We start from the raw sequence: 143,148 nt of genomic DNA, 5'->3' as shown, positions 1-143,148 counted from the left end.
AGTTGGGGAGAGGCAGAGAAAGAGGGAGACAGAGGATCTGAGGCCAGCTCTGCACGTGGGGCTCCATGCGGGGCTTGACCTCACAAACCGTGAGATCATGACCTGAGCTGAAGTCTGCCACTTAACCAACTGAGCCACCCAGGTGCCCCTATAACTCTGTTTTAATTCCGTATCTTGCACTAGCAGAGAAAATTACATTAATGAGCAGGTCAAAACAGAGGAACACCACTCTGTCTGAGAGCAAAGGAGAAGTCTATAAATATGGAAGTCAACCACTCAGAAGTATCATCAGCAGCAGTGTTACTTTTTGCTAGAGTCAGCTTCTTGCAGTAAATACCAAAGGAAGACTTACTCCATACCAGGAATAACATCTTAGACAGTCATCTAATTCCATGCGTTAATTCTTTTAAAACATTAACTTTAAGACCAAAATAAACTAGATAGATATTCTCACTTCAGTTACACCATCATTCATGTGAATCCCTCTGTCATAAACAAGCCACTGAATAAGGTGAGAGCTAGCATGGGGGGAAAGGACAGAATGGGAGTGGAAGATGGAGAAGAGCAAGAGAAGTGCGAATTTTCACTGCTGTGTGCCACACACAAACACAATTTTTTTTCACCACTATGAATAAACATTTCAAGCACACTCTGTGGTTCCAAGTTCCTAGCTTTTGGACCTCTATCTCTGATTAGCCTAGGGCTGTTGTCCAGATTGCTTCTGCCTCAGAATTACAGCCCTTGTGCTTCTGCTATTTGATATTATATTATATTACTTTTATATTTATAAATCATATTACACAATTTTAAAATAAAATATATATAACAGGGCACCTGGGTGGCTCAGTCGGTTAAGCGTCCGACTTTAGCTCAGGTCATGATCTCACAGTCTGTGAGTTCAAGCCCCACGTCAGATTCTGTGCTGACAGCTCGGAGCCTGGAGCCTGCTTTGGATTCTGTGTGTCCCTCTCTCTCTGTCCCCTGCCTCTGGTCATGCTCTGTCTCTATCTCTCAAAAATAAACATTAAAAAAATAAAATAAAACATATATAAATTAAATTAAATAAATATCGTGTGTCATAAATAGTCACAAACCACATCCATGGCACTTGGTAATTACAAAACATTTCTAATAGGAAAACATTTACTTGCAAATACAGTATCTGAAAGTCTCACGTCCTGTCTTTAGAAATGGTAATGATACCTATCATTGTGTCCAGGGCCTGGGAGTACGAAGTGGGAGAAGAGGGGGTCCAGAAGTCCCTGAGGCACGCCTCCTGTGGTGGAAAGAACATTTCATTCTAGGACAGAAGCCACTGTCACCCCTCTTCTGGGACTGGACCACAATAAGGTTACTTGGCAAGACAGCAATCATATTGCAGTCCTTCATGCCAGTCCTTCTGCATTAGTTAAGGTTCTTTTGAGTGAAAGCAACAAAAACCTCAACTCCCAAATGGCTTAAACAATCAAGGCAATTTATCAGTTCATGTATTTAGAAAGTCCAGAAGTAAAGCAAGCTTTTAAGTAGAGTGCATCAAGGGCCCCACCCCCTCTTGCTCTGTGTGTCTCTGGATTCTGCCTGTCTTTATGTGTTGACTCTGTCCTCAGACTGGCTTCCCTTCTAATTCTAATAGCAGAACATTGATTTCTTGCTCCTTCATTGCCATTCAAGGAGAGAGACTCTAATTTCACTCAACCATTAAACTGTTCCAACCATTAAACTTGTCCCAACTGGACCATCCCAGAGCTGCTCACAATGGCAAAGAAGATGGGATTAGAACCATCTGTATATAGGCAAGGATCAATCCATTCCACCTACAATGCATGACTACAACTGAATGCAGGAGGAAAAGTATAATGCAGAAGAGGCACCACCATGTCCATATCCAGACTATGTATTGATTTCCTTCGTCCCTGTAACAGAAGCACAAATGAAGCTGAGAAATAGACTCAGAGTTTTTAACCATGCTCTGTCTCTTCCCCCTCTCTGCCCTCCCACTCCCTTCCTGTACCCCACCCCCTCTTGTTCTCCCTGTCATCTCTAACTCCTGCTTTGTTAAAATTGATTGGCAGTGAAAGTAAGGAAGGAAGAAAATGAGGAAAGATAAGACAGGGAATATATAACGTATCCTCCATTTTAGTAGAAAGACTCTGGGAGAGATTCAATGATTCAGTATTCAGTTACCCAAGTTACCTGCAGCTATGGCCAGATCTAATGCTCTATATAAGTAGATATATATGGTAATCAAGGAAAATTCTTTTTTTGAAAATTTTAGAAGACAAAGCAAAATAGGTAGATTACCCAAAGTCACTACAAGTCTGAGTAATTCTCCTTCAAACCAAATACCTTTGTGTTAATCATGCATTCTTTTATTTTTTTTAAGTTTATTTATTTATTTTGAGAGAGAGAGTGAGTGCATGTGTGAGCGGGGGTGGGTGGGGGGGGCCACGGGGGAAGGACAGTGAGAGAGGGAGAGAGAGAATCCCAAGCAGACACAGAGCCCAACGCAGGGCTTGATCTCACAAACCACCTGGACTGAGATCAAGAGTGGACTGCTTAACCAACTGAGCCATCCAGGCGCCCCAGTCATGCACGCTTAGTAACTAAGTAAAAGAATAATCTAAAAACATGGCAAATGTTGTACATAATAATTATTCACAATAGCAAGAAAAAAATTGAACACAACTTAAATATCCATCAATAGGCAAAGTGTTATGTAGAACTGGTGTATCCATTGAATGGAACATTAGGCAACAGTATTAGCTAATGGATCTGAAGTCTTTTGTAGTATCACAAAAAAAAGCCTATGATTTACTACTGCATTGACAAAAGCAGAACTTGGAAAATAATTAGGTAAAATGTACTTATCAGATATAATCATGTAAAATATACACGTAGAAAGTCACGGGAAGGGTACCTGGGTGGCTCAGTCGATTAAACATACGATCTCAAGTCATGATTTCGAGGTTCACGAATTCTAACCACATTGGGCTCTGCGCTGGCAGCTGAGAGCCTGGAGCCTGCTTTGGATTCTGTGTCTCCCTCTCTCTCTGCCCCACCCCCGTTCACACTGTCTCTCTCTCCTTCTCTCTCTCTCAAAAATAAATAAACATTAAAAAAAAAATTTTTAAAGAAAGACTGGAAAGAAATATACCAAATAATACTAGAGTTTTACTGAAACGTGATTGTTTTCTACTTCTCAGCTTTTTTTGTAACACTGTTACACTAATTTTGTAACTGGAAAAAAGAAAATATACTTGGCAGATATCTACTTAGCAGCTTGCGTCTGTCTGTGCTGGTAAAACAGCAATTACAGGGGCACCTAGCTGGTTCAGTGGCCGGAGTGTGTGACTCTTGATCTCAGCGTTGTGAGTTCAAGTCTCACACTGGGTGTAGAGATAACTTAAAAAAACAAAAACAAAAAACAGGGGCACCCGGGTGGCTTAGTCGGTTAAGCATCCGGCTTCGGCTCAGGTCATGATCTCACAGCTTGTGATTCCAGCCCCGCATCCGGCTCTATGCTGACACCTCAGAGTCTAGAGCCTGCTTCAGGTTCTGTGTCCCTCTCTTGCTCTGCCCCTCCCCTGCTCGTGCTCTCTCTCTCTCTCAAGAATAAATAAAACATAAAAACAAAAAACAAAAAGCAAAAAAAAACCAGAAGTCACATTTAAGTGGCCTGTCTCTGTCCCAACAGCACTCATTCACTTATTCAACAGCTAATTATTAAGCAACTATTACATATGCACCAGGGATGTATCAATGAGTAAATGACGTGGTCCCTGTACCTATCTTTACAGCCTAGCGAAGAAGACAGACTATAAGCAAACAATTTGTTACAAATGAGGAAAACATGGGATGAAGGTAACCAAATAATGTCATAAAAGGAGAGAGAACCGGCTTTAAAAGGTCAGAGAGGCTTCCAAGGAAGTAGTATCTTAGTTGAAATGAGAAAGAGGAGGTGGCTGAGAACCCCAAGTGCAGGGCAGGGCAATTGAAGCAGAGGGCCTAAGGTGAAAAAGAGCTCGGCAAGTCCGGGGGACTGAAATCAGGAGACCCGCATGGCTACAGCACAGTGCAAAAGGAGAAAAGGGGTTAAAATGAGGTTAGAGGGGTAAGCAGGGACCAGATCTTGCAAAACCTTGATAAGAACTTTGGATTTTACTCTGCATGCAATGTGAGCCATTGAAGAGTTGTACAGAGAAGAAACACGGTTCCGTCTGCACCTTCGTAAGATCACTCATGGCATTGTGGGAAATGACTTGATGGTGCGTAGGGGACAAGATGCAGAGAGGATAGTTGGAAGATCTTTGCAGCCAATTGTATTTCTTAGAGCAGTAGCAATGGAAATGAATTAGACTCTAAGACTTCAGGGTGTTTTCAATATGGACCAGAGGATGCGGTGGGGTGAGGGAAAAGTGAGTCAAGGATGGTGTCCAGATTAATACTTTGAGCAACTGAGTGTGTGGCAGTGGCACTGAGAGAGAGGGGAAAACAGGAAGAAATAGATTTGGGGGACAAGATGAAGACTTTAAATTTAAATAAGACCGAACTGCCATATAGAGTGTGTATATAATCTTTCTCTTCAGGAAGACCTTTAAACATGGAAAGCACGTTTTTCACCTTTGAAATCTTAACATCTTGAACAGTGCAACATGTGACAGAGTAGGCATTTAGTGAGCAATTGTTAAACGAACTTCACAGCTTTGAAAATATTTCATTCATTCCAATGTAAGAAGATTCTAGTTGCTGTGGAAAGCCCGATTTTAGACAGTTTCCCTTACCAAGACTGACAAGGAAAAACATTGATTGGCCGGTAACTAAAAAAGAGAAAGGGGCACCTGGGTGGCTCAGTTGGTTGAGCTCAGGTCACGATCTCATGGTTCCTGAGTTCGAGCCCCGCATCAGGCTCTGTGCTGACAGCCTGGAGCCTGCTTCAGATTCTGTGCCTCCCTCTCTCTCTGCCCCTCCCCCACTCACACTCTGTCTCTCGAAAGTAAATAAACATTTAAAAAAAAAGGGAGAAAGAAAAACTATGAGATTCTTATTTTTTTTTAATTCTTATTTATTTAGTTTTCTGTAGTTAAACTAAAATGGGAATTAAAAGCTTTAATGTGTGTGCTTAAATTCTTGGGCCAGTCACTGACCTACTTGAAGTGATTTTACCTCCCAGTGTTTCAGTTTCTCCATTTGCAAAAGGGAGATAATGGTAGTTGCTTTATCTCACAAGGATGTCATGAAAATAAGTCAGATAAATTGCTTTGCCCTCCTTGGAAAGGGGCTCCAGAAAGTAAGCATTATTAGATATGATGATGAATACTCACAACTTCAAAGATATTTTTAAATTGCCCCCCAAGTCTTTGAACATGTTAAGCCTATGAATAGCACAGTGTTAGGTGTTTATACATTGCTGGCAAGCTTTCACCTCTTGTTAAAGCAGTAAATGGTCTTTGAACAAATGTATTTCTCATTCTTTGATAACTATGCTTCCTTGTTTGTACACTTGAAAGATGATTATCATCTGGCATGTGAGGTCAAGTCCAGCTCCTTGGTGCCATTACAGTTCAATTGCAGCTTTAATTGAGTTTTTCTTCCAAGGTTGAAAATAAGTCATTTGGTTCACTTTAGTAAGCTCCTTGCACTCTAAAAAGTGATTGTGAGGTGAATACAACTATTTTCTGCAAATGATATAAATAATGTTTTTCATTTTAGCTACAATATCCTCATTCGAAAATTGATATGAAAAATCCGGTATTTTTATTTCTTCACTGTTGTATTTTTTTTTTCTGATGGGTTTCCCTAAAATTGCTTTTAATAGCTATAATTATACATTGTAACATTTCTAACACAGACAGTCCCTGACTTACAGCGGTTTGACTTACAATTTCTTTACTTTAGGAAAGTACAAACGCGATAAGTATGCTTTCAGTAGGAGCCATACTTGAAATGTTGAATGTTGACTTTTTCCCAGGCTAGCAATATTTGGTGGGATGCTCTCTCGAGATGCTGGGCAACAACAGGGGGCCTCAGGTCCCAGTCAGCCACGCCATCATGAGGGTGAACCAATACACTTACAACCTTCTGTACCCGGACCAGCCATTCCGTTTTTCACTTTCAGTAGAATATCCAGCAAATTGGGGCGCCTGGGTGGCTTGGTCGGTTAAGCGTCCGACTTCGGCTCAGGTCATGATCTCACAGTCTGTGAGTTCGAGCTCCGCATCAGGCTCTGTGCTGACAGCTCAGAGCCTGGAGCCTGTTTCAGATTCTGTGTCTCCCTCTCTCTGACCCTCCCCCGTTCATGCTTTGTCTCTCTCTGTCTCAAAAATAAATAAACGTTAAAAAAAAAATTAAAAAAAAAAAGAATATCCAGCAAATTACATAAGATATTCAACACTTTATTGTAACGTAGGCTTTGTGTTAGAGATTTTTCCCAAGGGTAAGCTAATGTCAGTGGTAGGCTAGGCAAACCTATCATGTTCGGTACGCCAGGTGTACTTTTGACTTATGAGATCTTCAACTTACAACGGGTTTATCAGGACATAACCTCATCGTGAGTCAAGAAAGACCTACATAGACAGCCATGGTACACACATAAATATCACCAAAGTAAAAACCTACAGACCCCAAGACAAAATACAGGATAGGAAACATCATCTAGGACATTTCTTATTACAGATGTGCATCACGTTCATAATTAGTATGATATTAGAAAAACTAACAGACCATTAGCACTACCATTTTATCCACACTTCTCTTACCTATATGCCTAACACAAATCAAAACTCTTCCTGCTGGAGTAGCCAAAACACTCCCAGTAGAGTGCTGCAAAATCATTCTTTGCAAAGTAAGAGAATAACACCTACTTCTCCTCTCTTAAAGAACCCCCTCTCCAGGTAAGTCTCACTATATCCACTCGACAGATGTGGAATTTGAAGCTGGGTGCTTTACACTAGATCCCCCAGCTAGGTCAGAACACAGGCTAAATATGCTTGACCACAAGGATAACATCATTCCCATTCCTTCCTCTTTCCTTTTTCTCTCCGGGAAGAATTGAAGCAACACAAAGGAAGACACTGTACACTTTGATAACTCTCTAGGAGGGGAGATCTGAACCAGGACAAAGGAAAGGTAGGGGTAAAATGGCCTCAATTCTACCAAGTGATGGTAGAAGCCTCCTCACAGCTTCACCAGGATCTGACAGAATGGACACTGATGAACGATAGGCCTCCCTCAGGCAGAACCCCAGGAACAAATGTCCTAGGCCCTAAATATTATGAAGAAGGAGTGGCATTACTATTTCAGAATATTATTAAAGTTTAATTTGGAAGTCCTGCCTCCAATGATATACCCAGGGGCCGATAAAAGATGCCAACAGCAGAGCGTCTTCTCAAATACGATTATTCTGGGTGGGCCTTGAACTGGTGGGATGGCCCAAACTCCCACATCTCTAGGGAAAGCCTTCCTGGCATCTGGTATCATTGAATTTACCTAGGCCAAAGGTCATAAATTAGTGGCCTATAATGAGCCAGATTTTACCTCAAAAGGCTCTTCAGTTGGCCCACTGCAATGACTTCTGCCACCAACCACCTAAGTCAGGCCAAACTGCACAGGCTAACGGCACAGTCCTCCACAAGACTGCCCTTACTCCAGATACCAGTCACAGGTTCAAGGGTCCCAGGCCACCCTCCCTTCTAAGCTGCTGGCTACAAATTTAGGGGTTTCTGCTGCTTCCTCAAGTTTGGTAATTTGCTAGAATGACTCACAGAAGTCAGGAAAATGCAATACTTATAATTACAGTTTTATTATAGCAAAAGGACAGGAAGGAGAGATGCAGAGAGTAAGGTCTGGGAAAGTCTCAAATGTGAAGCTTCCACTGCTCTCTCCTGCGTCCTCAAGGATGCATCATCTTCCCAATACACTGATATGCGACAAGGTGGATTACTACCAACCAGGAAAGTTCATCCAAGCTTCCGTGTGTCCAGAGTTCTTACTAGGGCTTCATTATATCAGTATGATTGGTAAATCATGTGTCAGTCTCTGCCCCCCCCCCCCAAACCCCTTCCCAGAAGGTTGGGTTGATAATCCCCCATTTGCTCTTTCTGGCACGACCAGCCCCATACTGAGTCATCTCATCAACTATTAGTCATCTCACAAAGTATGAGAGACCCACCATGAATAAGAAAGGCACTCCTACCACCTGGGAAATTCCAAAGGTATAGAAGCTACTTCCCCAAACTCAGAAACAAAGACCAGCCCAAATTCTTTATACACCCACATGATATTTAAATGTTATTTCAGATTAGCTACCAACATTTAAAACTGTGTTCACATAAAAATCTAAATGTTTTGTACGCCCCTGAAGTATTGGCAATCTTAGCCTTCCATTCCCACAAAGCTGCTGCCTGCTTTCTAAGGGACACTCGTGTCTCCCCACCATCTCCCTGGTCTCTACTTTCTTCCTCTTGGAGTGATTCACTCCTTTGTTTCCTTCACATCCATGGCAAACATTTAAATTTACAAACCCTGGCCTAGGCCTTGGGTGTTTTGGCTGTTTTTACTCCATCTCACATTATTAACTTCAAGGAATATGTGGGGAAGGAAGGGCAATTACCTTTTGCCCTTTCATTATCTTACTTTCAAGCTACTTTTCCTCTACACTTCATATGAGTTTGGGTGCATGTGTGCATATACGCATGCCTGTGCCGTACAGGTGTCTCTTAGAAGGTCTTGAGCCAGGCTAATATGAAAGGTTTGACTGCAGAACCAGGACAAGCTGAAATAAAATTCATGTCATCTTCAGAGTCAAAAACTAGAGCCAATGGAGGACCTTAGAAAAGAAGCCTCTCATTCTAAAGACAAAGCAAAACCTATGTTTCTCAATATCTTTAAAGCTATAGCTTCCTTCATAAGCGTAAAATTCTCACATCCTCCTTTATTATTTGATATTCGGCATAATTAACTGAAAAAAATAAGTGGGGCAGATACTATTATTTTCAAAATTCACATACCCCTTTCTCCCACTATACCACTCTGTAAATCACTTGTTTAAAGAATATAAGAGGCATGAAACAAGCCCCAAGTACATCAGTGGCCATGTGGATGGATACCTATAGTCTCTTTTAGGTACAAGTGTCACAGAGACCTTGAGTTTTATCTTCAGTATTCGTGGGTTTCATATTTTGAATTTATCTACTAAAATTTGTAAACCCAAAATCAATACCTGCAATGTTTTTACAGTCATTCACAAACACATGCAGAGCAGTAAAAAATTTCAGTCAACTGATTTTGAAGGTTCCCAGCAGAGGCCAAACAAGGGGACACTTTACATTCTCGTTCCAAAAATAACACTGTAAATAACTGCCCTTTTTGTGTTCTATTTAGGGGCACTTTTTTGGCACTTTTGTGCTTTTTTGTTATTGATTTTGTTATTTAAAACGACCCCCAAGCATAGTGTTGAAGTGCTATCTGGTGTTCCTAAGTGCAAGAAGGCTGTGATACGGGGGCATCTTGGTGGCTCAGTCCGACTCTTGGTTTCCGCTCAGTTCACGATCTCATGGTTTGTGAATTTGAGCCCCGCGTCAGGCTTCACGCTGACAGTGCAGAGCCTGCTTCGGATTCTCTCTCTCCTTCTCTCTGCCCCTCCCCTGCTCGCTCTCTCTCTCAAAATAAATAAATAAATACTTTTAAAAAAAGAAAAAAAAAAAAAAAGGAAGGCTGCGATATGACCCATATAGGAAATGCACGTGCTAGATATGCTTCATACAGGCATGAGCTATATGAACTTGAGTACATTAATGATATATGCATATTAAATATATATGTAAATGTCAATGTTATATGTTAAATAATATAGTATTAAAAATAGTAAGTCAATCATATATTGAACATATATTAAGATATTAATATATTTCTTTAAACAGAAACACACATAAAACAAGATTATGCCTTAATCAGTTGGTGCAGATGTTGTGACCAGAGGCTCACAGAAACCTAATTCCATATTTCCCCCGAGAGAAATGGTTCAGTATTCACTAGTTCAATGTTTATAACTTTATAGAACTACCACAAATGACAAGGATCAGCTGTACGTGTAAAATAGTGAAGGACACATGGGACTTTCCAGCACAAAATCACATCAAAGGTGGCTGTGGAGGGAGTGGGGGTTGGGGGTGGAACCTAAGCTCACAGGCAAGTAACCATTAAGGATGCGATTTCGTTTTAAACCAGAAAATGATGGTGCAATTAATGCTAGTCATTCTTCCCAGATAAACCAATGCAGCATTAAGATGCCACATAGTAAACAGAGCACTGAACTTAAAGTTGGGAGGCCTTGTTGCTGGTCCCAACTCTGCAAGTAATTAACTTAGGTAAGTCATCTAACCCCATTTAAGCATGTTTCTTTATTTGCTAGAGGGATTTAAGTCTTGTAGCAATAACTCACATTTGCCATAATTATTATCCACAAAAGCTTTCCATGTAAAATATATCACTGGATGACCCTGATGGTCCCTTTTTACTCCAAAACCGTATCACTTAAGAGAATTACTTTGCCAAACTAGAATAAATATATCAAATGTTTATAATACTAAGAAGAGCTTTCCTTTGGAATGTTTATAAGACATTAGTCAGAGGGAGGACTTCAAATACAAGAACTAAAAAACAGCTGTGGACTTATTTTTAAATTGTATTTATTCAATTAATATTTTCTTTTTAAAAATGAGAGAAAAACATTCCCAGGAGATGGCCATCCTTGCCGCAGGCCCCATACCACCACAAATCTTGTAAATGCGGAGAAGCTAAAGTACCACTAGGTGGAGCAGGAACAAAAGACATTTATTTATAGTTCAAGGAACCCGGGCAGTCTTCAAGAGGTCTTAAAAGGTTACCTTCTGAGTACATGGAAGCTTGGTGAAGCGGAGTTATCTCAACCTACTCACCCTGTGTGCTTTCCAGAAAACCATGCTGACTGAGGAAAATTATTTTTCTTCTTAGAGAGCATTACCAGCAACAGCGAATTCCAGCTTTTTCACACGTCTATAATTGGGCTAAGAATTGTGTTGGACAACACTGAAGGACCTATTTTAGGTAATGGGCTGAGGTACTGCAGACCTACACATTTACAAATTTGCTGACATGGTCCTCCAGATTGGTTCTTTCCGTTGTCAGGTCGGGACGTGAGCAGAATATCACCCTGGTCATTTGTCTTCATAACGCAGGCCCCAGGGGCACCTGGGTGGCTCAGTCGATGGGGCGTCTCACTTCGGCTCAGGTCATGATCTTACGTTTGTGAGTTCCAGCCCCGGGTCAGGCTCTGTGCTGATAGCTCAGAGCCTGGAGCCTGCTTCAGATTCTGTATCTCTCTCTCCCTCCCCCTCCCCTGCTCATGCTCTGCCAGTCTCTCAAAAATAAATGTTAATTTTTTTTTTAATAAAAAATAAATGTTAAAATGCAGGTCGCTGGCTACCATCTCTCCCAGCAACAACTCCCTGAATAGCTGTCTTAAGGAAGTGAAGGCACTCGTTTGGGATGAATCCATACGTAAATTTGGATTTAGTCTTTGGAGATAACTGGGCAGAAGGGCCTGTAGGTTGTTTCCTTTAACCTAGTAGGCCATCAGTTTATTTTCTTTCCTGAAAGACCACCAGATCCAAATGGGGGGCGGGGGTGGTAACATATTTCCTTCTTTTCCGTTTGTCGCCACTTAATGCTTTGCAACCACCGGCAGAGGCAAAGAAAACTAACAAGCTGGCACCATTAAAGGAACAATATTCACTGTTTTGAGAACACACTAGTTCTGGTTAACAAATACTTACGAAATGTTTAACAATCCCATCGAGGGGACTGGCTGCGTGATCTACTTTCCAGATCTACTTTCGTAAAGGCAAAACCTCAACAAAACCCCCAGATCAGCTAATACATGAGGTACAAATGGGCAACAAAACCAGAGGCAGGGGATTAGGACAAAAACCCTACAAAAGAATGGCTCGCTGACTGCTTGGCTCACTGCCCACTCATCTGGGCCAATTTCATAAATGTTCTCCACGCATCCTTCTGCCAATCTGCACGCACCCTAGTCCAACCCGCGGGTATCGCGACCACACAGACCCACCACTGATGGCGAAGGGAGACCGACGCGCACAAAAGGAGTTCCGCCCCGCCCCCACCCCTTCCCTTGGGAAAGCCGACTGCGCGCCTCCAACAGCACCTCAGCAGGCGGCATGTGTCTGAGCCCAGTCCCGGGTGCAAGTCCCACAGCTCAGGGAAGCGCACCGCGCGCGGGGACCTGCTCCCGTTTCTCTCCCTGCGGTCAGAGCCTCGCCCTTGGCCCCCCAAGGGACCCGCGGCTGACAGAGCCCAACTCTTCGCGACGGCAATGGGTGCCTCCGGAGAAGCCCCGGGCCGACCGCGGCCTCTAGGCGGGACGCGGGGGCTAAGGAGGCGAGCCACCGCAGGGTCCTGGGAGGGGCGAGCAAGTCAGCAGCTGACATTTTTTGTTTGCTCCAAACTGTACGGTGGACGGCGGTAGGCCGAGGCTTTTCCGCCCGCTGAAAGTCAGCGAAAAAAACAGCGTGCGGGAAACAAAAGCGCGGCGCCTACGCCCTTCTCAGTTAGGGTTAGACAAAAACTGACCGCTTCCCCTCCCAGGCCCACCCTCCACAACCCGAGGTGCACAACGCCGCGGCTCCCTATAAAGACAGCGGCCGCCGTACGCGCCGATTGGCTAAAGCCCTCCCATCGCGGTTCTCGCGAGATCCGTACCCACCCCCCCCCCCCCTTTTTTTTTTTTGGAATGCTCTATTTCCGGCCGTGAGGACAGTTGCGCCCCTCCCCCCACATTTCCTGGGAAAAGCGTTAGGTATTTTCCGACGTACTTGGAAAGTAAAAACGAACTTGTCCTACTGCACGGCTCCGTTTTCCATGCCTTAAGGACCGGGTGCACCTGCCTTAAGGACCGGCCTCGGGGCGCTTGACCACCTTAAGAAAATGAAGTTCACAGAAAAATTTTAGGGCCTGGGAAATATGACAGTGATTCTCAACTCTAGTCACATTTGTTAGAGATCTTTAAGAAAATAGATTCCCGGATAGCCTTGGCTAAACCAGAAGGTTGGCTGGACTCGTTGGATTGCCTTGGAGTTCCTGCCCTGCTCCCTTCTCCTTAGAAGGCCTCTTTGCAACGTCTTCTTGAACATAGGATGGGTTTTATTAAGTATAACTACTTCATTCTTAATCTTAACATTCAAGATTTGAATTTACCTTTTATTAGGAAATGAAAGCTTTTCAGTCATTAACTTTGCTTTAATGTTGTGTCATGATTAGGTTAAAAATCCACCGTAAATTGTACCAAGTTTCTGTAATGGTATAATTGAAAGGGCGGGCCTACTCCCTCCGACTCCATCTTGTTCTGTGTCCTTCACCTTGACCACACCTCCTCCCCTTGAGTAACCCCACCCCTCTCACCTGCCTAACAGGACTCGGACCCTTCCCCAGGACCCTTCCCCAGCCAATCGGCTGAGGCCATAGCCATTACCTCACCAACTGCCCCTAGGCCCCAATAAAACCTTTGTCCTTTTGAAACTCGCTCTCTCTCCCTGGTATCTCACCGCTGCGTCGGTGCAGGTAGGGGATTGAGCTCGAGCTAGCTCGAATAAAGGCTCTTTTGCTTTTACATTGGACTCGGCTCCCTGGCGGTATTTGGGGATCACGAATTCTGGGCATAACAATAATATTGTTTTACATATAACTGGCTGATCCTAATTGTAGAATTCATGTTCAGTTGGGTGAATTCTGTGGAGTTGTCGCTATTGACACCTCAGTCTGAAAGAAAGATAAAATATTAGAGGGGTTGGTTTCCAATGATTTTAAGGGCAGGGAAAATACAAACGTGATTTTCCATTTTATTCCCTATCCCTAGATTACTTGAAAAGGATCATCTATGAGCCCATGTTAGAGGCTGGAGTCAGTACAGAATATTCCAGGTAGGTTGTTGAGTTAACTACCTGAGACCATGGTTCAGAATTGTTTGCCTGACTAATGTAGCAAGCAATTTACTTTGGGATCGCTTTAAACTTAAATCTCTTAACCTGTTTAAATATCAATTTTTTTAATTTGTAAAATGGGAGTAATGCTTGTCTTGCTCATCTCTCTGGGATGTTGAAGTTTTGCTTTGTGTTTTAAGTTTATTTCTGAGAGAGAGGCAGAGAGAGCAAGAGGAGGAGGGGCAGAGAGGGAGAGACAGAATCCGAAGCAGACTCTACACTGTCAGCATGGAGCCCAATCCTGGGCTTGAACCTATCAACCACGAGCTGATGACCTGAGCTGAAGGCAAGAATCTGATGCTTAACCCACTGAGCCACCCAGGCCCCCCTGAGATGTTGAAGTTTAAATTAGATAAATGTGTAGATAGCCCTATTTTCTTTTAGAAAACAGTTTCAGAATTCTGAAGAATAAGTTCATGCTCTCTACAGTGCTTGTGAATCTGGTGAGTGCAGCATCAACTGTTCACGGTGCTCTCAGATAATCATTTTTTACACGGTATCCAATCTAGTTTTCCTTATAATCACTGACGTGAGAGAGAAGTACCTAGGAATGAAATGCACCTCTTCACAAATGCTTGACTCAGGCCCACTTCTCCTTGTACAATGTGCCCATCATTATTACACCTTGGAATCTTTGCCCTAATGTTACCTCTGGCCAGAATTTTCTTTTGGTCAATTCTCCATATCTACATACCTACTGGGAGTGCACCATAGAGAGCATCAGGGAAGGGGATAGAGATGAAAAGGGAAATCCCACAATCCCTTTCTTCTAAGAATATATCTATTGCGGGAGAAAGACAAGCAAACTAAAAGATAAGGCTGCATAAATTAAGTGGTCAATAGGAGAACAAATAATGCGTTGGAGGACACAATGAATTTTGACTGCATGGAGGAAGTAGCATCTAATTCTACAACAGAAGATAACAGATTTCATTGTATTCTAAAAGTATCTAGGGGCGCCTGGATGGCTCAGTCAGTTGGGTTGGGCGTCTGACTTTGGCTCAGGTCATGATCTCCCAGTTCGTGTGTTCGAGCTGCATCAGTCTCTGTGCTGACAGCTTGGAGCCTGATTCTAATTCTGTGTCTCCCTCTCTCCCTCTGCCCCTCTCCCACTCGCACTCTGTCTCTCTCTCTTTTCTTTATATTTTAGTACATAGTTTTATGTACTAAACAAAAAATAAAATTAAAAGGTACCTTTACAGAGTTTATCCTATTTGAAATTTACAATGACCCTGTGAGACAGACAGGGATTAGCAGCCCCACTTTATGGATAAGAAAAATTTATCTTCAAAATGTTCGTGCAGCTGGTAGGTGGTAGAGCCTAGACCTAAATCCACATGTGCTGCCCCTGAATTCTGAGGAAAGGGCATTACATTAGGTTTAAATTTCAGCTGTCTTTCAAATCTAGCCCCAGAGCCAAATCTACCAGAAAGTCTGCCACGAGACCTCAAGGTATTTTCCTCCTTATGAACCCCCAGACCATTTTATGCTTCTCTTAGGACACCAAATCACTTTCTACCTAGTATTATTATAATTAAGGCATAAATCTCACCTCTTATACTAGACTGCTGGCTTCTTAAGGACAGGATCTCACTCCTGCTTTAGCAGTCATTGTGCTTAACATAGTGCTTTGCACAGAGCAGATATGAAATACTTTGAGTTACATGAATACTGCCATCATTATCAAGAACCCAGGTCATTTCAGACTCTTCCCCCATCATATCTAACTAGATACCAAGACTTGTCAGGTTTTTTTGTAATTACTTCTTCTGAATTCCTATTGTCTATAATCTTGAGTCTTATGACTTGACTACTTTATATCTAGAATGATAACTGGTTAACTGATCACCAAATCTCCAGGGCCTTCCCAGCCCAATTTATTCTCCAAACCACTGCCACATTCATCTTAATTTCCTAGGTTTCCTGCTTTTCATTCTTTAATTGTTCTCCTTTGCCTATAGGACGTGTAACACAAAGCCTCCCTTTCCAGTCCTTGGCCTTCATTTACTTTCCTAGTCATTGCTCTTAGTCTGCTCAATGTGAGCTCTTTATTTCAATAAAACCAGTCTATTAAGCATGCCTTGAATATGCTTTGTTCATTATGTAAACCTCAACAAACTTAAATCTGTATCACCCAGTTGGCACACATGTTGCACTACAAATTTTTCCAAGGGAAAGATGAGAACTTCAAGGTCAAGAATAATGTTTCCTCTAGCATTTAATTTGGTTCTACTCCAGAAACAGGTTGTTTGCTTCACCCATCACAGAAATGGAAGAGACATGGACATTCCAACAACTGAAATACTTTGTTCTCTCAGACACATATAATATCCAAAGTTTTCTGTCACATGTACTCAAAGCATTTTTTTCTAACCATTTTATCTGTATTCAGAAGCATCTTTGATGTACTATGTTGGGTCCAACTTCTTTAAATTCTGCCTTAGTGATCCACATGTCCTGGAAAGCAGACAGGGATGCAAGAATAGAGCCTCCCATCCACACTGATAGTTTCCTTTCTGGGGGAACTGTAACTTGCACAGGTGTATTGGCAGGTACCATATTTGCTACACCTTTAACTAGCCGCTTGTCTAAACCGGGGAAAGAGGTTGATCCCCCAGCAAGGATAATATTGGAGAAAAACGAATTCCTCAGATCTGTATCACATTTCATTATGCTGTTGAAACACAACTTATCGATGCCAGGGGTCTGAAGGTTCCTAAGACGTGGAGAGAAGAGGGCCTCTGGACAATGAAAGAGTTGGTCATAGAGCTTGATCATCGTCCCATCAGGTAGCTGGTAAACTTTCTCTATAGAATCACGTTTCTTGGCCATTTCCTCTTCGTAGTTCATTACCACATAACAAGAAGTTTCCTTAATGTCTGCAACAATCTTTCTGTCTGCAGCACTAAGCAGCATGATGCCCTGCTCCTTCAACAGTGTCATGAGGTAGTTGGTGAGGTCAAGGCCTCCCAGATTTAGCTGCTGGACACCATGAGGCAGACAGTAACCCTCAAAGATGGGCACACACTGGGTAACCCCAGCACCTGAGTTCAGCACAAAACCAGTTGTGAAGCCAGCAGCAAAGAGAGCCAGCACCCCCTGAATGGACATATAAAAGGCAGGCACCTCCAGATGCTCAAAAAACACTTCAGTGATTTGTTGCCGGTTGGCCAGTGGGTTCAGTGCTGGCTCCGTAATCAAGACTGGGCCATCACAGGCCTTTAGTTTCAGGTTATGATCATAGATATGCTTCCACATGACCTCCATGTCCCCCCAGGAAGTAATGAGACCACGTTCCACTGGGTAGCTGTAGGAAAAGCAGTAAGATAAGTGACAGCTTTTTTTTTTTTTTTTTTTAGTGGCAGCTTTTAATTTTTTCAGCATCTACTCTCTTCAAACCTGGGTTAATCCCCATACTTATTACCAGTACCCTTTGTTGGCAGTGACTGTCACAGCCAGTTAGAGAAGGTAACTGCCAGCAAAAGTCTGCATAGCTGACTTCCTCTGCAATTTTTGTTGCTTTCCATTTGTCCCCGCGTTGGAAGACAAAGAATCTTTAAAAAAAAAAAAAAAATTGGGAAGTCTTTGGAGCACCTGGCTGGCTTAAGTCAGTTAAGCATCTGACTCTTGATCTTTGCTCAGGTCAGGAATTCCCAGTCGGTGGGATCAAGTCCCAAGCTCTAGGCAGAGCCTGCTTGGGATTCCCTTTCTCCCTCTCTCTTTCTGCCCCTCCCCTGCTCCCTCTCTCTCAAAATAAATAAACTTTAAACGAAGTTTAAAAATTGGGAAATCTTTACATAATAGTACAGTTTTAATATCAATTAATTGAAGAAAATAACCCACAGGGAGAAAGTGACATCCTTAAATAAACTTGTACATTATGAACGGTGACTTTATTTATACATTTGAACAGATCTGTTTACATACAAAGAGCAAGTAATGCTAACCCTTTAGATGTCTGGTACCCTCAGAGATTTGTGGCCTGCACCAGCGGGTTGAAACTTCCTGTTCCTGTCTTCTTGTCCTCTCACCCTTATGCCCCTCATCTAGACCCTCCCTCTTTCCCCTCCACTAGGGTCCTGCCCGCTGTGAGAAGACGGTACCTGATGGACAACGAGTTTCTCCGCTCCTGCGCTTGGTCACCTACACACGTTTCCAGCGCGCCCTCCGCTACCCAGCCCTGTCCTTTGGCCCGGCCGATAATGTTGGGGTAGACGAACTGGGGCTCCCGCGACCCAGCCAGGCCCGCCTTAATCACTCCTGAGCCGTTGTCGATCACCACTGGTAGCTGGTAGTAGTAGTTCATGCCGTCTCCGCCTCCTAGCCTCCTATCGCCTGGCTACTCCGGCTGCCCTGGCTGCGGGCTGCGGGCTGCGGGCTGCGGGCTGCGCTAGGGAGCGAAAGTGCGTAGCGCGGGCCCTTGGGCAGCGCCTGAAGGCCTACGGCCTGGAACGTCGCGTCACAGAAGCGCTGGCCTGACCACGGGGCCTGGGCCTGGCAAGCGAGCCCTGGAGAGCCCAGGCCCATTGACCCTCCAAACTACTGCCGTCCCCCCCCCGCATCTCACAGGGGCTGGGTCACTTGCCACCCCCTGGAATCCCGGGATACCAATATCAGGAAAACCCAACTTTCTTCCCTAATGATATAAATCTAACCCTTCACAAGGGGCCTTCCCCAATACCTCGATGAGTCATAAAAAGTTTTCTTTTCCAAAGCCTTTGAATTCTGGTTAATAAGTGTCTGTCCATGGGCATGTTGAAAGTTCTAGAATGTGGCCTTGAACCTAGGAAAAGGTGGGGAGATTTGACTAGAGAAAGTTGTCACAGAAGATGCCTGGTTTGTGCTTCTGGAAACCCTTGTCAACTTTTGAAAACACAAAGGAAACAATGCTAGGATTTAAAGTTGGCTTTATATACTTTTATTATTGTTTCTATACACCAGGCAAATACTTTGTTGAGCTTCTTTCCTGCAGTTTCTAAGCAAAATGTAGTCAAAACCAAAATGGTAGAAGCTCACTTTTTTGGACTGATTGATTTTTAGCAATCTCATCTGGTTATCCCCCATGTAATATGAAGGTCATTCCTATTTCCTAAAAAATACAGGTAATGGTCTCACGGTTTCCTGAGTTGGAGCCCCGCATCCGGCTCTGCACTGACTGTGCAGTCTACTTGGGATTCTCTCTCTCTCTCTCTCTCTCTCTCTCCTTCTCTCTCTGCCTCTTGCCTCTCCGCCACTCTGCTGTCTCTCTCTCAAAATACATAAAAACTTTAAAAAAAAAAAAAAAGACTTGATTTTTAGGCATAAGGACGTGTCTGCCTCTTTGCAAGAAAAGTGATATTCCTTAGGTCCTATGAAGTTTAGGTTTAGAAAAATTTAAGTACATTGTGTGCCAAAAAGTGCATCTTTGGTGTCTGATTTTTTACCCCCTCAATTTTACACACTATGTAGAGGATTTAAAAACACCTCAGCAAGTTCGAACCTCTGTTTGGTCTCTGAAAGCAGGGGAGGAAATTCAAAAGCTATTTACTTGTCTCTCCACCAGAGGTTGAAAGGGTCACCTAAGTAACAGCGGTGGCACTTGGTGCTGCAAGCCTCTGCAAGAGGAGGGAGGCCACTGAAGCCCCGCACTACACCCTGCCTTCTGAGCAACGTCTCTCCAGGAAAGGATACGAAATAAAACATTTCTTTCCCACAGAAGTGTTACCCAAAGGAAGGGCAAGGAGTGAGTGCCTGGTTTCTGCAGCGGTACCGAAGAGTCTGAAAAAAAGTGCATGCAAATTCCAACTTTCAGAATAGTTTCAGCACTATACAATTAAACATTTTGTTATTTTCCTTTTCTGATTGTTTTGTTTTATTTTTCCTGTTAAAAGCTATCTCAATATTACGTGCCTGTGAACGCCAAATTACTACTTCCATATGAAGGACTTTCTGAACCACAACACCCAGCCGAGTTTCCGTAGTGTAGTGGTTATCACGTTCGCCTAACACGCGAAAGGTCCCCGGTTCGAAACCGGGCGGAAACAGCTTGCTTTTTTTTTTTTTTTTTTTTTTTTTCTTTCTTTTTTCTTTTTTCTTTCTCTACAGGGTTCCCCCGAAACGGAGCCATGTGGTTCTCACCAATTATTCCAGACTTTTAAAACGCATTCTTAATAGCAACTTACTGAACAGTGAGAATTTAAACTTTCACCCTGGTTATGTTATTCAGCAAATGTTTTTATTGACAGCTTGCCATATGGAAGTGCTTCAAAAAAAATTCAAATCACAACCTACTACTTAAAAATAATGTAACATACAGCCTAGAGAGGAGCTCAAACACAGCGGTAAAACTGTTAGCCTTGTTGCTTCCTAAGCACCTTTTGTGTTACAAGTCATGTGGTTTTCCATTAGTTTTCCCTTTCAGACTGCAAATTCCTCATTGCCGGGAGACCATGTTTTAGTCTTATTTTATACATACTTAGTGTCGTGCTTAACACCTGGTAGAGACTCATTTCTGAATGAACTACCGAAAAGGGTTTCAACAAAATATAAAAGTGGAATCAGAAAGGTGTAATCTAGAGCCAGCCTCAACTTTTCCCCTTATAAACTTTATGGTAGTGGCTTTATTCACAAATATGTTTCTTACCGCCTAGAGAAAAGAAGTTAAAGAGCAAACAGTGTCCTTGAAAAAAATCTCAGAAGAACTGGGTAAATTCCAGTTGAGACTGTCTTTTAAAATGAAGTCATGAGTAAATAGTCTATGGTCCTGACACATCTTTAACAAGAATAAATGTTCTGGTTTTCTTAGAACTATGATATCCGTAAGTACTAGGGGAAAATTCACCCTAAAATATCAACACGACTTATCCTACTGTTTCTATGCCTCTTGTATGTTACACAGATAACTGGCATCCTTTTCCTTCACTGTACAAAATCTGAATTCGATGTAAATTATTACGTTAAAATATTCCTGGCCCAGACGCAGAACCTTTTGCGGTATAAAGCCCACCTTCCTGCAATGTTGCGTGTGCCCAGGTGCCCTACTGCTTTGCCCCGCTTTCTTGCATCTCAGACTTTTAACACCAGGTAAGGATATCCTGAAGCCTAAGCTACAGTTGGCTGATGCAAACACAATTCAGGGTTCTCAAGAGCTTTCGGGTACATAAACTGAAAAGGAGTGACCAGTCTCAGTTCAAAAATCCTCTATGGCCAGGAGCCTAAGTACACAAAGCAGCTGTTCCCACTCTCGGGGGTCCCGAGGAAGGAGAGGATGATGGGAGAAACCAAGAAACTACAAGCCCCAGCATGCAGTGTGCAATCTGGCTCCCGGAAAGAGGACTTTCGGGCGGTGCTGCCCGACCTCGGCCCTGAACGCGAGATGCCGACTATCGGCAGACCAGAATGTTTAGAATGAGGAAGACAAGCGGGTCGCTGCGAATGAACCCTTAAGTCCCGTATCCATGACGTTCGCAGTTTCGCTGGAGACCCTGGTATGCAGGAGAGCGAAATCTCTGCGGGCTAGCCCGGTCCGTCCTCGCTGGCACCAGACCTCCACGGTCCCAGAGCCTCCAGCGTTTCCTCTGGACGCCCGGGCCGGATATGATGTCTCCGTAGAGGAAGAAGGAAGAGGCGGAGCGGGGAGCGGTGACGTCCTTCCAAGATGGCGGAGAGAGCGTGAAGAAACTGTTGCCCCTTGATTTGCTCTAGGTGAGTCTTTCTTCACGCCCCAGCTTGTCAATCCTGCTTTCTCCGGACGCGGCGTCAGGAGTGAGCAGGCTTCATGGAGTTTGAATTCAGGTCGAGGCGAAGATATTAACATGGAAAGCTTGGGCGAGGCAGCCCCGGTGTTGGCTTTGGCCACAACCTCTGCTGTGGGAACCCGAGGCAGTCGTGGGAGCTGGCCGAAGGGCAGTGCGGCAGAAGCCGGGAGAGACTGGCTTTGGTTGTCACTCTCCGTTGCCGTCGGGAGGGGGATGAGAGGGGGTGTGGCCTCCTCCGGGCGAGTGACGGAACCTTGACAACTCTGGCTCTCTGCTCCTTCTCCGCCTCCTGGGCACCCGCCCCGCGTTTTGAAGCAACTGTGTGCACCACGGAAAACTAACAGGTTGTGGGGATTTGAGAGCGGTTTTAAAGAACTCATACTGTGTTTTTTCCCTCATCTGTCCAAAGGAGTCATTTCTTAGTGGTTTGTTAATTTTTTCCCCAACACATGCATGCGTACTGAGCTTGGAAGTCTGGAGGTTCAACTGCTGCAAAGCGTGAAATCTTGCGGTGCTTTTTTTTCAGCTCGTGGAAGTGTTTTCACGTATCGCCGTATATTGATGTGTCCAAACGATTGTGTTAGTTGGCCAAAGATAGGCACTTAACCTTCAGCATTTTTAACTAATCTGTTTGATAAGAATTTTCTGTGGGGGCAAATGAGGACTGACTTTATTCTTGTTCATGTTCTATGTCCCTTCTCCCCTTACCAATTGCTTGGGTGAAACGTTTGATGAAAACTTAGGGTTACTGACTTACTGTCTCTTTTTGTCTTTTAGAACAAGGGTAAAATTCCATTCTGATCTCAAAATGCAGTATTCGCACCACTGTGAGCACCTTTTAGAGAGACTGAACAAACAGCGGGAAGCAGGTTTTCTTTGTGACTGCACCGTAGTGATTGGGGAATTCCAGTTTAAAGCTCATAGAAATGTCCTTGCCTCATTTAGTGAGTATTTTGGTGCGATCTACAGAAGCACTTCTGAGAACAATGTCTTCCTTGATCAGAGTCAAGTGAAGGCTGATGGATTTCAGAAACTGTTGGAGTTTATATACACAGGAACTTTAAATCTTGACAGGTAAAGTACACATTTCGTTTTCATTTCTAAAAGCTAGTCAACGGTCTTTAGAGCTAAAGTATATTTGTAGCTTTTCCATTCAGTCCCTTAACTTCATATATTGCTGTGCACAATGCTATTGTTGTTTTTGATAAAGATGTCAGTATTACTGATTTGGGATGAACAGACTACATTTCTTAAGCGCAAAAAGCACAGATGCTAATTAGATTAAAGCCTTTTTTCTGACACATTTGATTTACGTGCTGAAGCAAAACCTGCAATTTCAGTTATGGAAACTTGAAGATCATACATAATCAATTCTAAGTGAATTCCAGTTTCCTTGGTCTTTATATTCCTCTGATCTTCTCTCTTCCTCACTCTGTCCCCTACCTCTTAACGTGCTTGAGGTAGTAGGGGGGTGTGGATGAAGAAGGATGATCCTCTGTGTTCATTTCATGTATTCCCATTTCTAACCATAGATAGCAATGTGCAGGACCTCTTCCTGATCTTGATTCAAGAAAATAATTTCCTTGGAGTGTAAATGGCAGTGACTCCTGTTACCTCTGTAAAGCTATTAGTACTAATGCTTACACCAGATCCAAGGTGCTAGAATGCTTCTCTGAAATGCTTAATGCTGTCACTCCACTAACGGGGAGTAGGTTCTGAGGAATTTAATAATGCAGTCACTTGTGTCTCCCATGCATAGTGGACTGTATAATTAATTTAATCCTGATGAATTTACTAGTTGTGGAGGGAAACGTAGAGAGGAAAAAAGGAAAGAGAAACCAATCAAATTACTCCTGTCTTCTTTCCTCCATCTCTTATGGAAGTCATAATCTGACATAAACAGGTATGATCTTTAGAATTAGATCTAGCTGGTCAGTCACTGTATGTCTTTGAGCAACATGCAACCTCTGAGGGCCTCAGTTTCCCCATCTGTAAAAATGAGATTGTAGTAACTCCCTTGGTATTAGTGTGAAGATCAAGGATTTACTTGAAGGCCTGCTTCCCATTGAACATTAGTTTCATTTATTTTCTCTCTTCTACTCTCCTCTCTCCCTTTAACTCCACAATTTTTGGAGAAAAATAGGAAAGAAACAAAAAGGAAACACCTGAAATTTTGCCGTCCACTGATAATCACTATTAACACTTTGATAAAAATCTTTCATTTTCCAGATGATCTCTATATATACACATAGATATTAAGCAGAATCCTTCTCTCTGTTTTACATTGCAACTTATTGTGGAAATATACTTCTTTAAAAAGCTAGAATCAAAATGTTCCTTAATTCTTTTGAAAAGGAGACACACTATTTTTGAATTATTTTTAAATTTTAACCTAATGAGATCTTCAAGTCAGTTCTCTGTGGGTTGATTAAAGGAACACATTAATCTACATGACAAATTATTTAAATTTACTGAATAGTTGACTCTACAGGTGCCTCATCTAAATATTTAGAGCACATTATGTAAAATAACCACAAAACCAGTGAATTTTGCTTGATCTTCAATTTAATAGTTTCCCTTTCTCAATTAACTTTTCCAAATAATCTTGAATTGATTTGAACACACTGAAGAGCAGCTTACTTTGAGCCTTCATGCAAAGCACCAGTGTGAAAAAGAGCCAGATTTTTGTTCAGTCTTTTTTGATACATACCTTTCCTGGGAACTAGTTGTTTGAGCCCCACCACAAATGTGAGAAGACTTACATCAAAAGTAGAAAGTGTATAATTTAGTGATTACACTTAGTGAAGAAAGCAAAATAATAGAGAATTAAGTGAACTCAGGAGCCAGATTACCTTGGTCAAATCTTATTCTAACCTCTGTGATCTTGGATGAATTACTTAATGTCTTTGTACATCTGAGCCTTCATTTGTACGTAAAATGGGATTATTACAGATTGCAGAGACCTGTCTTGAGGATTAAATAAACCATTCATGTAAAGCATTTAGCCACATACCTTGTAGCATGTAATTAAATGACTTTCAGTGACTGTTCAAAAGATGAAAGCAGGTTTGCAAGCACTGTAACTTCATGCTTGTAAACAAAAGCAGATTAGTCATTGGTGTAAGCAACTGCTGATTGGTTCTCTTAACTGTAACTGAGATTATAGTTCGTTTATGAAATAGATGAATAATTGGTATGAAATACTGTGTCAGTACCAAACAATTAGTGTGCATCTCAGTGCTAGTTTATATTGGTCTTAAAGGCTACCAGACCTTGTTATATGTTTGGTAGTTCACTGTATGGATCACTAAGCACAATTATAATTTGAGACCTAAGTATAATGAGTGATAAATTTGGTTTCATTCTAGTGCTCTCATTTATTGTAATAATAATAGACTATGTAACAAAATTAATAAAAATGCTTAAGGGCAAAGGTAACGTTTTTAGAAAGTGACAGTGTTACCGTATGCATGCTAAAAATATTTTGTATAAAAGATGAACAAGATTGTGTTTATATTTGGGCTATTTGTGTTATATCTTTGCAAATATAGAATTAACTTCATTACAAAGATCATCCGTTATGTATTCCAAAATTATAGCTAAGGGACATAAGAAATCTTTAATATTTTCTTATCTAGGGGAAAGACTCCATTTGCAAATAGATTATATTCTTAGAGTTTATTTATACTATATTTAGGAACTTTAGGTATATTTTCCTAGAGAATAAAATGTTCCCTAAACTTGTGATTAGGTTTCCAAACGGGCCTATAAATCTGTTTATAATGAGCTGAGAAAATAACTCTGTGTATAATAAAAGGCAATTTTTTAAAAGCCAATGGAAAACTAAATTTAAAAAGAGGAAACATACAGGTGCCACTTGAGGTAAAGAAGTTTTCATCAGTTGATGAGAAAATGGATAGAGATCTGTAAATACTGTAGTATACTTTCAAAGACCTGAGTGGTTCATGAGCTAGTTAATGTTTAATTTCATTTCAAATTTTACTCTTCTTAAAAAAAAATAAAGATATATTAATAGCACTATAATTGTATTATCAGCTATGACTAAAACTTTTTTCTGGCTCATATAATCATGTGGGAAAAAGGAAAAGATTTTTTAAAATTTTTTCTGAAGAATTAAATAATATTTGGGGAAAAGAGCAGGAAGATTACTTGAAGGGTGTGTGTGTGTGTGTGTGTGTGTGTATGTATGTGTGTATCCATCCATCCATCCTCAGATAATTATAAAAGAGTCCTATTTTCATGTTAATACCAACTCAACTCTCAGATTTTATAGCTAAGAAAAGCAGAGTGCCAACAGGTGCTGACTTACCCTAATTAGCTCACCTAGTAATGCCAGAGCCAGTGCTAGAGTAATAAAACAATTTTTCACCACATTGTAAACTTTTGGAGTGCAGGGACTATTTCTTATTTCTTAATACCCCTCTTAGTGTACCACACATGGTATATGCTCAGTAAATACTGACTAGAATGTTGAACAGGGTGAACTTAAGTCTTTCTATATAGTTCTAATAATGACAGACTCTCCAACTAACATGGGTTGAGTATCACACACAGGTGGGAGGGTTGTTAGAGCTTTCTGAAACCTTGTTCCATTGAAGTGTAATCAGTAAACCAGCAGCACTGGCATCACCAGCAACTGTGTTAGAAATGCAGACACTTGGGTCCCGTCACAGATCTACTGAACCTGAATCCTCATTTAACAAGATACCTGGGTGACTCACATGCACGGGAAAGTTTGAGAAGCACCGTTAAAGTCCCTCACAGGGGAGCAGAGGAAGGTAGGAAACAATTTTTTAGACTCTTGCTGTTGCCAATCCCAGAAAAGGTAGTTGCTATCTGAATAGGCCTCAGAATGAATGGGAGGAGGCAGTAAGTTGCCAACAGCTACTTTTGTGTTCCAAGTGTTTTTTAAAACACACAGAAATTTTAACATTTTCTTATAGTGGTACATTTGTAGTTATGAGTAACCATTATTTTTCATCTTTTGAAGTTCTGTAAAACTGGAGATTTTTGCCTAAAGATTATTCTGAATGAGTGAATGAATTTTTGTAAATTTATTCTTTTAGTTATGCCTTTTTCATCATTCTGCTTCGTTAGGTCTTTAAAAGACATTGAAATATATGTGCAGCTCTGTTTCACAAATAGTTTTTATTTGTTCAGAATATTGTCATTTAGCCTTGTTTCCTTACAGTTGGAATGTTAAAGAAATTCATCAGGCTGCTGACTATCTCAAAGTGGAAGAGGTGGTCACTAAATGTAAAATAAAGATGGAAGATTTTGCTTTTATTGCTAATCCCTCTTCTACAGAGATATCTAGTATTACTGGAAACATTGAATTGAATCAACAGACTTGTCTCCTTACTCTACGGGATTATAACAGTCGGGAAAAATCAGAAGTGTCTACAGATTTAGTTCAGGCAAATCCTAAACAAGGGGCTTTAGCAAAGAAGTCATCTCAAACGAAAAAGAAGAAGAAGGCCTTCAACTCCCAGAAAACAGGACAGAATAAAACAGTGCAATATCCCAGTGACATTTTAGAGAATGCGTCTGTTGAATTATTCTTAGATGCAAATAAATTGTCCAGTCCTGTAATAGAACAAGTTGCACAAAGAAATGATAATTCAGAACTCGAGTTGACATCAGTTGTGGAAAATACTTTTCCAGCACAAGATATTGTGCAAACTGTTACAGTGAAACGGAAACGTGGAAAATCACAGCCAAACTGTGCTCTGAAAGAACATTCTATGTCTAATATAGCCAGTGTCAAGAATTCTTATGAGCTGGAGAGCTCTGGGGAAGAGCTGGATCAGAGGTATTCCAAGGCCAAGCCAATGTGTAACACATGTGGGAAAGTGTTTTCAGAAGCCAGCAGCTTGAGAAGGCACATGAGAATACATAAAGGAGTTAAACCTTATGTCTGCCACTTGTGTGGAAAGGCATTTACGCAATGTAACCAGCTGAAAACGCATGTAAGAACTCATACAGGTAAGACTGGTTTGTGGGAGATATAATTGCTTTTATACTGTGACTGAAATAATATTTTTGTACAGTACATATTAATATACAGTGTTGACTGTGACCAACATTTGGTATATACTTGTATTCACAAAAATATTTGTTTAGCATGTTAAGACTGTTGAAAATTTCTTTGTAATTGTGACCAAGTATTTAATGGCTATTTTGTTTTATTGCAGCTGATACTCTGAAGTCCTAATGTATGACCTGTGTATACCATTTTCAGTCATAGTTAAAATGAACATATACTTGATTCTAGCTTGCTAAGTATTTAACAGAGACAGAGATTAAGAGAACTGATAAAGGGGAAAAGTAATTACAACTCAGTACAGTTCTCAGATTTTGCCAATACATCTCACCTCCTGCTTCCTAATCTTTGTCAACTTCTGAACACATTTCTTAGCATTACATACACATTTCATTCTTCAGCCTCTGCATTTACTTTCGTTTGGTACACTTAGATATGTACCTTTTAAGATGCAGTATGTATTTCTTTCATTGACCACCTTTTCACTATTATGAATTGAGAAACACTGATTTCTTTTAATTCTATCAAGGTTTTGATAGTTGATCTGGAAGAAAGGTTCTGTTTGCTTTATTACTTCTAGCAGTTAACAATTTCCGAATACTGAAAATAGTACTGTTGATGAACTCTTCTGAAAGCCTATGTGGCTTAAGCAACTAAAACAATATCTCCTTTTAAATATAAATTTTATTTGCTTGTTCTTTTAGGTGAAAAGCCATACAAATGTGAATTGTGTGATAAAGGATTTGCTCAGAAATGCCAGCTAGTCTTCCATAGTCGTATGCATCATGGTGAGGAAAAACCCTATAAATGTGATGTATGCAATTTACAATTTGCAACTTCTAGCAATCTCAAGATTCATGCAAGGTAAAAAAAAAAAAAAAAAGTTGTTTGATCTTTCAGTCTGGCATTCACCTTAGTCTTATGAATAGACTACTGTGTTAGTATTTAAGACAGTAGAGTTCTAATTGTGGTTCTACCATTAAATTTTCTTAGCATAGTGAAGGAACTAGAGGAAGCCATGGTGGCTGGAGGGGAGTAAGTGAAGGAGAGAAATAAGATCAGAATGAGAAATAGGTGATATGATCTTGCTTGCATTTTTTTTTTTTTTTATCTTGCTTACATTTTAAGGGGTGGCTCTGGCTGCTATATTGGAAAACAATTGTAACATTGCAAGAATGGAAGCAAAATTAACAGGAAGCTATAGATAAAATCCAAGTGAGAGTGATGATGATTTAGGCCACAGTGATGGCAATGGAAGAGATAAGTAGTGGTCAGATTCTGGACATATTTTTAAAGAATTTGCCGCAGATTGGATGTGGGGTATGATAGAAAAGAGGGTAGAATCAAAGATTCTGAGATTTATAGCCCGAGCACATGAAAAGATGGAATTACCATGAACTGAAATGGAAGAGAGTTGTGGATAGAGCAGTTTAAGAGGGCGTGTAGGCATTTTGAGCAGAGATCTGAATATGTTAAATTTGAGCTGTTAGTCATCTGAATGGAGATGTACCAATAGACAGTTGGTTATGTAAGTCTGTAATTCAGGGGGCTGGTTTGAGCTGAAGATACAAATTTGGGAGTCTTCAGCATATAGATAATATTTAAAGCTATAATACTGAATGAGGTCACCAAGAAAATGAATGTGGATAGAGAAGCAATCAAAAGGACTGAATCATGAGGCACTCTAATCTTAAAAAATTCTGGGAGATAGTCAAGAACCAGCAGAGGTGACTAGCCAATATATAGGAGGAAAACCAACAGTAGACTGCCCTGGAATCCAAGTGAAGGAAATTATTCCAGAAGAGAACAATCAGTTTTGTCAAATTTGGTGATAGAGAGGTGAAGATTGAGACTTAACTGTTGGATTTACCAAAGTGAGAGGTCAGCAGTGCTCTCAACAAAAGCAATGTTAGTTGTGACTAGTAGAGAAAAATTAAAGTAGAACAATTGGAGACTCAAATTTTTGATAAAGAGGAGCCAAGAAATGGAGGAGCAAGAGAGGTCAAGGTTTTTTTGTTTTGTTTTGTTTTTATGTTTATTTTTGAGAGAGAGAGAGAGAGAGAGCGCCAAAGAGAGAGCCAGAGTGTGAGCAGGGGAGGGGCAGGGAGAGAGGGAGACACAGAATCGAAAGCTGGCTCCAGGCTCTGAGCTGTCAGCACAGAGCCCGACACAGGGCTTGAACCCGCTAACCACTAGATCATGACCTGAGCCAAAGTCCGATGCTTGACTGACTGAGCCACTTAGGTGCCCCAAAGGGTCTTTTTTTAAAGATCAGAGACAGCAGTATATTTGTATGGGAAAAAGGAACTGTGGAGGAAATTATAGGAGTGTTACCAATGAGTAGGAAAGAGATAATATCTTAAGTATGCAAATGGGAGTGTTTGGATTCAGATGAATTGTCACCCTCATGTTAGAGTTAATGAGAAGAATAACAGATACATAGGTACAGATGCCTATAGGTGGAAGGTTGGGATGGTAGAAATTTTCTTCCGATTGCTTAAATTTTTCTCAGTAAAACAGGAAGCAAGGACATCAGCTAAAGATAAGGATGGATGAGGAGTTGCTGGAGGTTTAAGGAAAGAGTTTTAAAGAGTGAGTGAATGGACAAGTGAAAATAATTGCCTGCGGTATTAGGGACACACTTGACAACCATATAAAGATGACGGCAAAATTTTTTTAACTTACCTTAGAACTAATGTTTTGATAACATTATGCCAAAACATTTATTTTTGATTTGTATACATTGAAACTGTTGATTTTAAATATATATTCTTGGTCTGTTAATATGAAATACTACATGAAAAATTGTATAAAAAATGCTTATTATATAGATTGGATCCAAATTGTTTTACTTACCACTATATAACTTTATTTATTTACTAATAGGAAGCATAGTGGAGAGAAGCCATATGTCTGTGATAGGTGTGGACAGAGATTTGCTCAAGCCAGCACATTGACCTATCATGTTCGTAGGCATACTGGAGAAAAGCCGTATGTGTGTGATACTTGTGGGAAGGCATTTGCTGTCTCTAGTTCTCTTATCACTCATTCTCGAAAACATACAGGTAAGAATTTGACAGAGATGTTTAAAATAAGGAAAGTTGTAAAAAGAAAGGGAAATTGAGCCCTTACAGAAAGTAGATTTTAGATTTTGTTGTATATCTGTTGTGTGTGTGCTTCTTGAAGCCTTTTGTGTTTGTGGTTTTCACATAAATATTAACTATAAAAGCAGACTTATTTTCTAAGATAGTACACAGTGGATGGAATTTTTTAATTATGTAACTATATACATTAAAAATCAGGTAATTTTGATGGTATATAAACTTGAGTTGAAATGTATTTTATGACCTTAGAAAAACCCCCTTAGCCTCTTGTTTCACTTCCCTTGGATAAAACAGTAGAGTGAAATTAAGGGGTGAAGGTGGGTTTAGGTAGAACATTGATTTTTGTGACTTTTTAGGACTTTTCCTATGTAGACATTCTGAGATTCACAAATTAAACAGCTACTTCAAGTGCAAAATACCAGTTTTGAAGCACGTTGTACTCAAAGATTTTCAGTTTTGATAGAGTACCTCTTAAAATAGATCTTTCCTAAATAATTTCATTCCTCTTAATAATATAGTAGATAGCAAGAACTAAAGTCCTGGATTGATGAATTTTTAATCACGTTTGTAATCATAAAAATTGAACTTCTTGCCCAACTCTAGTCTACTAGAAGGATGTTTGCAGAAAGTTTTATTATATGAAAAGCATCAGGTTACATGAGCAGTGTAATTACTAATCTTCTAAGTTGGATCACACTGAAGATACCTCTAAAATACAATATAAAGAGGTTTTAATTCAGTATTTTAGAACAGGTTACTTTAGATTATTGTAATTGATAAAATATTATATTGGTATAGTACACCACTTCGCTATCTTTTATTTTCCATCTAGGTGAAAAACCATACATATGTGGTATTTGTGGGAAAAGTTTTATTTCCTCAGGAGAGCTCAACAAACACTTTCGATCCCATACAGGTCTGTGTTTAGGGAGAACGTATTATTTTTTGTTCTCTCTAATTTCTTTTTATGTAAACCTTGACTTTTAAACCATTATGGACTATATGGTTTCTAGTCGTACTCTACCTATAGCAATATTTTAATGTATAACTATCAACTTTCTATTTGCTTTGTTTCTTTAGTTATTTGGAGTAGTGTTAATTAAGTTGGGTCTAGAATTGTATAGATTTTCTAAAAAATATGCCAGATAATAATAGTTTTTAGATGACTTAGATTAAATTGCAAAGATGTACCAAGAAATGAAAAGGAATATATAATACCAAGATAATACTAGATTTTCTTATCAAGTAGTGTTCAGTAAGCAAGTTTTTAGAATGAATGTTAGAATTGACATGTTTCTTGTAAGAGTATTGTATAATATGAAGAAAATATGGAACAAAAAAAAATTAAAACAAGGGAAAATGCCACTTTGAAGATGGACTCTTTTCATTTTCTTTGTCATTTTAAAAATTATTTCTCGCTATTCCTATCTAGAATACTATGAGCCCCTAGTAGACATTTAATAAATTTATTGGCGGCTTCTTTACTCTTAGGCTTCATAGTTTGTAAAGCATTGAACACTTCTTATTCAAAGGAATTATAATTTTGTAGCATTTTATTCTGTCACTGTTTGTACAGGATTTTCTAATTTGTAGGCTGCCAGAAAGCAGAAATACTTAACATTTTCCCCCAGCTGTTCCTCTTAGTATCTGGCATATAACTGGCACTCACTAAATGTCTAATAGTAATAAGAGTAAGTTAAATTTCTCTTAACAAAAGGGCTCAATTTTTCCTGAAATGGGGATGCTTAGTATAACAGAACGCCTAGTGTGTATGGAAGTTTTTGTTTGACTATATTATAACCACGTGACTAAATGGTAATTTGAAACTAAACTTAAACAGTACAGTAATGTTTACACTGCATTCGAAAACATTGATATTTTTGTCTTAGCTTCAAAAATACTGAGTTTAAACTTTTTAACTTGCTTTTCAGGAGAAAGGCCATTTATCTGCGAATTATGTGGAAATTCTTACACAGATATTAAAAATTTAAAGAAGCACAAAACAAAAGTCCATTCCGGTAAATGTTTGTGTTTTTTTTAAAATTTAGGGCTCTCATAATGGTGCTACTCCCAAAATGTTGAGATGCACATTATAACAATTTAAATTAGATACATATTTTTAAAAACTAGATAAATACGTATTAGGAAGGTAGCTTTATAATTTGTAGATAAGTTCACTAGAAATTTCTTTCCATATTGACCGTCTAATAAACAGTACTTGAAATATTTCCTCTTTTAAAAACCTGATTTATGAAGTTACAAGAAAGAAAGAATATATAAACAAAACGTGTATCACTATTCTCCAGACTGGAGTCTGGGTTACCTGGGGATTAGTTATGCGACAAAAAGGGCATCATGAACACATGAATCCAGAAACATGTAAGAGGAAGTAGGGAAATGGGTAGCTCCAAACTGTTACATAAAAATGAAAAGCCAGACTATAAAATTTAAGTCTGTTGCTTAAAATGAATCCTTGAAAACGTTTCACTATGTTTGTCATAATTAAAAACAAAATACTAGGCTTCTTCAGTGTATAGAGATGTTAACAAGTCTTTGATAGTAAACAGCGACATCATAAGGATTAAGAAGTAACATATGAAAACTGCAATGTGAGTAATTCAACAAACGTTAAATGCCTCTGCCTCCAAAGTACACATAACTGCAGAATAATACGAAGTTGAAAAACGCACAGTCTTAGTCCTCAAAGAGTTTACAATCTGGTGTAGGAGACCAGAAATCTAAATATATAACTGTGATTACAAGACAAAATGTAGGGTATAGTAGAGACAGAAGTGCTAAAGAAGAGATTAAGTCCTTCTGAGGTGAGTATTGGAAAAACTTAATTCTAGGGAACTTGAAGGAGAGAGAGGGGTTCAGAGAATGGAGATGGGAAAAGGAGGGTTCCTCCCAGGCAGAGAGAATATTGTAAAGGGAGTCACCGGGATAAGGAAGTTCAGGTTGTATTGGCTGGTTGAACTGAAGAGTAGTTAGGCAAGAACAGAATTCTAGTTTTATGAAAGCAAATATGCAGTTTTATCTAATGAAACAGATTGAAATCATGTAAAAACTTTGGGGTGGCAGAAGCATGGTAAAGCTCATGGAAAATTTGAAGGCAAAAGTGTATCATAATCAGTGTGATAATTTATGCCCTTGAGCAGAATTTCTCACTTCTGAAAAATACACAAAAGTGCTGTATCTCTGAACTTGAACTCAGAGAATAGTATGAACTACTCATTAATACGTTCAGGGAACAAATCTGTTATGTGTATAGCACTATTATTAAGTACTTTAAAGGAATCAGAGAAGTATAATTTGACATTTACCCTTGAGGAGTTTACAGTCTGAGAGGCCATACCAGTATGAAGCAGAATGTTCAGTAGCAATAAGAGACAGATGTCACAAGGTAGTATACAAAAAATTGACAAGTGAGTGATAAAATAGGTAACAGCTCACCCTTGTCTAGAACAGTTAAATCCCTTTTAAGTTCAACTTGGTGCTTAAACCTAAGCTTGAGGCCCATATTGGACTTGTGTAAATAATGAGGGTAAATCAGTATAAGAGAAACAGCATGAGTAAAGCTGTGGAGGTTGGAATGTAAGTTCTGGGAATGGTAAGCAGATTTAGTCTATCTAAGAGTTTTTGTTATGTTTCCAAAGATAGCATAAATTTCTTTCTCTTCTATTTCAGGTGCAGATAAACTTCTAGATTCTAGTATAGAGGATCATCCGTTGAATGAACAAGATTCTATACAAAAAAGTCCTTTATCAGAAACACTGGATGTGAAGCCTTCTGATATGACTTTACCACTATCTCTTCCGCTTGGAACTGAGGACCACCACATCCTTCTGCCTGTCACAGATAACCAGTCTCCTACATCAGATACGTTGTTGAGATCAACTGTGAATGGGTATTCGGAACCACAGTTGATTTTTTTACAGCAATTATACTGACTTTGTGAGGAATATGGAATTGCTAAGACGTCTTTGGTAGTAAACATAAACATCTCTGGTAAGGTGCATATATTCATATTAAATTAGCATTCATTTGAGTTGTGACCATTATTTTCCATTCAGCTGAAGTAAACACCTGATGCTGCATCATAACTGCAATGCTTGTTTTGATTTTTGGCTTCTATGCCTAGATTATAAACATGACATGTTAAGGAGTGAATTATACTGTAGTAGCACTATTTTGAATGGATGAGTTTTTTTCTCTTAGAGCTGCCTTAATTCATTTTTATTTTGCATTTTAAATTGCTTTTCATTTATTTAAGTGGAATCTTTCCATTTATATGAGTCAGTTTTGACCTGCGGGATTTTTTAGTTTTTTCCCCTCAAAATTTAAGCAAAATCTATGGTAGTATCAGGCCAATAGTGTTGCTGTTACCAAGCCCCATAGACCAGTACATAAACTATGGGGGGAAAGTGAATTTTCATTCTTCTACTTAAGAGAATTTAGGTACTGAATAAGAATTGTGCTGTTTCTCTATTAATATATTCCCTTGGAGGTAACTTTTCTAATGACACAAAAAGAAGTGTTTTTCTTAAAAGCTAGAAAACTGTATATACATTTTTGTTCATTTAGGCCTCAGAATTCTGGAGAAAAGCAGTGATCAGTACTTTTGAGTTATCCAAGACTACATTTATTTGCAAAATGAGTTTTAAATAGATCATTTGGTATCTTTATCGTAATAAAGACAGCTTCAAAATTTGATTCAGGTTATGTTTTAATAGGTTTCTAGATTACTGGAGATGAGGAAAATATGAATTTTGAAGATTTTTGATAAGCCTTGCTACACCTGTTACGCACTTTTTAAAATACTAAGTTCCAAAAAGAATTTTTTAAACGTAAACCTAATGCGTACGCTAAATCACTTGGCTTCTCAATTGACACATTGTAATTACATAAAGAACTAAGAAATTAGCTTCATTTATCAGTGAACATTTGACTTACCAGAAAGCCAGTTTGCTAAATATTTTACATTTTTCTGTAAGTTTTGAGTTTAAAATTTTATGAATCAAACCACAACATTTGGTTGTTGTCAGACTGCCTACAGTAGTCTGTCTTCTTCTTACTGAATGTAAAAAATTCAGTATCATTCTGATATTTACTTCCCCATCCCACTTTTCCCGCATAATTCATTTATATTACTGCCTGATCTTTGGACATTAGATTACCAGTTCCACAGAGTCAGTTCCTATGCTGCTGATCAAACACCATGGTGACATTATTTCTTATTTCTGCCATGCATTAGTTGTGGCTTATTTGTTTTCTGTAATAAAGTTAACGTGGGGTTTGGGGTTTTTTTGATATTGATTTCCTTAATTGAATTTTCTCTGGCATCCTAGTCAGAAGAACCAACTAGAAGAGGATGTAATGAGACTACTTAATTCTTGTACACTCTAGAGAGGCCACCGTTTCGCAGCACACTCACCATTTTCGCAGTAGTTTGCCACCAGTGGGACTGACTTCACAGTTTGAAATATTCCCTTTGTGTAATATACATCAAACTTAGGATTTAATTATTTATCTAAGAAATCTAATTATGCTTGTGTATTAATATGCTGGGTTTAAATACAATTTATAAAGTTATAAAATGTTCAACTAATCTATTCTGGCTTAAATTCAATAGGAATTTATTGGAATGTGAAGAAATTAAAGAAAATTAAAAGACAGCCTCTTTAAGAAGTCTGCTGAAATGGAGAGGTTATATTTAATTCACATCTTCATTAATCCAAGCATCTAAAGAATAAAATTTCAAAATGGCTACAGTGATGTCAAAATTTTATGAGAGCTGTAGTTACCAAATTTCTTCTAATAATGGTAATTAGCATTTTTTATAGATTAGTCCTCAGATTTATTATTTTTAATATTATTGGATTAGAATGGGTAAGGTTGATTTACTGTGTTTTTTTCTCCATCACATTATCTGCTTCATAACTAAAATACTTTCTTTTAAAATTGACATGTCTCGATGCTCTTCCAGAGTGACATGTGAGAAATCTTGAAGGCTGAGGTCCCTGTCTTGTCATTCTTCTCATAATGCTATACAATTTTTTATGATAATATGCTTATATTTTAGTTGTATCTGGTGTCATTTTAACACTCAATTACCGTTTAAATAAGTCTGGTTTTAAATATATTTGTTACAATGCAGTTTTGGGAAAGGTCTATTCTTAATATTATTATGTTTTTGAAAGTGTTTAGGATGTTGAAGCTCTCACTGAGAAATTATTTTCTAAAATAATTTTGTATGTATTAGATTATTCCTACTGTATTGTTAGATTTTAGACTTTTTAAAAAGAAACCATAGATTATATATAAATGATTTTTTGCTGTTTTTAAATGGTACTTGTTTTATGTTTAATTTCATAGGATAATTTTGATAGACAAATTTTAGAAAAAAAATTTTTTTAATGGTTCTGATGTTCTGTTGCAAAAGTAGTTTAGCACTTCTGTATGTTTCAGTTCTACAGAAATTGTACGAGTGAGAGTAGTTGAAATGTACATGTATAAAAACAATGTACATATACTTGTTTAAAAATGTCCTAGAATAATAGTTCTAACATTTAATGCATATCAGACACATTTTAAAATAACACTATCCCAGTCCCACCCCACCTTAGTCTTACTAAATCATACAATCTGTGGGATATATATGATGGAAAAGCCCCATAGCAGATTTTAATGTAACCAGACATTGAGAACCAATATCCTAAATGTTTCTTGGTGTTCTTTTGGAAAGCATTTAAAAATGAAGCTCTTGATATAATTTTCCATCTTGTACTTAGATTTTGAGTCTTTAGAACTTTACTAGAAATACCACCAAGTGAAAAGAAATTGTATTTTAATGCAATTTCTGTATATTCTACATTTTTACTCTTTATTTATAAACAACTTGGAGATTTAGTTATTGGAGCATTAATTTTTTTTTTTTTTTTTTTTTTGGTGGAGCATTAATTTCTTGACAATGATATGGTTACTCTTTTGTCCTCTGCAACCCCTGCCCCCCATTCATTCAAGAGAAATTTGGGGGGCATATGGGTGGCTCAGGCGGTTAGGTGTCTGGACTCTTGATTTTGGCTCAAATCATGAACTCATGGTGATGAGATTGAGCACTGTGTAGGGCTCCGTGCTGGGCATGGAGCCTGCTTAATATTCTCCCTCTCCCTCTTCCTCTGCCCCTTCACTGCATGTGCGCATGCTCCCATGCGTGCACTTTCTCAAAAAAGAGAGATTTGGTTTATTTGTTTAAGGAATTAGATCATTATCATGTAAACATAATAACCACCCAGAAGTAGGGTATTTAATATCGAGAAGAATGCACTAAAATAAATACCATAGGTGTGAATAGATACCTGGATTAAAATGTCTGGCCAGTATTTCAAATGCTAGAAAATTATTGAAATCAATACATAAACCTACAAAGATAAATAAACTAAATACCACCCTAAGTCAAATGGGAAGGAAAAGCCTGAATATAACTGGCAGTAAACAAGACAATGTCAAGTGTTACAGGGGAAGGCAAGAAAGAAAATATTGAACAGTCAGCCAGAGTTGAATGGGCAGAAAAAGGGCCATTACTCCCATGGATAGGCAAACAAGAAGAAATGGATGATAGGAAGGAATGTGCACACAGCTAACTGAAATAGGCAGAATGAAAAAAGTATGAAACAGGGAGGAGTGAAAGACATGTCCAGTGCTGTGCCTACAATCATCTTACATGAAATAGTCCTCAGTCCTCTGCCTGTGCTGAGGAGTAGGATTGGATAGCCAGGTTTATAACCCATGATCTCACACACCCAAGCACAGTTGACTGCTGAAGGGCAGGGGTTAGATAGCCACATTTATAACACATGATTCCATACTATGTCCACAGCTAACTGAACACTTTACCAGGGAGAAACAATTCTTAGGCCCGACTGAGCGGTTAGATTCTCAAGAATTTGAGTTTTGAAATTCAGAGACTGTTAGGTTTTGGTATACATGTGAGTGGAAAGATCGTTTAGAACTGGCCCAGAGTCAGCGAAGCAAGCCGGAGTCTACAGGAAATTATGAATAAGCAGAGAAAGCTGATCTATAGAGTGAAGCAAGGGAGTGAAATCAGTTCACAGAACCAGCCACTGATTCCCTGTGAGAGAGGTGTGGCCTTGGTTTCTGGCTTTGCAGTCCCATTCTTTAAGTGGCACAGTGCTGTGCTTCATTTCCTTGTCCCTGGGTGCCAGTGATTTTTTTTTCCCCTGTTAGATCCTTAAGGTAAATCCTTTTCTTAAACAGGCATGAATGAATCAGTGTCTTTTCCTTGCAGTTAGATAGCTCCGACTTAGACACCTAAGTTTTGATCCTTAATAATTGAGAAGATGGTGATCCCATTAACTGTGATAGGGAAGATAAGGAAGAGGCTTACAAAAGAGAAGACTTTAGTGGCACCTGGGTGGCTCAGTCGGTTAAGCATCTGACTTCGGCTCAGGTCATGATTTCACAGTCCGTGAGTTCAATCCCTGTGTCGGGCTCTGTGCTGACTGCTTGGAGCCTGGAGCCTGCTTCAGATTCTGTGTCTCCCTCTCTCTGACCCTCCCCCGTTTATGCTCTGTCTTTCTCTGTCTCAAAAATAAATAAATACTGAAAAAAAGTTAAAAAAAAGAAGACTTTATTTTAGATGCATTGAGTTTGGTGATAAAACAGCCATGTGACAATGTCTAGCTGTAGTTGGAAATGGAGCCTTAAGCCCAGGAGAGGTTAGAGCTAAAGATACAGATCTTGTAGCATAAGACTGATAATTATTGTGATAGAAATGATTCAGGCAGCCCTAGGAGATGGTACAGAACAAAAGATGAGGAAACAATCTTCAGGGAAATACATTTAAAGAATGAGCCAAAGATGGGGTGCCTGGATGGCTCAGTTGGTTAAGTGTCCAGTTTCTGCTCAGGTCATGATCTCACAGCTTGAGAGTTTGAGCCCAATCGATTGAGAGCCTGCTTGGGATTCTCTCTCAAAGAGAGAAAGTGAGGGAGAGAGGGAGGCAGGGAGGGTGGAAGGAAGGAAGGAAAGGAGATACAAAGTGATAACAGGAAGAAAATCGGGGTGCGGCAAGTTTCACAAGGACAAAAGTGGCTTTACACCAGTCATATGGCACAGAGAAATTAAATAGGTGCAAATCAAAGACAACTTTAGGTTGGGTAATTGAAGCATGATGATCCTTTGAGAAGGCAGTTACAGTAAGCTTAGGTGGATATGGTTTGAGTGGTAGTTAAGACATTGAATACTACTGTTTAGCTTGAAAAGCAGAGTGTAGATCAAGATCAGTTTTTGTCAAACATGTAAAAAATATCAAGCACTTTTTTGTTTTCAAACCTGAAACATCGCAAAATGAAGAGCATAATATTTGTAACACCATAATCAAGAGGCTGTATTTGAGCCTGAAATTAAAGGATGATAAGAGAAAAATGGAAACATACACATGGTCACAGATTTATTCATGGTTCAAATGTGCAGAGGAAATAGAGTATTCTGACAGAATGTGCATGTATTTACTCTTGAGCTCCCACCCAGTGGGAAGTCTGGAAAAAATTAACCTTTAGTCCCAGCCAATTTAAAACTCAGTCTAATATAAAGGAGATACAATTTATAATATTTTAAAGTAATGCTTAAACTTTTGGAAAAATGCTATCTTATTTCTGCCCTTTGTCTTCTCTTTAAACTGGTGTCCAGCTATACGGAGGGTGCTTACATGACATAATGGCATCAGGGAAGACCATGTGTTCAGGTCTTCATTCTCTGGGCATCCTGCTGGCCTCTGATGCAGTAGGCAACAGCTTGTAAAATAGGTGATCAGATTTTTCCTAGCTTGGTCAGAGCCTGGTGGTTGTTGACTGAATTGGCCTCGCCTTAGATTTAACAAACGTGGAGAACTCAGACTTCTGCTGCTCTGTCTCAAGCAGGCCATTGTAGATCAGGTTGCAGGTTTAACCTGTGCCACCCCACCACAGGCTTGAAGTAAGCCTGTTTGCCTGCCATTCATGAACTTGCTTCCCACTCAGCTAGCTACCTTCCCTTGGGAGAATGTAGAAACTTGCGGCGGGGTGGGGGTCCCTTCTATTCCACACAGGAACAGAGATTAGCCTGGACAGGCAGATCTCGTTACCAAGGTTTATTTTTTTGTGACTATTTCCTAGACTGACGAGAGGCCACCTCGTTCCAGAATCTGGTAGACTCCTCTGCTACCCAGCATATTACAGAATACTTCAAAGCAATAAGAGACTATTGCTACATTAAACATAAGTAAATCACACAGACACAAAGGGTATACGATTCCGTTTCTATAAAATTCAGAAATAGGCAAAACTGTTACTGTGGTGTTAGAAATCAGGAAAGTGGTTGCCTGTTGGAAGAAGGTTGGAGGCACTTCTGGGAAGCGTGTGGTATTTACTATCTTTATGTAAGTTGTGGCTGACACAGGTGGGTTAGCATTGTGGTAACTCCTTTATCTCTTCACTTAAGATTTGTGTACTTTTGCATTTAAAAAAGTACATATTTAAAAAAACTGAAGAATGAGAAAACCAGAGCATTGGTTCTTAAACTTTAATAGATTAAAGATGACCTGGATTGTAAAAATGCAGATTCCCCAGACTGTCCTCAGAAAATTTGATTCAGTAGGTCTCACTCTAAGAATCTGTAGTTTTAACATTTGCCCCAGTGTGTTCTGATGCTCCACATTTTAAAAATGCTGATTTAGCATCTCTAGTTTAATGAACGTAACTCTCTGGACAGACATTCAGGTATATGAGGTTTGTCATATTAATTGTTGCTCAAGTCTGAATTTATTGGATCTCTAATTGCTGGGAGCAATTTCCTCACTAGCTTAATGTTTTACAGATGTAATGACAGTTGTTTAAAATGTTCCTAAGTTTTCCTATAGCTTAGTTTTATTGCATCCACTGAATTCTGCAGTTTTTCAAATTTGATTAAAAAACAAAAAATTTTATTCACTTTCTATTGCATTTTTAACAATACAAAAACATTTGATTTTTCTGAGATATACAGCTTTTTATTTTTATTTAATTTTTTTTAACATTTATTTATTATTGAGAGATAGAGCATGAGCAGGGGAGGGGTAGAGAGAGGGGAGACACAGAATCCGAAGCAGGCTCCAGGCTCTGAGCTGTCAGCACATAGCCCAACTTGGGTCTCAAACTCACTAACTGTGAGATCATGACCTGAGCTGAAGTCAGTGGCCTAACCAACTGAGCCACCCAGGCGCCCCGAGATATATAGCCTTTTAGATACAGATATTTAGTTCTAGATTATTCAGCATGTAATAATGTTAAAAGAACTCTATAAAAAAACAACCAGTCTTTATATCCGCATAGCAGAGATCTTAAAATGGAAATAAACTAAGATTGGAACACGAAGAGAAGAGAATGTTGCCAAGTAAGGTTTGATAAAACCTATTAAGTAAAGTCAATAACTAGTAAAATCAGTTTAAGCGTCAGGATACATAATGTCATTTATAGAATTCTGTAATCTATACAGTATAATTTTGTTCCGTTGTAAACATTTGCAGATCTTTAAGTGATTTTTGCATCAATGGAAGGTCATGTTATTTCTAAAATTCCATTACCAGATTGTGGTAGTTTTCTATGATACAACATATAAATAATATTTATCTAAAAAAAAAAAAACCTTGAAATCCATTTCACACATTGTTATTAACATGAACTGTTATGTATTTTTCAACCAATTCCAGATGTTGTAAGATTTTATTTTTCAGCACAGACTCAGCCTGATAGCAACCATCTGTCCTGTCCTGGATGATTCAAATTCATCTCGGAAAGCATGAGAATGGATTTGGTAAGGCATTTAGGTCTTTTCTGGCTCAATGACTCCGTAACATTAAGTGAAAATAATGCCTCATACAGTTTATTCAGATGTTCTTCCCTTTACATAACCACCATCATCCTCTGTACGCACCCTCCTGCCCCCCCCCAGGGAGTATAGGAACGCGGTATTAGGTGTTAAATAGAAGGAAAGACCTATAAAACTTCAAAAATCATTAAATACTGAGTAGGGGGTATTCATCTTATTTGTTTAAAGGAATGGACATCGGTGGGAGTTTTTTATTGCTAATTTTTAAAAATAAATACAGCTACGATTTGAGGAATTAACAATACTTTAAGTGAAGGCCAATACTCTGACATCTGTAAAGCTGACCACCACCTTGATTTCACATCCTTGCTGTCAACATTTAGAGATAGGTGGTATTTTTAGACTGCAGAACCTCAGCTCAATTTAAAGTAACCTTTTAAAACTGTCCATGTCTTTTCACACTTTGCTTGACAAGTAAATCATTCAGATGAAGCAGCCTCTTCTTGGTATGTGTGAATAAATTTGTGTATGTAGGTCAAAGCATCATAGCGTCAGTTGCCTCATCATAGGAATCTTTTTTTTTAACGTTTATTTATTTTGAGAGAGAGTGTGTACAAGTGTGCATGACCCAGGGAGGGGCAGAGAGAGAGAGAATCCCTTTTTCTTTTTTTTTTTTTTTTTTTTTTTTAATTTATTTATTGTTTAATTTACATCCAAGTTAGCATATAGTACAACAATGATTTCAGGAGTAGATTCCTTAATGCCCCTTGCCCATTTAGCCCATCCCACCTCCCACAACCCCTCCAGTAACCCTCTCTTTATATTTAAGAGCCTCTTATGTTTTTCTGTAAAACAGCACCTGTTTTTATATTCTTTTTGCTTCCCTTCCCTTATGTTCATCTGTTTAGTATCTAAAATTCCTCATATGAGTGAAGTCATATGATATTTGTCTTTCTCTAATTTCACTTAGCTCACCAGCTCCATCCACGTAGTTGCAAATGGCAAGATTTCATTCTTTTTGATTGCCTAGTAATACTCCGTGTGTGTGTGTGTGTGTGTGTGTGTGTGTGTGTATACACATACATATACATACATACATATACATATATACACCACATCTTCTTTATCCAGTCATCCGGTGACAGACATTTGGGCTCTTTCCATACTTTGACTATTGTCGATAGAGCTGCTATAAACATGGGGGCACATGTGTCCCTTTGAAACAGCACACCTATATCCCTTGGATAAATGCCTAGTAGTGCAATTGCTAGGTCATAGGGTAGTTCTATTTTTAGTTTTTTGAGGAACCTCCATACTGTTTTCCAGAGTGGCTGCAACCAGCTTGCATTGCCACCAACAATGCAAAAGAGATCCTCTTTCTCCGCATCCTCACCAACATCTGTTGTTGCTTAAGTTCTTAATGTTAGCCATTCTGACAGGTGTGAGGTGATATCTCATTGTGGTTTTGATATTTCCCTGATGATGAGTGATGTTGAGCATTCTTTCATGTGTCGGCCATCTGGTTTTCTTCTTTGGAGTGTCTATTCATGTATTTTGCCCATTTCTTCACTGGATTCTTTGTTTTTTGGGTGTTAAGTTTGATAAGTTCTTTATAGATTTTGGATACTAACCCTTTATCTGATGTGTCATTTGCAAATATCTTCTCCCATTCCGTTGGTTGCCTTTTAGTTTTGCTGATTGTTTCCTTTGCTGTGCACAGCTTTTTATTTTAATGAGGTCCCAATAGTTCATTTTTGCTTTTGTTTCTCTTGCCTCTGGAGACATGTCAGGTCTCCAGAAGTTGCTGCGGCTGAGGTCAAAGAGGTTTTTGCCCGCTTTCCCCTCTAAGATTTTGATGGCTTCCTGTCTTACATGGCCTTTCGTCCATTTTGAGTTTATTTTTGTGTATGGTGTAAGAAAGTGGTCCAGGTTCATTTTTCTGGACGTCGCTGTCAAGTTTTCCCAGCACCATCTTCTGAAGAGACTTCCTTTATTTCATTGGATATTCTTTCCTGCTTTGTCAAAGATTATTTGGCCATCCATTTGTGGGTCCATTTCTGGGTTCTTTATTCTGTTTCATTGACCTGAGTGTCTGTTTTTGTGCCAGTACCATATTGTCTTGATGATTACAGCTTTGTAATACGTCTTGAAGTCCAGGAACATGATGCCTCCAGCTTTGGTTTTCTTTTTCAAGATTGGTTTGGCTATTTGGGGTCTTTTCTGGTTCCATAAAAATTTTAGGATTGTTTGTTCTGGCTCTGTGAAGAATGCTGGTGTTATTTTGATAGGGATTGTATTGGATATGTAGATCGGGTAGTATTGACATTTTAACAGTGTTCTTCCTATCCAGGAGCATGGAATATTTTTCCATTTTATTGTGTCTTCTTTAATTTCATACATAAGCTTTCTACAGTTTTCAGTGTATAGATTTTTTACCTCTTTGGTTAGGTTTATTCCTAGGTATTTTATAGTTTTTGGTGCAGTTGTAAAGGGATTGATTCCTTGATTTCTTTCTGTTCTTTTTTATTGGTGTATAGAAATGCAACCGATTTCTATGTATTGATTTTATATCCCGCGACTTTGCTGAATTCATGTATCAGTTCTAGCAGTTTTTTGAAATCTTTTGGGTTCCCCATATAGAATATCATGTCATCTGTGAAGAGTGAAAGTTTGACTTTCTCCTGGCTGATTTGGATCTCTTTTATTCCTTTGTGTTGTCTGATTGCTGAGGCTAAGACTTCCAATACTATGTTGAATAGCAGTGGTGAGTGTGGACATCCCTGTCTTCTTCCTGACCTTAGGGGGAAGGTGCTCAGTATTTCCCCATTGACGATGATATTAGCAGTGGGTCTTTCATATATGGCTTTTATGATCTTCAGGTGTGATCCTTCTACCCCTACTTTCTTGAGGGTTTTTATCAAAAAGGATGCTGTATTTTGTCAGATGCTTTCTCTGCATCTATTGAGAGGATCATGTGGTTCTTGTCCTTTGTTTCATTGACGTGATGAATCACATAGATTGTTTTGCTGATATTGAACCACCCTGCATCCCAAGTATAAATCCCACTTGGTCGTGGTGAATAATTCTTTTAATTATTGTTGGATCCGGTTGGCCACTATCTTGCTGAGGATTTTTGCATCCATGTTCATCAGGGAGAGAGGAAGAATCCTAAGCAGTCTCCGCACCTGAGCCACTCAGGCACCCCATCCTTATAGGAATCTTAATTTGAAAACAAGATTGGCCATAGACAACAGTAATTATTTGCAATCAAATCATTAAAATGTTACTGGCATCTTCTGGCGCCTGGGTGGCTCAGTAGGTTAAGCATCTGACTCTTGATTTCAGCTCCTGTCATGATCTCATGGTCCTGAGATTGAGCCCCAGTGGGCCTCTGAGCTGGGCATGGAGCCTGCTTAAGATTCTCTCTCTCCCTCTACCCTTCCCAACTCGTGCATGTTCTGTCTCTCAAAAAATACTTAAAAAATTCTTAAATAAAAAAAATGTTGGAGCACCTGGGTGGCTCCGTTAAGCATCCTACTCTTGATTTCAGCTCAGGTCATGATCTCCCAGTCGTGAGATCAAGCCCCATGTCAGACGTGCACTGAGTGTGGAGTCTGGGATTCTCTCTCTGTCTTTCTCTCTCTCTGTCTCTTTCTGTCTCTTGCTCTCTCTCTCTCTCTCTCTCTCTGCCTCTCCCCCGCTTGTGCTCTCTCTTTCCCTCTCTCCAATACATAAACATTTTTAATTTTTTTTAACATTTATTTATTATTGAGAGACAGAGCATGAGCATGGGAAGGGTAGATAGAGGGGGAGATACAGATTCTGAAGCAGACTGCAGGCTCTGAGCTGTTAGCACAGACCCCAGTGCGGGGCTTGAACTCACAAACTGCGAGATCATGACCTGAGCCAAAGTTGGACGCTTAACCGACTGAGCCACCCAGGCGCCCCATCAAATACATAAACATTTTTTTAAAATAAAAATAACAGCTCTTTAAAAAATGTTACTGGCATCTTCTAAAAAAGAACGATCTTAAAAATTTCACTGGCATCACTGACTTGTTTGGAAAGCATCCACTTACATGTATTTGTAACGTGTATGTTTATAATATATTTGCTTATATTTGTGAGATTCTGTCAATACCCATAATACCTAAATAAGATACATAAAATACTTTTTCAACTTCTGAACCTCCTGAAATTCCCTGACAGCCTGCCACCTGAACCCGTTTTACAACCTCATGACAACTTTCAGTTAGGATACCTAATAATGACGTCTTCTTTTTTATGCTATTTTTACTACTTAATGATATTTTCTTTTTAAAAACAAATTTAATTCCTTAATTTTTTTTTTCCACATGGTTAAAATTTTAGTCTCTATTCCTTTTTTCCCCCAGTCCTTTTTTTTTTTTTTTTTTTTTTTTTTTTTTTTTTGATGTATAGGTGACATTAGTTTCAGGGGTACAACATAGTGATTCAACAATTATATACAAAATGTTCACTATGGTAAGCTTAGTTACCATCTGTTACTATACAGTGTTATTATATTACTATGTTCTCTATGCTGTACTTTTCATTCTCATGACTTGAATATTTATTTTGAGAGAGATCATGAGCAGGGGAAGGGCAGAGGGAGAGAGAGAATCCCAAGTAGGCTCCACGCTGTCAGCACAGAGCCCAGTGCAGGGTTCGAACCCACAAAATGTGAGATTTTGACCTGAGCTGAAACCAAGAGTCAGTCTGAAACCAAGAGTCAGTCGGAGCCACTCAGGTTCCCCTGACTTATTTAATAAGTTTGGAAGTTTGTACCTCGTTAATCCCTTTATTTTGTCTGTCCTTTCATCTCCCTCCCCTCCAACAACCACTGGTTTGTTGTCTGTGAGTCTGTTTTTGTTCTTGTTTCTTTGTTCATTTGTTTTTGACTCCACATATAAGTGAAAGCATAGGTTATTTGTCTTTCTCTGTCTGACTTACCTCACTTAGCATACATAACCTTTAGGTCCACTGATGTTGCCAGTGGCAAGATTTCATTCTTTTGGTTGAGTAATATTCCATTGTATATATGTACACTGCATCCTTATTCATTCGCCGATCAGTGGACACCTAAGTTGCTTCCATATCTTGGGTACTGTAAATAAAGCTGCTATAAACATAGGGGTGCATATCTTTTCAAATTCATGGTTTTGGGTTTTTTTTGGTAAATACCTAGAAATGGAAATACTAGATCATATGGTAGTTGTATTTTTAGTTTTTTTTGAGGAATCTCCATACTCTTTTTCATAGTGGTAGTACCAGTTTACATTCCCACCAGTTCATAAAGGTTCCCTTTTCTCCCAACACTTATCTCGGCTTTTTTTTGGTACTAGCCATTCTGACATATGTGAGGTGATATAATTGTGGTTTTGATTTTCATTTCCCTGATAACTAATGATGTTGAGCATTTTTTCATGTGTCTGTTGGCCATCTTATGTGTCTTTTGGCCATCTTTATGTCTTCTTTGAAAAAAATGTCCATTCAGGTCCTCTGCACCTGAATAATAATTGGATTATTTGGGGGTTTTGGTGTTGAATTGTAGTTCTTCATGTATTTTGGATATTAACTTTTTATCATATATGCAACTAGCAAGTATCTTCTCCCATTTGGTAGGTTGCTTTTTTGTTTTGTTGATGCTTTCCCTCACTGTGCATAAGCTTTTTAAGTTTGATGTAGTCCTAGCGTTTATTTTTGCTTTTGTTTCCCTTGCCTGGGAGATATATCCAGGAAAACGCTAAGGTTCATGTCCAAGAGATTCCAGCCTATGTTTTCTTTTAGGAGTTTTGTGGTTTCAGGTCTCTTATGTTTAGGTTTTTAATCCATTTTGAGTTTAATTTTGTCTATGATAAGGAAGTGGTCCTGTTCTCCCAGCACCATTTATTGAAGAGACTGTCTTTTCTCCATTATGTACTCTGGTCTCTTTTGTCATGGAATAATTAACCATATAAGCATGGGTCTTTTTCTGAGCTCTCAATTCTGTTCTGTTGATCTATGTATCAGTTTTTGTGCCTGTACCGTACTGTTTGGTTATTACAGCTTTGTAGTATAGTTTGAAATCTTAGATTGTGATATCTCCAGCTTTGTTCTTTCTCAAGATTGCTTTGGCTATTCAGGGTCTTATGAGGTTCCATACAAATTTTAAGATTTTTTGTTCTAGTTCTGTGAAACATGTTATTGGTATTATTTTAGGGATTGCATTGTATGGACATTTTAACAATATCAAGTCTTCCAATCCATGAGCATGGAATATCTTTCCATTTGTTTCTTTCATCAATGTCTTTTTTTTAACCTTTTTAAAAAAAAAATATTTATTTTGAGAGAGAGCGAGCAAGTGAGCAGGGGAAGGGCAGAGACAGAGGGAAGGAGAGGATCCCAAGCAGGTTCCACTCTGTCAGTGCAGAGCCTGACATGGGGCTCAAACTCTTGAACTGTGAGATCATGACCTGAGCCAAAATCAAGAGTTAGACACTTACCTGACTGAGCCACCTAGGCACTCCACCTTTATTATTTTTTAAAAATAAGCTCTATACCCAATGTGGGACTTGAAATCATGACCCTAAGATCAAGAGTCACATGCTCTTGATCTTGAGCCAGCCAGGTGTCCCTCATCAATAGCTTACAGTTTTCAGAGTACAAGCTCTTCACCTTCTTGGTTAAATTTATTCGTAAGTATTTTATTCTTTTCTTTCTTTGAAGTTTATTTTTATTTATTGTGAGAGAAAGATAGCAATCAGGGAAGGGCAGAGAGGGAGAGGGAGACACATTATAGAGCCTGATGGAGGGTTCAAATTCACAAACCAAGAAATCATGACCTGAGCCGAAATCAAGAGTTGGACACTTAACTGAGCCACCCAGGTGCCCTGTAAGTTTTTTCTTTTTTTCTTAAGTATTTACACTGAATGTGGGGCTTAAATTCACAACCCTGAGATCAAGAGTCATATGCTCTTCCAACTGAGCCAGCCACCCTGGTATTTTATTCTTCTGATGCAATTTTTATTACCACTTCCATGTTTTATGTATATATCATATTCTGCCTCTTTTTGTGTATCCCTTGACTAATTTTTATAGCTATAAGTGATTGATCTACTAACTTAACTATATATTTGCTTGTACTGTGAAATTTTCTCCTCAGTTTTCTTCTGGTTGTGGCCTTCTCTTTCTGTTTACAGAATTTCCATTAACATTTCTTGTAAAGCTAGTTTAGTAGCGATGAACTCTAACTTTTGTCTGGGATACTGTCTCTACTTCAATTCTGAGTGATAATTTTGCTGAATAGAGTAGTCTTGGTTGCAGGGGGTTTTGTTGTTTTGTTTTTTTTTTTTTCTTTCAGCACTTTATGCCACTCCCTTTTGGCCTGTAGAGTTTCTGCTGAAAATGAGCTGATAACCTTATGGGGTTTCCCATGTATGTAAGTTTGCTTTTCTATTGCTTTTAGGGTTCACTTTTTAATTTTTGTCATTTTAATTATATGTCTTGATGTGTATTATATACATATAATTATACATAATTATATGTATTGCCATTTTAATTATATGTCCTTGGGTTCCCTGTAAGGCTCTCTTTGCTTTTTGCACCTGGATGTCCGTTTCCTTCCCCAGGTTAAGGTAGTTTTCAGTTGTTATTTCTTCAAATACGTTTTCTGTTCCCCTTCTCTCGTCTCCTTCTGGAACCCCCTATAATGCAAATGTTCATACACTTGATAGATCACAGAGAGGTCCCTTAACTTATTCTCATGTATTACTTTTTCTTTTTGCTGTTCAGCTTGGGTGTTTTCCATTATCCTGTCTTCCAGATCACTGATCAGATCTGTATCCTCTAATCCACTGATTTCCTGTAGCCCATTTTTTTATTTTAGTTATTCTCTATCTCTGACTAGTTTTTAAATTTTATATCTCTGTGTTGAAGTTCTCCCTGAGTTCATCCATTCTTCTCTCAAGTCTGGTATCTTTATGGCCATTACCTTGAACTCCTTATCAGGCATATTGCTTACCTGTTTCATTAGCTCTTTTGTGGTTTTGCCTTCTTTCATTTGAGACCTATTCCTGTCTCCTCATCTTGTCTGTTTCTGTGAATTAATTAGGTCAGCTCCTTAGGTCTAGAAAGTAGTGTCCTTGTGTAGAAAGGGTCCTATGGTTCCCTGTAGCACAGTCCTCCCTGGTCACCAGAACCTGTTGTGGTTGATATGTGACTAATGCCGGCATGCTGGTTGGTGATGCTAGCCCTCTACCCAGCTGACTACAGTGATCATCCTCTAGTGTTGAGGATACACTGGTGGGCAGCGCTTATCCCCTGCACGGCTAATAAGCCCTGCTTCAGCCTCTACAGTGTGTGGACAGCCTATCTGCAGTGATCTGCTTTGCTTGCTGTGGGCTTACTGGTGGGTCGGGCTTGCTTCCTATGTGGCTGGCTCTGAGACCTGGTTGTAGCAGCTGTGAGTTTGCTGGTAGGGCTAGCCTGTAGCCCAGCTGTCTATAGTGAGCCTCTGTGACTGCTGCAGACACATCGACGGGTAGGGCTTTCTCAAACCTCTATAGCTAGCTGAGAAGTGCAGCTACAGCAACTGCAGGCGCACTGGTGTGTGGGGTTAGCTCCCTCCTCTCCAGAGCAAGAGTTGCTTTGGAGGGGTGCCTGCTGGCATGGGCAGTTTGGAGAGGGCAGGGCACACCATGCTAGGAAGGTAGGTTGAGAATGTCAGAACTGGCTTCCATAAGTGTTTGGCTGTCTAGGCTGGGAGGGGGCAGGAAAACTGGCAGGCACCAGCACTTTCCTTCCTGGAGAAAGCTACTAGATTTCCTGTAGATTCCTGCCCCTCCTGTATACATCCTCAAATGCGGCAACAAATCTCCCTCACATATACCCCAGGCACTTTTCAAACTGCTTTTTAGTTATTTAGTGTATTGGTTTTTAGAGGGTGGAGCCTTGGTTTCCTATAGCCCTCCAGCTCTCCTGGAGTTAAGCCCCACTGATGTTCAAAACCAGACAGTATGGAGACTGGTCTTCCCAGTGCAAGTCCCCAGGGCCATTGGTGTCCAGTGTGGGGTCGCTTCTCCTTGCCTGTGATGTCCTTCCCCTTTGTGGCTAGTCACTCCAGGGGTTTAGCTGTGGAAGATCTGTTCTGCCAGGCTTCAGGTTGTTTGCAGAGTGGAGCAGTTGCCTTGATATGTCCGTGGGATGAGGTGAATTCAGGGTTCTCCTGCTCCACCATCTTTGCTTTCCTGTAAAATGTCTTCTAAAAAATTATATTACTCAGTTTTTCCACAATGGACAGTTAAACAAAGTTTAATATATCTTTTACACATTTCAAGAAGTAGCTTGTTCTAATTTATGAATGAAAACTGTAGTAGGCCATAAAATATTAACATAAGGCAAATATGTGAAAATTATTTCAGAGCTTGTTTTTCATAGATCTGGACCTACTGGTACAAGAATAGAACCTGCATTAGATGACTGACTGCAAACTTCTCCGTAAGTTGGCCTCCAGTAATAATGCTTTTTAAGGCCATTGGAGACTTCTGCAAGATACACATGTCCATCCACCACAAATGGCTCCACATCTGTATTGTCTGGTTTTAGACGGCCTGTTTGAATTAAGTCTGAATATGCCTGTGATTTTTAAGAAAAGAACAAACTATCATTAATAAAATAGGTTGTTCATTTATCGTAATTAAATTTCTATATTCAAGTTAGCTGTACTGATTTTCAGTTTAAAATATTTTGAGTAAATTACTGAATTTTATTATTTTCCACATATAGATTTTTGTTCACTTAATTTCACAATGAAATTAGAATCTTGCAAAATTTATTTCTAAGCTTTAAGGTATTTATCATTTTATGACTTCCAGAGTTAACAATTCTCAGTGTTACTGATTTTGTGGGCCAAAAGGTCCCATGGTCAAAATTCCTACAGGGGATCTTAAATGAGGGACATAAGGAGTTGTATATGCCCTTGAAAATTTGATGGCCAGGGACCCATTTCTCAGAAAAATAATCAGATTTTGGCATCCAACTCTCTGGAGTTCATAAACTCCCTGAAGCTCATTTATAGTCTGAGGCTAAGAGACCATTTCCATATTATTAGACGGTGGCCTGGCTGGTAGCCCCATTCTTTTTTCATTGTAGAATTTTCTTTGTTTACCTCATGGATCATTGGTATGTATGTAAGATCACACAAACATGTTAAGCTGGCTTGTCAGTAAGATTGTGTACAGAGATAGGCAGAAATGTAGACAGTAAAAGAAAACTTCAGTTGCTTTCTGCTTTATTCCAAGCTCACCTTAGTTTCTAGTGTGTAGAATATGTTTTTCTAAAATCAAGATTTAAATAGTATGTTTTATTACTCGTTTTGGTGGTAGTTTTGGATAGCCTTTTTGCAAATTGAGATTTTTAGCATCTTCTTTCCAAATCAAAATTATTTGTTACTATGCTTTTTGTTTTGAAAGTAGTATCAAGGGCTGTATTTGCATAAGCAGCAGTTAAAAGTACTGTAGGTCTCCAAAACCATGTCTTGGTTTAATTATTGGGCAGCAGATTAGAGATTGTGCTGCATCAAATTTAGAATAAGTCAACAATTGTGATTTTTAAAATGTTTTAACTTTGGAGGAGTTGGGACTGTGTCATTCATTGATCTTTATATTAATATGTAGTATTTGAGATATTTTGCTATTTCAACCACAGAACTTTCCAGTCATTTTTAGGGTTTATTTTTAAATGTATCAGAACTGCAGTGTCTTACTATATTTTGTAATCATTCTTTTAATATTTATTTTTGAGAGAGAGAGAGAGAGAGAGAGACACCAAGCAAGTGAGCAGGGGAAGGAGAGGGAGAGAGAGAATCCCAAGCAGGCTCAACTCTGGCAGTGCAGAGCCTGACACAGGGCTCCAACTCAACAAACATGAGATCATGACCTGAGCTGAAGTCAAGAGTCAGACGCTTAACCCACTGAGCCACCCAGGTGCCCCAATATGTTATAATCATTTCTAAGGCCACCTGTAAATGTCTGATGTTATAGAGAAGACCCCAGAAAAAGCCTTCAGTGAAGAAGAAAGAAAAAAAAAACAAAACATACCACACATGTAGCTTCATCAAATTTGTTTCCCCAAATGTAGACATTAGAGAGTATGGGGTTTGTTTTCATGGACTGTGAAAGTGCAACAAGTCCTTCTCCCTTTATGTTGTTGTTCACTACTGACAACCTAGGGAGAAACAAGAAGTAATAACCCTGGAAACCAGTAAATACTTTCACAAAGAAGATGCATAAGTTAGCCAACAACATTTATTACATTTCTTTCTAAGTTTGTTATTTTAAGAGAGGGGGAGATAGAGGATCCGAAGTAGGCTCTGCACTTACAGCAGAGAGCTCGATGCAGGGCTCGAACTCACAAAGCCTGACATCATGACCTGAGCCAAAGTTGGTCACTTAACCCACTGAGCCACCCAGGCACCCTTGTTGAATTTTATGCTGTAAAATCTTGGCATTATTCTTCAGCGTCTGATGTAATCCTAAAATCCAAGAAACTTAGTTCTCTAATTGGATGCTTCATGTACCTAGTAGAGCTACCTACATTTTAGAAATCAATAGGCTGTTTTATATCATTCAGTAAATGTTTGGGGTGGATTACAAATACGCCCTTCAGGATTAAGTCATCCAAGTAGTATTTTCTTTGATTATTTTTAAGTCTTGGTCATATTGAATGATTGTGATTTTTCTATAGAAATCAGGGTAAATACTATAGGCAGTAAGAATTCTCTCAGTCTTAAATCAATCAAAAGTAGAATCAATATAGTTTTTAATATTACTTTTGGAGGTGCCTGGGTGGCTCAGTCGGTTAAGTGGCCGACTTCGGCTCAGATCATGATCTCATGGTTCGTGAGTTTGAGCCCCACGTCAGACTCTGTGCTAACAGCTCAGAGCCTGGAGCCTGCTTCAGATTTGTGTCTCCCTCTCCCTCTGCCCCCTCCCCTGCTCACACTCTGTGTGTGTCTCTCTGTCTCTCAAAAATAAACATTAAAAAAAAAAAATAGACATTACTTTTGAAAAAGAAATTGAAATGTTTAATGTGTCAGTTTAGAAACTATTTTTATATTTCATCATGCATCTTGAGTTAAAGGGCTTGAGGTTAGTGTTTTAAAGGTTGAAATTTTTGTTATTTTGATTAAATATAAAGTGATACTAACGCTTTAAGACTCCTGTTGTGTGAAGCAAGAGTTTCACTGAGATACTTTGCTCCTACATCTTCTATTCTGTTAAAAGAAAGATCTATTACTTCCAGAGTAGTATTGCTTTTCAGTACGTCAGCCAAACACACCATTCCATCACGAGTTATTTTATTGCTGGGAAAGGAAAAATACGTGTTACATTTGAAAATATGAAGTATTCTTCTTTTATTCATAGAGATTAACAGGCCTCAGAATTGTTATATAGAACAGTACTTTCTCATTCACTAAAAGATTTTAATCACTCAATTTCCCAAAAAGTTAATGAAATTTGCTATAAAATCTTACTTTCATTCTGGATTACTCATGATTAAATTGCTCATTCACATTGTAGGATATACAATATCAGTACAAGCTAAATACTAAGACTTAGGATAAAAAGGTGACAACAATGGTTGCATTTTCTGATCTTTGGAATTAGTATCTAATGGCGTATCCTATGTACTGTAAATGTTTACATAGATTATTTCCAGGACTTCTGGATTAATGTATTATCACTTACCAACTCACATCAAGATAGCGTAGGCTTCTATTCAGATACAGTGCATCGCATAATTGTTTTATTCCACAGTTTTTCATATTATGCTTACACATGTGTAGTGCAACAAGGCAGTGATTTTCTTTCAACATGTGGCCTAGATGAACTGTGGGCTCTTCCTAAAAATAGGTAAAAATCTTTTTCTAAAATACAATTTTGAAGCTGTACCTGTTTATTCCAAACATATGCTAAGTTATTTAAATTAGCTTTAAAGAAAATATCAAGACTATTAGTCTGTAATTTTCATTTGTTTTGGCTTGGCTTTTAAGAAAAATCATTTTTGCCACAAATGATACCTTATTTTAAAAATAGACAGTAGGCACTTGCAAGGTACAGTGACTAAGTGATGTAAAGTAAAAGAGGCTGGTTTTAAAAAGGCATAATCCTAAACAATCATTCCAGGTGGAAAAAAAAAAAAAAATTGGTCCCATGACGTATTGAGCATGTTAAGCCCCCTTATTGTTGTCCTCTCAGTCTCTAAATTTTTCTTACACCCTCCATATGTTCCTGAACTTTTCTCTTGATTCCTACTCTTCATAGTCTTTAGACAAAATACACATTTCCCAATGTTGTTTCTATTTAAAAACACTCATTAATCCTGTGATATCTAGTTCTTCCCTTTTATAATCATCCCAAATTTCTAAATATGTTTTACTCTTCTAGTCACTGGAAGACTTATTTTTAATTCCAAAATCTAGCTGCTTCCAGGCAAAAGGTAAATAGCCTCAATGAGGATTTGAATACCAAGCACTTTAAATTTTTAAGAGTCAGAGTCTTGAAATGAATGGGTCAGAGTATTTTATGGTAAGAAGTTCTCTTGCTTGATTGCTGTATTTATAAGAAGTTTTACAGTCACTGGAAATGCTGAATACAAACATGGATAACTATGCTCAAATTACGTACTTCTACATAATACTCTGAGAAAAACCTACTTTGAGAAAAAGTTTAAAAGTTAAACAAGACCACGTGGCAATAGCAGATAGTACATGAGTTTTATAATAAAAGTATATGAGCTTTATAATAAAACTGTCCAGGGGTGCCTGGGTGGCTCAGTCGATAAAGCGTCTGACTCTTGATTTCAGCTCAGGTCACGATCTTATGGTTCATGAGTTCAAGCCCCACAACGGGCTCTCTGCATACAGTGCAGAACCCGCTTGGGGTCTCTCTCTCCCTCTCTCCCTCTCTCTCTACCCCTTCCCTGTTTGCGTGCGCTCTCTTGCTCTCAAAATACCCTTAAAACTGTCCAGATACTTGCATTATACTAGCTGTATGACTTTGAGCAAATTATTTCATCTAGCTGAGTCTCAGTTTCCTTTCCTGTAAAACAGATAAAATTCTACTTCCCTCACAGAATTAAATTAACAAAAAAGTACGTGGCCCCAAATAAGTGTTCTATAGAACACTGCAAAGCATTTATTATTATTCAGTGTTCTGTAATCCTGTATCTTATTTAAATTATTGCTGACACTGAAATAGATACACCCAAAGGAAGCTATAGTTTAGGATCTTAACAAATGCAAACTGATCACTTATGGGGCCAAATACTGCTCTGCATGGTGCCTGAAACAGGACATGATACATATTTGTGCTTTATGCTTTGCATTTTTTTTTTTAGGTCAAGAAATTCGGTCGAGTGACCACCCTTATTAAGGGACGGAACTAGAACCAGAAATAGTAAAGAGTTTTTAGGTCAATTCGCTGAGTTTGACAATTTGCCTAAGATGATGCCTGGCATCAGTATCTTTCCAAGCTCCCCAGATAAATGGAATTCATTAAATGGAACAGGTTTGCAGGCTTATGTTTGGGAACAGCACAGTATGAGGAAGCACATGAGGATTCTACTCCATAGCCACTGAAGAAACTAGTGCTCACAGGGAGAGAGAGGGTGGTGGCTGCCTTAGAGAGGAATAGAAAGCAGGCTAGAGTTTACCTGACTGGCTAAACTCTCAGCACCAGGCTGAGAGCAAGGGCTTGGACCTGAGAAAGGCCTTTGGGCTTTTCATAACTCTCAGATTTGGGAATGACGACATCACTCAACACACAAAAGGAATCGTGCTTCTGATGTGATTTCATATAGTTTAACACGCTTTATTTCTTAGAGGCTTTAATCCAGAAAATTTTGATTTAGCCTTCAAATGTCACATCCTCAATCTGAGAACCTTCTCTGCCACTTCTAAAAGAATGTTAAAGGAATAAGGAGAAGCCTTGACAGCAGGTACCATGTTTTCCCTCATCTTGTCTCCAGTAGGTAGCTTACCTATAGGATCAAGTCCAGACTTCCCAGGCTGCTATTCACTCACATTCTGCCATTATTACTCATAATTTCAAAAGTGGTTTAGTGATACCAATATAACAGACAACAAAACAATTTACACTGAGCTTTTATAATCCAGCCTTTAAAACTTGAATCATTTGGGGGCACCTGGGTGGCTCAGTAGGTTAAGCATCTGACTTCAGCTTAGGTCATGATCTCACGGTTTGTGGTGAGACCACACATGGGGCTCTGTGCTGACAGCTCAGAGCCTGGAACCTGCTTTGGATTGTGTGTCTTCCTCTCTCCCTGCCTCTCTCCCTGCCCCTCCCCCACTTGTTCTCTCTCTCTCAAAAATAAACATTAAAAAAATTTTAAAAAAAACTTTAATCATTTGTTTTTGTCTAAACTACTTTGCCTCTCTACAGGTTTACTCACTGTTAATCTGAGTTTACAAGAAAAAAAAAAGACATGTTTACTGCTTAAATAAGCAACATCTAAAATCATGACTCAATTTTTCTTCAAGTAAGCTTTTGTTTGTAAATGAAGTTAATTCTAAAAATATAATGCATTCATGAACCTTGACATAACCTTCAATAAATAGTACCTTCGTTTTATTCACATATAATATTAGCTGTCATCACTTTGAATACATACCTGTTCACCATACAGTATAGGTCGGTTTAGGTTTATTCCCTTAATTGTTTGGTTTTGAGTTAGGACTGTAGCAAATGCTATCACACCTTGCATTCCCTAAAAACAATAAATTCATTAAGGAAACTGACAACATATTTAACATCCCTATTTCAAAATCAGTAACCTGGATTCAGTTAAATAAATTGTATTTTGAATTGTAAACCTTGCGTGGTCAAATTCAGAAATGAATGATCACTGTGTTCTTTTCTCCCTGGCCTAAAATCTGTAACATGATGGGGAGTTCTGAAAGTTTCACAGTCCATTTCCTAGGATGTTTACCTCCAGGTTTGCTCCTAAGTCCTCAAGGTACTGTGTGTTGCAGACAGACCTCAGATACATAGATACACGCGTGGGTCCCAGCTAGCACTCTGCACTACTGAGAACATAGTGTAGAACACGGTGCAAGTGTTATGCATACTTGAACCCTCAGTGTGTGTGAGTGGTGGCAAAGATTTACTAATCCATTTTTCACAGCTTCCACCGGCCTCCCTCTTTACCTTTTTGGAAGGGCCTAATTCTTCCCCATTTCTGTGATGGACACCACCGACCACACCCAGGTGTTAACACCAGAAAACCTGGGCTTCCTCGCACTCCGCCACTCCACTCACCCTCCCATCCAATTAATCAGTAAGTCTTAAGAGATTCTGTCTCCAAAAGATGTCTCAATTAGCCCATCTGGGTGCCACCACCCCAACCCCAGTCCTTATTGTCACCTGGACTACTGTAGTAACTTCCTAAATGGTCTGTGAGCTTCCTCTGTCACTCTCTAATTCCCCAACAAAGAAACCAGAGATCTTTTTAAAGGACCAATCAGATAACGTCACTTCTCAAAGCCTTTCCATGACACATATTTATAACAATCCCCTCTTCCCCTGATGTATGACCCGCAACCCATACAACATTGCTGGATCTGGCCTCTGCAAACCTCCGCCTTCATTTTGAGATACTCTTAACTCCCTCATCCACTCTGGCTTTTGAGTTCTTAAAACCCGCGGAGTCAGTATTTCGTTACTCATGTACTTCTCATGATTTTTGCTATATTTGGGTGTCAGTTTTATTATTTACTTAATAGTTTTCCATTGAATCAATTTACTTTTTCCATCTTATTTTAAAACTCACTACTATAAATGGAAAACCTTAAAATAAGTAAATTCCTCAAAATAAGCATCTGTAAAAATAAATACATGAGTATTAAAATCGCCTCAGTCTGTATTAGTAATGCCACCCATACAACACTTGGGGCAGCACTATCTTAGAGTCTGTATGTGTTGGACCCCTGCCTTGAATGTTCTGCCATGGATGCTTTCCAAGGCAGTTTTTCCTCATCCTTCATGACCAAGTGTTACCTCCTCAGATATTAGAAACTACCCTAACCTGAAGATTACCTCCTACTTGGCAATCTTTCTAGCACTTTTCTCTTTATTGATGTTTTCCCAACTGGAATATAAGCTTTCTAATGAAGTAGCATTTTTTAAATAAGAAACAACAATAACAACAGAAAACACCACAATCTTTTTCTCAAAAGATCCCATATAGGTTAAGGGTTATAGATGGAAGCTTAGGAAGAATTTTATTCTAAGTATTCCTCTATAATAAATACAATCTGATTTTATTAATAGCACTATTATGCCTAATAGTATAAAAAAAAACCCACCTTTTTCTCTGATATTAGGGGAAAGCTTAATCATTCCTAAGATGGTCATTTAGCTGGTCTCTTTAACAATTACCTATCCTGGTTTCCAGGGAGAATGACGCAGTACCTAGGCGATATTTCTTATAACCATTTTACTCACCAGATCACAGTCACCCAGATCTAATTTTTCTAAGGATGAATTAATTTGCAGCATTGCAGCAAAAAACATTCCACCTTTATTTTCAATCTTGTTTCCAGTCATTCTTAGGTATTTCAGAGTTGTATTCTTCTGAAAAGGAAAAGAACCAAAACTTCGTTAAATTTTAGTCCACAGAATTCTTGTTTGATTACATGAGTTAGGAGACTATATTACTATTTGTAGACTCATCAGTTTTTCATGAAGACAGAAGAGGATACACTCCTTAAAGGTACCATTCAGCTACTCATAAAAATCTAGCTTAATTTTTTAGTGGAGAGAATGCCCAGGAAACAGATGCCCAAAAATGCCCAGTAAATGAAGCAGATTTTAATAAATTTTCCTTTCACTGGGAAATCTATAAGTTTGTTTTCTAACAGAATTATGCCACTTTTTTTTTTTGAGGTGAAATCACATAACCCAAAGTTAACCATTTTAAAGTGTACAATTCACTGGCTTTTAATAAATTCACAGTGTTATACGGCCATCACATAGCTAGTTCCAAAGTATTTTTATTACCTCCTCAAAAGGAGACACTATACCCATTAAGTACTCATTCCATATTCTCCCTGTATCACTTCTAAAGGAATATAATTTCTCAAACATTTGCAAAGTTTAACTCTTATTCCACTCTTTTGATAATTCTTTCACAAATAAAACTACAGACATTTCAATATGCTGATGAGTAAATATCAGAAGACATGTAAGTGCAAATAGTTAAAGTTAATCCAAACCCCTTAAGAGCAGGAAGAAGGCAATGACGTCTACTGTTAACACTTCTATTTAATATTGTACTGGAGATTCTAGACCAAGCAATTAGGCAAGGAAAAGAAACAAAAAAGGCATCCAGATTGGAAAAGAAGTAAAACCATCTCTGCATATAATGTGATCTTATTTATGGAAAATCCAAAGGAATCCACCAAAAAAGCTGTTAGAACTAGTGAGTTCAGTGAGACTGCAGGGCAAAAGACCAATTGTGTGTGTGTGTGTGTGTGTGTGTGTGTGTGTGTGTGTGTATTTTGTTTTAATCGTATTTCTACACACTAGCAATGAACAACCCAAAACTGAAATTAAGGTTATCCCATTTACAATAGCATCAAAAAGAATAAAACGTTAGGAATAAATTTAGCAAAAGCAAGACTTGTACGTTAAAAACAAAGCACTGTTGAAGGAAATGAAAAACCTAAATAAATGGAAACCCTTCCCATGTTCGTGGATCAGAAGACTTAATACTGTTAAGATGGCAATACTCCCCAAACTGATCTAAAGACTGAAAGCAATTCCTCTCAAAAATCCTTGTTTTTCTTGCAGAACTTGATAAACTGATCTTAAATTTCATACGGAAATGCAAGGGACCAGCACATCTTGAAACAGAAAGGACCCATGCTTCTTGACTTCAGAACTGGCTACAAACTACAGTAATCAAGATAGTGTGGGACTGGCATAAGGATCAAAATACAGGTTAATAGAATGAAGAATAGAGAAATAAGCCATTTATAATCGATGGAGAAAATTAATGGGGAAGAACAGTCTTAAATAGTATTGGGACAACTGGATATCCACATGCAGAAGAATGAGGTTAGACTCCCACCTCACATCATATACAAAAATTGACTCAAGATGGATCAAATAACTAAATGAAAGAGCTAAAACAAAACTGTTAGAAGAATACACAAGTGTAAATCTTCATGACTTCGAGTTAAGCAAAGCCTTCTTAGATATAACAACAAAAGCACAAACAACAAAAGAAAAAATAAATCGAACTTTATCAAAATTAAATAATTTTGTGCTTCAAAGGACAGACACCATTAAGGAAGTGAAAAGGCAACCTAAACTACAGAATGAGAGAAAACATTTGCAACTCATGTATCTGATAAGGGACTTACATCCAGAACATGTAAAGAACTCTCACAGTTTAAAAAGACAACTAAAACCATTTAAAAATGGGCACCGAATAGACGTTTCTCCAAAGAATGGCACATGCAAAGATGCTCAACATCATTATTTATGAGGGAAATGCGAATCAAAACCACAAAACCTCTTCATATCCACCAGGATGGCTAAAATCAAGACCGTAACAAGTGCTGGTGAGGATGTAGAGAAATTAAAACACTCCACATTGCTGGTGGAATCGTAAAAAGGGACAGCCACTTTGGAAAACAGTTTGGCAGTTTCTCAAGATGTTGAACACCATTACCAAATGATCTAGCAGTTTCACTCCTAGGTATATACCCAAGAAAATGGAAAACCTATGCACACAAAAATGTGCAAATATTCACATTATTATATATAATTCACATTATTATAGCATTATTATAGACAAAAAGTGGAAACCCAAATGTCCTTTAACTGATAGATGAAGAAAATAGGATATATCCAAACCATGGAATATTATTAGGCAATAAGAAGGAATGAAGTGTGTTACAATATGGATGAACACTCACTGGGGAGTGAAAGAAGCATGGAGAAGGGTTGCTAATGGCTTTGCGGCATCTTTGGGGGATGAAAAGTTCTAAAAATAGGCAGTGATGGTTGCACAATTCTGAATATACAAAGACCCACAGAGCTGAACACCTTAAAGGTAAATTTTTATGGAAAAAAGTAAATTTTTATGTATGTGAATTATACCTCAATAGAGCTGTTTATTTTTAGGGGTACCTGGGTGGCTCAGTCAGTTAAGTGTCTGATTCTTGGTTTTGGCTCAGGTCATGATCTCACGGTTCATGGGTTTGATCCCCACACCGGGCTCTATGCTGGCAATGTGGAGCCTGCTTGGGATTCTCTCTCTTTCCCTTTCTCTTTGTCCCTCCCCTGCTCGCTCACTCTCTCAAAATAAATAAATAATCATTTTTTTAAAACTGAGTTCAAAAGTGCTTGTAATATTACATTTTAATACATCGAAGTGCAATAAAAGTACACATTTGCATAATAATGTAAGTTCACAGTGATATTTTATTATGTTGATTACAAGCTATCAGAAGTTAAAATTCCCAAAGAAAATGTTGGTTTAAGGTATTTAAATGCTTACATGTAGTGCTTTAGCAATCAATTCTCCACCTTCGGGCCCAATATCATTAAACATAAGATTTAAATAAATGAGTTTATGTTGTTTCTATAATAAGGAGAGAAAAGAAACTATTATTAGGAATGCAATTATTAGGAAACAAATCAATCTAGGAGCTGCTTTATTTAAATAAAAGTATTCACCTCCAAAGAAAATCTTTGCAACATAGAAAATCTGTAAGTCCAGCACAAGAAACTACCATTAAGGGCCGGGGGAGGGGGTGGAGATTACCATTCTCATTTAAACATAACTGCAATATAAATGAAAGAAAAAGACCACATTCCTTTTTGATCAATGATTCAAAGTACGAATGTGCTTACAAAGTGTGAGTGTACAAGTTTGCAAAAGAGGACTCAGGAGCTCTAGGTATCAGTAGTCTACTGATAAATATACAGGTGGGTTTTCAGTGTATTTCAAGTGTTATAAATATAGTGCAAGGTCAGGACCTGGACATTTTGCAAAACTATCACTTTGTGGGTGTGCCATGAGACTAGGTGGTTTCACTGTAAACAGAACATTTTGATGACTTTTGCAGCATTTTTGTAATTGTTGAGAATAAATTATTTAGTTTATATTCTTTTTTAATCTTCACTCTGTCCTTACGTTGTGTGCTATCTCATGGATAGGAGAATTTTAAAATCACTTTTAAACTCATTGGAAACATGTTTAGCAGTTGAGATTGGGACAAGTAAGAACTTAAAAAGTGAATTCAAGAGAGGTAGTGAGTAAGTGATATATGCTGCCTTAAACATTTTAACTGAAAAAACAGACACATACACATATTTGCCAATCGTCTGAGGTTGGAACAAGGGCCTTTTCTTAAAGTACACCTATCTGATTGGTGGACCACATGTTTTTTGTTTTGTTTTGTTTTTTTGACCATACTGTATTTCTTAAATAAAATGCAACCATAATGCAGCACTTCAGCCTGGGCAGTTCCAAAGTGAAGTCTGTAATAAAGGGTTAACTTAGCAGGCTTAGGGTATTCAAACTCCGCACATTCCAAAGAAAGGACTGGTTCTTAACTGACTCCTGGGAAAAAAACAAAAAGAACTAAGAACATGTTGCAGTAAAATACCTGAAGCAGTCTTGCAGCATAGTATGCACCAACATCACTCATGAGGTTATATCTAACATCCAAACCTGGAGAACACGGATGAATAGAGGCAGATATTCCTTATAATGAATAATCAAAATCAGGAAAATGAAAGCAAGAGGCAACGATTCTTAAGGAAGCATATACCATTAATATGTGGATTCTTCTTTAAAATTCTGGAAAGAATCCAAAAATCTTCACCTGTTATTCTTTCTGCTGGCATTAAGCGACTGTTACCAGGAATGTTTAATATGATTCCTTCCAATCTGTTAAAATACAAAAAAGAAACCCAGTAAAGAAATAAAAGCACTTTTTCCCTCATGTGTAAATAGTAACGTCATGAATAGCATTTACTGAAACCAAGTATGTGTCACAATATAGATTTACATCAAGTAACTTAAGAGGGCTGAATATTCTACAGATTTTACAGACACTTTTATATTATAGAATTTTTCTCACACACAAAACAATGTATCTCCACTTGACAGATAATGACATCAAAGACTTCAACGATTTTCATAAATAAATCCAGCCCACAGGAGTTCAGCACAAATCTGGAGCTGAGAGCCACTGGTCTCGTGTTCGTCCCCATATACTCCGCTACCTCCGGGACTAACACTGTCCATCATCTACCTCTCTGAATCAAAAAGTACGTCCATTTTAAAAAGGATTTGCAAGTGGCTTTAAACAAATCACTCAGTATTCCAGAATTTTCACACAGATGATTAGCAGTGAATATTATGTAATCAAGTATTTGTCTTCCTTACCCCTTTTCAATTTCTTCATCCACTTCCTGGAGTAGATGCCATACAAAGGAATTAATTTTCCTGGACTTTTCCATACATAGATTATAATAATCTTCCTGGAGACTGCCAATAATTTCTGGAACTTTTGAAAAAGTAGTGCATTACTCTTCACAATGTGAATTATACCGGGACCTTTCCCTTTCCCTCTACACCCTCCCCGCTGCCCCCCGCAAAAAAAAAAAAAAAAAAATTACACTTCTTCCAAAGATACGAATGTGTATGTGAATAGAGTCAGGGGTAAGGAAGAAAAGGAGATGGGATTAAGAGCAAGAGGGGGAAAATAGAAGGAATCGAGGCGAATGAAAATGCCATTCGAACAAGAGCCATAGAAGCCCCCACTGAGGGTAGGCAGACACTAACTGGGAAGCAACACAAAGGGAGAAGAACTACAGGCCTGGTAGCTGAGGAAAAGGATATTCATAAAAATTAAATATTTTGTCCAAAACCATACAGCTAATGAGGGCAGAGTATAAAAACTGACTCCAAAGCCTCTTTCCACTCTGCCACCTTAGGTTAGGATGACTCACACTTTCTTATCATGACTTCAGATAAAGACAATTCTATCAGAGAATCTAAACTTTAAAAAGATCTGAAAAATCACCACATCCCATAGGCTTCTTGGATACCCTCTATACCATGCAGGTTGATGCATCTTTGAATATAGCTGTCTGTTCCTCCTTACACTAAGTGGAGGCCTGGCTCATAGCAGCTCTTCACCTACCCTAGCCTTCCATTTCCTCTATTTTTTTTTTTTTTTAAGTTTATTTATTTTGAGAGAGAAGGAACCAGTGGGGAGCGGCAGAAGCGTGGGGACAGAGGATCCAAAGCAGGCTCTGTGCTGACAGCAGCGAGCCTGATGTAGGACTCGAACCCACAAACTGTGGGATCATGACCTGAGCCCAATTTGGACACTTGAGCCACCCAGACACCCCCTTTTCCTCTTTCTAAAGATTGATTTTGCTCTGTTCAGCCCTTAACAAAGAAGACTGAAACAAAGCAGGAGTTGAACTCTCTCCTTTGTTACAACTGCTGCTTTCCTTAAAGGTCTTAGTTTTTCATATTAATTTAAAAGGATCTTTTGCCAGACCCACGCCTTCCAGGGTAGAAGCTATGCTGTCACTCTCCTTAGAAGCACATGCCACTATCTTTGTTTTTGTCCTATCTTTTGTGTAAGTCTCTTGAAAAAAAAAATCTGTGCTCAGAGATCTCACGACTCAACCAACCTAGTGTCTTCAGAGCCAGCCTCTTTGAGTCTCTGCATCTCAACAGATGTTCTTTGCTGAGATTTTTGCTGAGTAGATTTCTACATTATATGAACCCAAGAGTTTACTAAACAAATTTGCAAAACAAGATTTAAGATGAGGAACGTTGTATTAAAAAGGAAAGCAGTAAACTTTTCTTAACAGTTTTTAAGAATAAGCTTCAAAGGGTCACTTGGGTGGCCCAGTCGGTTGAGCGTCCGACTTCGGCTCAGGTCACGATCTCATGGTCTGTGAGTTCGAGCCCCGGCGTCAGGCTGTGTGCTGACAGCTCAGAGCCTGGAGCCTGCTTCGGATTCTGTGCCCTCTCTCTCTGCTCCTCCCCCGTTCATGCTCTGTCTCTGTCTCAAAAATAAATAAAAACATTAAAAAAAAAAAAGAATAAGCTTTAAAGGGGCACTTGGGTGGCTCAGTCGGTTGAGCGTGTGACTTCAGCTTGGGTCACAATCTCATGGTTTGTGAGTTCGAGTCCCGCATTGGGCTCTGTGCTGACAGCTCGGTATTGTCTCCCTCTCTCTCTGCCCCTAACCCACTCACATTCTGTCTGTGTCTCTCCCAAAAATAAATAAACATTAAAAAAATTTTAAATAATAAGCTTTAACAAAAATTAACCCACTTATTCCAGACAACTTGGAAATTTCAGTATAAAAAAAAAATAAACATTTATCAGCAATCCCACTGCCAAAGAACCATTATAACTGAGGCCTGTGGGTATTTCCTCCCAAATGTTTTTCTCACATATGTACTTATTAGCATTTTTAAACAAAATTGGAATATTTCAGTACAGTTCCAGATCTTTTAGCATTATGTTGTGAGTTTTCCCATGTCATTCTCTGAAAATTTTTTATGTCAACAGAATTTCCTCTCTTGTGTGTGGAGGTACCTAAGAAACCCTTCACTTATTTTAGGAAGTTTTCATGTATTTAAACAACATTTTAGCACAATATCTCCCAAATTGTGCTCTTTAGAATGCTAATCTATGAAATGATCAAAGATACTCTGGGGCACCTGGGTGGTGCAGTCAGTTGGGCATCTGACTTTGGCTTAGGTCATGATCTCACGGTTCTTGAGTTCAAGCCCCACATCAGGCTCACTGCTGTCGGTGCAGAGCCCGCTTGGATCCTCTATCCCCCTCTCCCTGTACCCCTACCCCGCACGCTCTCTTTCAAAAATAAATATTTTTTAAAAAAGATGTTCTAAGTAGAATAGATCTTATTGTCAGATAAGCTTGGGAAGTGCTGCAGTAAACAAAGCTAAACAGACCCCTATCTGTATAACACTTCTCTGGACATTAAAAACACTCAAGAGTGTAAAGAGTCTTTAAATTATTGAGCCTGGAGAGAAGGGAGAATAAAAATACTCCATCTCCCAGACTTATGTGACCAGGGTTCACATGGAATTCAATCTACAAAATGCTACTTTAGCATTCTCGACAGGAAACAAAGCAAACAGATCTCAAGCACATTTACTTGTTGGAGCTAGACTCCCACTGGGCTTGTTTCCTCCCTTCTACTACCTTCCTTGTTCTGTTTTTTAAATTTTAACAATTATTTTTGAGAGAGACAGACGGACAGACAACGCAAACGGAACGGGGGGAGGGACAGACAGAGAGGGAGACACAGAATCTGAAGCAGGCTCCAGGCTCCGAGCTGTCTGCCCAGAGCCTGACACGGGGCTCGAACTCACAAACCATGAGATCATGACCTGAGCTGAAGTCAGACCCTCGACCAACTGAGCCACCCAGGAGCCCCATCCTTGGTGTTAAAAACAGAAGACTACCGTGAGAATCTCTGAGGCTCAGTGCCTGCCTTCAGCTGGCCACAGCACACCCGGGACATGCAGGAGAAATGCGTCAGACTTAGAAATCCTGTTTCTTTGAAAGAAGGAGGGAATCTTAAACTATACACTAAATATAGCTAAAAAAAGTTAATACGAAAAATTCTTATTACCCGACTGTGGATTTAAAGTGTTTAAAATTTCTGGTATATTTTTCCTGTTATGCTCTCTTTCATTTAAAATTCACCTAAGTACTGTATGTTGGGATTTTATGGCATCAGTAATTTATTTCCTGTATTCATATTCACGGAAAATAATGTCAGTGTTCCAATTGTAAAGCTAAGACTAGGAATACCAGTTACACAAGAAAATGTCAAAGTCTAACCCAAATGTCATTTTTAATCCATGCCAAAGTCTTATATTCCAAATATTTTCCACCTAGGACCACTTTTTAAAAATTCTATATTAAAAAAAAAAAGTGGGCAGGGGCTCAATTTGGAGGTGGTCCCCTATGCCCTCCTACACTGGCACCACGCAAGTACTGGGGAAATCCAAGGGTTGGGAGTGAGTCAGAGTAAGTGCCTATCCAGGATCAGCTGTGTGACTTTGAACAAGTACAAGTTATTTAAATTCTCCCATCTTAAACTTCCTCTTATGCTAGAGGCAGAGCTAGACGCCCATCTCACAGATGCAGTAAGGAATAGGTAAAGCTTCTAGCACAGTTCCATATCTACAAGCACACAACCCTTTAAAACAAGCATCCAGGGGCCCCTGGGTGGTCTGACTTAGCTCAGGTTATGACCTCACTACTCATGAGTTCAAGCCCCACATGACCTCTGTGCTGACAGGTCAGAGCCTGGAGCCTGCTTTAGGATTCTGTCTCCCTCTCTCTCTGCCCCTCGCCTGCTCGTTCTCAATCACTCTCTCAAAAATAAACATTTAAAAATATATTTAAAAAGACAAAGAAACAAAAACAGGCATCCAAAATGGAAACAGTGAGGAATACCTGGGTGGCTGAGTCAGTTAAGCAACCCATTCTTGATTTCTGCTCAGATCATGAGCTCATGGTTCTTGGGTTTGAGCCCTGCAAAAGGGGTCCTACTGAGCCTGTTTGGGATTCTCTCTCTCTCTCCCCCTTTCTCCCTCTCTGCCCCTCCCCTGCTACGTGCTCTCTCTCAAAAATAAATAAACTTTAAAAAAAAAAAAATGGACGGCAGGAGGATGGGGCAGGAGGAAGGAGGCTGGAGGAGGCAGGAGGAGGGGTGTGCAGACCATACTCGAGACCCTCTTGCCCACCCAGGCCCCGCTTTCTGGAGCTTGCACACAAAAAAGGGCCCAAGAGGAGCACCTACACACCCTTCCCTGAGACGGGAGAGCAAATCAATAGACACACCTCCCCCAGGACAACCTATCAAGTGAAGGGCAGACCCTCGGGGAGGAAGGGGGCGGATCGTGGGGCTCCCCTCCCACCCACATGTGGGGGGCCCCGAAGTTCTGGCCACAGCTGGGGTTCCCAGGGGCACCCTCCTGCCAAGCCGCCTCAGGCCGGCAGCCGGCTCGGAGGAAAGGGCTGGTGCGAGCAAGCCCGCGGCTGGGGTAGCGCCCCTCGCCCGCTCCACCTGGCCAGGCAGGCGCCGAAGGACACCCTATTTCTTACCGCTCCTGTCGGCCGGGGCCCAGGACGTAGTAGGGATTGTAGTGGGAGCGGGAGGAGGAGACGGGGACTTAGCCCGGGCCGCCACCTTCCCACCGCCCCGCATGTCCCTTTACGCCCCCAGAGACGCGGTGGAGTTGTCATGACGACCGCGCGCATGCGCCTGCCCAGTCCCAGGCCTCCTGCCAGCTGCACCAGGGCTCGGGTGACCGCCAGACGCTGAACGCCACCTCCAGCCCACTGCGCATCCATTACCCACTTGGGCCCTTGAGGCCTATCTGGGCAGGCGGTGACCGCCAATGCTATGGAGGCTCCTCGGTCACCCCCACCTGGCTTCGGGTCACCTTGACCTGGGTTAAAAACACAGACGGAGGGTGCCCCGGTTCCTTTGCAGGGAGAAGTTCTTGAGGTTTAGTGGGCACGGCTGATAGGCTGGGGGCCAGGGCTACAATGACGATTGTGACACAGTCCCCTCCCCAAAGCGTGCACATATCTGCGGGGGGCCAAGTACAGAAGAACGTGGTAGCACCAGGACAGATAAGGTCCGGAGCTAAGGAAGCTGAAAGGGGTATGTAGATCAGTCTTGTGTTGGGGCGGGGGTATCAGGGAGGGCTTTTTGTCGGAGGTGACTCTCTGACCGGCCCCAGCGAATCCGTCCCAGGTGCTGGAGACACACAGGTACTTGGGGCTGCCTAGATGAGTATGGGGCAGGGGGGAGGCGGGCAGGGCCAGATCCACATGGAGCCCTGCGCATCCTCTGAGAAGCACAGCTGATAGGGGGCAAGGTGCTGGGAGCCCTCAGATAGGAAACAGCTGGTGGAGGGTGGATTTGACAGGATCTAGGGGAGACTCTGAAGCAGCCTCAGTAGCCCAACAGAGATAGGGCCTCAGCCGAGGCTGGACTCAGTGAAAGGAGGAGATGGGGACAAAACCCAGCAAGAGGTACAGGGAAGCATGCTCAGGATTTGGTACTTGGATGTGGGAGAGAGAAAAAGAGGAAGGAGGAAAGGAAAGGTCTTCTGTTTGGGGTTAACCATAGACTGCAGAGGAAGCAGCTGAAGGGCCCTGGAGAGAGCTCTGGAACCAACCAGAGACTCCGTGCCTGGAGGATAGAAGGAACACCCTCAAGGTGAAACCAGGACATTTATGGACACTGTTCAAAGGTGAAAAATAAAGTGTCCAAGACCTCTCTCCCGGAAGCTACCCCACTAGGCAATTCCAGAAGAGCACTCCACTGTTAGCAAATTGTGCTAGGAGGCAGGGGTCTCTGTGTAGCCCACAGACTGTGCCCATCACTTGAATTACTTCAGGTTAAACATGATAGAAAATACTGTTTTCATTTACCCCCCCCCCCCCCGCCCCGTTCTACCAATAGAGGTAGCTTGAAATACTAAAGCATGAATGTGGGCACAATTCAGCATCTGCAGTCCCTACCCCTCTCAAAGTATTTGAAGTCAAGTAGAGGAAAGTAAGGAGTTGTTAAGGATTAATTGCTGCTCTAGGGGAAGGGAGGGATACACTTTTAAAGGAGCAAGAAGTGCCAATCAGACTTTTGTTCTAGAGAGTGACTACTAAACAAGGTCAGAACAAACAGAAAAGAGCTGCTTTTCACCAAACAGCACTTAAAGCACTGTTCTCCGTGTGAACCTTAGCAAAACAAAGTATTTGCACAGAACTACAGGCTGTGTGTCAAAATGCATATCAAATAGGATGGCCAAAAAAATACCGACCACATGTACAACTCATTTCCGTCAGTACATTTTTCATTAACCCAATGATTTCCAGATGGAGGAGGGATGTAATTTTTAAGACCTGCCCCTTGAGAATTAGTGACTGAGGGGCAGGGAGGTAGGGGAAACAGATGTTGCTGAGCTGGCTTCAAGGAAACTTAAGTGGATTCACTGGGTGCTTATGTGTCAGGAGGTCTAACTTGAATCTCGGCTTTCTAGAAGTCAGAACCAAAGAAAATATGTGGAAGTATGTAGTCCCCATTTTTCTTTTTTTTTTTTTAAATTTTTCTTAATGATTGTTTGTTGAGAGAGACAGAGTACAAGTAGGGGAGAGGCAGAGGAGAGGGAGACACAGAATCCGAAGCAGGCTCCAGGCTCTGAGCTGTCAGCACAGAGGCCGATGCAGGGCTTGAACCCATAAACTGCGAGATCATGCCCTGAACCAAACTTGGACACTTAACCGACTAAGCCACCCAGGTGCCCCTGTAAATGGCAGCATTTACTTTCCTCTGGCACCTTATAGTAGGAAGATTCAGTAGGTGTATCTTTATATAAGTAACTTAACAGACACGTCTTTGACTATAGTTTTATAGAAATATTTTTCAAATGATTGTTTAACTGTTTAAAAAGCCAACAGCATGGTGTTTAATTATGATCTAAGGAAGTCCTATCTTGAGGAAACAGATAATAGGGTCTAGGGAAGTTGTTTCCTGCTAACACGGAGATAGAACTCAAAGGATCTGGGAGAATTAATGTTTAACACACCCACTAGCTCTTTCCCCCCCAACTACCAGAAGATTGAACTGAGCTGCTAGCAGGTGTCAGAACAGAGCAAATTCCTGGTTGAATTTTCTGACGAGTATCTGAAGTGCCGACTTCTGGTATTGATCATGCATACATGTTGTTTAGGTACTGAATATGCAGGTGGAAATATGAGTGTTATTAAAAAATTGAGTTGGCCCATGGATAAAAGAAGAGTAGAGGGAGTTGGTGGAAAAGTTTACATTCCTAATATCTGATGAGATGAGAAAGTATATCAGTGATTAGTAGTAAATAGTGCCTCAAACCTTCTTGCTCATTGTGCAAGACAATAGGGGAAAAAAAACACAGTCTACAAATAAAAAAATGCATTGTCTATGAATTACTAGATCTATAGTTTGGTGATATGTGTGGAAGAAGGAAAAGTAGAAACATTTTTGAAAATGGATAAAATGACATTTTGAGTCTATTTAAAGACAACAAGTCCTAAGAAGCCATTTCAGATCGATCATTTGGTGATGATGGCGATACGGGCACACTGGTGTGGCACAAGCTAACAATTCTGGCAAAAGATGTTTCTCTAAGGCCTCTTTTACCTTTAAGTCACTGATCTGAGGTTTTCAAAAGGAAAGGGTTACTGGCCCTGGGCTTGATAGAGCTCTTCACCTACAAGCCTTTCAGAGCTCATTACCAGATAATAGACTTCTTCTATTTCTCTTAAGAAAACATATCGTACGTCTCAGTATCCCAGGACTAATTATGAAATTTCTACTTAGAGAACACTTCTAACACCAACTGTGTGGGTTTTCCCAAGAAGCAAGTCTCCAGTTCTCTGCGGACGCCAAGTAGGTGTCCAAAAATTTAATTCTGACACTGTACCCAGAGTTAGCACAGACCCTACAGGGTGAAGGTTCAGTCCCACAAGACTGCTTCCCACTGCAGATGCCAGCCACAAATCCTAGGTTGTCGCCAGTTCCAGCGGACTACCAGTCGGGGTTCCCTCAAGTTCAATAATTTGCTTTAGTGGTTTACAGAACTCAAGGAAACACTTTACTTACTATTACCGTTGTATTCTAAAAACTACCATTCAGGCACCGCCAAATGGAAGAGATGCACGTGGGGAAGAGAGGGTATCAAGACAGGGCGCAGAGTTTCCATGCCTCCTCTGGGAACATTAGCCTTCCAGCACCAACCCAAAAGCTCTCCCATAACCTCTCGGTTTAGGGTTTTTATAGAGGCTCCAGTACATAGGGAGGATTGATTACATCGCCGGCAATTGGTGATTAAACCAACATCCGGCCTCTCTCCCCTCCCCTGAGGTCAAGGGCTGGGGTTGAAAGCTCCGCCCCCCTAATCACGTGAGTGGTTCCTCTGGCAACCAGCTGCCATTAGCGAGCTATCAGGGTGCAAATAAGAGTGAGGGCAGTAAGTAGTATGGACTGAGGTGTGGTTGAATGGGGCTTATTATGAATAACAAAAGATGCTCCTTCCCAACCACTCAGAAAACACCAAAGTTTTAGACGCTCTTGTATCAGGAACTAGGGAACAAAGACCAAATATATATTCTATCACAATATCACACCCAGAATCTTCCTTTATTATTGTCTGAGCAGATTAGATTCTCCCTTGCCTCTGCTGAAAATCTAAAGTTGCTTGCTTATAATAGTTTTCCACTCAAGTCTGAATTTTATATGAGTCTTCATCTCAGTATTACTTGAGACTTAAAAATTTTTCATGGAATTTTATGGTTTCCCAGAAATTGTTATCAAAGCAAAGGATTACCATTACCATTACCATTACATGATTCTCCAGTCCTAGCTGTATTGAGGCTTTTTGCTTGTCTGTATTAAAGGGAGAAGATCTCCCAGGTGTTTTAAGTAAAATCTTGAAACTAATTTAACTGGAAATGGTTATTTATGCTATCAGATTCACATTACACATCCAGTTGGTGAGTAATCAGACTTGAAAACCAAAGTGTCAACACTTGATGTAAATTTCAGAGGGCTGATCATTTTTTCCTAAATGGTTTTCTCAAGCATTAAAGTTAAGCAAAAAAGAGCTAACTATTAAACTATCCAAAACCTGGCTCCCTGAAATTACACAACGGTTATGACGCTTAGAAATTCCACAGTAATATGGATTTGTAACAAGTTAATTTGACCACGTTGAGGTAGCAATCCCAATGAAAAAAAATAGCCAAATAAGGAATCAATCTTCTTCATTCTTATTTACTGTGGCTGAATTACTGGCCAAGCTGTTGCAAATCCTGACTTTACAACCTCCTTTTATTAAGTCTGCTAATGGATATACAATATATATAGCTTTCAGAGGCCATCAAATTGGTTCCAAACACATGTGGGCTATAAGATTCTGGTGAGATAACATACGTACACACACATTCAGACATTCTAGGCAGGTCTCATCATGGAGGAAGATGAATATTAGAAAAAATAAGTTCTTTTATGCACCTGGATGCCCAGACACACTTGTGTTAACCCTAATCAGATGGCTAGTCCACAAGAATCTTCCCCAGATGACTCTGCCTGAAGGGCTGCAAAAGAAAATCAAGCTTGAATGCTTACACCCAAGACCGATTTTAATAAAAACCAGGCTTCTTGTAAACAAATGATGTAAATATCCTTAGTGAGGATATCCAGCCCCCACTTCCTACTATGTTCTGAGATAAGCCCTTTTAGTTACTTAGTATCTGTATCTGTAAAACAGAGATCATAATGGTGCCTGCTTCTCAGGGTTCTAGTGAGGATTAAATGCATTGAGTAAAGCTTAGCCCAGGTAGTGTCCTGGGTGCTCTCTATTTTCATTTCTAGTATCACCTTAGTCTGTATACTATGGATTGTCTAGAGGCCTTCAGTATTGTCAGTAGTTTAGGACACTGGAAATTTTACCCTGCAGGACTGAACAGTATTAATCTACCTAATGATCAAATGACAAATGCTGGCATTTGTCATTCCAGGCATAATTCTCATTCTAGGCATAATTCATTCTAGGCATAATTCTAGGCATTCTAGCCATAATTCAACCAGTGATAAGTCTTTTCTTTTCTTTAACAGAGAGCAACACTGTCCCAGAGCTCTTTTGGAGGCTAGGCATATAGTAATGGGGATCTAAACCACACACTGTTGTGTTGCAAGGTGCAGTAATATTAAGTGTGGGGCTCGAAGCACATCCCCTCCATCTAGGGACTGGACCTCTGCGTGGATGAGAGGCTCCATACTCCAGCAGGAAAGTCCCCATCCTAGAATGCAAGTCAGAGATGCTACAATCAACCTAGCTACCATCACATCATTGTCTTCTCTGCCCTTTATCTTAGGCTTTGTGCGTGTGTATGTGTGTGTACTAAGGACCAACAACTTAGTCTTTGGTAACACAATATTAACATCTTAGATTTACAAAATTTATAAATCCAGTAGTGCAAGTCTGCCAATTTTATGATTATTCAAGATTGTTTTTTGCAATTCTAGGTTCTTTGCATTTTCATATAAATTTTAGAATCAGCTTGCTAACTTCTACCAAAAAAGAAAAAAAAAAAAAAGCCTACTGAGATTTTGATTGAGGTTGCACTGAAACTATAGATCAATTTGAGTAATACTGACATCTTAACATTGAGTGTTCTAATCCACAGACGTGATTTATTTCTCCATTTCTCCATTCTTTCTGGGTTGCAGCTGCAGTTCATTTCAATTCCCAGCAATTTCAAATGTCCCGCTTAGGGATTTAAGCCCCTTCCTCCAGCCAGGCTTAGGGATCTAAAAGCATGAGAGGACAGGACCTCTCTCTGCTTTTCCAGATCGCCTGCAACTTTTCCTAGGCCACTGAGTCGGCCCCAGTCTACTGGGGAGAGGTGGCTCTGCATTTGAGGCTCCTCTGTGCTAATCCACCATGCTGCTCATACAGGGCTTTTAAAAGTTTGGTTTCTCCTGGTTTCGGAAGTTGCTTTGCCTGTGCATATGGAAGGCTGGCTTCTCTGCCTGCCTGGTCCCCAAAGTTGAAAATGCCACCGGGCATGAAAGTGCCCACTGGTCTTTGCTAACTTAGGGAAGGGATAGTCCTTCTCTAGAATTAATTCGTTGGGCCTCCTTTGCATCCACAACTCTCTGGTGGCTTCAAGAAAAAAACATAATATTTTAAAATATTATTTTTTCCAAGTGTTTTCTCAGTGTTCGTGGTAAGACCAATCTTTTGCAACCTTCCACATCTACCTGCAAAGAGAATCAAGATAGGGATTTTTAAAAACTGAATTTAGACAATCTTTTTTTTTTTTTTTTCTTCATGTAAGTCAACCTGTTAGGAGGAGTCTATACTTGAACTCTTCTCCCAACATGAAACACGAAAACCTACATTTCATGCTATGTTAGAACATCAGGCCCTAGATTCAAACAACTCAAATTTTCTCTCTCTCAGGGACAGAAAGAATCCTGGTGAGTAAATGGATTTTTTTTTTCTTTTCACACTATTTCAGATTTTGGATATTTGCATTTTCCATCAACATGTCAAGTGACATGATAAAACCAGGACATTCCGTTAAAATTCATCAGAAAGTTGATCCACAACGGGCCACTGCTAGAACCTTTTTCATTGATGCTTCTAATCAGAGCTTGACTACCATTCCACCAGAGATCTTCGACTTCGAAGAATTAGAAGAAGTGCATCTGGAAAACAACCAGATTGAAGAAATCCCCCGGGGTATTCAGCATTTAAAGAACGTCCGGATCCTCTACCTGAACAAGAACAAGCTGAGAAAGCTGTGCCCAGAGCTGGGCATGCTGAGCAGCCTGGAGGGCCTGGACCTGAGCGACAACCCGCTCCTGTCCTCGTCCCTTCCTGTCCTCAGAGGCCTGCGGGGGCTGCGGGAGCTCCGCCTGTACCACACTGACCTGGCCGAGATCCCCGTGGACCTCTGCAAACTCCTCCACCACCTCGAGCTGCTTGGGCTGGACGGAAACCACCTGAAATCTCTGCCCAAGGAAGTAGTGAACCATACCAAACTGAGGGAGATCTACCTGAAGCAAAACCAGTTTGAAGTCTTTCCTCCCGAGCTCTGTGCTCTCTCCAACCTGGAGATCGTTGACCTGGATGACAACAAACTAACTGCCATCCCACCGGAGATTGGGAACCTGACCAGGCTGCAGAAGTTCTACGTGGCTCGCAACAACCTGCTCCTCCTACCCGAGTCGCTGTGCCAGTGCAGCAAACTGTCCGTGCTGGATCTGTCCCACAACCGCCTCCACTCGCTCCCGCACTCCCTGGCCGAGCTGTCTGGGATGACGGAGATTGGGCTGAGCGGGAACCACCTGGAGAAGGTGCCACGCCTCATCTGCAAGTGGACCTCGCTGCACCTGCTCTACCTCCGCGACACTGGTCTGCGGGCGCTGCGGCGCTCCTTCCGGCGGCTGGTCAACCTGTGCTTCCTGGATCTCAGCCAGAACCATCTGGAACGCTTTCCGCTGCAGATCTGTGCGCTCAGGAACCTAGAGATCCTGGCCCTGGATGATAATAAAATATGCCAGGTACCGATTCCCTTCCCGGCTGTCACTGTGCCCTCACAGGGGCTTTTCCCGGCCTGAGTTGGTGTTGATGTCCTCATTTGGACGTGAGCGATCTTCTCCTCGGCGATACGTGGGGGAAATGAGACTGGGAGCTTAACTAACCCGTCAAGGCCACACACCTGTACGTGGCAGAACCGAGCTCCAACCCAGAGCTGCGGGGCCCCAGAGTCTACGTTCTTAACCAAGACCCCCTCTGAACAGGGTTTCCTCACACAGATTTCTTTCTGACACCTACAGCCTTAGGCCTCCAGTCATGGTGAACTGCAAAATCAGATTTGTCCCAAAAGAAACTCCCATGTGGCAGGGTGACGTGTTCAAAAATGTTCATAGCACAGTGTTGACAGCCCACGACAGTCATGGGAGGCCGTGTCAATAGAGCAATGAACAAACAGATTGTGCTAGATTTATAAAATTAAAAAACGAAAGGTTTAAGTGAACTGGAGGAGTATGTGCCAATGTGGACAGATCTTAAAATTGTGATGTTTATTAAAAAGGAAAGCACCAAGTTGCAGAACCTTACACCATTTATAATTTTTTAAAAATCTTTTTTAATGTTTTTATTTATTTTTTGAGAGACAGAGCACCAGTGGGGGAGGGGCAGAGAGAGAGGGAGACACAGAATCTGAAGCAGGCTCCAGGCTCTGAGCTGTCAGCACAGAGCCTGATGCAGGGCTCTTGAATCCATGAACTGAGACATCATGACCTGAGCTGAAGTTGGGCACTTAACTGACTGAGAGCCATCCAGGTGCCCCTCACCATTTATAAATTATTAATCACACAAAACTACATACATATACACACCTAATACATACTTTGTGGATATTTACAAATGTAACAAAAGTATAAAAATATGAACTAGAGGGGCCCCTGGGTGGCTCAGTTGGACTTTGGACTCAGATCATGATCTCCCAGTTGAATGAGTTCGAGCCCCCCATGGGGCTCTCTGCTGTTAGTGCAGAGCCCAGTTCAGGCCCCCTGTCCCTCCCCCTCTTAAAAATGAATAAACATTTATTTTAAAAAAATCATGAACTAGAAAAAAACTCGCTAAATTTTTGGTAGTGGCTGCCTCTGGGAAGAGAAAGGAAGTCAAGGAAATGAGGGGAGGATCCCAGGGGAGCTCAATTTTAATTGCCGTATTTGATTTTATTAAAAAAATCTTATTATTTGACTATAGTTGACACACATTCATTTTGTTTATTAACAAAAGATTTCGGTGGTGAGTACACATGCATTTGTTTTAATATTTGAAAATTTAAAAGAACGGTTCTGTTAAAAGCAAAAGACAACCACAGAGGGAGAAATCAGGCCATCTGGAAATCAACAACTGTGATCAAATAAGAGGTCTGTTTTTCCCGGCCATGGACACCAAGCTGCTGTGTTCACCATACCTTATACAAGTCCTAGGCCTTAAAGGTTTGTTGGGGGTGTTTTTGTTTTTGTTTAATCTCTTATTTGATTTTTAATTTAGAACTTTGGAGGGGCGGGGGAGATTGGTTGTTCTTTTTCTAATTCCTATAGAGTTTTAAAACTGCCTTTTAGGAAGTAACCATTTTGATGGTAATTTAGGATTTAGGAAGAGAATCTTGGACTTAATCTCTACTTAGGCAGCAACCCATTGTGGAGGATTTTAGAAGTTTATCATAGGCCCTCTGCCCATCCCCATTCCACCACTGAGGTAAGAAATTCCTTTTACAGTAGACAAAGTCTGCCATTCCACACTGGGAGTGAGAGGCTCAAAATATAAAGCGCCTTTGGGAAAAATAACACATCGACTTAATTCCTTATTGAGTCATGAATGATACCTAATCCTTTCCTGTGAAACACTTTAAGATATCAGAATAGAGGAAGGAATCACACACAGATGGCTCCTTAAAGATAAGCCTCATCCAGTACCAAGTTTTACCACAAATCAGGCTGCACTGAAATGTGGTCATGTTCAATATTATTATACTGAATGTGAAAATCTCTGTGTACCATTGCCTGCTATTCTCTAGTTCTTATGATGGTATTTCTGGGTTTTGTTTGTTTTTCTCATTTCCTGTTATGCTAATCCCTCCAGTAACCTCCCAGTCTGTATAATGACACGTGACCTTTAGGCCAGCTCCTTACCTCTCCCACCCCAAAGACTTTCCTGATGGGTTTCTGGCTCCTGGAGCCTGGCCAGTAGCCTTCTCTTGCCTAGGTGAATGCAAAAGTAGCTTTCAGTGTGTGTCTAGATGGGTCTTATTTGTGTGGTACATTTCTGTTAAGGGAGAACTCAACCTTACGATGAGTATAGTTCAGTGAGAGCATCAGTAATAACTGTCCTCATTTGACACTCTGTAGGTTTTCTATGCAACCAGATTTACTTCCACTGTGCTTTAATGTGACTGTTATGGGATTAATTATTGGATCTTGAATATCCTGAAAAAAAAAAAGTCTTTAAACATTCAATGTGCTTTGAAAAAGAAAAGCTAAACCTATGAGCTAGCTAAACCGCGATGTGAAATTACTAGGTTCTAATGAAGGGGTTAGATTGAAAAACATTTTCCCATTAGTTTGGATGCTTTGTGTCAAAGGGATCTAAGTGCCTGGTAAAGAATTTTGAAAGAGCCAAGAAGGAAAGCTTAAACAGCAGCTTCTCTGGAGATTGACTTTGAAAAATAAGTAAAGGAATAAATAAAACTATAAACACCTTATAGCATGTTTAGGAAAATGGGTGCTCCCCCTACCCAATAAAGAAAAAATATGAAAGATGGCAGGTGTGTGAGACTTACTGCTATGTTATCCCTCTAGGGGGCTTTCTTTTGGCCTATTCCCCAATTTATCTATCCCACCCATCCATCGAGGGGTCAGACTGAGCTGGACTGTAACCATTCTCATGAAGAAGAGGTGCTGGATTGAGGAACGGGTGGAGGAGAGGCTAGGGCTAAGACTGGGAACTGTGGGGAACGATTTCCCCATTAGGAGTAAAGCCAGATGATGGAAGGTGATTCAAAGTGAGTTAAGAAGCTCTTGAGCTATATAGCTGGGCTCTTTTTTCTCCAAGAAAACAGGTGTCTCTGTAACATAATAGGGAGACCATCCCACGTTTTAAGAATGAGATTTTTCCATGTGGTTCCAGAGTGCCAGAAAGAGACCTGAAGGTGAACATACAAGACTTTGACTTGACACGAGAAGGAAATCTGGTGATTAGAGGTCTCCATCCAAGTAATGAGCTTTTCATTCCAGGAAGTGGTGTTTAAATGTGTGCTGGATGGCTAGCTGTGGAATATATTCAACCATCCTATTAAGGGATTAGAATAGACGACCCTTCCAAGGCCTTCCCGCCCAGACAGTTGGGAGTCTCTGAAATGCCTACCTAATACCTGTAAAGGGCCTGTAAAACCTTGGGATTCACTGGAAGGCAGAATATGACCAGATAAAATCATAATAGTCATCTTCCTTGTTTACTTCCAACTGAGATTTCAACTGAAGTTTCTAAATTGCTGAGCTAAAGCCTTTCAGGGTGAGAGGTCATGTTTCTAAATTGATCAGTTCTGATAACTGAAATTGTTGATATTATAGTTGCAATATTATACCAATAACTTTAGTACTTTTTCAGTAATATCAAGCATTTGCTACCCTACCATTCAAAAACCTGCAATAAAGTAGGTTTAAAATTGCTTCAGTTTAAAGCAGTGCATAAAATTGAAGAGCAGAGAGGCTCGTCAGAAAAAGGAGGACTCCAGACTTTAGATCTACAAGTATAAATACTCTATATGCAAAGGTGTGTGCAAACTTTTCATCAGTAGGAATTGCTAAATCGCTGTACTTGATGTTTATCAATTTGCCTCAAAACTAAAAGCCCAATTTATTTTCTTACTGTTAAAAATAATTTTGACCTGAAACTTATCTTTTTGGAATACTTCTAGCTACCTCCAGACTTTGTATCCCTTTCAAAACTGAAGATGCTTGGATTAACAGGAAATCAGTTGGCTTCATTTCCAGAAGAAATCCTTTCTTTAGAGTCTTTAGAGAAATTATACATTGGGCAAGACCAGGGAGCCAAGCTCACCTATATGCCAGAAGACATCAGTAAACTACAGGTAAGCCTCCCCAAATGATTAGGCAAAGAAGTACATGCCCACTGATTCCTTAAGTTGGCTGATACTGAGAACACCCAATAGTGTCCCCATAGGCTGCATGTGGAATCATCCATACTAGATTTCCAACCCCCTAACAAGCAGCCATTATTCCACTCTGAGGCTTCCACTATTTTTCTAGCCCCTGGATCCATATTCAAAGAACATTTTGTTGTGATTGCCGTTGATTATGCTGTGCCATACTCCTCTTAACTGTACGGTTTGGCATGTTTCATTTGCAGAAATTGAGCCCCGCTGCTTTCCATTTAATTTCTAGCTTTTGTAGGAGGCCCCTGAAAATTGTACTATTTTGAAGTTCACATGGCTGGGAGCCCGCATTTTGGATGCATCAGCGTGACCTCCCTTCCTGCATGATGGCAAACAAACCAGAGTAATTTAACGTTGCCCCAGTTTCCTGTGGAAATGGGTCCTCAGCCCTGTGCTAAATCCTAACAAAGCAACAAGATCACTTCATTCAAAGGAGCCCTACCACTGTGTCTTAATCCATGCATACTTTAAAGAATTGATTTTTTTTTTTCCATGTCGGTGGTACTGCGCTCTTACTAATGATAAAGTAGGTGCGGGCCACGACAGACCCCCGCCCCTGGTTGTGGAACTGAACAACAGCATGTATATATAGCACAGGTGCTTCTCAACCTGTGGCACAGAGGTCCTCTTCCTGATTCTCCATTGCTTTGCCCTGTGTTCAGAACTCTCCTCATCATCTTGCTCCTTGACATGCTATGCCATGCTCTCTGGAATCTTAGGGTGACATGCAAACATTATATTTTTGCCCAGTGAATTTGCAAATAGTTAACTCATTATCTACACATTTTGGCTTCTCCTGCTTGAGCAGTGTTGGATTGATACCTGAGGCAATTTCAGTTCTGTAACACTACTATAGGCAGTTAGCTTTTGAAAGCGAGCAAATGATATATATACTTATATTATCAAATTATTTTTCCATAAAGTTCTTGTGAAACAAATGCTAGATTCCCATGTTTTCTTTTCCCTGCGTAGATGGGAACCATGTCCAATGGTTTTACCCAAAAATACTTTTATGTTTGGATGTTGGCTCTTTAAGTATGTTTCCCCCTTTATCCTAATGAATAGTATCCCCACTGAAAGAGCATGGGAATTCACCAATGATTCTGGTTATTAGAATGTAAGGATCATTGTAAGGATCAATGTAAGGATCATTATGGTCTACTGACATGTTTTTCAGAATCTTTTTTTTTTAATTTTTTTAATGTTTATTTCTGAGAGATAGAGACAAGTGTGAGCAAGAGAGGGGCAGAAAGAGGGAGACACAGAATCAGAAACAGGCTCCAGGCTCTGAGCTTTCAGCACAGAGCCTGACACAGAGCTCAAATCCATGAACTGTGAGATCATGACCTGAGCCGAAGTCAGATGTTTAACTGAATGAGCCACCCAGGCACCTCTGTTTTTCAGAATCTTAAAGAGCTGTATATAGAGAACAATCATCTGGAGTACCTGCCCACATCCTTGGGATCCATGCCTAACCTGGAAATTCTTAACTGCTGCCACAACCTGCTTAAGCAACTTCCAGATTCCATTTGCCAAGCACAAGGTGAGGAATCTTAGTAGATCCTCAGCCTAGTGGAGTGTGAGGCCAGCATGTCCCATTTCCTTGATTTACCAAAGGCCAATCTCAATGTTCAGAGAGCTGAGCCCTACCCTATTACCTCCTCGCAGGCCTCACTAGTGAGACAAGGAAGGCCAGATGCCTGATGAGCACAGCTAAGAACTTCACAAAGACAGTTAGACTGTTTCTTGTAAATTGAATAGAGGAGTAAGTACCAGCTGCTAAGAAAATTAGCATTCACCCAGAATGTCATCATACAACCAACACTAATTTACTGAATACCTACTACATGCCAGAATTTGGAGTTGGGGTCCTGTAGCAGATTTGCACTAGGTCACTAAGTCACTTGAATGAAAGGGAAAGTGTTGACCCTGAGTGATGAAACCAGCAAGGCAGGACTTTTGGGGCTGTATGATTGGCATGAAAAGTCCTATATGATTCATATTTAAACACCCAAACATTTTACGCTAGGCTAAACCAGTCTTTATTTGTACATGCATCAGTTCATCCATCCATTTAACAACCTTTTGCTGAGCTTCTAGGGGGACCAAATAAAAAAAAAATGTTTTTGCCCATAGTGTGCTGAATCTTCAGGTTTAGAGATAGTTTTCAAACTGTGATTCTTTTTCTTTAATGAAAAGAGGATGAAGAAATATGAGTGGACCCCAAGACATTCAAAGGTTAGAGGTGAGGGTGGGCTTGTTCCTTAGTAATGCTTCTGACCATACATCTTTATCCTGTCCTTGGCCCCTGGAGGAATGAACCATTATCAATTTTTTTTAGCATGTACTACTTTTCTGTCTCTCATGCACTGGCTCTCACAACCCTGAACTGTTATAAGGAAGAGAACTTGGTCTGCCTTATGAAATCTGTGTCTTTTGTGACACGACAGCACAGGAAACAAATATTTCAGAGCAAGTAGACTGAAGAGCGTACATTTTAATTTTGCTTGTTCTTAAGATAAACCTATCATTTAAAAAAAAAAAAACTGTTTCAGCTTTGAAAGAATTACTGCTTGAAGACAACTTGATCACCTGTCTTCCAGAGAATTTGGATAGCCTGATGAATCTAAAGGTTTTGACACTGATGAACAATCCTATGGAGGACCCCCCAGGAGAAGTGTGCGCCGAAGGCAATCAGGCTATATGGACGTACTTTAAGACAAAAAGAAACATGAAAATAATGGCAACAAAGGTAACGTCAGCAAAAATTCTGGATAGCACATTCACAGTTGCTTTGGAGAGGGGTTAATGTTAAATATATTACAAACTATTCTGGGGCTGCTCTTTACACATCTATACCTTGTCCTCACCGAGAGTAGAGCCTCTTACTTCCTTTATATCCTCAGAATTAAGCAAGAGAAACTTGGAATACCATCTCAGCATTTTTTTTTTGCATTTTTGTCCTTCACGTCTTTGTCAGATAAGGAGGCGACAAACAGCTGAAAGAACTCAAAACTTCAAATCCCCAAAACAGTCTAAAATTCTTGGACTATTCAAAGGACTGAAGAGCTTATATTAACAAATTTACTAAGCTAAGGCTGAAAAATCAGAAGTGAAAGTACTGATGGAGCAGGGGTGTAGAGACCAGAGTTCTTCTGTGCCATTAACTAGGATCGAAGGGCAAAGAGCCTTTAAAACAGGGAGAGCAAAGAATCTTGTCCTCTCCTTGCCCACCTCGCCCATGGAGACATAGGATACCCCCAGACAGACTAGGACAGGCCAGGGTCCACTTCAGTCAGTATTCAGTATTCTTTATTCAGCTGGTCAAGCCCCCATTGCCCCACAGCCTGATGACCACATTAGTCCTCCCATTAGTGCCCCCGCTTGTATAGCTGCACCCCCTACAGTATACCTTCCACTTGGCAGTCAGACCAATGCTGTTAAAACGTAGGTCAGATCTTATCACTGCTCTGCTGAAATCCATGATTTTCCTTTTTACCCAGAACAAGAGTCAGTCTTTGATCTCCTCTGTCAATGGCCCTTATCTGTATCAAACCTAACACCCTCTCTTCTGTGATAAATATTATGTGATACCTTCTTTCTTCTTCTGAAGTTAAACTCAGATAATATAACCTACCAAAACCACATAATTTTTTAAAAATGTTTATTTATTTGCTTTGAGAGACACAGAGAGGGGGACATGGAGAATCCCAAGCAGCCTCTGTGCTGTCAGGACAGAGCCTGATGCAGGGCTCGAACTCACCAACTGTGAGACTGTGACCTGAGCCGAAACCAAGAGTCAGGTGCTTAGACGACTGAGCCACCCAGGTGCCCCAACACAATTTTAATAAATGAAAATTAATGCCTAAGCTGCAACATAAAGGAAAAAGGAAAGTTAATTTGTATTATTTATTTTAATATGTATATTCTCAGGAATAGCTACACTGGAAGAATGAAAATAATATTTTTTGGATACTTCCTAAAAGTATTGTGAAAAACCATGCATCCTCTTGCACATTTTAAAATTGATATTTAGGGGTGCCTGGATGGCTCAGTAGGTTAAGCGTCCAACTTCGGCTCAGGTCATGATCTCATGGCCAGTGGGTTCAAGCCCTGCATCAGGCTCTGTGCTGTTTCAGAAGTCTATTTCAGATTCTGTGTCTCCCTCTCTCTCTCTGCCCCTCCCCTGCTTGCACTCTGTCTCTCTCCCTCTCTCAAAAATAAATAAACATTTAAAAAATATTAAAAAATAATAAAGTTGATATTTAATTTTTTTGCCACTAAGTTTAAATTATTGCAAAGGATTTACTTGCCAGTGAGTTTTGAATATTGACATCTTGAAATAGAGCTCTTAGATCAGTATCTTAAATGTATCCAGTGGATTCTAAATACCACTATGATTTTGTCAGTCACATCCATTTACAAAATACTTGAGCAAACTTATTTTCTAGGCAAAGATTTTATATCTGTTTTCTTCTCGAACATGTATGTCTATTTCACTTTCCCCTAAGAATTGATCTTAATGTTTTATACATGTAATTCTAAGTCATTTATAGATCATCTTTCATACTTTCAGGCAAAAATATTTATACAAATTAAGTTTTAAAATTAAATTTTTTTCTGTGGCCATAGTGTTTCTACATCCTGGATTGAGTCATATTACAATTCTTAGTAGTGTAAAACTGAACAAAACAGCATAAAATCCATTGCAAATTTTGGTGGTTAATTATTTCACCTATAGGATTTGGGGGAAGAAATACATACACAGATGAGAGACTTTTCCACATAGTTTATATATTCCCACATAAACATTACTTATTGCTAGAATGTGATAGGATTGATGTCAGTTCTATTCCCATTTTTCATTTTATAAATGAACCTTGTTTACATAGCTAAATTGAAAAGAATGGAAGAAGCTTTGTGTGTGTGTGTGTGTGTGTGCCCATATTGTTTTGTTTCAAATGGTAATGCTTCACACATCTCTGAACTTCTTCCAGATTTATATCCCAAAAACTCATAGCAGGCTCTTAGCTGGCAAATCAACTGGGCTTCTTCCAATTTTCTTGAGGGCAAAGAGCTGGGAAACACTTGCTTTACAAAAGGATTGGTTACCTAGTCCCTAGAGCCAACATCAATACTGCTAGTCTTTTATTATTGAAATGTAATCGACATACAATTCTATATTAGTTTTGGGTCACATCACATATTGATTTGACGATTCTGTGTATCATGTAGTGTTCACCACAGTTAGTCACCACCAGTCCCCTAGTCCACTCATGCCCCCACTGTTCTCTGTATTTAAGAGTCTGTTTTATGGTGTTGTTTGTTCATTTGTTTTATTTATTTCAATACTGCTGCTCTAAATTGTCTCTTTTTTTGTGGTGTCCCAGAGGTTTCTGGAGTCCAGCTCAACACACCCTAGTCAGATTCAGGTGGCAGTTGTGAAGGCAGAAGTGGGAATGGAGAAAACCAGCAGTTGTTTTCCTAGGCAGAGACATTGTAGGAAGGGGTGCACGTGCAAGCTGAAGCTCTGGAGATGGATCGCCTCCAGATCACCCAAGCCTGCACACCCTGGAAAAGTCTCTGTGCACCGGGTACATGTTACACAACTGGAAGACTGCTAAGCCTGGAGATAACAGAAAACCCCGTGAATGTCTAGAATGCCTCTAGAGGGCGATACTGTTCCCTGGGAAAATCCCCACCTGAACGGATGTGCTGCTGCTGTCACTTCCCATCTCATCTGTCCCGTTTTCACATCACAAACGATCCTTGGTGTTTTTCCCCTGCTCCTCCCTCTGTTCAGATATGGACAAGGCTCTCACTTAGTTCAGTCCCTGCTCACATCTCCTCATACCTGCCTGTGATCCACCTTACATAAAACAGCATAGCCCACCCACTTCATTCATTCAGTTGTTCACTCATTCAGCAAATACTTATTTTTTGCTTTTTGCTATGTGCCAGGCGCTGTTCTAGGCACTGGAATTGCATCAGTGAGCAAAACAGATTTTTTTTCTGTCCTCTTATTGCCTAAAGTCTAGTGTGATGAAAATGAAAAGATGAAATATAAAACATAAAATTATATAGTCTGTTAGAAAGTGATAACTGGCATGGGAAAAAAGTTCAAGCTAAGGGGAACTGAGATGGCCAGAAGTTGTGTGTGTGTGCGTGCAGGGGAGGGGGGTTGGTTGTGTTGAGGGAGGTTCAATTTAAATAGGAAGGTCAGGGTAGGCCCATTGGAAAAATGACTGGCTTAGTCAGCTCAAGCTCCCATAACAATATACCATAGACTGGGTGTCTTAAACAACAGAAATTTTCTCACAGTCTCAGAGGCTGGAAGTCCAGGATTATGGTGCCGGCATGGTCCGCTTCTGTTGAGAGCTCTCATTCTGCCTTGCACATGGCTGTCGTCTTGCTGTGTCCTCGCATGACAGAGAGACAGAACGAGCTTTCTGGTGTCTCTTATAAGGGCACTAATCTTATTGTGAAGACCCCACCCTCATGACCTCATCTAAGCTTAATTACCTCCCAAGGGCCCATCTCCAAATACATTCACATCGGAGGTTAGGACATTTAACATAAGAGCAGGGAGTGAGGGGGCACGGTTCAGTCTACAGCCATGACAAGTGAGCAACTACTGGAAGAACTGGAGGGCAAGCCATCTGAATATTGGAAAGAGTGTTCCAGGCAGAGGAAGCAGTACATACAAAGGCTGTGAGCTGAGGTTGTGCCAGGAGGGTCTGACAGTGGGGAGCCCCGCACAGCTGGAGCACAGTGAGCGAGGTGGGGGAGTAGGTAAGAGTCAGTGAGGTCGAGAGGGAGGGGGCAGATCGGATAGGGCCTTGTAAGCCACTGTAAGGACTTGAGCTTTTTTTCTGAGAGAAGTGGGGAGGCACTGGAAGGTTCAGAGGTGGGATCTTTCTGAGTAGGTGGGAGGGCACAGGATCTCAGAACGAGTGAGGGCTGGCTGTAGGTAGAAGCACAGCAATCCAGTAACGGAGGGAAGACAGGTATAAGCCCTCCTGATTTCCCCTTACTGTGCTCTGTTGTCTCCATGGCACTTATTACCATCTATCCTGTATCCTCTCCTTCCTGCAATGTGAGATCAGTGACATTAGCTTTTTCTTTAAGTTTTTATTTATTTATTGAGAGAGAGAAAGCCAGAGAGAGAGAGAGAGAGAGAGAGAGAATGAGCAGGGGAGAGGCAGAGAGAGAGGGAGAGAAAGAATTCCTGGCAGGCTCCACCCAGTGAGAAGCTTGATGCGGGGCTCCAACCCATGAACTGTGAGATCATGACCTGAGCTGAAGTCAGACGCTTAACCAACTGAGCCACTCAGGTGCCCCAGTGACATTCGCTTTTAACTGCTGTTTCCTAAATGTCTAAAACAGTGCCCGGGACATAAAAGCACTGAATTTTTCTTTTCTTTCTTTTCTTGCCTCTCTTATTTTTTTACATTTGCCAAGATGACTGGCCAATTGAGAGAGAGAAAATAAGGTGGAGTTCTAATGACATTCCATTCTCCACATCTTTAGAACTACATATCCAGAACAAAGAGATCACCATTCGCAGTCCAGAGTGATACCAGCTGATGCTGTTTGGGTTTATCTTGTTTTCAGATTCAGGCATGGTGGCGCGGAATAATGGTCCGGAAAGGATTGGGGAGATTTGAAGAACTAAAATTGCAAAAGAAAGGAAAGACTTCTCCAAAAGATAAGAAAGGGGGGAAAAATGCAAAAGGAAAAGCTGTGAAGAAAAATAAGAAATAATTCTATAATGAATTGAGGTAATGAACCCCGATGGATTACGAAGGCAAAACATCTAGGAATCAGATACCTAGCACACTAAAATTATTCATAGAATTATGGTTATGTGTAAAAATAAAGATTCTCACTTTATTGAAATATTTATGGATGAAATGATATGATGCCTGGGAACTGTGGCATAATATCAGGGAGAGGTAAGTGTGGGGGATCCAAACGAAACAAGATCGGCCATAAGTCAGTAAGTATAGACACATGAGATAGGCAAATGGAGGTTCATTGTACTACCTTCTCTACAACTTTTTTTTGTTTATTTATTTAAGTAATATCTACACTCAACATGGGGCTTGAACTCATGATCCCAAGATCAAGAGTTCTATGCTCTTCCTACTGAGCCAGCCAGGCACCCCTACAACTTTTAATTCTGAAATAGAGACTCATAGGAAGTTCTGAAAAAATGGACAGGGAGGTCCATGCCCCTTTGCCCTCCCTCAGTGTTGACATCTCACATAACTCTAATAACGAAACCAGAAAATTTATATTGGTGCCATCAACTGAGCTTATTCAGATTCCTTTGGTAGTATGTGTGCTTCTGTGTGAGTGTGTAGTTCAACACGGTTTTGTCATGCAGACTTGTGTGGCACAAGTCTCCTTTGTGCTATTCCTTTGTCACACCTATGACCTACCCCTCTTCTGATCCCTAGCCTTTTCTCCATCTCTGTAATTTTGTTATTTCAAGAATGTCCTATAATTGGAATCACAGACTATATAACCTTTGGGGACTGGCTTTTTCATTCAGTGGAACTGGAAGTCCATCTGCATTGTTGATGTATCAATTTATTGCTGAGTAGTATCACCTAGTACAATAGTTTGTTTAAGTATTCACCCACTGAAGGATATTGGTGTTTCCAGTTTTTGCCTAATTCATAGGTTTTACATGTGTTCACATAAACACAGGAGCACAAGTGCCCATGGAATCCATGGGGATGCCCAGAGAATGAATACCACAATTACCTAAAACATCCCCATTTACATCACCCAAAAGCTTCTTATCCTGATGGCTTTCTTTTGGAGTAATATTGATTTCAAATTCCACATGTCTTTCAAGCAATAATTGCAACACAAATTATTAGTGTAGCAACAAGAAAGCAAAACATGATTAGAGTGTATGAGAATAGAAATGTGTGAGCAAACACACACTTCTGCCATGCAGTGAGTTCCATGCTCCTGCAAAACATACCCCAGTATTTTAAAAATCACTTAGAGCAAGACAAAAACTTTAAGTAGGTTTTATGTAGCAAAAACCATGCCAAAAAAATGCCCAGAGCTAGTATGTTAGTTTCTTTCAACAATAAAAATTTTAACAAGATGTGTTTTTGATACTGGGTTTTGATTTTTTGACCACCTTTTTACTAAGATTTATGTCAGTGACCATTATTAGCATTCACGGTTTATATCTGAGATAAAAAAGCACCAGGACATAAAATAATAAGCCATGGAAGGGCACACTTCCTGATAAAAATGCAAGTAGTTTACATTAAGATACATATAATAATAATGATAACATAAAACTATTACATAGCTAGTGCTTTTCACATTAGATTTCACACTCACACTCATACACACATTCACACATGTACTTACACACCCTTATATTTAGAACATTTATCATGTAGGAAAACAAGAGGGAGAAAATTCCAGGGCAAGAAAAAAGGAAATGTGTTACCAGAATCTAAACATCTTTGGCAGGCCTTCTAAATAGTAAGTGAATTAGATTTCCAAAATAAATGAAACTCCAGGGGAAAATGTCATCCTTGTCATTTGAGAATAAAGACATGCTCATATTAGATTACCATATACATATTTACAAAGCTTTTGTAACATGAATCCCACTAAACAGCCCAGAAGTTGATGCTCCTTTGATTACACTGGGATTCATTCATGTTCTTTTCCTCCTCCAGATAATGGTTTATAGCTTAGTTAAGCCGTGGGAAATCAGCTTCCTGAAATTCACCAAGGTCAAAGTGAATGCCGCATCTGTGATCTTGGTGAAAACGTTCGAGTTCTTCCTCCTGTGTAGCAGGGAGGATCCACCTTTTCATCCCTATCTCCGTGATCTTGGGAAGTGTGGTGACAGCACATAACAAATGTCTAAACCATTGTCCGCAGTCCCGGGAAGTTGATGGCCGAAGGCTGATATCCAGCTCCGTTAACTCTTTGAGGAACCACATGTTTTGGCAGAAGATAGCCCATCCTGTGTCACAGATGCTGTCGTTATAGCTCAGGATAAGCTTCTGCAGCTTGGCTAGATGACCCGTCTGTATTAGTGATGCTGAAAAATGAGATCACACTAAGTGCTAAAATACAAGAATACTTTCTACTGTGGCTGTTTGCCACTTCCAGTAACACAGTAGCCCCAAGGTTGGTAATGACAAGATTGGCAATTCTTAATGATTTGTTATTAGCTACCAGCTTTAATCAGGGCATCTGAACTTACCAAAGCTATCCTCTGTGTATCCCAATACAGCTTGAAAATTGTTCCTTTCTTCTTTCCAAATCCCAACCCAAAGAATATCTTTTTTGTCAAGTTCCTGCTCTTGGCTCAACTAGAGTCCCAGCTCTTCCTGAGACTCTAATTAAATATGGGAGTGATGGCTCATTGGCTTTAATGAGGACCATTTATTTGTAAATAGTCTTCTTGCTGTTTAATACTGTTTAATTGTTCACTGCTCATTCAGTCATTCTTCATTCAGCAAATATTTAACTGAGCACTTTCCAAGCTCAAAAGACACCTGGGTAGTTTCTAATTCACCTTAGGGACCTCTAATACACAGAGCAATTTTCCCTTTGAAGAGCACATATCACAGTACTACCTAAAATGGCACTTAATAAATAATAGTGATGAAGCAATGAAAAGGTGATAACACCTGTAAGGGGAGACAGGAGAGCTACCCAAAGCAAACAGTGTGTGCTTCCCTTGCCAGCTGAAAGCAGGGATGGATTACAGAGATCAGATGAGTAGCACAGAATCTCGAGTGGGCAGGGGCTTTGGAGGTCTCCTCATCCAACCTCCAGATCAATGATCAGAGAGGACTCTCTCTTTCACGGCTCCTCTACTGGACACCAGCCTGCTCCTGCCTGAAGCATCCCCTCAGGTTGCCCCAACAGTGAGAGAGTTCCAAGCAGGAGAAAGCCCTTCCTCCGGGTCCCTTTCTGCCTTCCAGTGACTTTCACCGATTGCCCCCACAGCCTGCTGGACACCTCAGCTCCTCCCTCACACCAGCCCTGCTGTGTTGGACCAGAGTCTGGTCCCGTCAACTTCTCCCCCTTTAGGACTAAACGTGCCCAGGTCTTTCAGTCATTCTTCGCGTGTCCTGGCTTCCAGAACAAACAGGATGCTTCATCCCCATCACTTTAATCTTTCCCACAGTTTGGTTCCACTGTGCATTTATTTGGAGCTTAGCATTCCAGGCACTCAACAGCTGCCCTCCATTCCTAGGTGTCCATGTTCATGTGTATCTCTTCCTTGCTCTACAACATGACTCACCATATTCTCAAGACCTAAGTGTTAAAGACAATGTGCATGCTTTTCCTATTGAAGTATTTTTCTATTGTGGAGATTTTCAAAGGTACAAAACATAGGAGCATGAACTCCTGTGTCCCCATCATTCGGCTTCATTACATCAGTCTTGTTTCACCCACTTCCCATCTTCTTTTTTCTTTCTTTCTTTCTTTCTTTCTTTCTTTCTTTCTTTCTTTCTTTCTTTCTTTCTTTCAGTAGAGGCATATGTCGTTTTATTCCACTTCACTTTACTGTGATTTGCAGACAGTGCTTTTTTTATTTTAAATAACAAATTGGCAGTTTGTGGCAACTCTGCACCAAGCACCATTTTTTCCAACAGCATTTACTCACTTTGTGTCTCTATGTCACATTTTGGTAATTCTCAGAATATGTCAAACTTTTTCCTTATTTGTTATGTGATCAGTGATTATGACTTGCTGAAAGCTCAGATGATGGTTAGCACTTTTCAGCAATGTTTTTAAACTAAGGCAAATATGTTCTTTTTTTTAGACATAACATATTGCACACTTAATAGACTATAGTATAGTGTACTGGGAAACCAGAAAATTGAGTGGACTCGCTTTTTTTTCTTTATTGTGGTAGTCTGAAACTGAACCCACAATATCTCCAAGATATGACTATATTCTATTTTTATTTATCCTAGAATGTTATTGACTGTATTCCCTGTGCTGTACTTTTCATCTCCAGGACTTACTTATTTTGTACCTCTGAATTCCCTTTTTCACCCATCCCCCACCTACCTCCTCTCTGGTAACTACAAGTTTGTCCTCTGTATTTAAGAGTCCATTTTTTTGTGGGGCGCCTGGGTGGCTCAGTTGGTTGAAAGTCCAACTTCAGCTCAGTTCATGGTCTCACGGTGTGTGAGTTCGAGCCCCGCATCAGGCTCTGTGCTGACAGCTCAGAGCCTGGAGCCTACTTCGGATTCTGTGTCTCCCTCTCTCTGCCCCTCCCCCACTCATGCTCTGTTTCTCTGTCAAAAATAAACATTTTTTTAAAAAAGACTTTTTTGGGGCACCTGGGTGGCTCAGTCAGTTAAGCGGCTGACTTCGGCTCAGGTCATGATCTCGCGGTCCGTGAGTTCGAGCCCCGCATCGGGCTCTGTGCTGACAGCTCAGAGCCTGGAGCCTGTTTCAGATTCTGTGTCTCCCTCTCTCTGACCCTCCCCTGTTCATGCTCTGTCTCTCCCTGTCTCAAAAATAAATAAAACGTAAAAAAAAAAAAAATAATAAAATAAAATAAATAACTAAATAAAAGAGGTTTTTTTTGTTTTGCATTTTAGATTCCACACATAAGTGCAATCCTATAGTATTTGTCTTTCTTTACTTATTTCACTTAGCATTACACCCTCTAGGTCCAACTATGTTGTCACAAATAGCAAGATCTCATTCTTGGGGCACCTGGCTGGCTTAGTCTGTACCGCATGTGACTCAACCTTTGGGTCATGGGTTCAAGCCCCATGTTAGGTGTAGAGCTTACTTAATTAAGAAAAAAAGAGGGAAGTGTAGGTTTGTGTGTATCTTTTAAAACAAGATCTCGTTCTTTTTTTATGGCTCAGAAATATTATATGTATACATACATATCACTCTTCGTTATCCATTCATCTATCTGTGGACACTTAGGTTGCTTCCATATCTTGGCTATTGTAAATAATGCTGCAATAAACACAGGGGTGCATCTATCTTTTCAAATTAGTGTTTATGTTTTCTTTGGGTAAGTACCCAGTAGTAGGATTACTGGATCATGATATTTCTATTTTTAATTTTTTGAGGAACCTCCATACACTTTTCCACAGTAGCTGCACCAATTTACATTGCCATGAACAGTGCATGAGGGTTCCTTTTTCTCCATATCCTCTCCAGCGCTTGTTGACTTTTTGATTTTAACCATTCTGACAGGTGTTAGGTGACTCTTCATTGTGTTGTGTTTTAAGATTTTTTTAAAGCAACGTCTACACCCAATGTGGGCTCAAACATACAACCCTGAGATCAAGTGTCACCATGCTCCGCTGACTGAGCCAGCCAGGCGCTCCCTCGTTGTGGTTTTGATTTGCATCCCCCCATTGACCAATGATAGTGAGCATCTTTTCATGTGTCTGTTGGCCATCTGTATGTCTTCTTTGGGAAAACCTCTCTTCAGTTCTTCTGCCCATTTTTTAATTGGATTATTTCGGATTTTTTGGTGTTGAATTGTACAAATTCTTTATACATTGTGGATATTAATGCCTTATTGAATATATCATTTGCAAATATCTTCTCCCATTCAGCAAGTTGCCTTTTCATGCTTTTGGTGGTTTCCTTCATTGTGCAAAAGCTTTTTTTTTTTTTTTTTTTGGTGTAGTCCCAATAGTTTAATTTTGCTTTTGTTTTTCTTGCCTGAGGAGTTATATCTAGGCCAATGTTGCTAAGGCCAATGTCCAGATCACTGCCTGTGTTTTCTTCCAAGAGTTTTATGGTTTTAGGTCTCACATTTAGGTCTCTAATCTATTTTGAGTTTTTGTGTATGGTGTAAGAAAGTGGCTCAGTTTCATTCTTTTGCATGTAGGTGTCCAGTTATCCCAATACCATGTATTGAAGAAACTGTCTCTGCCCAATATTGTATATTCTTGCCTCCTTTGCCATAGATTACTTGATCACATAAGCATAGATTTATTTCTTGGGTCTTGTTCTGTTCTATTGATCTATGTGTCTATGTTTGTGCCAGTACCATACTGTTGACATTACTACAACTTTGTAGTATATCTTGAAATCTAGGATTGAGATACCTCCAATTTTGTTCTTTTTCTAGATTGCTTTGACTATTCAAGGTCTTTTGGGTTTCCATACACATTTTAGGATTATTTGTTCTAGTTCTGTAAAAAATGCTGTTGGTATTTTGATAGGGATTGTATTAAATCTGTAGATCGCTTTGGGTAGCTGTGGACATTTTAATAATATTTGTTCTCCCAGCCCATGACTGTGGAATATCTTTCCATTTGTTTGTGTCATCTCCAATTTCTTCTATCAGTGTTCCATAGTTCTCAGAATATAGGTCTTTTACCTCCTTCGTTTTTTCCTAGGTATTTTATTATTTTATTATTTTTGCTGCAATTGTAAATGCGATTATTTTCTTAAATTTATCTTTCTGCTGCTTCATTATTAGTGTATAGAAATGGAACAGAATTCTGTATATTGACTTTGAATCCTGCAACTTTACCAAATTCATTTATCAGTTCTAATAGTTTTTGGTGGAACTTTAGGGTTTTCTAGATATATCATTATGTCATCTGCAAATAGTGAAAGTTTTACTTCTTCCTTACCAATTTGGATGCCTCTTGGTTCTTTTTTTGTCTGACTGCTGTGGCTAGGGCTTCCAGTACTATGTGGAATAAGAGTGGCAAGAGTGAACATCCTTGCCTTGTGCCTGACCTTAGGGGAAAGCTCTCAGTTTTTCCCCGTTGAGGGGAAAATATGATGTTAGCTGTAGGTTTGGCATATATGGCTTTTATTATGTTGAGGTGTGTTCCCTCCAGTCCCACTTTGTTGAGGGTTTTTATCATGCATAGATGTTGAGTCTTGTCAAGTGCTTTTTCTCTATATACTGAGATGAATCTATGGTTTTTGAGATGATCGTATTATTATAGTTTAAAGCAAATCCCAGACATTGTTTTCACTTTCCTGTACTGTTTGAATTTGCCAATCATGTGAGTATCCTAATTATGATTATTTCACAATTTTATATTTATTATATATTTTTAAAATCTGGGTAATCGGATCATAGGTTGTGGAAATACTTACGTAGTTTACTCTGGGAAAGTGCTGTTATTTATAAAGGAAAAAAATAAGGTACAAGTGATTAAGAAATTCTTAAAGGATGTTTGTTAAAATAATCAAAGCAATAGAAAAGTGGCAATGGCTAACCACACACATTAATACTTGTTATTAACTAAAATGTGTTTGGAGGGGTGCTCATTGCTTCAGAGATCTGGCAGCTGGTGGTTACACAGCGATAGAGGTGTGGGGACAAGAGTAGATGAGAGACACAGGTGTAGTCTCCAATTCATTGTTTTCCAATGGGAAGTGGACGTATAGAGGCGATTTTAGGGGATATGTGAGAATGGTATTATAGACTCTGAATCCCACAGTGTACAAGCTATTCCTTATTCAATTCTCATTCCATCTTTCTAAATTGACATGGAGAAAGCGTCAGATTGATGCTAATATGCCTCTAAAGCTCTCTCTTCCCCTTTTTCTAACCAAGAATGAACCTCTATTCAAAGCTTTCATATGGCAACAGTCTAACAATGTCTATATATGAGAAGTGATGCCTGTATTTCAGCTATAGAGATGATCAGTTTCCTGTTTTTGTTTTGTTTTTGAGGCACGGAGGGGCAGAGAGAGGGAGAGAGAATCGAAAGCAGGCTCCACGCTGTAAGTGCAGAACTCAACAAGGGGCACAATCCCACAAACCATGATATAATGACCTGAACTGAGATCAAGAGTCTGATCTTAACCTACTGAACCACCCAGGCACCCCTGTTTCTTGTTTAAATAAAAGCATTTAAGTTAAAGAGTTAATATGAAGAAAAAATTAAGTAACAGTGCAGGTACAACGTGGACAGGGCAAACTTTGTGAAGGCAGACCATAGGTAACTGAAATTTGCGTAACACCAAGCTGGCGAGAGAACGCCACAACTCTCCTGCTATGGGGAAAGCAAGGAGCAGAAGCTGGAATGACCCATTACCACATCTATGCCCATCTCCTTTGTGAAAAGCCCGCCACTCTCTTCCTGGCCTTTGAATTGCCCTTATTCATTTTCACCAGATCTCTTCTAAGCAGGTGTCAGAGAGAAGGGAAGCTTTGCAGGGGGCTCAGCCACAGGTCTGGCTGCCCTCCCTCCTTTCCTTCCTCCTGCAGGACAGGTGCACTGGGCTCCCTGTGCCAGCACTGCTTTGGGACCAGTAGATACGAACCCAGGACAGCCACGTCCTCTGTCACCAGGGAACAGCTGCTCAGTCTCAGCACTTGAAGGGACTCTGAGAACTTCAGTGTTTCCAGAAGCAGCTTCAGGTTGCCACCAATACATTTGTTCCAAGAAAGGTCGAAAACTTCCAGAGCAGGGAGGTGAGCAGAGGCTTCAGCTAAAATTGAGAATAGTAAGAAGAGCAAGCATTTAGGCTTCCCTCTTTGAAACTGAGCAACCTGGGGCAACATATTAATAGAACTAAAGTTAAGACAGTTGTGGAGACTGTTGTCTTTTTCCCGAAATTCACGACCACAGCTTCGGTTGTCTATTTTTATTTGAGAGAAATGCTGGAAACTTTGGAAAAGTAAAACTCGGCAAAATGGAATTCACTATTGACTGGGATTTTCCTCCTTCAGTTGACATCCAGGAGGGAGAAAGAGGCAAAGGATTTGGACAGCTGGTCAGGATTTCCAGTACGTGTTCTGGTTTTACGTATTCCCTTGTACAGTTACCGCTAAGGTTCAGACAGGGGGCCAAGTCTCCTCAAGACTCTGAAACACCAGAATATGTTTGTGTCTACCTACCTTCAGTGACAGAGACAAGGAAGGGAACTAGTGTATTTTGGAGAGATTTTTAAAGAAGATTAAAAGAGGTTCTGCTCGATTCTCAGTTGCCCCTAATATTGCAATTAACCCAAACAACTTATTGCCAAGATATAGTTAATTATGCTTTAATTCCAATCTTCTTTCTAAAGAATAACAGGTGTCCAAGGGGCAAATATATATCCTTTTATAATATCTAAAAAGAAAATCCCTATCACCTACATGGTACAGGGACCTATCAATGAGAAATGGAGCTTTTTCTTCTAAAATTAAGGTGGAGAAATATGTGTTTACTTCTTAATGCAAACTGATATCATTCAGTGTAATATCTGCTTGATTATGATTCATTATGCAGCAATAATTGAAAGGAGTTATTATCCTCTGATGGCAGAAGACACAAAATTAAAAATAAAATTTTCTTTAAAAAATATCCAACTTTTTCCAAATAGAAAGTATTATTTATAAAACATCATGGGGGCACCTGGGTGGCACAGTTGGTTAAGCATCTGAGGTCGGGCTCAGGTCATGATCTCAAGGTTCGTGGGTTTGAATAGCCCACGTCAGGCTCTCTGGTGTCAGCTCAGAAACTGCTTTGGATCCTCTATCTCCCTCCCTCTCTGCCCCATTCCTGCACACATGTGCTCTCTCTCAAAAAATAAACATTAAAAAAAATTAAAAAAAAAAAACACGTTGGGGACATCATGTTGCCCCTAAATTTATTTTTTGTGGCACTTTCCTAACTGAACATTAGTCTGAGCAATGGCATGCATCATGTATGTGCGTGCGTGTGTTTACCTAACCATCTGGGGAATTACAGACCCCTTTGAGAAGTTACTTTGTTTTACTTGCTTAGCTAATGTCAGAAATACCTAAAATGTGGTTAGGGTATATACAGTGAAGAAGAAGTGTCATCTCTGCCTTCAAGGAGGTTATAAACTGGGGGAAATATGCACATTGAGAAAAACAAATACATAACTGCAAATTCTGATAAAAGCTATAAAAAAGATACGGGGCTCCTAATTTAGATCAGAGATGCTGTATTAACAGGGAGCATTCATGCTGAGACCTGAAGTCAGGGCTCCCCAAGAAAGAATAGGGTGTGGGGGCATTCCATCCAGAAAACAGAAAGGCCTGAAGACAAAGGCGAGCCCAGGGACAGGAAGGAACCAAAAGAAGCTGGTTCAGGGAGCAAGGGGGAGAGTGGCCGAGATCACCTGCGCCTTTTAGACCCCATGAAGGAATGTGGATTTTACCAGAGGTGATGCAGGCAGCCATTGAGTCTGTTTAAACTGGGTAGTAGTAAGATCCAATTTACTTTTTTTTTCAAGTTTATTTTTATTTATTTTTGAGAGCATGCATGAAAGAGTGTGAGCCAGGGAGGGGCAGAGAGAGAGGGAGAGAGAATTCCAAGCAGCCTCTGCTCTGTCAGCACAGAGCAATGTGTGTGCAATGTGTTTTGTTGGGTGGCAAATTCAGTAAAATGACACAAAGTGCCTCTGCCTCAGAATATCTCCCTCTGCTTGAAGGTGATGGTCTTGCCCCTCAAAAAGGCAGAAATTCCAGATTCTCTAGACCCTTGATCTAGGCTGGGCTGTATCCATGACCTTCCAGCAGGCCTGGATTCCTAGAGAAGACAACAAATCATGCTGGGAAGTAGATGTTGGGCAGTCAGCTAGGCTCACACACTGGCAACTGCCTCGCTTTTCCCATAAGACTCCCAGCAATCCAGTTTATATTGTCACCTCAGTGAAATGACAAGTTACCATGGATATGGACCTCCAGAGTTGGCTGCGTACAGTCTAGATTTTAATTTTTTTTTTTAACATTTATTTGGGTTTTTTTTTTTTTTTTTTTTTTTTTTTGAGAGACAGAGCATGAATGGGGTGGGAGGACAGAGAGCGGCAGACAGAATCCAAAGCAGGCTCCAGGCTCTGAACTGACAGCACAGAGCCCAATGTGGGGCTTGAACTCACGGACCATGAGATCATGAGCTGAGCCGAAGTCGGATGCTTAACCACTGAGCCACCCAGGTGCCCCATGTACGGTCTACATTTTAAATGTTAGATTTGCAAATGCCAGAATCATTCATGCGGCCTTCAGAAGGCCACTTTTAGGGAAGCATATTTCCTGAAGAGAAGACAAATTAGTACTTCACAAGTTTGCCTATGGCCGAGCCTTGGCATGAAATTCCGATGTATGGAATATGTGTTCTCATGTGTTACTGTACATGCTTGTAGGGATCTGGGGAATTCTCTTACCGAGGGCAGTAAACGTCTCACTTTGCAAAGCACAGTTGTTGATGAGTAAGGACTTCAGGGCTGGTAAAAATCGGAGCCGGCTGAGTAGGTTTTCAGAAGAGCCGCCCATCTTTTTGTTGGCAGATAAATCCAACTCTTGAAGACTCGAGAGTAAAGGGATTACCTGGGCTGTTAAAATGTCAGCAGTGACGTGTTTTAGGCACCATCTCACAAAGAGTCCTCTGGGTGTTTGGGTCCCGCAATCTCCCTCCTTGACACACCCCTGCACACACGCACACCAGCCACACTTCCCAATGTACAGCTTGGGCTTTTCTGCTTCCAAGCCTCTCTTCAGGCTAGAAGTTAAGACCAAAGATTATGGAGACAAAACTGGTTCTAATGCTGCCTCTGCTGCTAAAGAATTGTATGACTTCAGAGAAGTCACTTAACTTCCCTGAATCTCAGTTATCTCAATAATGAGAAGAATAACAGTACTTCACAGGGTCATTGGAAAGATAAAACAACTGAGTATATTTAAAGTACTTGGTACATGGCCTGGCACACATTAACAGCTCAATTAATGTTCAGTGTCATCATTCTTTTCTCAGAATAAAGTAATAAGTACGAGGAAGGCAATGAAAGCAAGCAGTCAGGATGGAGGTCTGTTGGTGACAGCACTGGCTTGGGATCCTGAGGGCCCTGCTGTGCCAGGAGTTACTCCTGCTTCACTATCTTTCTGCTACTTTTCGTGCTTGCAAACCTTTGGCCTCGCTCTTTCCAGTGTGGGAGATACAGCATCCTGGCATCTCTGTGGGGCTGGCTCACCCCTGAGAGCCTTCCAGGGACACCTTGGTCACATAACCCCTTGGTCACTATCACGCCACCCTATTTATTTTTGCTTCTGTGAGGTCTGTATGTAGGGCCTGCTTCATCCCCAGAGTGTGCATCAAAGTCTAGAACACTGGAGGCACACACACATTTGTGGGAGGAGGGACGGAAGACGGGAGAAAGGCAGAAGAGAGAAGGCAGGCACGTGCAATCCCAACAGATGTAACTGTTTCTTCCTCTTCCAACCCCCACAGCACTCTGCTCTTCACCATGTAGTTGGTTTATTCCTGTCCCTGCCAGACTGAAGCTCCCTGACTGTGAATTTGCCTTTGCCCTTGGCACAGTGCTCCATACAGCTAGATGATTGGCTAAATGATCTGTAATTCCATTTCTTTGGAGCTGTCTAGAACGATCAGAAAGAAGAATGGGGAATTACTTAATACCATAAGGTATACACGGGATGTATGTTCATTTCCATCTTTTCAAAATTAGACAGTTTGCTACAGTCATTAAATAATCATTAGCTTTCCAAGGCCATCCACCCGTGTTGGTGGCTGCAAATGTAGTAAGAGAGGCTAATCCATCCCTTGTGCTATGCCAGGGATAACAATGGAGGTACCCTTCCTCTGAGTAACAAGATGAGTAACAACGTTACTCAGTGGTACCGAGGGAACTTCATTCTTTGGGATCTGGTGCGTTCATAACCCAGGAGTGTCTTCTCCAAGCATGACACTCAGAAGTAAAGGGGATGGTGATATTCCATAAGGCTCCACTTGGAGCCCAGAAACAGATTGTTACTTTAAAATCTTTAATGAAAGGCTTGGACGCTTCTGTTTTTCAAATTGAGGCATAAGAGTCTAAAATGTAATTTAGCAGGTCTCAGGATGCCTGGGAGTTTCAGCTGCTTAAGCGTCCAACTTTGGCTCAGGTCATGATCCTGCAGTTCATGAGTCTGAGCCCTGTGTCAGGCTCTGTGCTGATAGCTCGGAGCCTGGAGCCTGCTTTGGATTCTGTGTCTCCCTCTCTCTCTGTTCCTCCCCTGCTCACACTCTGTCTCTCTCTCTCTCTCAAAAATAAATAAACATTAAAAAAATAAAAATAAAAAAAATGTAATTCAACAGGTCTAAAATATAGACATCAGACCTAAGAACCTATTTTAACTCGTTTCCTTCCCCAATCGTACTAAAAACAACTAAAAAATTGTTTCTAGTCTTGTTTTTCATGGATTCATTCTTTTAATCAGTCATAGTCAACAAGCATTTGTGGGGTACCAACTGTGGGCCCGAGCAAAGGGGAGGTTCTGAAGGTGTTCCCAACACAGGAGGGGCCCCTGACCTGGAGAGGGAGCGAGGACAAAGGCCCCAGGGACAGAGGTCAGCACGCACAAATGATAGGGGTAGAGTCAAGGAGGGGAAGGGTAGAGAATAAGGTCACAGTGATAGAGGAGGAACTGGGAGACCATTTGGGCTCTCAGTAACCTAGGCCCGAGAGGACGGTGGCCTGAACCAGGGTAGTAGAAGTCTAGGTGGTGAGCCGTGGTCTGATTCTGGAGGTATTTTCAAGGCTTACTGTGGTCACAGATGGACTAAAAACCTTAATGGCAAGGCTGCACTTGCGCTGTTTGTTATAAGAAACTGCATTTATACATTATGTGGGGTAATTACAGGATTGTGTCTATGGTGGAAAGTGGGTGTGTGCCCTAAAGTTGTAACGTACACCCATTATGCACCACCCCGCTGACTTGTGTAACTTTGTCTGTATCTAAGGGCTTGGCTTCACTTGTTAGTCAGAAAGCCTCAAGGCCCTTTGTTCAGCTTTCTCTCCACATCCCTGTTTGAAATAAACTTTGTGACTCACAGACTCATTTCTAAACAGAAACACATATTCAAAATTTTCTCCTTCAAGTGCCACATCCATCATTTACAAACGTGTTTAGGGGGAATTTAGATGTGCTAATACTTACTGGGCACTTAATACATGCCAAATACTAGATTGGGGGCATCCACAGAACTTTTTAGGATGTGACGCTTTCAGTAACTCCATAAACTGTAAGTTTAAGGGGACGCCTCGAATTTACCAAGTTTCCAAACATACACTGAGGTTCCAAAAGTCCTTCCTTGGCTCTACAGTTCACACTTACTCAGCGACATCACGTCATCTACCGTCAGCGAGCACTGGTGAAGATCCAGGACTTCTAAATGCTCCAACATGGCCAACTGAGCTGACGCGTCTTCAAAACCTCCACCCAGCTCCTTGTTGCAGGAAAGGTCTAATTTCCTCAGTTCACACAAGTACCTAAAAGCAGCATCTACAAAGAAAGTCAAAAGTCCCATTTTGACAAATTACAAGGTGGAAGGCAGGTGTGTAGAGGGAGATGGAGAAAATACACTGGGCTGAGAAAAGCCAAGGCGAAGGAATAACTTTAGACTTCCTACCACCTGGCCGTCTTTGGACCTGACCGTGGCTTCTAACACACACCATCCGTGATCTGCAACGCGTGCCAATGGCTCTGGTCAAACCCTGCAACTAATGGCTCTCCTCCTCCTACACTGGAGCATTGGCATTTCAGAGAATTCTAGACTTAGGCAAACTGCCAGTGAGAAGGATATTACAGGCTCTGTAAGTTGAAGGGAAAAACACAATTTCATTTCATGGTCTCCCTTACTGTGGATACTCTATATAGGCAATAAATTTTAACTACAGATGCCACTGATGCTGTTCTTTTTATCAGTACCAACTCCTTCCTACTACTAAGCATAAAATAATGCTGACATTTTTCAAAAGTAAGAGAAAAATGGAGAGCTTTAGTAGCACATAACTTTTATTTTGCCCCATGTCTATCTCAAACCCAAAATACCCTGGCCTTTTCAGAGGCAGTCATTTTAAAAGGTTGTTTTTGTAATCGTGCAAGTATATGCTTGTCGTAAAAGACTTAGAAAGTAATAAAACAAGGAAGATTTAAATTACCTATCATCTTATTCCCCAGCCTAACCACTGTGCATATTTTGTTGAATGTCCTAACAGCAATTATAAAGTAAAATTGCACATGTATATGAAAACCTCACCCAATATTCTGACACTCTTTTGTGACAGTCCACATGAATGTAACTTCAGTACTTTCAGATTTGAGGTACTTTTTAATCCCTGAGCAATACTGTTTAGACTGCCACCGATGTTTCTGTTAATGGAAAGATCAAGTACTTCAAGATTTTGCATCATGGGTAGCAACTGACCTAGAGGGAAGAGAAACAAACAAGAGCAGCTCAGTAAAAATGCGGGGTGTGACTGTTGGGGAAAAAGGGGAGGGCAGCTTCATGTGACCTGGGGGTACAGTGTGCCACTGTTCCAATTCAGGGTAAGAGAAAGCACAGCCAACTTTGACCCCCAGGCTGTCTGATCATGGGCATCTTCACACTTATTTTCTGGGAAGGACTCATCCAAATCCCACCTACCCACAAACGCCCCATCTTCTGATGTGAGGTCGCAATCTACAAGCTCAAGCGTTTGTATCTTGCTCCCTTCTTGGAACTTCTGGAGGATCAGAGGCAAGTTTCCTCCCACTTTACTGTTCCAGGACAAGTTCAGCTCTTCCAGCTCAGGTATTGCCTCCAGTGCTTCTCCTGTTACCAAAGAACCCAAAGACTGGATTGATTGCTAGTCCACAAAGCAGGGGATCCATGTCAAAATCAGTACAACCATTGTTTATGGACTAGTATTAGCCAGGCGAGGGACTGGTTAGGTGCCAGGTGCTGAGGAACAGAGTGAAGAAAATGACCCACCTCCAGCCCACTCCCAGCAGTGGGTGCTTCTGTATGTACAGGCACAGCAATTCTAGTCCCTCCAAAGTTCAGAACCATGCCTATGTATAAAAATTGTAAGCAAAACAAAACAAAGCAAAACACCCCAAGGGTACCTGGGTGACTCAGTCAATTAAGCATCTGACTTCAGCTCAGGTAATAATCTCACAGTTCGTGAGTTCAAGCCCTGTGTCGGGCTCTGTGCTGACAGCTCGGAGCCTATAGCCTACTTTAGATTCTGTGTCTCCCTCTCTCTCTGCCCCTCCCCAGCTTGTGCACGCTCTCTCTCAAAAATAAATAAATATTAAAAAATTAAAAAGAACCCCACCTATCATTGAGTTGTTTTTGTGGTGATAAATATTTATACTATTCCAACTACTTTCATCCACCCTGTCTGGGGTCATCATTGCTGGGAAGCTGGGCCAGAGGAAGAGGTGAGGCAAAACAGGGCACTGGCCACCACAGGGGTGAAGCTCACCCTGACATCACGAGTAGCACACACAACTGAAACTGAGCACTGCAGAGAACTAGTAACAAAGCATAAGGCATCAGCCGCTCATAACAGCCATGCAGCCCTGGCGGGTGGAGGAGGATGCAGTGAGAATGGGGTGGAACTTGACATTTCTGAAACCCTTTCACATAGGAAAGCATCCGAGGGCCAGAATGGAGGCTGGGAGAGAGAATAGGGAAGAGCAAGGAAATCCTCTTTAGGAATGACTTCCACGGCCTTGGGTAGAACAGAGGCACATACATGAAAATGCACTTTCTCAGCATACAGAGTCAGTCTCGACACCAAACAATTAAGGGTGCTGGAAAGTCCCTTGTGTCCGGAAGCCTCTCCTCCACTGTCCACTACTGGGCTTGGACTTCTACCATTGGTTATTCACTGTATGGAGTGCAGGAGCCTCATGTTAAAATGCATGTTCTCCCAGCACAGGAATCATTTTGTGTGTCATTGCCAGTCAGCTGGGGTGGCTTTTCTGGGGTGGCATCGCCCTGAAGCATTCCCCAGGATCAGGGAGAGAGAGAGAGAGAGAGCGCATGACTGATTAACCATGTCTGCAGTGCACATGGTACTGGAGAGCCACCCATCTATCATCCTGCACTAAGCAACTGTAACCAGTGTAGCAATGATGGAACGCCTCCTGATTTACGGTCTCTCATCAGTCAACCATCTATTCTCCAGGTACCCCATCTGCCATCAAGGCTAAGGAAGACCCCTTCTGATGGGAGAAGATGCAAAAGCCCTTCCAGAGAGGAGTCTGGGAAAGGGAGCAAGGCATAAAACATCACAGCAACAAAGATGCAGACTCTCTCTTGAACCTGGCAAGTTCGGAGTGAGTCCCAGGACAGAAATTCCATTCCCTGGCTTCTTAAGGCTGGAAGATCATAACAAAGATTAGACTCATCATAGAAAATAAAGAAACAACATTTTCTTTTTGTGCCTGAGTGGCAGTGAGTTGAATTTGCAACTCTGCTACACAATAACCAGCTGCTAAATTGATTACTTAAAATCACTGAAAGTTAGTTTTGGATGAGGGAAGAGCAAAAGGAGGGACTATCCATTATTGAGCACATGCTGGGCATGTAGTAAATGCTTTAAAGAAATTAGTTAATCCTCACAATAGTTTTCTGAGGTGGATATGAACCCCATTTCAGAGATAAGAAAGCTGAGGCTCAGGAAGTTTAAATCATTTGTCCATGGTCTCAAAGCTAGTTAGAAGTGGGGGGTAGGATTTGCACTAGGACCTGGCCTGCTCTCAGATGGATGGTGTTTCTCCTCGACTACAGGAAGGGTAGGCCAGGGGCATCAACTGACCTCGATCTTCCACAGAGGGCAGAGAGAAGACATTTGACATGAACTGTGTTGTCTCTACAGAAATCTTTGCAGAGATGTAAATGATCAAAATATGTCATTGAAATAAGAAACTCCAGACCAAGAGAATTTTTAAAAATGTTAATGGCAGCTGAAACCAGCAAGCATTTTAGTAAAGGGTTGGGTAACATGAGAAATTGTATCCTACATTCTATGTTATTCTATGTTCACTAATTAACTAACTTGAGGTTCTAGTTCTATTTAAACCATTGCTTTTAGTTTTAAAATCTTGTTTTGGTCAATTTTTTTAAATGGGGGTGGAAAAATAGAAGAGGTTGTTTTCGAATTGGAAGATAACTTATTATCTACCTCAATTTTACAGGTGAGTAACAGTGAGTAAGCAAATTTGACAATTATCTCCATTTAAATTCCATGAGAGCAGATACCTGACCAACCTTTCTCCTTTCTCTATCCTGGGGCTTAGCACAATGCTAGGTGCAGGCTACTTAGCTTTTCAGAAGTTATACAAGTGCCCAGCATGGCATTTCATCGTCCTTGTGCTCTCATCCATGAGCCCTGGAGGGGCTGTGACCCAGATAGTTTGCCCTTGATGCTTCAGAGCTGCTAGCAGTGAGGCATTCATCATACCCAGTGCTCGAACATCATCAGTGGTAAGTCTGCAACTTCCCAGCCTCAGGATTTTTAACTTGCTGACGAGATGCATTTGCTGGGTGACTGAATGGAGGGTTCCACCTATAAGATCATTCCAGGAAATATCCAGTTTTTCCAAGTCTGGGAGAAGAGGCAGCAAAGCAACTGGAAGGGAACAAGAGAAAAGACAGATTTGCACATGCAATGTGTAACTGGTAGTACATGGGACCCAGTGCCTATTGCACTGTAAGAGAAGAGGGAGGGGTGGACATGTTGACTTTCAGCAAAGCACGGCTCCCTCATCCATGCAATCGGGACAGACTGCATTTCCTAGGGCATTTTCTATTTCTGCCAAAAATGCAGTGGTATCTTAAGATTTCATAGAACTCCTTTATTGTAGTAGAAACGGTAGTTCTACTGTTACTAGCATTGTCACTGTAATATGTACACTAGTCCTTTCCATTTTTGCAGAGCACCCTGACGTCCCTCACCCCTTCATCCTAGTGGATCCTCAGGCTGAAAGCAGAGAACTGCACTGTTGGCCAGGGTTGCTGAGATTGAGGGTACTAGTTACCCTTTCTTTGTGATCATCATTGCCTGGGTATCACAACCTTCTGAAACTCCCATTATATTTAAATGGACCGACTTGGGGCGCCTGGGTGGCGCAGTCGGTTAAGCCTCCGACTTCAGCCAGGTCACGATCTCGCGGTCCGTGAGTTCGAGCCCCGCGTCAGGCTCTGGGCCGATGGCTCGGAGCCTGGAGCCTGTTTCCGATTCTGTGTCTCCCTCTCTCTCTGCCCCTCCCCCGTTCATGCTCTGTCTCTCTCTGTCCCAAAAATAAATAAAAAAACGTTGAAAAAAAAAAATTAAAAAAAATAAAAAAAAAAAAATAAATGGACCGACTTGTGGAGATTTTAGATAAGCACAAAGCCTGACCAGAATCTTCTCTGAGTATCTGCCATCACTGATTAAAAGTGAAGTTACTGCCTGTGAAAAACATTCTCAAAGGCCATCTTTATCTCCCAGAGAGACAAGACCCGAGAGTGGAGACTGGAGACTGGAGACGCCAGCCGCCAGCTGAGAGGAAGTAAAGCATCTTTGCTTGTTTGTTTTTAAATATGTCTTGAAGGTTAAGGGGCAGCCATCAGAAGCAGCAAGCTGAGGTCTTATAGCTACAGGCACAGCAACTCCAGACCTTCCAGAACTCTGAGGCCATGCTTAGGAGTGAAATTTGTTTTTGCCTTTTGTTTGTTACTAGGTTTCAAAGCAGTTGAGCCCTTTCAACTTGTTCACCAGAATTCTTTATAAAGCATAAGTCTATTGAACACATTAAGAAGGAAAAACAATTAAAAGCAGGATTGCTGGGGCCCGCGCTCAGAGATTTCAAGTCAGTGGGTTTGTGCTGAACTCAATTGCCTGTGTTTGCACCAGCTCTGCTAGTGACTCTGACACACAGCCATCTGGAAACACAGGTGCAGTCAGGGTTCTCTCTTAAGAGAGCTGTCCAAAGGAGAACCTGGGTAGCTCAGTTGGTTGAGCGGCCGAATTCAGCTCAGGTCATGATCTTGCGATTCGTGGGCTCAAGCCCTGTGTCAAACTCTGTACTGACAGCTTGAGCCTGCTTTGGATTTTGTGTCTCCCTCTCTCTCTACCCCTCCCCCACTCAGTCTCTCTCTCTCTCTCTCTCTCTCTCTCTCAAAAATAAACTTAAAAAAAAAAAAAAAAAAACATTTAAAGAGAGTTGTCCAAAATATAATGGCATGCGTTTTAATTAAAATAGTCAAGGACCCCTCACTCAAAATTCAGCTGTTTTGACACCTCTGTGTTGGTGGACACATCTAATTTGATAAAAGACTTGACTCAAGGCATCTGGGAGAAAGAGAAAAGATAAGGTGGCAGTGGTTGTGAGGGGGGGGGGGGGTCTTCACGACCGGACTCCTGCTTACGTGTGACACATGATGGTTACACTCTCATTCCACAGATGACAGAACACAACACCCTTTTACATGCCCAGCGGGGCTTGGCTCTACGGATGAGCCACACGAGTTTAGATCGTACGCAAAACAAATGTTTTTCAGGGAAGAAGAAGCAATCAGTAGGGAAGTAAAATTACTCAGGAAAAACAGACAAATGAACCTTCCTCCTAAACTTGGCTCAAATCTTTGTAGCTTGAGGAAAGATTAATTTGTCTTTTGTTGTTGTTGTTTTAAATAGTGGTGCCGCTGCTCTTCCTGAGTTGGGTGGGGCCACCCTGCAGACCTCGGGTGGTCAGGCGAGTGATGGGTGTGTTTTGCCTGCTCATCTCCCCTCAAAGGCCCTGGGTCCTCTGTGCCAAGTCAGCTGCATACAGACCCACTTCCCTCACGTCCGCGGTCGTTAATCCGCAGTTATTCAGATCCAGACACTTGTTGACAGCCTTTCTGCCCAGCTTCTGCAGGAACTGCTCGTTTTTCTCCATCCTGGATCCCAACTCCATTTCTGAAGTGAGAGGCTTAGCTACATTATCAGGAGAAAGAAGAACTTGCTGTTAATGCAGATAGTGTTAAAGATGCACGGCGATCGCAATAAGACAAGTAAACAGACTAACAACAACCCTGAGCTGGTCCTTGGAGAAACCTCAACCCAGAAGAGGAAGCATTTACCAGGGGACAGAACTTAACTGCTGTCCTGCCTCCGGGTGCTGGACAGTGATCACTCCCATGACCCTTTTCTTACAAAGGAGCCTGAGGAACTCGGTGGCTGTTCTTTCCTGGCCTGACCTAGGTTTCTCCTCTAGTAGACAGTGTTGTTCTCCCTGGACTGAGTAGTAAACTTGTTAGCACAGGGTTGAAGCCGAGCACAGCTGAGAGACGCACAGATGTCTCTGGTGAATGCTCATGGTGGGGAACACAGGTAATTTGACCAAACAAATTGCCAAATTTGCCAAAGGCAAAGCGTTGCAATCACTGCCAATGGGCTTCAGCTGGCTACAGGGAACGAATCAAACACTTGCTGCTCATTTCGTAGACCATTCCATTGACAGATGCAGAGACAGTGGTGCCTGGGAGAGCTTTTCTCAACTCCTGCCACAGGACACTTTCAGGAAGACTCATTTGTCCTTCTTGTCACTAGAGACTACTTACGTGGCACCCTCACCAAGTTCCTCTGTACTAACACAGTACTAACCTGATAACACTAAAATAATAAAAGCCTTACTTTTTCATTTTTTTTTAATGTTTATTTCTAAGAGAGAGCGTGAACTGGGGAGGGGCAGAGACAGAGGGAGACAGAGTCCAAGGCAGGCTCCAGGCTCTGAGCTGTCAGCACAGAGCCCGACACGGGGCTCAGGCCTACGAACCATGAGATCATGACCTGAGCCGAAGTCAGACGCTCAACCGACTGAGTCACCCGGACGCCCCTAAAAGCTTTCCATTTATTGAACACCTATTATATACGAGTGCTGCACCTACCCCATGTGCCAGAGTTTGAGACACGTATAAAATACATCATCCTTTTGGAAGAAAAAATGAATATGCAAAAAAGGGTCACTGACAGTGACTTTTTAGAGGTTTTATAAATGAAAGTGTACTATTTAAAACATATAAAAAAAGTTTACTGGAATCCAATACAGAAGTGTAAGTTCTAAATGTGCAGTAATATTCTACTAACCCTGACAAAGTATAAAAACCACATAGCTAAAAAGAAATACTATATTGGTACCAGTGAAAATTAATGGTAGGACTTCAGTAGTAATCAATTTAGATTTAAATATTAGGAGAGTAATAAGAACGCTACCTCTCCACAGTGTGTCTGGCAGCTTGCTATTATTTCTATTATAATTTATTGTCAAATTGGCTAACATACAGTGTGTAAAGTGTGCTCTTGGTTTTTGGGGTAGATTCCTGTGGTTCATTGCTTACATACAACACCCAGTGCTCATCCCAACAGGTGCCCTCCTCAATGCCAATCACCCCTCTTCCCTTCTCCTCCTCCCACCCCCCCATCAACTCTCAGTTTGTTCTCTGTGTTTAAGAGTCTCTTATGGTTTGCCTCCCTCCCTCTCTGTTTGTAACTATTTTTTCCTCTTCCCTTCCCCCATGGCCTTCTGTTAAGTTTCTCAAGATCTACATGAGTGAAAATATATGATATCTGTCCTTCTCTGACTGACTTACTTCACTCAGCATAATACCATCCAGTTCCATCCACCTTGCTGCAAATGGCAGGATTTCATTCTTTCTCATTGCCAAGTAATATTCTATTGTATATATAAACCACATCTTCTTTATCCATTCATCAGTTGGTGGACATTTGAGCTCTTTCCATAATTTGGCTATTGTTGAAAGCACTGCTATAAACATTGGGGTACATGTTTCCCTATGAATCAGCACTCCTGTATCCCTTGGGTAAATTCCTAGTAGTGTTATTCCTGGGTCATAGGATACTTCCATTTTTAATATTTTGAGGAACCTCCACACTGTTTTCCAGAGTGGCTGCACCAGTTTGCATTCCCACCAACAGTGCAAGAGGGTTCCTGTTTCTCCACATCCTTGCCAACATCTGTTGTTGCCTAAGTTGTTAATTTTAGCCACTCTGACCGGTGTGAGGTGATATCTCAGTGTGGCTTTGATTTGTATTTCCCTGATGATGAGTGATGTTGAGAATCTTTTCATGTGTCTGTTAGCCATCTGGATGTCTTCTTTGGAAAAGTGTCTATTCTTGTCTTCTGCCCATTTCTTCACTTGGATTATTTTTTAGGTGTTGAGTTTGGTAAGTTCTTTATAGATTTTAGATACTAGTCCTTTATCTCATATGTCATTTGCAAATATCTTTTCCCATTCCGTCGGTTGTCTTTTAGTTTTGTGATTGTTTGCTTTGCAGAGCAGAAGCTTTTTATCTTGATGAGGTCCCAAAAGTTTATTTTTGCTTTTAATTCCCTTGCCTTTGGAGATGTGTTGAGTAAGAAATTGCTGTGGCTGAGGTCAAAGAAGTTGTTGCCTGCTTTCTCCTCTAGGGTTTTGATGGTTTCCTGTCTCACATTTAGGTCTTTTATCCATTTTGAGGGGTTTTTTTTGTGTGTGTATGGTGAAATAAAGTGGGCTTCTTCATTCTTCTGCATGTTGCTGTCCAGTTCTCCCAGTTTGCTAAAGAGACTGTATTTTTTCCATTGGATACTCTTTCCTGCTTTGTCAAAATTAGTTGGCCATACATTTGTAGGTCCAATTCTGGGCTCTCTATTCTATTCCATTCTGGGTCTATATGTCTGTTTTTGTGCCAATACCATACTGTCTTGATGATTACAGCTTTGTAATAGAGGCTAAAGTCTGGGATTGTGATGTCTCCTGCTTTGGTTTTCTTCTTCATTATTACTTTGGCTATTTGGGGTCTTTTGTGGTTTTCATACAAATTTTAGGATTGTTTGTTCTAGCTTTGAGAAGAATGTCAGGGCAATTTTGATTGGGATTGCATTGAATGTGTAGATTGCTATTTTTAAGCAAACGCCTATAGGGTGTGGTCTGTGTAGGGATGGTTGATGTCGCCACATTCTCCCAGTAGGAGGCAGCACCATCCACCATTTTATCTCTTTACACAGGCCTTCCATTTCTATCAGGGTGCACTGCATACAATGTATTTTATTTTCGGTATGGTTGCCAGATTTAGGAAAACAAAAACAGCCTGTCCAATTAAATTTAGACTTCAAGTAAACAAGGAATCATGGCTTAGTAAAAGTATGCCCCAAATATTGCATGTATTTTATGTGGCAACCCGAATTTTGAGTAGAGCAGAAGGGAGTTAGGGATGGGGGGATGGGGAGGGACTAACTCTTGCATGCAGTGAGTCCAGGACATTTTGTTAAGCTTAATTCAAAGAGTCTAAATCACACTGTTTCATAGATTTAGAACCTGAGACACAGAGAGACTGTAAGTAGCAGAGTCAGAATGTGAACCTAGAACAGACTGCTCCAGAACCCATTATGTGTGTGTATGTGTTTAAATTTTTGGGTTAGGGGGTATCTCGGTGGCTCAGACAGTTAAGCGTGTGACTTCTGCTCAGGTCATGATCTCATAGTTCGTGGGTTAGAGCCCCGTGTCTGGCTCCGTGCTGACAGTTCAGAGCCTGGAGCCTGCTTCGGATTCTGTGTCTCCCTCTCTCTCTACTCCTCCCTGGCTCATGTTCTCTCTCACCCTCACTCTCAAAAATAAATGAACATTAAAAATTTTTAATATGTAAATAAATTTTTGTGTTAAAATATTTCTCTGCATGATACCTTATGCTTTCTCTTTTGTTTTTAAGCCTTTATCCCCATAGGATCGACCTACGATCATGCTCAAGTTCCAGCCTTCCCAAACCTTTTTCTTCTCAAGCCACTGTTCTGTCAATCATTTCCTTTACTGTCAAATGTTTGGAAAAGGTGGTTTGTACTTGCTGGTCTCACTTCACCACATTTATCAATCAACCTCTATGTTCTGGTGACCACATTCACCTATTCAAACAAATTGTTTCTCAAAGGTCACCCGCAGACAGATTCAGGACTCTCTTCTAAGACCACATCCTGCTTGGGTATTCTGTAACGGTTCATCTGATGGGCAAGTCTAAGACCGCAGAAGTGGAAGACTTGGTTCAAATTGTGGGTCCTGCAGGTAAGCAAGTAATTTGGCTTCTCTGAGCTTTGGGTGATTCATCTGTAAAACAGAAACTCTAATTTCTGCCTTGTTCATTTCTCAGGAGCATGGTGACTTACATTTCCTAGGGCTTCCCAGGGAGATGGGACTCTGCAGGGCCTTTTACATGAGAGGTATGTTATAAATATTTGTTGAATGAACAAATAATTGAATGAATGAATGAATGAATATTAGTACTAATTTATGAGATCCATGGACATGAACTTACAAACCATATATTTCATTTTTTTTAATACATAAAACCCTTTCTTCAAAGGATAGCTTATGTCACAGCTCAAGATATAAGGCAGTTGAGTCAGAGCTGCTACCAGTTGGCTGGGTTGTGGTGACTGGTGCCCTATGGAGAGCACAAAGTTGTGACACGTGAACAGTTCTATGGAGTGATTCGGGACCTTTTCCTGACTGCTTTACCGCTGAGACAAGCCCCTGCTTCTCCATGTGATTCTGTGAGCTAAGCAGTATCTTCACATTAAGTTCTTTTCCAACTTATATCTGCCAGGGTTGGTTTCTTGGTCATAAACAACCACGAATCCCAGTGGTTTCATAAAACATAATGATGTTTGTATGTTTGTAACGTGGGCGTTGCTGTGCAGGGAACCAAGATAACAAGTTCCTGTTTTCTATGAGCTACGTGTCCAATGGAAAAGGCAGGGGCACCTGGATGACTCACTTGGTTAAGCGTCTGACTTTTGGTTTCAGCTCAGGTCATGATTGCACAGTTCGTGGGTTTAAGTCCCACATTGGGCTTGGTGCTGACAGCGTGGAACCTGCTTGGGATTCTCTCTCTCTCTCTCTCTCTCTCTCTGCATCTCCCCTGCTTGCTCTCTCTCTCAAAATAAATAAACATTAAAAAAAAAAAAACAGGCAGACAGGAAATCCATGCTCACAATACAGAGGAGAAGTGCAATGGTGGAGGCAGGCAGAGGGTACATGAGCACACGATAGTGACAGTAAGCACCTCAGTTCCCATGGGCAGGTCATGGCAATCTTACAAGAGAAAGGGGTGTGTGAATGCACCTTAAGAGTGAGTGAGAGTCAGTCAGGTGGGTGGACATGAGGGAAGGATAAATGGGGGGAGGAGTGCAGGAGGATGGTGACAGAAGGGAAGGTCTTTGTAGGCACAGGGAACCCCTTTGCAAGAATGTGGCCAGCTCAGGAAACTGCAAGTAAATCTGAATGTCAGGAGTAGAGGATGAACATGAGGTTGGGGGGAAGGCAGGGGTCATGAAGAGAGATCCATCTGATCACAAACACCTTGAAGACCATGTTTGGGATTGTGGACACTCTCTTCAAGGCAAGAAAGACTCAGTGAAGGATTTTAAGCAGCTGAAAGATATCATATCTGTGATTTAGGAAGAGGACCCAGTGGCACTATGGAGTACAGGTTGGCAAGAGAGCAAGAATAGAAGCAGAGAAACCAGTTAGGAAGCTGTTTCAGTGGTCTAGGTAAAAAAACAAAAAACAATGAAAGCCAGAACAGCAATGGAGAGGAGGAACCAGATCCAAGAGTCATTTTGGGGGCAGAATTAACATGACTCCAGGTACCATTGATTTTGGGGAGACGTGGAAATGGACAAGCCATGCATGGCTTGAGTGGCCGGTGTTGGTCAGTGGGGAAAACCAGCTGCCTGGCCTTGCACTATTAATTTAATCATGGTTATAGGTATTCATTAACTATGTTCCTAAAACTTCAACTCATACTTTAGAACAAATATCAACAATTTTCTGATAGAGGTTGTCTTTCTTTTTAAGTAGACTTTAACTTCCTATTTCTAAAAAATATTTAAAATGTACTTAATCTACTTTCAAATAAAATTATATATATATATTTTTTTTTTTTTTGAGAGAGAGAGAGAGAGAGAGAGAGAGAGAGAGAGAGAGAAGCATGAGCAGGTTAGAGGGGCAGAGAGAGAGAGAAAGAGAATCTTAAGCAGGCTCCATGGTCAGTGGGGAGCCCAACACGGGACTTGATACCACAACCCTGGGATCATGACCTGGGCCAAAATCTAAAGTTGGATGCTCAACCAACCAAGTTAGCCAAAATGATATTATTTTTGGTATTTGTTGCAAATAATCTGACAGAAATGAGGGTAGGTATAAATGAAACAAGATTGGCCATGGGTTGATAATTGTTAGAGGGAAGTGATCATGGGGGGTCCTTATACTATTCTCTCTACTTTTGGGTATGTTTGCATTAAAAGATTAAAATGCTTAAAAATACATTTAATCTAATAGATTATACATATATATATATTTTACATATATATGTATTAATTTTTTTAATGTTTGTTTATTTCTGAGACAGAGCATGAGTGGGGGAGGGGCAGAGAGAGAGGGAGACACAGAATCAGAAGCAGGCTCCAGGTTCTGAGCTGTCAGCACAGAGCCCAACAAGGGGCTCGAACTCACAAACCATGAGATCATGACCTGAGCCAAAGTCAGTCGCTCAACTGACTGAGCCACCCAGGCGCCCCTCTAATAGACAATATATTAATGGCATTGTACATGACACATAGCTTTTAGGAAAGATTGGGCAATATTTATTTTTATAACCTTTGAATTTGTAATCTCTGTTCTAAGAATTTGTACTAAAAAACAAAGCTGAAATACAATGACGTATGGAAGAGGCAAGAGGGAAAGACAAAAATATTCACTGACAGGCACAGGATGGAATATCATGCAGCTGTTAAAATTAGGCATATAAACATCATGTAGCAACGTGGGGATTGAACAGTATAAAAATATGTTTCAGAAGTAGGACCACAGCTCCGTGTAAGCTCAAGAGGGATTTGCAAGCTATTATTATAACTGCAAAAGATGCCCATTCTGGCCCGCAGCTACCTCCTCTGTGACTGTCCTATTACTTTTGTCCTCTCTCCTCTCATCCTGCTTCAGCACCCCTGACCTTGGGCTCGCTCTCAAGTACTCCAGGCTCAGTCCCACCCTGGACCTTCACATTTATAGCTGCCTTTGCCTGGGAAGCTATTCCCACAGGCATCTACGTGACTGGCTTTATTCATTCACTCTACTTGGCTTACTTTATTCAGATCTCTGCTCAGGTGCCACCAAATCAGAGACTCCTTCCCTGCAACCCCATCTAAAGTAGTACCCCATCCATCATTCTTAGTCTCCTTAGCCTGCTTTTGTTTCTTTGTATCATTTATCACGCTGAAATTATGTCTGCATCTGGTTCCTTGTGTACATAAGGTCCTGTGTTATGTGGCTGCATTTCTAACACAATAATGGCTGACATACAGTAGGTACTCGATCAATGTTTATTGACTGGCTGGTTGACCATAAATGCATGTATATGAACAAAATACTGTATCAAAATGAAAGGAAACAAGGTATTTTCTCTATACCTTCCTGTAGTGTTACATGTAATTTAAATGCTAATAATTTAAAAGTAAAATTCTTGAAGTATTTAAAGTATTTAAGTAACATAGTAAATGCTTAGAATAGAGACTCATATTAGGTTTAGTTTAACCCATATGATGTCTTTAGGGGAAAACATTATTCTAAAAAATAGAGAAATAACAGCAGTCAGTTTACCAGTATCTAAGATGTTTTCTGTTTTCTGTGCGTCATCGCTGGGTTGGAAATCAGCAGCTTCAAGGTCATTGCTCTTTTTTCTGCTTTCAGCTTTGGTGGGCCTGAGTTTTGAGCTCCTGAAGAATTTGTTGACAAACGAAGTCCGGGGTTTGGTTTCTCCATCTGAGGAATTTTTCTTCCTTCTTTGACTCATGGTCAAGTTGAAAGTGGTCTTTCTCAATAAGACATCTTCCTGTTGTTTTCAGTTTCTGGAATTACTGAGAAGCAAAAGACTCTGTCGAGACCATGTGAAATCAGAATTTCCTTACATGAGCTTTTATTTCCCCCCTTTCTTTGTTTTTATTACTGGTAATGTTTAATGTAAAAATAAGAATGATGTAACCCAGGATCCGGGAACCAACAGATGGTGGCAGATACAAATCTAAAGCAAACTTGGGTTTTTAACTTTGCCCTACTTTATTATGTGAAATACAGGTCGTTAAACACCACTTTGGCAAATGCATCAAATGTGTTAATACATTTGAAATTTCAGCAATTATAGTTACCTTCTGAGGGACAGTAGTAAAAGAGGATTTAGCATGTCTCTAAACTGGCCCTTTGCAAAACTATCACCCAGGGGGGTTGCCTTCGGTAAGCCCAGCCTCCTCTCAGCAGCCTCCTCTGATGCTGCTTCTCCTGGCTTCTTCCCTCCCCCCCCCCCCCCAGCCCTGCACCGCCACCCCCATTAGAGACACACTGGCAGTAAAAACTTCACTCACTCCATAAACAGAACCTACTCTGGGTCAGATACTGTTCTAGATGTGAGATTCAATGATGAACAAGGTACAGCTCACATCTTTGATGGAGGCTTAACCTAGTGGGAAGATAAGCCTGTAAGCCAAAGAGTCCACTGGGGTAAGAGCCATCAGGGAAGACAGACCTAAGTAAGTAGGCAGGGAAGGCTCAGTTGGGCTATGCTTGCCTTGCAGAACAGACTTTGAACAGGGAGTGACATTGCCTGCATTTTGAAGAATGGGAAGTTAAACAAGAGAGAGAAAGGGGTCCCAAGTAGAAAAATCAGGCTCAAAAGTTTCAGGCATGAAGGCCTGCAAAAGCCTCTGGTTGGCTCCACCAGTGAATTCTGGTTCATCTGGAACAAAGGATGTGGGGAATGGAGGTGAGGAGTGTGAGTTAAGGCTAAAGATTCATAAGGGGTGATCTATTGCCCCCTTCTGAGATTTGCTTTCATTCTAAGGGAGGGTTAAATACTTAAATTGGGGATAAAACTGTCAATGGATGGGGCGCCTGGGTGGCTCAGTCAGTTAAACATCCAACTTCAGCTCAGGTTATGATCTTGCAGTTTGTGAGTTCAAGCCCTGCGTAGGGTTCTGTGCTGACAGCTCAGAGCCTGGAGGCTGCCAGATTCTGTGTCTCCTCCTCTCTCTGCCCCTCCCATGCTCATGCTCTGTCGCTGTCTCTCAATAAAAAAAAAAAAAAAAAAAAAACACACACAACCTGTCAATGGAATGTTAGATTTTGTTAATAAAATTTAGATCCCATTCTTGGGCCAGGGCCTAATGACTATTCTTGAAATTACAATGTTCATGGCTTCTCCCCCATAAGATAGGTTTTTTCTGTAATAGTACGTTCAAGAATGACTCAAGGAACATTTTGCAGACAGGCTTCTAAAATGACCTTGGAGAGTCCACCTCTTCAAGCCAGGAAGAAGTAATAATATTCTATACACCTGGAGCATTATTTTAGAAGTCAAAATTGAGCATCTTTTTCTTTCTAAATTTTCTTTTCAAACTAGAACAGGGTGGAGCCCAGGTTTACCCACGAACAGACAGCAATGGAACCAGACAGTTGGCCCCAGTGCAGCCCTACCACTGACCAAGCTTCAGTGGGTTAGGTGGTGGGAAAGACCACTGGCTAATGAACCCAGCCACAACCAGCAGCCCTGGCTGTCCCATCCTGATTCCATCATCACCTTATGGGCCCTTGTCCTTTTGCTGGTCCTCTGGTCCCCACTTAAGACTCCCCTCATGGTCATTTTCATGCAATGTCACCGTTTGTTGATTTATACAGAGCCGTTCTCTGGAGTGCCATCCCACTAAATGGTTTCACTTCTCCCCCCACTAAATGCGCTGACTTCAATTCCCAAGTCTTAAGAAAATACTGCTGGATGATGCTCCAGGATGTGGTAATTTACCCAAGTGAAACCCCACCCAGCCTGTGAGGCCCCTCTGGGTTGTCTGCAGACAAGTACACAGTGGGCAGAATGGGAAGGAGGCCAGGGGAGGCAAGGCACAACACAGGACGCAGGACTCAAGGGGATGGAAGAGGAAACAAAAGTTCAGTAGGGGAACCGGCAAGGCAGAAAGGAGAGAAAGGGAAGGGAAGGAAACAACAGAGAGGAAGCCAGGGAATTAGAAAAAGACCAAGTATAAGGAAGGCAGATGTGTGAGTGCCAAGTAGAAAGTATCTGCACATTTCTCAATAGGCAGCAGGGAAGTAGTGGGTTACCATGCTCATTCTGAAAAAAATAATTTTTTGCCCCAAAATGGGTTCAGGAAATTCCTCTCTATATACAAACTTGAACAAGTACTCTGGCTTCCCATGCCAATTCAGGCTTACGCAGACCTTCCATTTTCCCTTTGCCCCTATACTGGGCTTCACGGTGTGGAGGCAAACCCTGGAAACGGAATTGGGAAATTTGCAGATCACAACATAATAACCAGACTGCAGCAGCTAAACACTGGGCTTTGTCTCTTCTCCCAGGATCAGACACGCTTATTTAAGAGCCCTTTGGGGAAACTAAGGGCTGGCGTTTCAATTCAACTTAACATTAATTGAGTATTCTTTTGATATTTACTATATTATCAGTAGGTAAGGTTTTTTGCCATGAAACCCCAAGGATAATACATATTTGACATGTTATTTCTCTTGCAACCAAGCTGTTATTTATTCGGGGGAAGTGAGAAATGCCTTTTCTTTCTTTTCCATCCTCAGGTTTGGCCTTACCACTTATTTAAAATTTTTGAGCCAGCGTTTCAGAGTGAGTCATATTTTCAACGCTGCTTGTTAAAGGGAGATGCATTTTTCTTTCTCCACAAAACTTACTTCACTAAAAAGGAAGTCCTGACACATGCTACAACATGAATGAAACTTGAAGACGTTATACTAAGTGAAATAAGCTGGTCACAAAATGACAAATATGGAATGGTTCCACTTATGTGAGGTATCTAAGTAGTCAAATTCATAGAAACAGAAAATAGAATGGTGGCTGCCAGGGGCGGAGACAAGAGGAAAATGGGGAGTTGTTTAATGGTTACAGAGTTTCAGTTTTACAGAAGGAAAAGTTCATACACAACAGTGTGAATATATTTAAAACTACTGAATTGTACACTTAAAAACGGATATGATGGGGGGCACCTGACTGGCTCAGTTGGCGAAATATGCAACTCTTGATCTCGGGGCTGTGGGTTCCAGACCCATGTTGGGTGTAGAGATTAAAAATAAAATCTTCCAAAAAATGCTTAAGATGGTAAATTTTATGTTATGTGGGTTTTTTTTAACACAATTAAGAATCATATATATATATACATACAAACATACATATATAATTCAGAGGACTAGGACATTAAATATAAGGAAGTTTTAGAAAAACCTTAATTTCTGCTTTCATTTTCCTTATGTATATACAAGTGTGATATGATTTTCTAAAATAAATGCCTAAATATGCCTAAATAGGTTTTAATGAATATAAAGTAAAAATCCTAGGTAATTTTTAAAAAGAACTATTACGTGGCATGCATGGGCTTAGTTCAGCCCAATTCAGAACACTTCTCTAGAAAACACATTATCATAGATTTATTTCTAGCATTATCATTAATACAACTATTCTCAGTTTAAGCAGAAAAGGAATTATTAAAAGGCTGGCAGAGGTAAACATGTATTTGTTTCTGCTTTTGAACTCCATTTAAATAACAAGGGATTTTTAAAAAAACACTTCATAGATCTCTAAGGATAAGGAGACCTGGGTAGATGCCAACAAAATTTTGGAATCTAGAGAGCATAAGAAAGAATTTAACTGACTTTAAATTTAAGTGCCTGTAAGAGTTGGGGAACAAATGTTAAAAATTTCAGAATCCCAAAAGACTTCATAAGTGAACCAATAATTGTCCTAGACAACTCTGAAGGAAGAGGTAAGTATGGGTGGAGCTCAAAACAGAGTGAGTAGTTAAAAATCTGTAAGAAGTTTTGTTGTTTCTTTTTTTAAGATTTTATTTTTAAGTAATCTCTATACTCAACATTGGGCTCAAATTCACAACCCTGAAATGAAGAGTCACATCCTCTACTGACGGAGCTAGCCAGGCACCTCAATTTGTAAGAAGTTAAATAATTAAATTTTATTTCTCACCCCAGGGCAGACAAGAGATGGCCTCGTTCCCACCCTGGCAAAAGATGGAAAGTTTATTTTTAGGACAAGTTGAAACATAGAGGATCTGGACACGGAGACACTGGTCATGTTTTCAGTGCCTTATTAGATAGGGAAGTTAAGGAAGGTCTCTATGTCTCTATATTGAACCATGAGACCCCTCCTTGCTCCTCCTTTAGTTTCTCTAAGAACACACTGGCAATTAAGCTCGATCACCCTCTATCCCCACCCCATGGAGGTATATGGGGAGTACACCAAGCTGGGGAAAGTGATACTGACTGTTGAGGGTCCTTCAACTACATGAATCTCTGCCAAGCAATAATGAAGAAGCTCACTCATTGAGAAGTCCTACATATATACACAGAGCTCCTGATAGAATGCTTAATTCTATATATGTTTGGAGGGCCAAAGATCTCAAGATAGTGGAGGGAAGACTGACAGGAAAATGAGATTCAGAAACAATAACAAAAAGGGAACTTAAAGAAAATAAGAACAATGCAGGGAGAATAAAAGGTTATTTTATTTATTTAATGTTTATTTATTTTTGAGACAGAGAGAGACAGAGCATGAGCAGGGGAGGGGCAGAGAGAGAAGGAGGCACAGAAGCTGAAGCAGGCTCCAGGCTCTGAGCTGTCAGCACAGAGCCCGACATGGGGCTCGAACTCACGAACTGTGAGATCATGACCTGAGCCAAAGTCGGACGCTTAACCGACTGAGCCACCCAGGCGCCCCTAAAAGGTTATTTTAAAAATCACTATTATACTTACAGAATTAAGAGTTGATGTAGGGTCCATAAACCAAGAACCAGAAGATGTAGGAAAGAGAAAATCCAGACTTCTAAAAATTAAAACTGTGATACTTTCTGTGCAAGAGTAAAATGGTGTATTTTTTTTTAATTTAATGTTTATTTTTGAGAGAGAGAGGGAGAGAATGAACAGGGGAGGGGCAAAGAGAGGGAGAGAGAGAACCCCAAGCAGGCTCCACGCTGTTAGTGCACAGCCCAATGTGGGGCTCAAACTCATGAACTGAGAGATCATGACCTGAACCAAAGTCGGACACTTAACCAACGGAGTCACCCAGGTACCCTTTCATCTGTGTTTTCCTAATTGTTTTCAATGAGTGCATATTATTTCTACTATCCGAAAAAGCCCCTATGTTTTTAAAATTTTTTAAATGTTTATTTATTTTTGAGAGGGAGAGAGAGAGAGAGAGAGAGACAGCATGAGTGGGGGGGGGGGGGGTGGGGAGGCAGAGAGAGAAGGAGACACAGAATCTGAAGCAGGCTCCAGGCTCTGAGCTGTTACCACAGAGCCGGATGCAGGGCTCAAACCCATGAACCATGAGATCTTGACCTGAGCCAAAGTCATACACTTAACAGACTGAGCCACACAGGCGCCTCGGTATATTTTTTAATCTACCTAATTCTCCAGCAATAGCTACCGCCACCACAAATGCACAACAATGACCTACTATAAAAGTAATAAGGTATCCTGCGAATTCCCAAGTACAAGGAGAGCACCAATAAGACCCACATGGTATCAGCAAGTGGCAGGAGGCAGTAGAAAACAGGCAAAGGGTCTTCTGGTGGCACTGAGCACCAGTAAACTCATTAAAAAAAAAAACAACAAAAACTGCCAAAGGTACTTACTCCAAAATCTAAATGTCCTCAGTCAGCATAGAAAGCTAATTTAGCTTATTTTTAGAGCAGTGACAGAACCTGAAAGGGGTGCTAAGAGTGAAGGCAAAGGAAAGGTTAGGTTGTATGGGACAGTCTAGGCCCTATTAAGTCTCAGCAGTAACCAACGGAATCTCCTTTGCAGGACAAAGTCCCTCTCAGAGGAGAATCTATGGGGGTAGATGCTAAATGGAGCAGCACAGAAACACTGTGGAGAAAGGCAAGAGAAGATCCAGATAAAGTGGGGGAGGAGGCAGGTACTTTCAAAAAGCACAAGGCAATATATTTTTTTAATATTTTTTATTTTTTTTATTTTAGAGAGAGAGAGCGTACACACAAGTTGTGGAGAGGGGCAGAGCGAGCAAGAGAGAGAATCTTTTTTTTTTTTTAATTAAAAAAAATTTTTATTTTTTTAATGTTTATTTATTTTCGAGAGACAGAGAGACAGAGCATGAGTGGATGAGGGGCAGAGAGAGAGGGAGATACAGAATCCAAAGCAGGGTCCAGGCTCTGAGCTGACAGCACAGAGCCCAAAACGGGGCTTGAACTCATGAAATGTGAGATCATGACCTGAGCCAGTCAGTAGCTCAACTGACTGAACCACTCAGGCACCCAAGCAAAAGAGAGAATCTTAAGCAGGCTTCATGTTCAGTGTGGAGCCTGATGCAGGGGTCTATGTGGGGCTAGATCCCACGACCCTGGGGTCATGACTGGAGCAAAAATCAAGAGTCACTCAAAGGACTGAGTCACCCAGGTGCCCCAAGCACAAGGCAATATTAACTCTTTATAACAGTAGAAAGGCATTTGAGTTAGGAAAGCAATCCTGGCCCACTCTGCTCTCCTAAGGTATACCCTGTGGTGTACATGATTCATGAGTGACACAGAAAGCTGTGATGTCAATGAGGACCTAGTTACTCACCACCGATTCCATCATATTCTTTGCATTGGCAGTGAGTCACTAAGTCCAGCCCACACTCAAGGTAAGGGAAATTAGGTTCTACCCTTTGAAAGAGGGAGCATAAAAGAATTTTCAGACATTTAAAAATTGTCCTACAATATAAAAAAATTTAGAAGGTGAGAGATATAAATAGATGATAGGCAAAGTCAAACCAACATCTGTATAGGGGCATTCCCTGAAGAAGAAATCCAAAGAAAATACTAAAACCTTTAATTCATAAAACTATTTCTGAACTAAAGACTTGATCTAGCATATTTAAATGGCATACAGCTGGGGCGCCTGGGTGGCTCAGTCGGTTAAGCAGCCAACTTTGGCTCAGGTCATGATCTCACGGTCCGTGAGTTCGAGCCCCGCGTCAGGCTCTGTGCTGACAGCTCAGAGGCTGGAGCCTGTTTCAGATTCTGTGTCTCCCTCTCTCTGACCCTCCCCTGTTCATGCTCTGTCTCTCTCTGTCTCAAAAATAAATAAAACGTTAAAAAAATTTAAAAAATAAATAAATAAATGGCATATAGCATACCTAGGAAAATCTGCCTGGAATAGATAACACCAAGAGATACTCAAGTAAAACAAATGAGCTTTAGAAAGAAAGAAAGAAAAGGAAAGAAAGAAAGAAAGAAAGAAAGAAAGAAAGAAAGAAAGAAAAGGCAAAAAGACCAAGTCTTACAAATGTAAGAAAAAGCAATCAGACTGTCAGCAGACTTTTCAACAATAGTTTATTATTTTTCCTAGATAGTGGAATACATATTTAAAATACTCAAGGAAGAAAATGAGCCAAGGATTCTATAATTAACCAAGATGAACTTCAGGCATACTGTTATGAACACTTAAGAACTAAGGAAATACTGTTGCCATGAACTCTTCCTGGGGAATCTTAATCTAGAGAATGATCTTTAGACAACAAAAGTACTTGAAGTAACATCAGCATAAGGACTAACTGATGTTGATCAATGAATATATATTTACCTGTGGTTCTAAGAATAACTGATATGTTCAAGGGAGACCAAGTATTTAATGGTTGTGTGCTCTGACATTCTGAATATTAAATTATTAAGCATATTAAAAAGAAATAGCAACTATAGGGGCTCCTGGGTGGCTCAGTTGGTTAAGGGTCCGACTTCAGCTCAGTTCATGATCTCACAGTTTGTGGGTCAAGCCCCACGTCGGGCTCTGTGCTGACAGCTCAGAGCCCGGAGCCTGTTTTGGATTCTGCGTCTCCCTCTCTCTGCCTGTCCCCTGCTCATGCTCTGCTTCTCTGTCAAAAAAAAAAATAAGTGCTAAAAAAATTTGAAAAGAAAAAAAGAAATAGCAACTGTAGTGTAACAGAGTATGGTTCCTATATTATAGAAAAAACTAAAAATAAATAGCTACAATTAAAACTATCAGTAATAGCTTATTCTCTCCAGAAAGACAGAAAAAAAAAGGGGGGGGGGGGATTATATAGGAAGATTTCCCAGAACTGGAAAGTAGGAGTTTCTACATTGAAATGGGCTCCCAAATAGTCATCAAAAGAATGAGGAAGAGGGGCGCCTGGGTGGCTCAGTCGGTTAAGCGGCTGACTTCGGCTCAGGTCATGATCTCGCGGTCCGTGAGTTCGAGCCCCACGTCGGGCTCTATGCTGACAGCTCAGAGCCTGGAGCCTGTTTCAGATTCTGTGTCTCCCTCTCTCTGACCCTCCCCCGTTCATGCTCTGTCTCTCTCTGTCTCAAAAATAAATAAACATTAAAAAAAAATTAAAAAAAAAAAAAAGAATGAGGAAGAAAACACCAGTATCAAAGCACTTATTCATGAAATTTCTAAACAATGACAAATAGAAGATCCTAAAAGCTGGTATAGAGGAAAAACTTAGGTCCATAAAGAAGATCAGGACTGAAATTGGCACTGGACTTTCTAGCATTAACTTTAAAAGCTAGAAGACTATAGAATAGTGTCTTCAAAACTCTGGGAAGTTATTTTCAATGTAGAATTCTACATTCCCAAGTAAACTGTCTTGTGGAAGGTAAGGAATAGAGCTTTTCGAACAAGTTAAGTCTCAAAAAAATTTCCCTTTCATATATACTTTCTCAGGAAGCCAATGGATTTTGTGCTCCATGAAAATGAGGCAGTTAGCGAAGATAAAGAAAAACATGGGATTCAGAAAGGAAAAAGATCCCAAGATATTTATAAAGGGAAATCCCAGAATGACAGGCACCAGGTTTAGGCTCAACTAGTCCATTAGTGGTCAAAAACAAAGGATTTTAAGAGGAATATTTCAGTTAAAAAAAAAAAAAAAAAAAAAAAGACTGGGGCAGGAATGACTTTTTATTTATCTGGCCATGTTGGAGGGAGTTTTGAAGCTCTTCCAGAATCTGTGCATGAATTAGTAATAAGTAAAATAGAAAGTAAATTTTAAACTGCAGCAACTCTTAACTATAGAGAACAAACTGAGGGTTGTTGGCGGGGGATGGGGGGAGTAAGTATGGGGATGGGCTACATGCGTGATGGGCATTAAGGAGGGCACTTGTGAGGAGCACTCGGTGTTATATGTAAGTGATGAATCACTGAATTCTACTCCTGAAACCAATACTACACTATATGTTAACTACCCAGAATTTAAATAAAAACTTGAAACATTAAAAAAAAACCTGCAGCAATAATTAGAAACTATTAGTATCAGAAACTATTAGTATTAAACAATTTGTCAAAGTTTTAGGATCAATATACAAAAATCAGTTGAATTTCTATACACTTAGTAATGAACAATCCAAAAATGAAATTAAGAGAAAAATTCCATTTATAATAGTATTAAAAGAATAAAATACCTGGGAACAAATTTAACAAAAGAAGCATAAAACTTATATTCTGAAAATTATAAAACATTGTTGGAAGCAATTAAAAAAATCTAAATAGGGGCACCTGGGTGGCTCAGTCAGTTAAGCGTCAGACTTTGGTTCAGGTCATGATCTCGCAATTCGTGAGTTCAAGCCCCACCTTGGGCTCCATGCTGACAGCTCAGAGCCTGGATCCCGCTTCGGATTCTGTGCCTCCCTCTCTCTGTTCCTCCCCCACTTGCACTCTGTCTCGCTGTCTCTTTGTCAAAAATAAAGAATAAAAAATTAATTAAAATTAAAATTAAAATTAAAAAATTAAAAAATCTAAATAAATGGAAAGGTGTTACATTTCCATGGACCAAAGGACCTACTGTGTTAAGATGGTAGTATTCCCCAAATTGACCCACAGATGAAATGCAATCACCGTCAGAATCCCAGCTGACTTTGTAGAAATTTATAGGCTGATCCCAAAATTCATATGGAAACTCAAAGGACCCCAAATAGCCAAAACAGTCTTGAAAAAGAAGAACAAAGTCGGAGGACTCATACTTCCCCTATTCAGAACTTACTAGAAAGTAACAATAATGAAGACATTGTGGTACTGGCATAAGAACAGACACATATAAGTGAATGGAATAGAATTGAGAGTCCAGAAATAGGCCCATCTAATTATGGTCAGTTAATTTTCAACAAGGTGCTGAGACCATTGAATGGAGAAAGAGAAGTTCTTTAAACAAATAGTGCTGGGACAACCATATCCACATGAAAAGAATGAGATTGGATCCTTATCTCACACTATTACAAAAATTAATTTCAATAAACCAAAGACCTAAAATGTAAAATGTACTGGCTGGCTCAGTCAGTACAGCATGCAATTCTTTTTTTTTTTTAATCTTTTTTTTTAACATTTATTTATGAGACAGAGAGAGACAGAGCATGAATGGGGGAGGGTCAGAGAGAGAGAGGGAGACACAGAATCTGAAACAGGCTCCAGGCTCTGCACTGTCAGCACAGAGCCCGACGCAGGGCTCGAACTCATGGACGTGAGATCATGACCTGAGCCGAAGTCAGACACTTAACCGACTGAGCCACCCAGGTGCCCCACAGCATGCAATTCTTGATCTTAGGGTTATGAGTTTGAGCCCCACACTAAGTGTAGAGATTACTTAAAAAAATATTTAAAAAAAAAATGTAAGGAAAAACTATAAAACTCTTAGAAGGAAACATAGGAGTAAATCTTTGTGCCAAGTCTTAGATAAAATACCAAAAACACAAGTAACAAAAGCAACAAAGGGGAAAAAGTAGATCAATTGGACTTTATCAAAATTTAAAAGTTTTGAGCCTTGAGGGACATTATCTGGAAAGTGAAAAAAAAAAACCCACAATGGCAGAAATATTTGTAAATCATTTATCTGATAAGAAACTTGTATCTAGAACATATAAAGAACTGTTACAACTCAACAATAAAAACAGTAAGCTAATGAGTCATTTAAAAAGGGAAAATAATCTGAATATACACTTTTCCAAGGCAAACAGCCAAATGACCAGTAAGTACATGAAAAGACACTCAACATCATCAGTCACCAGGGAAACACAAATTTAAACTACGATCAGATACCACTTCATGTCCAGTAAGATGGTTAGAATCAAAAAGCCAGATAAGAGCAATGATGTGCAGAATTCAGAACCCTCATATGCTGCTGGTGGGAATATAAAATGGCACAATCACTTTGGACAATAGTCTGGCAGTTCCCGTGTGCCCAGCACCAGGAAAACATCAAAGCTCACACAAAAGCCTGAGAATCCAAGGGCTCTCTAAACATCTGATCAAGAAAGCAGCCTAAGGTAAAGAAAGTGCAAAGAGAATTAGAAAGCTCTAAAAGTACTGTCCAAATAGTCACAGAAAATAATGGAGGCCAACAGAGGTTTGAAACATCTACCCTCCTTTGGCCCTTAAGCTAGATGCTCACTGTAGCTCATCCCAACTGCATTCCTTATGCTCCCTTTACAACTTTCTCAAAACAGTCTGCAGCAATTGCCTTATAGAAGAATTTAATGGGACAAACATTCGTATCATGAGCACCTGTATGCACATTACACAGAGCTGAGTTCTGACAAGCTCACTTGTGATGAACTTATCCTCCTACAGCTTCTAATGTTCTTAACATAAGGAACAGATAAACAGAAGGGCACATGCTTTAACAAAATGCAGAAGTGGAGAAATACAGTGGTTTTATTCTTGGTGGAGAAAAAACAAGAGCAAGACCAGGAATGCGGCACTAGATAAGTATAGGGTTTTCAATTGCTAAAGTGAGAGCTGAAAGGTTTTCAAGAGCAGGGCTCTCACTTGGCGTCAGTTCCTCTGAGCTGTGGTGTGACGAGCGCCATGAGTTACACGCTCAAAATCTTCGACCCTCTTCCAGCAGCTTTTCCACACTGCAGAAACTACAACTTACAGTGTCACTTCCCAGCCTCCTCTAAAGCTAGGTTCTGGTTGTGATCTAGGTCCTGCTGATCCCTCGCATTTGTGCAAGTCTTGAATTTGCAAGTGAGGTGCTTGGGGAGAGGGGCAGGTCATGCGACACCCAATTTCCTGATGCGTATGGTTTCAAGCCAGCAGCTGCGGCAGCGGTTTCCAGTTTCAACAGGTGCAGTGCATCCACACTGTGACAGGGCAGCAGCATTCTTGGTGGCCCAGTTATGTGGGGTGGCTTTAGGTTCTTCCTAGAAACACAATAGAGAACCCCTTTCTCCATGATTCCATAAGCAACTTAATACCTGTAACAAATACCTTTCTACCAATATAGCCAGAGCTGATCCTGGTCTCTGCAGAGCAGCCCTGCCGGGTACCTGGGATGGCAGAAGGTGATGGTAACTTCTGAAGGAGTGGGAGACACCACTCGTGACCTCATGACAGGGGTACATGTTCAATCTCTCAACTTGCTTCAGGCTCTCCCAGCAAGGAAGAACTCCGTGCCACTCTAAAGGGCTGCTGGGGTAGAGAAAAGGATTTTATAAGAGTGATGTATGACCAGTGTTTGTTTTAAGGATACCCAAGTAAATTTAGAATAAGTTATTGAAATCATTAACAAAGGTCACAAGGACCCATCTCGTGTGGTTTCTCTGTGTTTACAAGCATGGTGGACCATTCCCCCACTTTCTCTTGTCCAGCCATGCTGGCCTTTTCTTTTTCAGGTTCACTATGCCCTTCTCTGCTCAGGACCCCAGCCTGGATCATTCTTTAACTGGTAACTCCTACTTGTTCTTAAATCAGTCCCCCCCATCAAATCTCAGACCTAGGATGTTCATGTTTTGTGCTCTCTTGACATGCTCCACCTCCCTTCGTAATGAGTCACAGCCAGAATTAAATACTCATTTATGGAAGTTAAAAATAGATGTCTGCCCTGCAGACAGGAACGTCTGTGAGAACAGGGGCTTTGCCTTGTGTGCTAGTATATTCCCAGTGTCTAACGGTGCCTCCTTTGCACATGGTTGGTACTCAATATGTTTAGCTTGAGTGAATGGACTCCATCTTCCTGGTTCAATTTCGTTGAATCTCTATCCAAACCCCTGCTCCCAGAGTGTTTGCAGCAAGGGAAGATAGCTTGCAGAATTGGCCACGGGTTCCTAATGCTTCTGCCTGGGTGTGACATGCATCCCTTCCATGAACGTTTCATTGGCCAAAGCAAGTCACAAGGCCATGTGTATTCAAAAGGGTGATCAGGAATGGGTGGAGAACTGCAAACATTCGCCTGTTGCATCTCCCTGTCCAAAAGGCTAACCTGAACGTTAAGGTTGGGATAGAGAGAAAAACTGATCAGTCTATATGTAGTGGCTTGAGTTTTACTTCCTAAGGCAAGCACACTGCATTCTTTGTTCTGAGGCACATCTTTCCCATTTCACTTTTATTGTTATGTTCTCTACTGGCTGATGTGCATTCATATCTTGGCAGTCCTAAGCTCAGGGCTTTACCAGAAATGCCCCTGTGAAAATGAACTTTAGGTCACTAGCAGAATTTGCTTACCCAAGCTGGTTCATCATCTATTCATTGCCTTAATGAGGACAAGCAGATATAGTCCCTTTGTTACACATGAACCATGGCTGTATTGGTGCTTTCATTCATTTGCTTCAAAATTAGCTGTTCTTGGGGCTTTGCAGAAGGGGGCCTGCAGCAACAATCAACCACACATTTATTGAACATCTGTTACCCATAATTCCTTTACCGGGTATTGAGAGGTACAAAAAAATATAATTTATGGCTCTTGTCTTCAAGGAACTAACTCCAGCTGAGGAAACAAGATGTAACACCCCCGCCCCCAAATATTACCTAAACTTACAGCCTGTATGTTTAAACACAGACTCACTGGTGGGGCAATACAAAGAATTTCAGAGGCAAGAATGTTCCACATAAATGGTTGTGTAGTCAGTGTCTCTGGGGGATGTGGAAGGTGAGCTGGGCTGCAGTGGGGGTGGGTGTAGGTCTCAGCAAGTGGAGTATGGGTCTCCTTGCTAGGCCTGGGCTTCCCTAGGGAGAGCCTGAGAGAGGAGAGAAAGGAGAACCATCAGCAACAGCAATGGGGGGAGAGCATTTACCATCACTGGATGCAGAGAGGACACTGCCAAAGCAGCGAGGAGGAAGGCTGAAAGCAAAGACTTAGCCCAGTGGTGGCCTCCAACCAGTCCAGTCATCTCAGTCTTGACATCAGGTCTTCCTCAGGTCATAACTGCACTCCAGAATCCAGAAATGCTATGTCTTCTAGGAAGTCCAGCACTGGGATGAATATCTGAATGCCAAGCCACATCAAACATCTTTGTGTTGTGTCTGACCTCCTCATAGCCCACAGCTGCCCTGGTCATTGCTGCGACAAACAGGCATGTGCAGGCCTAATCTGACATCACTGCCTTGGCTGGACCCAAGGGCTGTTCTCTGCTCTGGAGCCCCTCTGCTGCCATCTTTAAAGATGCTAGAGGGGGCGCCTGGGTGGCTCAGTCGGTTAAGCGTCCAGCGTCGGCTCAGGTCATGATCTCACGGTTTGTGGGTTCGAGCCTTGTGTCGGGCTCTGTGCTGACAGCTCAGAGCCTGGAGCCTGCTTCGGATTCTGTGTCTCCCTCTCTCTCTCTGCCTCTTTCTCACTCACGCTCTGTCTCTCTCTCTCAAGAATAAATAAACATTAAAAAAAAAAACTAAAAAAAAAAAAAAAGATGCTGGAGGAAGCTGCCCAGACATTCTTCTATGGGTGCAAGCCTGGAAATGCCAGAGAGTTAGCACCCCTGGAGTTTCCAACTTCAGCCAAGAGGGAACTTGGAGTGGGCATGCAGCCCATATATGCTTCCCTCTTCTGTCTCTGGGACTGACAATTCTGAAGGTGTTTTACACATTTCCTCAGGGGGTCCCCAGAGGAAGTCAACCACCATTGCCCTCTTTATCTGGACTGGCTCTTCCTCCCTCTCTTTCATCTTCCAGGTCCCAAAATAAGTAAATCCTCATGTCCAAGTAAGGACATGTCACCCCCAAAGCAAACTCTTTAAACTTGTTTACATACTTCTTCATTAAAGTATTTGCCCCTTTGCTTCAGGGTTAATTATTGAGATTTAAAAAAAAAAAAAAGAAAAATTGATTGCACCTTGCTCTTATAATTTAATAAGCTATTTTGGAAATCTTTTCACATTAGTACATATATATCTAATTTTTAAAATAGTATCCATTTAAGGAATATCATAATTTATACAATCAGTTCTCTATTCACTCTTACGATATACTTCAACGAATATCTTTCTTATTGCTGTTATTGTCATATGATCCTTTACTGAAATATTTCCCTTTGTAGTTCTTAACTAGTGGGGCATTCCCCTCCACCACTGTTGATATTATCTGTGATGTTGAGGGTGGTGGCCATCAAAATTGCAGGCAATGGATTGGGACGTCCCCAGGATCTCTTCCATGGTTCCAGAGAGATCTCTGGTTAAAGATCAGTGCCACATATGTTGGGCAATGTTGACAGTCTCATCAAAAGTGATATTTCCACTGTGCTTAATGTTTTTCTACTTCTTTCTGTCTCTTGGTGGTTCCTTGAGGGCTTTGATAATCAGGGCAGAGGCAGAAGATAACACTTCAATCTGGGCCTGTGTGTCCTGAATGGCCAGAAGGGTCTGTAATCCTCAGGCCCTTCCAATCACTGGTTGCCTTGATGATGTCATCACCAAACTTTTTAGGAGACAGACCCAGGGGGCCGGTCTTGGGGGCCAGGGCAGACAAGGCACCAGCTTCCCCACAGATGCACCTCAGATACATGACTTTGATCTCACTGAGGTTGACCTTAGGTGGCACAGTGGGGGTGGCTGCTGTTGGAGGAACCCAGAATCAGGACAGCTGGAGACAGCTGAACCTTCACCTCCTCCTCTGAGCTGAAAGCCAAAAGCCCAATGGACATCTCTATGTGTGTATGTGTCCTCTTTTCCCAAACCGCCCTTAATCTTCATTTTAATGTGGTTTCTCCTGAGCAAAATATTGGGAGAAATATCCTAGCCTGTACTTTATGAGGATAGGCCAGGATGGATAGGCTTCAGGCAGTCTATCTAAAGCTGAAGTAGTAGGGAGTTTTGCAGGACATACTAATGTGCTTTTATACTTGTAAGAGTTTAGCCAAATGATGCTAGAACCATCTGCACAAGAGACTACCCTCACTTCCGACACTAGTTACAAGTTCAGGGTTACCTAAAACTACCCCTAGGTTTGATAATTTGCTAGAAGAACTCACAGAATTCATTGAAAGCTCTTATGCTATGGTTATGCTGTAACACAGTGAAAGGATACAGACTGAAATTAGGCAAGGGACGAAGTACCCAGGGTAGAAATCAAGAAAGTAGAAAATGCTGAGCTTTTGTCCTCTCCCCCTGGACTCATGACACTGTCACTTCCTTGGCATTGATGTGAAACAATACACAGTGAGTATTGCCAACCAAGGAAGTTTACCCAAGCATTGGTGTCCAGAGTCTTTATTAGGGCCCCATCCAGTGGGTGATCTCAAGTTTGAGCCCCTCGGGAGTTCAACTTATATCACACGGCTCAAATTCCCCAACCTGTATCACACTGTGACTCTCTTGCTCAGGCCCCCAAGCAAACAAAGACACTCCTATCAGGAGGCTGAGGACAAAGGCTGACCTCTTTTTGGAGTAAAGGCTAGATTCTTCACTACGCAATACCAAAAACAGAATTGATTCCATTACACTTTTCTGGGAAACATCTAATTAATAATGTCCAGTTTCTTTCCTGAGAATGTTTTTTAATCAAATAGGAACAACCATCAATTGACCCAATAACAAAAAATGTCCTTGGCTCAACATATGGCAAAGAGAAAATCATGCCAAGACCCTGGTCAAATGATCCCCCTAAATTCACTCTCTGCCCAAACTTGCCTCCAATGGCAAACAGCAAGCTGCATTGGGGCCACATATCTTCCCCGTGGTCTGGGATCTTTGTTTATTTTAAGGGAAATAAAATCCTTATGTTTTGGGGCATTTACACTTAATTCACTGAAACACTTCACAATGGAGGGGTGTCTGGTTGGCTCAGTCGGTTAGCAGCTCAGGTCATGATCTCTTGGTTCGTGAATTTGAGCCCCGCCTTGGGCTCTGTGCTGACAGCTCAGAGCCTGGAGCCAGCTTTGATTCTCCGTCTTCCTCACTCTCTCTGCTCTTTCCCTGCTCATGCTCTGTCTTTTTCTGTATCAAAAATAAACATTAATAAAATGTTTTTAAAAGAAAATTTTCACAATGGAAATTTTCTGGTTTTCTCTTTCTTTAAATCTTGGTGGGAAAAGCATAAAGAAGATTATACCAGGTACTTCAAGCATTTGATATAACCATAAACCTAGTGTCAGGCCAGGAAGTCGTGAATAACAACACTGGTGTTAATGATATCCTATGGACCATATTCTTCCAGACCTTAAGTACTCACATCACACCATATCCACAAAGCTTTCTGGGGCAATTCCAGACAAAAGTTGTCTCAGTATGTTTGGGCCACTCTAACATAATACCATAGACTGGGTGGCTTATAAACAGAAATTTATTTCTCATGGTTCTGGAGGCTGGGAAGTCCAAGATCAAGGTGCTGGCAGGCAGATTCTGTGTCTGATGAGAACGTGCTTCCTGGTTCCCAGAAAGCCATTTTTTCACTGTGCCCTCACATAGCAGATAGGTCTAGGGAGCTTTATGGGGTCATTTTTCAAAGGACACTAAGCCCATTCATGAGGGCTCCACCCTCATGACCTAATCACCTGCCAAAGGCCCCACCTCCAAATACCATCACATTGGAGATTAGGTTTCAACATATGAGTTTTGGGTGAATGCAAACATTCAGTCTGTATCAGAAGGGATCTCTCAGCCTTTCGAATGCTCTGCCACACGTCTGATCTGATCTAATATTACCTGTGTGCTTATCTCTTCAACTAGAGTGTTAAACTCCAGAGTTGGAGGGCACCTCATACCTTGAAATCCATGCTGCACATTGTCCAGCTCAGCACACTTCCATAACAGCTTAGGAGAGCATATAGTGGGGCTTCAATAAACATTTGTTGATGAAACAATTTATATTTTTGTAGCTTCTTTTGCACATGTTTATTGATTTGATGCCGGGCAATGCATATTGTAACTTTGTCCTAGATTTGAAAAGTAAGGTCCTTTACCCTCTGTGCCCTCCCCCCCGCCCCCACCCAATTCTCTGGCTGCAAAGTAGTGTACCACCAGTTCCAGTAAGGCCCCCCAGAACGAGCATTCTCTACTGTCAATCACATATCTTCTGCACTACATCGACAGGGTAAAGATTACACGCGATTGAATGGAGACAGAAGCAATCTGAGAGAACTCCTGGAGAGTGGGAAAGGAGGGATTTTGCCAGGAGGATTTTGCTCTGGTTTTTTAATATATCCTTTTCCCCTTACTAAGACAGTATGCAATTAACTTCAAGAACCAACGCACAACCAAAACCTATTGATTTTTTTTTTTTTTTTTTTTTTTTTTTTTTTGCTGTTTTTCCTCAAACAGGCTTTATGTAGTATATACATTAGATGAAGTTAGACCTTTCCTGGAGGTGCCCTCACAACCAATTCCTACATTCTTTGGCCAGGAGCAGTATCATTTAAACAATACTGGGTTTCTGCTACATAATTACTTTAAATTAATCCACCAGTTTGGGCATGACCAGGAGACCATGTTTTGCCCTAAAAGAACCCTTAATGACTAACTGTTGTTGTCTAGGAAAACAGTGGAAACTCTGTTGCCATTCAAGAAATATGTGGTCAGGGGACTGTTCCCTTGCTTACTAAACTCCCGGGTGTTTTATTTAGTGGGTCAATTTTCAGAGTAGTCTCACCATAATAAAGATTTTTTAAATACAGTATTAGATACATTTTTTAAGGCTCGGGGGCAAATATTAACTGTGTATGTATGTATGTGTGTATACACACACACACACACACACACACACACACACACACACACGTTCCTTATAATCTCTGGCCCCATATCCATTTTTTTCCAGCCTAACATTTCTGAGGCTCCAGCTGCTTTCTCTGGTAAATATTTTGTAAAGCTGGGACAGTTGTTGACTCTTTTTCAAAGGTACTCTCCTAAGGCAGGATAGATTTTAATCTGTGTGCTATGACTTACATGTGGTCCTGTAAGACATGGGCTCAAAGTTTCTCGCAGGGAAGAGATTTGGGGCCAAGAAAACCTCTTCCACCGAGGTCCTTGAAGTGAAAGCAATTTTCATAACAAGGCTGAGAGATTATTTGCCTGCTTCCCTCTCAGACTCACATGACTGTGCAGTGGAGTTTGCCAGAGACTACATGACATGTGGTGTCACGACAGATGGAACAAGAAGCCAATAGGAGAATCCAGCTGGCTTCTTTTAAGCCAGACACTACAGAGGTTGGCAAAAATTGAAAACAGTGTCATTCTTCACACTGATTTTTTTTTGAAAAAATATGGTTCATAAAAATATCTTACTTACACTGACATGTAAAGGGTTCATTATTTTTTAAATGAATTGATAAATATTTTTTAAAACTCTTTACTGAATTTCTAATACAGTAAATATTGATATACATACCCATTAAGCAAAAGTTTTTTGAGGCACTCAATACATTTAAAAAAAAAGTTCTTTAACACTTATTTATTTTTGAAAGACAGAGAGAGACAGAGCACAAGCAGGGGAGGGGCAGAGAGAGAATGAGACACAGAATCTGAAGCAGGCTCCAGGCTCTAAGCTGTTAGCGCAGAGCCTAATGTGGGGCTGAAACTCACTAACAGTGAGATCATGGCCTGAGCTTAAGTTGGACGCTTAACTGACTGAGCCACCCAGGTGCCCCTCAATAAGTAAATATTAAACAGCTCATCAAAGCAATTGAAGAAAAACATCCCTCAGCTTAGTAATGAAGATGGAGGAAACCAGAATATGTCAGCCTAGAATATGCCTCTGTGAGCTCTTACGTTGAGCTGGGGCAATTAAGCAGCAGCAAACACAGGAAAACGCTCTACCTTCCTCCTTTTCTGCCTAAGGGCAGGATATCAAGTCTCCTTTACTGGGATGACTAGACTCTCATCAGCCCAGAGCCAGCACCAGAGGAATCTGCCAACAAACCCAATTCCACCAGCTTCCTTCCCTCAGTTTGTCGCCCTTGGAAGGCTAACACAGCTTTCCTTTGTCCTGTCATTTCTTCACACATTTATTGTTCTCCGTTGAAGATGCTGCACAAGCAGGAGTTCTAAGCCACCTTTTTTAGTTTCTCTTTTTCTGAGTTTCTTCCATGCATATATGAGATACACATGCTAGCAGACTTGGGTTTTTATTATTATTATTAATCTGTCTTTGTTACAGGGGCCCCAGCTAAGAACATAGAAGGTAGAAGGAATGATTTTTCCTCCCCTACAAACATACCTAGTTAGGCTATGGGAGTGAGGAAGGAAAAGCACAAAATAAGAACTAAATGCAAATGATTTTTTTAATTAATCAATTTTAATTTAGAGGAGACTGCACGAGCCACGACAGGGACCCTCTGTCCTAAGAGAAAGAGGAGAGAGAGAAAGAATCCCAAGAAGGCTCCATGCTCAGCAAATGCAAATGATTTTTAATAGTTTTGAATGTTTGTTTATTTTTGAGAGAGAGAGAGACAGCATGAACAGGGTAAGGGCAGAGAGGGAGGCACAGAATCCAAAGCAGGCTCCAGGCTGAGCTGTCAGCACAGAGCCCCATGAGGGGCTGAAACTCACGAACCGTGAGATCATGACCTGAGTCAGAGTTGTATGCTTAACTGACTGAGCTACCCAGGCACCTCCAAATGATTTTTGTATTATTTTGGTATTATGCTATATTTGCATGCATACTCAACTATAATTCCATCAAAAAAATTTAGTTTTTTTATTAGCTTCTTAGGGGTGCTTTAATCCTTTTGTTTTGAATATATATTTTTTCCTTCCCCACTTCTGTTGAGGTATATTTTAACATAATAAACTGCACATATTTAAAGTGCATAATTTGATGAGTTTTGACATATGTATATACCTGTGAAATCATCACAAGTTAACAAGCATATGCATCATTCCCCCCAAATTTTCTTTGTGCACTTTTCTAATTCACTCTCCATTCTCCTAGTTCTGTCCTCAAACACTAATCTGCTTTCTATTTAGTTTGCACTAGTTTGCATTTTCTGGAGTATAAATGAAATCATATAGTATTTACTCTCACAACATTACTCTGAGATTTATCCATGTTGCATTTATCATTAGTTTGCTCATTTTTATTGCTGAGTACTATTCCATTGTGTAGATTTACCTAAACTTGTTCATTCATTCACTTGCTGATGGACACTGGGCTGTTTACAGGTTTTGTCTATTACAAGTAAAGCTGCTAGGTACATTTGGGTATGAGTCGTTGTGTGAATATGTTTTATTCCTCTTGGGAGAATACTTAGCAGTGCAATGGCTGAATCATATGGCAGATGTGTGTTTAGCTTTATAAGAAGTTGTCAATCTGCCAAACTGTTTTCCAACATGATCACACTATTTTATTTTCCCATCAGCAGTATGTGACAGTTCTGATTGTCCACATCCTTACCAGCACTCAGTATGGTTAGTCTTTTAAACTTTAGCCAAATAAAGATGTGTAGTGATAGCCTGCTGCTTTTGCTTTACCTCCTAAAAACCTATAACACTGGTTTCCTAATTTCCTAAATATCATTCATCACACGAGGCCAAGCACAATATAGCATGTCCTTCAATGAAATATTAAGCATTTATAAATAAATAGATAGACAAATTCCTCTATTTGTGCTGATATGGAACAAATTCTAAGATATACTAAGTGGGTGGCTCAGTTAAGCGGCTGACTCTTGGTTTCGGCTCAGGTCACGATCTCACAGTTTGTGGGTTTGAGCCCTGCATTGGGCTCTATGCTGACAGCACAGAGCCTGCTTGGGATTCTCCCTCTCACTCTCTCTCTGTCCCTCTCTCACTCTCTCAGTCTCTCTCTGAAAATAAGCCAATAAACTTTGTTTTAAAAAAAAAAAAGATACATTAAGTGAAAGTAGTAATATCTAACATATATTACAGTGCTTTCTACATTCTAGGCACTGTTCTAAGCATTTAATATCCATTGGCTCATTTAATTCTCACAACAAACGTGAAACGTGAAAGGCTCATATTTTCCTCCCTTTTAGAGATCAGGAAACAGCCTCAGTGACTTCTGCCCATGGTCACACTGGTAAAAACTGACAGGGCCAAGATTGGAACACAGGCTTCAGAGTCTCAGCTTTTAAGAACTCTACCATATTACAAGGGGCGCCTGGGTGGCTCATTCGGTTAAGCAGCTGACTTCGGCTCAGGTCATGATCTTGCTGTTTCTGGATACGGGCCTGCATCAGGCTCTGTGCTGACAGCTCAGAGCCTGGAGTCTGCTTAGGATTCTGTGTCTCCCTCTCTCTCTGCCCCTCCCCCACTCACACTTGGTCTCTGTCTTCCTCAAAATAAACATTAAAAAATAATAATAACTCTACCAAACTACCACTCTGTTTCAAAGGCACAGAGTAGCTATTATTTGTAACTCTAAAGGGAGAGGAAGTCATATTTATTTATCATATACACATATGAATAAAATATCTGAAAAAAATGCAAAAGTCACCAACATCGGTTGCCTTGAGGAGGGAGGTTGCAGTTGAAGGGCAGGGGAGAAAGAAGATTTTTGGAATTTTGAATCTTGGGAATATATTATTTACTCAAAATATAAAATAAAATATAATAAAAACCCCCCACAAATCCAACTTCTTTCCAAAATGCCTCTCAGACCCTCAATTCCAGATCCACATTCCCCAACAACTGAACTTTGGTAGCTGCTTCATTTTGTACGTGTCCTCTTTCCAATAGATTATAAACTCTTTGAATGTAGTACTATCTTCCTACTTGTAAATCTTGGAGTTCCCAGTAGGACTTACCACAGTACTGGATGTTAGCAAATCGTCAACAAAAACTTGCTTATTAACTGGTAAGCCTGTTCCCGAGGAACTGAAATCCTGGCACTGAGCCAACTTCTTGTAGCAAATTGTCTTTTGTGATGAAAATATGCGGGACTGGGTCAGCAAAGGGGAAGGGCTGGCATTTCCTGATCAGCAAAAGAGAATCTCCCAAAAACCTCTTTTCTGAAGTTTCATATATGATATTTGAAAAAAAAAAAAAAAAAGAAAGAAGTGGTCACCATGAGAAATAGAAATCGTTTGCTGGACTCCCTACAAGTATTTTATAGTTTGGAAAAGTTTTTTACTTGTTTACATAATAGAAGAAGCACTGTTGTCTTTTCAACACCTGCCCTCCTTCCCTCCTAAGAACTTAATCTAGTTGGGAAATCAAAAGGAATGGAAGATTTCTCCATGATGATGTAATCTATTTGTCTCCTTTTTTGGAGAAATTGGTGATGCTGAGCATTTGTAGCAAAGTCATTAAGAATCCCAAGGCACTTTATAAAGGAAGCAGTGAGATACCAACACCACATGATTGAAGAGTTAACCAGCCCTGCCCTAGGTGAAGGTGGCTGTGATAAAGTAAAGGTTTCAGGTTGGGCCTTTTTTTTTTTTTTTTTTCCTAATTTTGTGAACTGAACTTTTAGGATAAATCTCTTGTATAGATCTTAAAATTGGACATATTTTATTTTTCAAGATGAGTTATTGGGATTACAAAAACAGGGCTTAAGTGCTCATACAGAAAATAAGGCAGTAGGTTAAAGAATTTCCCATTATTGGAAAAGACTGTCATTCACAAGTTGCAGTGTCTCTGGCTGGGTCCCGCCAATCGGTAGAAAACACATGACTCATACACACAAAATGTTAGCAACAAGATGTACCGCTTCCAGGCATATTTATATTCTTCTAGGATCAGCAATCCTTAACTCACAGGAATGACTTAAGAAACATTTAGAAGTTTCTACTTCCTCCTAAAGATCATCTCATTCTCTGAGGTCTTCCTCCTCTTAACCTTCTTCGCTACAATTGCAAATTATGAGTAAAATTCTATGTTTAAGTTTAGAAATTGGCAGAAGAGAAAATTTTATTTTAAATTTGCTTCGAAACTTCTTACAAAAGAAAGTCAGTGAACA

General features: G+C 40.6%; 5 protein-coding genes, 1 long non-coding RNA gene, 1 other non-coding gene and 1 pseudogene across 16 annotated transcripts; 4 read left to right on the top strand and 4 right to left on the bottom strand.

The window, feature by feature from the left end:
• The first annotated feature begins 12,859 nt into the window (after positions 1–12,859).
• On the top strand, positions 12,860–18,756 carry LOC122198495. The gene is made up of 3 exons (XR_006193014.1): positions 12,860–13,204; positions 13,910–13,973; positions 18,109–18,756. It is a non-coding gene; the product is annotated as an uncharacterized LOC122198495 (long non-coding RNA).
• On the bottom strand, positions 16,234–18,441 carry ACTRT3 (actin related protein T3). Its single transcript, XM_042903162.1, has 2 exons — positions 18,137–18,441; positions 16,234–17,340 (listed from the first exon to the last, which is right to left on the bottom strand). Exons 1-2 carry the CDS (start codon positions 18,337–18,339, stop codon positions 16,422–16,424), a joined length of 1,122 nt encoding a protein of 373 aa, XP_042759096.1. The 5' UTR covers positions 18,340–18,441; the 3' UTR covers positions 16,234–16,421.
• A 1,227-nt stretch (positions 18,757–19,983) lies between the features above and the next one.
• Positions 19,984–20,056, top strand: TRNAV-AAC. Its single transcript has one exon. It is a non-coding gene; the product is annotated as a tRNA-Val (tRNA).
• An 850-nt stretch (positions 20,057–20,906) lies between these two features.
• MYNN (myoneurin) lies at positions 20,907–37,228 on the top strand. Of its 4 annotated transcripts, XR_006207288.1 has the most exons (9): positions 20,909–21,095; positions 22,547–22,843; positions 26,982–27,775; positions 28,538–28,697; positions 30,720–30,898; positions 31,770–31,853; positions 32,869–32,955; positions 34,625–34,945; positions 36,570–37,228. XR_006207288.1 is itself a non-coding variant. In XM_042955818.1 (8 exons), the coding sequence occupies exons 1-8, from the start codon at positions 21,028–21,030 to the stop codon at positions 34,885–34,887; spliced, it is 1,932 nt and encodes a 643-aa protein (XP_042811752.1). In that variant the 5' UTR covers positions 20,909–21,027; the 3' UTR covers positions 34,888–36,593. The 4 variants fall into 4 exon arrangements, 3 of the variants coding, with proteins under 3 accessions (XP_042811753.1, XP_042811752.1, XP_042811754.1); XM_042955818.1 differs by having other exon boundaries at positions 34,625–36,593; XM_042955820.1 differs by lacking the exon at positions 20,909–21,095 and adding an exon at positions 21,629–21,716 and having other exon boundaries at positions 34,625–36,593.
• Positions 37,229–52,095: 14,867 nt separating this feature from the next.
• Positions 52,096–70,186, bottom strand: LRRC34 (leucine rich repeat containing 34). 3 transcript variants are annotated; one of them, XM_042955349.1, is made up of 11 exons: positions 70,019–70,186; positions 65,288–65,408; positions 64,668–64,786; positions 64,503–64,567; positions 63,389–63,472; positions 60,325–60,453; positions 58,493–58,588; positions 55,549–55,703; positions 55,008–55,163; positions 53,899–54,025; positions 52,096–52,435 (listed from the first exon to the last, which is right to left on the bottom strand). In XM_042955349.1, the coding sequence occupies exons 1-11, from the start codon at positions 70,119–70,121 to the stop codon at positions 52,232–52,234; spliced, it is 1,359 nt and encodes a 452-aa protein (XP_042811283.1). In that variant the 5' UTR covers positions 70,122–70,186; the 3' UTR covers positions 52,096–52,231. The 3 variants fall into 3 exon arrangements, with proteins under 3 accessions (XP_042811283.1, XP_042811285.1, XP_042811284.1); XM_042955351.1 differs by having other exon boundaries at positions 64,722–64,786; XM_042955350.1 differs by having other exon boundaries at positions 65,288–65,402.
• Positions 70,187–70,351: 165 nt separating this feature from the next.
• Positions 70,352–92,028, top strand: LRRIQ4 (leucine rich repeats and IQ motif containing 4). Of its 5 annotated transcripts, none has more exons than XM_042955345.1 (7): positions 70,352–70,583; positions 76,985–78,032; positions 81,965–82,138; positions 83,627–83,765; positions 84,778–84,974; positions 89,837–90,003; positions 91,942–92,028. In XM_042955345.1, exons 2-6 carry the CDS (start codon positions 77,013–77,015, stop codon positions 89,984–89,986), a joined length of 1,680 nt encoding a protein of 559 aa, XP_042811279.1. In that variant the 5' UTR covers positions 70,352–70,583; positions 76,985–77,012; the 3' UTR covers positions 89,987–90,003; positions 91,942–92,028. The 5 variants fall into 5 exon arrangements, with proteins under 5 accessions (XP_042811279.1, XP_042811281.1, XP_042811282.1 ...); XM_042955347.1 differs by lacking the exon at positions 91,942–92,028 and adding an exon at positions 73,281–73,349 and having other exon boundaries at positions 89,837–90,114; XM_042955348.1 differs by lacking the exon at positions 91,942–92,028 and having other exon boundaries at positions 84,826–84,974; positions 89,837–90,114.
• On the bottom strand, positions 91,669–118,892 carry LRRC31 (leucine rich repeat containing 31). Its single transcript, XM_042955343.1, has 9 exons — positions 118,648–118,892; positions 110,789–110,932; positions 108,434–108,601; positions 105,625–105,792; positions 105,238–105,405; positions 104,313–104,480; positions 101,366–101,533; positions 98,513–98,680; positions 91,669–92,312 (listed from the first exon to the last, which is right to left on the bottom strand). Exons 1-9 carry the CDS (start codon positions 118,838–118,840, stop codon positions 91,957–91,959), a joined length of 1,701 nt encoding a protein of 566 aa, XP_042811277.1. The 5' UTR covers positions 118,841–118,892; the 3' UTR covers positions 91,669–91,956.
• A 15,446-nt stretch (positions 118,893–134,338) lies between these two features.
• Positions 134,339–134,832, bottom strand: LOC122198535 (annotated as a pseudogene).
• Positions 134,833–143,148: the final 8,316 nt, after the last annotated feature.

The sequence above is a fragment of the Panthera leo genome, chromosome C2, assembly GCF_018350215.1.
Source record: "Panthera leo isolate Ple1 chromosome C2, P.leo_Ple1_pat1.1, whole genome shotgun sequence".
Classification (NCBI taxonomy): Eukaryota; Metazoa; Chordata; class Mammalia; order Carnivora; family Felidae; genus Panthera; species Panthera leo.
This window is presented reverse-complemented; position numbering and strand designations above follow the sequence as displayed.

Excerpts from the sequence above, each read along its gene's own strand:
- LRRIQ4 (XM_042955345.1), top strand. The coding sequence starts at position 77,013 with ATGTCAAGTGACATGATAAAACCAGGACATTCCGTTAAAATTCATCAG. Across the intron at positions 78,033-81,964 it reads ATGATAATAAAATATGCCAG|CTACCTCCAGACTTTGTATC; the intron begins GTACCGATTCCC and ends GAATACTTCTAG. Across the intron at positions 82,139-83,626 it reads AAGACATCAGTAAACTACAG|AATCTTAAAGAGCTGTATAT; the intron begins GTAAGCCTCCCC and ends TCTGTTTTTCAG.
- MYNN (XM_042955818.1), top strand. The coding sequence starts at position 21,028 with ATGTTGCGTGTGCCCAGGTGCCCTACTGCTTTGCCCCGCTTTCTTGCA. Across the intron at positions 28,698-30,719 it reads AATCTCAAGATTCATGCAAG|GAAGCATAGTGGAGAGAAGC; the intron begins GTAAAAAAAAAA and ends ATTTACTAATAG. Across the intron at positions 31,854-32,868 it reads ACACTTTCGATCCCATACAG|GAGAAAGGCCATTTATCTGC; the intron begins GTCTGTGTTTAG and ends CTTGCTTTTCAG.
- LRRC34 (XM_042955349.1), bottom strand. The coding sequence starts at position 70,121 with ATGCGGGGCGGTGGGAAGGTGGCGGCCCGGGCTAAGTCCCCGTCTCCT. Across the intron at positions 64,787-65,287 it reads GATGAAGAAATTGAAAAGGG|ATTGGAAGGAATCATATTAA; the intron begins GTAAGGAAGACA and ends GTATTTTAACAG. Across the intron at positions 55,704-58,492 it reads CTATACTGTATGGTGAACAG|GAAGAGCCCACAGTTCATCT; the intron begins GTATGTATTCAA and ends ACCTATTTTTAG.
- LRRC31 (XM_042955343.1), bottom strand. The coding sequence starts at position 118,840 with ATGAGTCAAAGAAGGAAGAAAAATTCCTCAGATGGAGAAACCAAACCC. Across the intron at positions 104,481-105,237 it reads AAAGAGTGTCAGAATATTGG|ATGCTGCTTTTAGGTACTTG; the intron begins GTGAGGTTTTCA and ends CTTTCTTTGTAG. Across the intron at positions 92,313-98,512 it reads AGAGGACGTGGCTGTCCTGG|CATCACTAATACAGACGGGT; the intron begins GTTCGTATCTAC and ends CTCATTTTTCAG.
- ACTRT3 (XM_042903162.1), bottom strand. The coding sequence starts at position 18,339 with ATGAACTACTACTACCAGCTACCAGTGGTGATCGACAACGGCTCAGGA. Across the intron at positions 17,341-18,136 it reads AGAAACTCGTTGTCCATCAG|CTACCCAGTGGAACGTGGTC; the intron begins GTACCGTCTTCT and ends CTTTTCCTACAG.